At 38.6% G+C, this 144179-nt stretch overlaps 6 protein-coding genes across 27 annotated transcripts in view; 4 read left to right on the top strand and 2 right to left on the bottom strand.

Moving 5' to 3' along the window:
• Nucleotides 1-546: 546 nt before the first annotated feature.
• wt1a (WT1 transcription factor a) lies at nucleotides 547-27659 on the bottom strand. Of its 2 annotated transcripts, none has more exons than XM_077567468.1 (8): nucleotides 27158-27659; nucleotides 24036-24158; nucleotides 21859-21961; nucleotides 10298-10397; nucleotides 5493-5637; nucleotides 4321-4410; nucleotides 2293-2376; nucleotides 547-2113 (listed from the first exon to the last, which is right to left on the bottom strand). In XM_077567468.1, the coding sequence occupies exons 1-8, from the start codon at nucleotides 27630-27632 to the stop codon at nucleotides 1992-1994; spliced, it is 1242 nt and encodes a 413-aa protein (XP_077423594.1). In that variant the 5' UTR covers nucleotides 27633-27659; the 3' UTR covers nucleotides 547-1991. The 2 variants fall into 2 exon arrangements, with proteins under 2 accessions (XP_077423594.1, XP_077423593.1); XM_077567467.1 differs by having other exon boundaries at nucleotides 2284-2376.
• A 252-nt stretch (nucleotides 27660-27911) lies between these two features.
• Nucleotides 27912-64741, bottom strand: ccdc73 (coiled-coil domain containing 73). Of its 9 annotated transcripts, none has more exons than XM_077567455.1 (22): nucleotides 62870-63102; nucleotides 62575-62653; nucleotides 58872-59012; nucleotides 57179-57250; nucleotides 57012-57083; nucleotides 56359-56394; nucleotides 56122-56196; nucleotides 55208-55246; nucleotides 54337-54472; nucleotides 54099-54178; nucleotides 53804-53926; nucleotides 53620-53679; nucleotides 53329-53433; nucleotides 52727-52798; nucleotides 52453-52566; nucleotides 51305-51476; nucleotides 49587-51070; nucleotides 47404-47500; nucleotides 47175-47311; nucleotides 45033-45103; nucleotides 43095-43270; nucleotides 27912-28024 (listed from the first exon to the last, which is right to left on the bottom strand). In XM_077567455.1, the coding sequence occupies exons 2-21, from the start codon at nucleotides 62617-62619 to the stop codon at nucleotides 43108-43110; spliced, it is 3294 nt and encodes a 1097-aa protein (XP_077423581.1). In that variant the 5' UTR covers nucleotides 62620-62653; nucleotides 62870-63102; the 3' UTR covers nucleotides 27912-28024; nucleotides 43095-43107. The 9 variants fall into 9 exon arrangements, 8 of the variants coding, with proteins under 8 accessions (XP_077423581.1, XP_077423580.1, XP_077423585.1 ...); XM_077567454.1 differs by lacking the exon at nucleotides 27912-28024 and adding an exon at nucleotides 64679-64741 and having other exon boundaries at nucleotides 42715-43270; nucleotides 62870-62927; XM_077567459.1 differs by lacking the exons at nucleotides 27912-28024; nucleotides 62575-62653 and adding an exon at nucleotides 64679-64741 and having other exon boundaries at nucleotides 42715-43270; nucleotides 58872-59008; nucleotides 62870-62927.
• Nucleotides 64742-65232: 491 nt separating this feature from the next.
• Nucleotides 65233-72288, top strand: LOC144053234 (DEP domain-containing protein 7-like). 5 transcript variants are annotated; one of them, XR_013294363.1, is made up of 12 exons: nucleotides 65233-65350; nucleotides 65544-65729; nucleotides 66200-66341; nucleotides 66429-66524; nucleotides 66622-66824; nucleotides 68065-68257; nucleotides 68337-68464; nucleotides 68584-68730; nucleotides 68811-68953; nucleotides 70394-70481; nucleotides 71556-71631; nucleotides 71914-71984. XR_013294363.1 is itself a non-coding variant. In XM_077567462.1 (12 exons), exons 1-12 carry the CDS (start codon nucleotides 65284-65286, stop codon nucleotides 72111-72113), a joined length of 1707 nt encoding a protein of 568 aa, XP_077423588.1. In that variant the 5' UTR covers nucleotides 65233-65283; the 3' UTR covers nucleotides 72114-72288. The 5 variants fall into 5 exon arrangements, 4 of the variants coding, with proteins under 4 accessions (XP_077423588.1, XP_077423589.1, XP_077423590.1 ...); XM_077567462.1 differs by having other exon boundaries at nucleotides 70356-70481; nucleotides 71914-72288; XM_077567463.1 differs by lacking the exon at nucleotides 68584-68730 and having other exon boundaries at nucleotides 70356-70481; nucleotides 71914-72288.
• A 451-nt stretch (nucleotides 72289-72739) lies between these two features.
• Nucleotides 72740-84773, top strand: tcp11l1 (t-complex 11, testis-specific-like 1). Its single transcript, XM_077567466.1, has 10 exons — nucleotides 72740-73171; nucleotides 73452-73595; nucleotides 73821-73953; nucleotides 74025-74145; nucleotides 74821-75041; nucleotides 76597-76733; nucleotides 78117-78289; nucleotides 78402-78583; nucleotides 81142-81314; nucleotides 81406-84773. Exons 2-10 carry the CDS (start codon nucleotides 73460-73462, stop codon nucleotides 81630-81632), a joined length of 1503 nt encoding a protein of 500 aa, XP_077423592.1. The 5' UTR covers nucleotides 72740-73171; nucleotides 73452-73459; the 3' UTR covers nucleotides 81633-84773.
• A 4289-nt stretch (nucleotides 84774-89062) lies between these two features.
• Nucleotides 89063-119168, top strand: hipk3a (homeodomain interacting protein kinase 3a). 3 transcript variants are annotated; one of them, XM_077567747.1, is made up of 18 exons: nucleotides 89063-89417; nucleotides 94404-95329; nucleotides 95441-95632; nucleotides 95710-95891; nucleotides 102997-103120; nucleotides 104430-104549; nucleotides 105911-105997; nucleotides 106158-106342; nucleotides 107106-107271; nucleotides 107369-107489; nucleotides 107939-108030; nucleotides 108213-108367; nucleotides 108468-108617; nucleotides 108959-109303; nucleotides 109507-109668; nucleotides 109798-110072; nucleotides 111980-112131; nucleotides 113528-119168. In XM_077567747.1, the coding sequence occupies exons 2-18, from the start codon at nucleotides 94406-94408 to the stop codon at nucleotides 114053-114055; spliced, it is 3960 nt and encodes a 1319-aa protein (XP_077423873.1). In that variant the 5' UTR covers nucleotides 89063-89417; nucleotides 94404-94405; the 3' UTR covers nucleotides 114056-119168. The 3 variants fall into 3 exon arrangements, with proteins under 3 accessions (XP_077423873.1, XP_077423875.1, XP_077423872.1); XM_077567749.1 differs by lacking the exon at nucleotides 89063-89417 and adding an exon at nucleotides 90003-90067; XM_077567746.1 differs by lacking the exon at nucleotides 89063-89417 and adding an exon at nucleotides 92481-92574.
• Nucleotides 119169-125108: 5940 nt separating this feature from the next.
• kiaa1549la (KIAA1549-like a) overlaps nucleotides 125109-144179 on the top strand; it is an 88663-nt gene continuing 69592 nt past the window's right edge. For all 7 annotated transcript variants that reach the window (XM_077568286.1, XM_077568288.1, XM_077568287.1 and 4 more), the window contains exon 1: nucleotides 125109-125551. In XM_077568286.1, the coding sequence (XP_077424412.1) occupies nucleotides 125344-125551 (208 nt within the window). In that variant the 5' untranslated portion in view covers nucleotides 125109-125343. The remainder of the gene's footprint in view (nucleotides 125552-144179) is intronic.

Raw genomic sequence — 144179 nt, forward strand, 5'->3', positions numbered from 1 at the left:
GACACCAGAGACAATCTGCCATGGTGTATACAAGACAATATAAAACATTTACACAGAAAGCTCATCCTTTGAGTATAATATTTCACTGCCATTTACTTTTTACAGCTTAATTGTTATTACATGTCAAGGAAGAAACAAAAATAGTTCCAGGATACATTCAAAGACAGCCCCCCCCCCCCCACCACCAAAAAAAAGTCACGCTTTCTCCCCCATGGAAAGCTCAGTTCCCATGACGAAGCAGAATTATTTACATCTTCACTATGTCCTGGTCACAGAGCCAGTGTGACCCAACAGACATTTGAGAACATGCAGTGTGTAAAACAAAGGCCAAGTCCATTAATATTTACACCCCGACACACAAGACAAGGCAATGCGATCTCGCCCCAAGAATTCAGTAAAAAAAAAAAAAAGAGAGAAAAGTTTACATCACAAACATGACAATGTTTACATTGTGTGACCCAGACAAAACATTAAAATACTGCCTCAATTACATTTCAGCTGTTATTCTTTCATAAACATGATTTTTGATGACTTTTTTTTTTAAAAAATTATAATTATTTTACAGCATTGAAAAAGGTAAGAGCATATCTCTCCCTTAAACTCGTTCCAGTGAATCCATCCATGAAATAAAAATAAATAAGTAGTTTAAATGGAGATTTACAACAGCGCTGATCACGCTAAACTGAAGGGCATATAATTATTTATCGTATCTGATCGAGAGAGATCTGATCTTGACCTTTGACGTCTCTTGTGAAGAGGATCGAATAACGATGTTGTGACAGAATACTTTGGGGAGATGTAAACAAAAAACAGGGAGAGATAGTTAATCACTACTTCTATTTCTACCACAAATAAATTGATCTGTTAATTAATAAATGTAGTTGGCCCCGCTTGAATCAATTGCAAACCCGCCACCGCCCAAAAAAAAAAAAAAAAAGGATGACAAACTGTAATATGGCAGATGAGTTATTTTGGTCACTATTGACTTAGATTAGATGATGGAAATCTGCTTGCTCAGTCTTAAATTATTTCTGTAAGGTGCAACTTTTTCCACAGTCATTAAATCACATTTAATGCTTTTGGGGAATATTTATGTGAAAAGTGCGCTTTTTTTTCGGCTCACAAGGTTTTTCGGTGAAATCTGATGAATTGCTCAGAGTGAGTCATGGTCAGGATCGGGCTGAAGTGAATCATTTCAACCTTCACTATAGAGTTTAGGCTTACAGACGCTCCCCCTACTTACGAACATTCGAGTTACGAACAACGGTACATACGAACATGTCTGCGCGTACAGTATGTCGAAAAATGTTCGGTAAATTCGATTTTGTATGCGCGCCTTTTTCCGAGTAGTGCTTCCTTCCGCCGCTAATGCCGACGCTTGGCGCTGTGAGAGCTCATTGGAGGCTGAGCAACGTGGCGAGGAGGAGGAGGAAGAAAACGCCGGTCCCCATGAAGCAGGAAATAACTTTTGAAGCCGATTCCAGTGACGACGAAGAATCTCTCATGATATAAAATCCTCCTCCTCCTCCATCATCTCCTTAAGCATCGAGTACATCTTCCAAAAGTAAGTTAAACTTCATTTTATTTATCTTATTACGTACATGTACATACTGTGTGTGTCTCTCGCTCTCTCTCTCTAACATACGTACAGCACTGTACGTATTCTCTCCATTTTATTAAATGTTTTTTTCAGTACAAACCAATACAGGTTACTTATACAAGCCTTAAACATACTTATATAAACCTTCAATATACTTATATAGGCTTTAAACATAAATTATAATACAAAATATAGCGCTGAAGCAACTTACGAACAAATTCACCTTACGAACGATCGCTCGGAACGTAACTCGTTCGTAAGTAGGGGAGCGTCTGTACTTGAACCCCCCCTAAAAGAACGAGCACATGAATTTCATGACGTGTTTGTGAAAGGGAAAGAATGAAATTCGCTATCTGCTTCAAACGCTTTGCAACAGTGAGTGAACACAGACTCAGATGGCCAGTTGGAGCTTGGTGAGGTTCCTCTGGTGCATGTTGTGGTGCCGCACCAACTCATCACTGCGGGCGAACTTCTTCTGACAGTTCGGCCAACGGCAGTTGAACGGCTTCTCGCCTGAAGGGTGAGTGGGAGATGGAAAACAAAGGGAGGGTTAGGAAATACTAGAATGATGAATCATGTTTTAAGCATGCACTATGTGTCTGTTATGTTCAAATAATATCTTATGACATACTGTCAACATGAACATGATTGAGGTATAAAAGAAAAAAGAAAAGTTTACGCACTTGTTTTACCTGTATGAGTCCGGGTGTGTGTCTTAAGGTGGTCAGACCGAGAGAACTTTCTCTGACACGTCTCGCATTGGAAGGGTTTAACACCTAAACACGTGTACAATTTGCATGCACACGGATGGGAGGTTGATACGCACGACAGAAGTATTCATCACACACACGCACAGAGAGGGAGACAGAAACATAAAAGTAGAGCAGAGACTTGCAGGAAAGCCAATCCAAAGATTTGCCCGATTTGTGCAACTTCATCCAAGATCGGGGCTGTCCCAAACTTTTGACGCCAAGAGTCGCAAATATGTGGATGTCTCGCCTTAACTCATTCACTGCCATTGACGACTATAGATGTCAAAAATTCATGTCAACTATTTCTATTAGTTTAACTTTTTTTCCCCCATTTCATTTCATTTTTTTTTATGAAAACCTAGAAAAACAATTATTGTAAATTTATAACAGATATAAAATTTGTGATTAATCGTGAGTCAACTATAGAAGTCATGCGATTAATTACGGTTAAAAATTTTAATCATCTGACGGCCCTTTTTTTATTTTTATTTGGGGCGTCAGGTGATTCAATTTTTTAATTGTAACCAATCACATGACTTAACTAGTTAACTAACAATTAATCACAAATTTTATATCTGTTCTAAATGTACAATAAAAAAAAGTTTTCATACTCTTGTTAGCAAAAGTGAAACAAATGTTAAACTAATAGAAATAGTTCAAATAAATTTTTGACGTCTATAGCCGTCAATGGCAGTGAATGAGTTAAAGGGGAAGTCAAGCTTAAAAATTTCTTGACAACAATATGTAATATGTGACCTCACTAGTCTAAACAAGACATTCTGATTAATATTACATTAATGGAATATGAGTTATGAGGCATAATCCATCTCAGGCGGCGGCCATTTTACCACTTGCTGTCAACTGAAGATGACATCACAGGGCTCATGCAATGACCTATCATAGCTCACCTGTTTTCTGAAGATGAGCTGTGATTGGTTGTTCCCTGAGACCTGAGCAACTGTGATGTCATTTTCACTCGACAGCGAGTACAAAAATGGCCGCCTTCTGATATTGATAACAACTGTTGGATTTTTGCGGCTTAACTCATATTCCACTAATACAATATTAACTAATTCACTGCCATTGACGGTTATAGACGTCAAAAAATCATTTTAACTATTTCTATTAGTTTAACATTTTTTTTTCTACTTTTGTTAAGAAGAGTATGAAAACCAAGATTTTTTAATTGTACATTTAGAACAGATATACAATTTGTGATTAACCGTGAGTTAACTATTGAAGTTATTGGATTAATTACAAGTACAAATTTTAATCGCCTGACGCCCCTAATTTTTAATAATCATCTCGTCAGGCGATTACATTTTTTTTTTCTTCTCAGGAGAGCTCAGTATTGTTCATTCGATTTGACATCATCATTGCTCTCCTTTTTTTAAAAAACAAATAAATTTAAAAAAAAATTAATAAAAATGTTTTTTTTCTTTCTTTTTTTTTCTCAGGAGAGCTCAGTATTGTTCATTCGATTTGACATCATCATTGCTCTCCTTTTTTTAAAAAACAAATAAATTAAAAAAAATAATAATAAAAATGTTTTGTTTTTTTACAAAAAATCAGGCGATTACATTTTTTTTAATTGTAATTAATTGCATGACTTCACTAGTTTACTCACGATTAATCACACATTTTGTTCTGAATGTACATTTTCATACTCTTGTTAACAAAAGTGGGGAAAAAAATGTTAAACTAACAGAGATAGTTAAGTCTGGGAGAAGCACTACATGTACATGTCATTGCTAAAAAAAATAAAATAAAAAAAAAAAATACGATTTTTGTTAACTTTCTTTTATATGGTATATCTCCGGGTGCTATTCAAAGATCCATCTGCCACCTGATCTTACACAAAACAATTTGCACATCATGGCAATCATGCAAAAAGAGCAGGTTGGGACAGATGGAGAGAGAGGAAAGAGAGGAGCAAGTGAACTATTAAAAGTCAGCCAATAATCAAACCTGTGTGCCTCCTCTGGTGTCTTTTGAGCTGGTCAGAGCGAGAGAAGCCCCGCCCACATTCGGCAACGTCACAGTGGTAAGGTTTCTCCCCTGGACACACACAAAGAGAGGGTATTGATAGAAAACACTTTTCCTGTGGTTGTAACCTGAAGCCTAGTTGATTTGTATAATAGTGTACATTTAAAGAGACAAAAAAGCATTTGAGTGAAGGGCGGGGTGGGGGAAGGGGCGGGGGAAACGATACTTGCGTATAAGGCGCACTGTACATTTGTTTGTGTCATTTTTTCATGCATTCATGTCCATTGACGTTAATGGTAAGTACACAACTGATTGTTTTTAAGATTTACATGCAAGTTAGTTATTAAAAATGTATGATAGTTAAAAACTGTTATCTGAAACATCGCATTGAAGTTAAACTTTATTATGTCAATTTAAAAAAATAATATTTTGATCGTTTTTAAATGGACTGTTTTACTTGTTTTTTCTTTTAGCATAATATATATATATATATATAAAAAAAAATATATATATATATATATATTAACAAATCAGAAGTTGGAACATATTGTGCTCAACCTTCGACTGTAAGTCAGAAAGTAGAAGAAACAGTGTAATGGATTACATAAGTAATAGGGGTGTTAAAAAAAAATCGATTCGGCAATATATTGCGATATTACGGCGCACAATTCTCGTATCGATTCAATATGCGGTCGAATCGATTTTTAAAGCTCAATTTTTGCTGGAAATATTCAACAAAATGTCTTAATTAGAATTAGGGTTCGCATTTTAAGCATGGAAGAATGTTATATTAATGGAACATTAAAAGCCTTAAAATTTGATTTCAATGCTGTTCAAACATGAAACAGATTGCAACCACAATACAGTGGACCAGAAGATATAAGTCTGAAGTAGATTTTCATACAAATCTTACAGTGTACATGTACAAGTTTACTGATTAGTATTTTCTAAGTTTGAAAAAAAATCGCAATAATTGACTTAAAGATCGGTATCGGGATTAATCGGTATCAAATCGAATCGTGACCTATGAATCGTGATACAAATCGAATCGCAAGCTACTAGGCAATTCACAGGGACGTCTGATAAAAGTGAGTGAAAAAGGCCCAAAGAAGTAGTTGCTGTGACAACTGTCAAAGCACTGTCAGTATATTCACCTGTGTGTTTGCGACCGTGCATTTGCAGATGAGACAGCTTAAAATAGCGCTTGTTGCATCCTGGGTGCGGACACATGAACGGACGCTTCTCGCTGCTCTCTGATCGAACGATTGCTGGAGCAATGCTGGGCACCCGCCTCACATCCTGCACACAAACATAAACACATGAAGTATTTCATGCCTGTGTGATTTATATGATTGAATTCATTCCGTTTATAAGACTAATCATGTAATTTAATCAGCCTTGCTCTCTTGGGATCATTAACATAAAATGGTCATATTCTTTCTTTATTTCCATTCGATAATAATTAGCTGTAAGGTGACCCCGATTTGACTGCAGCCCATCGGGAGCTGTTAGTCACGCCTCTTAGACAGAAGCCTCTCCCAGGGTGCCCCATTAGAACCCTGCAGCTCACCGCAAATGCCCTGTGGAGGTCAAACACAGGAAATACGCCTGAGCACAATAACAGTCGAACAAAAACTGGAATTTCTTTCTTTATGCTTTTTGTTTTTTTTTGCCTTCGAATGTTAGGATGAAACATATCATTCCTTATTTTTTCTTCCTCTAAAATGCTTTCCCCCTTTGAAATCTTCACAGCTGCATCCGGCCTTCAAGAGTACACATTGATACAGTTGACTTTGATTCACTTGCCCTCCCTTAAATCCTAAAAGCAACATGATTCACTCGATCATGAGAAAGTAAGTTAATGTTGCAAAACTATTTTTTAATAATTATGAGTGGGCACAAAACACTCTTTTTTTTCCTTCATCAACGAGCCACTGTAGGAACAAAGACAGCATTATGTAGCGTAAAAGTCCACTTTATAAGTGAACTTTATTGTATTTTATTTTCAAAAGCGTTGCACAAAAGCATATGGAAAAAAAGGCAGACAGTTCAACTCAGTCCCAAATTGTGGGAGGCCTTCCCAGTTTCTAATTCTAAACCATGCAGTGGTAATTTCATCTACTGAATTTGATGAGGGCTGACAACCAATCATCACACAACTTGACCCGATCCAGGAAGCGTAGCATATGAAACAAACCAAAGCGTGAGAGAGAATAAGACGACTGAGTTGGACAACAGCAGCCAACCCGGTAGAATCCTCGAGCCACTTTTCAACTTGACCCGAACAATATCAATTTGGTACTTGCTCCACGATGATTTGCTCGAGAAAGGCGGGACATTCTGCACAATACTTCGAGCTGATTGGACGAAGCGGCATAGTGCACGTTTGTTTTGACCATCTTTAGCAGTTAATGCACGAAGCGCCTCTCGCTGTTCAACATTCAACAAGGAAACGGTGAGTAATCCTGCAAGAACAGAATTAATTGCAGCGTCCATTCGTCCATGTTAGGTTTGTTTGTTTGTTTGTTGGCCCCGGAGTCGGCACTGGCTTCCTGGTTTTGTCACAGATGCATATCACACCCCAAACACAATATCGCTCTGTGATTGGTCTGAACCAGTAGTTCGGATTGGTGGAAATCAACGGGCTCGGTACAAAATGTATTCTCGGGAGTTTGTGGACTTTGTTCAAAATTGCAGAGCAAGGTTAGGAGCCATGACCGTGGGCCGGGGGATCACACGACCCAGCGAACGCTGCGTGCGCTTGTGTGCGCTTGTGTGTGTGTGTGTTTTTTTTTTTACCACAAACTATAGTTACTCATTACTTGCTCAAAAAAAGTACCTGGGTTAGTAATTGAATTACTTCATAATAAAAGTAACTTGTTACCAGGCAAAGTAACTACTTAAAAAAAGTTTTACATCAAAGAATATGGATTATTTACTTATATTATTATTATTATTATTAGGGATGGGTGAGTACTGAAACCAGGTATCGGGCCGATACCAGACATATTTCATGGTATCTGTAGTCGCGATGGATATCGATACGGGTATCGATCCCGCTCTTGTGGCCGTTTTTTGGTTAGGAACTAACAGCTTAAATGGTTATTTTGCATTTATTGACCGCCTCGAGTACGAAAAATCAAAGGTGTTTTTCCTGCCTAGAGTACTTGTTTATTTAAGGCTTTAGCATAGCGGACACACGGGCTACTTTTAATTTAGCCACTTACATCACCAATTTGATTCAAGCAGCGGGAACGAAGGAATTAAAAACAAATCAAAGGGGCGCACGGAAGGTTTCCGTAGGTGAACCCGCGGAAGGATCATTTACTCATTCACTGCCATTTACGGCTATAGACGTCAAAAATTCATTTGAACTATTTCTATTAGATTAAAATGTTAAAAAACCTAGAAAAAAAATATTGTACACTTAGAACAGATATCAAATTTGTGATTAATCGTGAGTTAACTAGTGAAGTCATGCGATTGATTACGATTAAAAATTTTAATCGCCTGACGCTCCTAATTTTTAATTTTCTTTAAAAAAAAAAAATTGCGTCAGGCAATTAAAATTTGTAATTGTAATTAATCGACTTCAATAGTTAACTCACGATTAATCACAAATATATAATAATAATATAATATAATACTGTATGTTGTAATATCTGTTCTAAATGTACAATAAAATGAGGACATAACAAAAATTAACATGAAACGAGTTGTTTCCCTCAAATAAACTCATTGAGTGAAGTTCTGTCAGTGTGCGGGGGATTCTTTTTTCTGGTTGTCATGTGCTCCCGATTTAAGATGTGGCCTGTCGGGCAGTACTCCAGTAGCTAATGTGTTTCGTGTCTGCAGATTCATCACAAGCTTCTTCTTCATTTTTTTTTAACCTGTAACGCTCTTGCCTCGCTTACGTAAAACCAGGAAATGGGCTTGTGTCATGGAGTTGCTCGCTGTAACGCTGTCGGCCAATCACATGACCGTGACGACACGGCCCCCGCTTGGTCCCAGATGACTGTGGTTCTCAAAGGCGGTTCCATTGTAACCGATCGGCCCCGAAAAAGTCGCATGGCAACGCAAACAACCGGGGCCAAACAAGGCCGATTCGGTCTAGTGGAAAAGCAGCATTAAACTTCCATTTTCACAGGCTCTCATCCCATGAAATTCTAGATTTTGTAGTCAATCCAAACAAAAAAAAGGCCTGCTCAGTTTCCTTCAACCAGTTTGACTGCCAAAAGTAAACTATTTGTTAAAAATACAAATAAAATAAATGAAATGTTCCTTGTCTGATCATGTGACAAGGAAAACCATTTACCTTAGCAGGATTTGTATTTTTTTTACTTTTTTTATTGTTGTGGTCACCAAACAAAAACAGACCTAACCTTTGTGGTATGATATTGTAGGTAATTCAGAAACAAAATCTACCATCAATCAAGATCTTGGTGTGATTGGTGGAGGTATTACGGTAAAACTGGTCTGTCTTACCACACACAACACTTTTATCTGCTGAGGACTGTTCTGTTTTAACACACAAGCCAAACTCCCCGTGTGCGCCGCAGTCAAAACAACACTCTTCTTTCACTCAACATTTTCAGTCCTTGGGTGACGGGTGAGCGCAGCCCACCTGCATGGATTCTTTAGAATCTTGGTGTAAGGGAAATGTGGTGCAAGTTGGAGCAATTCCGTTGAATTGTGTCCTTGGTTTGGATGACGCTCTTCAAATTGAGAAAAGATTGCTAATGGCATGCCCGCTGATGTTTATTTATTTATTTATTTTTTAAAGTGCAATGACCTGCCAAAGGGCCCAGGAGAGCTATCTGTACAGTCTGTATCAGAGGAGGAAAAAAAGACCAGATACAGTAGTAGCCTAGTAAGTTATGCATTCTTGTCATTCCCGCAATGCTTCTTTGTCTGTGGTGTGCAAACTGTAAATTGCTTGATAGAGGCCGTGTTAAGTGGCTTCTGTGACTTTCACCAAGTCCAGGGAGTAATTCACCTGGTTTAGGTCAAGTAGCACAAAACAGAATCAGGAATGACCGGGTTGGAATGTAGCGGAGTCCCATGCTAATTTTTGCTAGTGATTTCAAAAGATTAAGAAACCATCTGGTCGGTGCTGGATTTCACTTTCCTTTTGTTTCTTTGATCCTTCCTCGGGTCTCCTGACAACCTCACGACTCGAGCTGGATTCTGAAGTGTTCGGTTTAGGTGAACGGTATGGGATTTTTAATAGGTTTTTAGGTGAACTAATGAGTACACACTCACACACACACCCACATACAAAATGAAAAAAAAAATGAAAAAATGAAAAAAAAGAGAGCAATGATGATGACATGTCAAATCGGTAAAATTATAGAATGAACAATACTGAGCTCTCTCTCTCTCAAAAAAAAAAGATTAAGAAACCAAATAGCAACTTATGGTTAATGCCACTTCTAGAGTGACAGAGTAGCAGTGAGCGATTCAGATGACCATTCGTAGACTTTACATTCATATTTACCTTGATTGAGGAAAGAAATTTCCCTTGATCCTCAAACTCAACACAGAGACGACAAACTGAATCCAACGTTGTTAAAAGTGCAATCGTCGTGCACTTAGCACAACACAGAGCTGACCTAAATCAGACGGATCACTCATATTTCGACGGCACAGAACCAGTTTCGATAAAGCGTTAGTCTCTCAACATTCTGAATAGTTTAATACAGTCCACTACTCCACAGCATAAAGGCAGAGATAGCAGTTATAGTCTAAACTGTTTGGAATTACTGAGAGGGAAAAGGACTGCAACAATCTCGAGATGAGAAAATGTCCCAAAGCATAATTTATGGCTCATTACAGAGAAAAAAAATTAATAAAAACATCATAAAGCATATTTAAGCACAAAGTTCATCTCAAGGATCACAACAGTCAAGTTACATGAAGTGACGTTGCAATGCCGAGTCCGCAGACAGACATACTGTACCTGTATTCCCCTGAAGACACCATGTGTGTGTATGCGGTACTGTGTGCTGCAGCTGTACACCATGGGTGCGCTGGGGTCACTGTCGTAGCCCGTCGCATGACTGACAACACACAAAGAGAAGAGACAAGACTTGAGTTGGGACAAATCACTGTTTGGAGAAAATGGACTGGACCAAATAGCAAGAAAATAAAGTAGACACACAGTACAGACGCTCCCCTACTTACGAACATTCGAGTTGCGAACAACGGTACATACGAACATTTCTGCGCGTACAGTATGTCGAAAAATGTTTGGAAAGAAATGCTGTAAGTTAGATTTTGTATTGCGCGTAGTGCTTCTTTCCGCCGCTAATACCGACGATTGGCGCTGTGAGAGCTCATTGGAGGCTGAGCAACGTGGCGAGGAGGAAGAAAACGCCGGTCCCCATGAAGCAGGAAATAACTTTTGAAGCCGATTCCAGCGACGATGAAGAATCTCTCATGATATAAAATCCTCCTCTTCCTCCTCCTCCATCATCTCCTTAAGCATCGAGTACATCTTCCAAAAGTAAGTTAAACTTAATTTTATTTATCTTATTACGTACATGTACATACTGTGTGTGTGTGTGTGTCTCGCTCTCTCTCTCTCTAACATACGTAGTACAGTACAGTACTGTACGTATTCTCTCCATTTTATTATTTTTTTTTCAGTACAAACCAATCCAGGTTACTTGTACAAGCCTTAAACATACTTATATAAACCTTCAATATACTTATATAGGCTTTAAACATAAATTATAATACAAAATATAGCACTGAAGCAACTTACGAACAAATTCACCTTACGAACGATCGCTCGGAACGTAACTCGTTCGTAAGTTGGGGAGCGTCTGTACACAATTTGAGTGCACAACAATAATGTTTGTAGTGTCTGCCCTCTATGGACAAAGACCCCCAAAAAAAAAGTTGGAAAAGACAACACAAAACATTTGCAATGTCTCACAATTCTTTGATTCGTTTAAATACAACTTCCATATCCAACCATTTGCAAGGGTACAATAACAGAATGAAGCATACAGTAGAGAGAGAAACAACAATCCCCGCTCATTTTCACAATCTGCAGTGAATCTAATCTTTGTACAGTGGGAGGAAGACTGAGGTATGTGAAGAGACCCACACGAGCACAAGGATAACGTAAATTCCACACAGAAAAACCTCACTATACAGATACCATATGTCAAATCATTAACAAAAACCCATCCTCCTTGAGCCGTTATCTTACTAATATGGTTTGTGTGTCTCAAGGAGTCTCTCTAAAGTCACTCAGGGAAAGCAAGTCGCAGATAAGGGACCAGACATGAATGAAATGATCAGAACGTTGTTTTCACTGACGTGGACGTGGACCTCATCGGAAGCCAGGCCGAGAGGAGGAACGACCCGGGGGCATGCTGGGGAGAATATGGGCTCTATTTTCATAGACAGTGCACATGCGCTCGGGCATTAAAACGATCTTCATTTTCGTGCCCATTTCACACAACCACCAAAAACACACACATTGCAATGCCAAGTAACTACCTCCCTCACAGTGTCAATCTAAACTGTTGAATTTGGGGTCCAATTACTTGCACTTAAAACATTGTGTTTGCAAAAATCAATGACAATTCTTTAATTTGCTACGGCAGGTTTCACGCGCTCACAAAATCACACGCAGCTTGTGCGTGTGACCTAAACTAAAACCGTGCTCAACTCCCCAATGCTTCCTCTTCCTCCTTAGCTCCAGTTTCTCTTTATCTCATTCTCTTCCATCCACTCCCACCTCTTCCTCCCTCTCATCTCTTCCTCTTCAACCTCACTCCCTCATGCCTCTCCATGTCCACTATTGATAGAGCAGTGCAAATGGAAAGCCTGATATAAAACATATTTTCATAAAATTTTCATCAGCAACCGTATATCACACATATACAACAATACAATGCAATACCGGAAAATAACTATTACTTCATATTATTATCATGCACCTACACACCAAACCACCCACGTACACTCTAAGACATTTGCCGGTCATGATGACATTCCAGTAGTACAGTGTGGGTGGACCTTTTGAACTGTATTTTGTTATACTTTTTACACATTTTGTTTCCACTTGCATATTTGGGCTTCAATTTGGCCATGATAAGCGATGCAGCAGCTTTTCAAAAACAGGACATCATTCTGATCTAGTAAGTTCATGTTTTCGTTTTTGTCTTTTTAAAGACACGGCAAACCGGATTGCAAAACTGGAGGCAGAACTCGAAAATAAAACAAATGGGCAAAGTCACCGCCTGTTCACAGTGAAGAAAGGAAGTGGACAGCTGTAAGCTGCGGACCAATTTGCATTGATATTAGTTGTATTTGAATAATTTTTTTTTTTTTATTAATAATTAATTAATAATAATAACAACTAGAAAAATTCCGGGGAAATTTTGAATGGGACTGCTGACTCTTGTAAATGAGCTGAACAGTTTAAAATTCAAACGACTGGAATCGCTCAAGAAATGTGGAAGTTAACCATAATCAAGATCAACTAAAAGTATTTCACTGTCCCTGAAAATGTATTTAAAAAAATGTAAATGAGCTGAACAGTTTAAAATTCAAACAACAAAAATCGGTCAAGAAATGTGGAAGTTAACCATAATCAACAGAAACTAAAAATATCTCACTGTCGCTTTAAGAACGCACACCCATTTTTGACTTGGAGCCATCACGCGCCCCATATTCCATTGAGATTGTATGAGAGACGCACCCCTTGAACAAAAGCCTCTCACGACTTAACGGTTCAAGATGCAGATTCAAGAAATGGCTCGTTAGAATGGCAAGGGTTTGGGGAACACGAGCATGTTCTCATTTTTTTAATCGGATGAAAAATGACCAAATGAGAGCAGGTTGAAAACTTATGATTTATCAGAAATGAAGAGCGAAAGGCGCCTGAATTTAACATGGAAGAGATAGGCGAGTTCGTCCGACTTGTCCTCCCTTAAAGTGAAAATAAAGGTACTAAATGACACCTTAGCCAAATAAAAGTTAGTTTGTCTGAAAGAAGACACTCGTGACTACAAAATGTGAGAATTTGATGTCTAGTGAGCAAAGATTGTGGCCATGGTGACGAGTTGAAGTGAAACTTTTGCAAATAGAAGTAGACTTTTCTTTTTTCCCGCCACTCTAAAGTTAATTGGTCAACAGAGTGCGGTAGAAGCCTAATTCACTCACTGTCTTTGAACCCGCACAGGGGGGAGAGCTTTCATTCCTTTAAAAAGATTTCGACACTGAGCTAAAGATGGGAAAAATTCCTACAAAATGAGCTAAAATTCGTATCGGTCGGATAACGTATGCGTGCGCAGCGTGTCTTGGAAAAAGGTGCTTGATCTGTAATTTGTTCCCCCTTTCTCCATTCATTTCCTATGGGAGTTTTTTGGGAGTTTTTGGGGAATTGCGTCACCATGGTAACTCGGAATTCCTAGAAAAGTAATGCCGCACCGAGTCAGATCGAGCCGCATCGTTTGATACCTCATTTGTCCCGGTGCGATCTACGGTACGGGCCGCATTTTTGCGGAAAAATCTCGGGATTTTCTAGGGTGGAGAGTAATATGTGCTGCTTTCAGCAGTCCCATAATAAAAAGCAGAACAGCAGTGTAAATTGTGACAAATTCAGATGGCAAAACAACTTACTTGCTTGCATGACCTCAACTATCTTTTCCATCATGTGTGATATACAGTAAATGGACTCTGATCAAAATACAGTGGAACCTCCAAGGTCAAATGCTCCTGAAATTTAGAGTGCGTGACTATGGTTCAGTGAGTGAAATATTTGTCTTGACTACTTACATGGTGCAAAGTGGCTACAGTGACAATCAATTGACAATAACACCAAAATAATAAGAGTAAAATGTTACTAACAAATCAGCTATATTTAGTGTTAAAGTGAAGAGACTCACATCTAGGTTCACTCAGTAATATTGTAAAAAGTAAAGCTTGTGACACTGTAATGGTGATAGAAAAGACGCTATGTTAACAGTTAGCTTATCTAGATTGCGGTCACAAACTCTACAAATTAGTTTCCTGTTTCACCCGTTGAATCGTTGAAACTGACCAACAAGGTTGGGAAACCCACCCAGAAAGTAAAAACCCTGAAACAGTTTGCTCCATTCGAGGAAAGGGGGGGGGGGGGGGGGGGGGAGTGTACGGGAACGCCTCTTGAACTCGCAAATTCCACTTGCAAAGTCACCGACTTCACCGACAATGTGACGTCACTCTACAATGGCGATCCCTTCGGAAACACAGACCGTGAATGGTATAACACAATTTACTTGAGTATAAAGCTAGATAAATTTCTTCATTCATTAATATTTGACATGACTTCTTGTAACACAACATACGGTATGTGACAGTATGCTGCTATCGCCTTGCATGAAATCATACGCCAAACTACTGAACTGTATGGAATGCTTATGAAATCAGATAAAAACAATCAATTGAAGCAAAATCGCAAGAAAGCAAGTTTGCTGGAGGTCAAAATGAGCTTTGAGGACCAACATTTAAAAAACAAGTGATCATTTTGGTTGTCTACTTTCGCCCGAAACGCTTTCAGGTCGGAACTGGGAAAAGCCAACTGGAATAAATTTGGCTTCCGACCTTCCTCGAATGCAGCATTAGTCACAAGTGCTTCCACTCAACAGGTGAAAACGAGCTTGTTTACCTGCCAGTTGAGTAGAAGCACGTGTGGCTAAAGGCAGGCATTTTACTTTCTGGACCTGGATTCCCTAACCCTGCTGACCAAACCTTGACAAGTGCAGATTGGTCCCAACACATGACACGATCCAAAAATGAGGTCAACAGACACTGGTGTCCAAATTAGGATAAAGATCATTGTGTTTCCCAGAGGATGATTCACAATTGTTTTAAAGAGCTCCAAGATGAAAGTCTTTTGCTTCTGGCATGTCATCATGAAACAACATGATGTAATGGTCATCAAGTAACTCAACACTCGTAGTGAGAATTATCTTACTTAAAGACATAATAATAAACTCAATTTGCAGATTCCCTTAGATGGTGACCATGCTTATTATAGATTTTGTTCGGGATGTTACAATTAAATGGCTAGCAAAAGTGGAATCTGGACAAGATGCTGCATGGAACCTGGATTGAATTTGACCAAGTGTAGTGTTTTAGTCTGATATTAACACCACTGAGCAGACCAGACTCGCATCGCGCTGATTGCCGCCTTTTTATTTCTTCTTCTTCCTGGGTACACAAATTCACGTTCAATTACATCATCACGTAATAGACGTACATTCAGGAATGCCATACGCTACACCAAGTAACTACAACATATTTCTATAAAACCTGGATATGATAGCTGACCTTTGTGTCCCATAAATGTCATTTTAAAGAGGTTCTATTTACTAATCTAATCTACATAAATATTGTAGTTACTAATCTAGTTACTATAGTTACTTATCTTCATCAAGCTACTCAAAAATGAAGGTGATGGCTGAAACTACAAAACTTAGGAATGAACAAGCATCAAGAAAGAAATGTTGTTAGAATTTGTAAGCAAAGACTTGCAGATTACTTAAACATGGTTAAATGTGTTTTCATTGGATGCAAACGATATCTGCAAGTTGCACACGCTGCTTTCTTTGCTTAATAAAACATCTTTTATTACATCTTTTATCTTCTATCTTTTATTGTCCGCAACATGATCAAGTGTATTGTTATCATTTCCGATATGATTTTTTTGGGGGTGTAATTTTCATCATATCCTGTGTGTAGTTGGCTCTTGTCAATCTTAAAATGTCCAATCTATCAGTGAAAATCCTTTGAACTTTTTAGAAATCTGAACGTCAAAAAGCACAAAGTCATGTTAACGTTGCGAAGTGAAGGTCCACCATGTGGTCATAAAATGCTAATATTAGCCAAAAATGTCCACCCTGTCATCAAATTAACATAATGCTTATAGCCTACCTTGTCTGCATGTAGTTAATTGAGAAAACAAAGTGTGGGAACCAATATGAATTTCTAACACCACAACATCTACTTACAATTCATTTGAAAATCAATGAGAAAATCCCCAATTTTTCAGCACTGAAAGGGATTAAAAGCACCTTATGGCTGATTTAGTGTCTACTGTTCATGGCTGGCGTCGTAATGATCTGAATGCATCAGTCATTTTTTTTATCAACATTAAACAAGAAATTGGCCAACAGATGATATGAATATGGTGAGTTTTCCATTGCATGACTCCCCCCCCCCTTTTTTTTCTTGACATGAACATATTCTAAAATACACATTTCATCATAAGTACAATATATATACAGGTATGTGTATATATATATTATTTATTTATTTATGATATTAGGTCATGAATATCCATCCATTTTCTACACAGCTTACAAGATAGACAAATACCCATTCACACTCAGATTGACACCTACGGACCATTTCGAGTCTTCATTGAACCTAAAATGAGTGTTATGGAGTACCTGGAGAAAACTCATGCAAGCACAGGGAATGCATGCGAACTCCACATAAGAGAGGAGCCCAGTTTCAAACTCCTAACCTCAGAACTGTGAGGCAGATGTGCTAACCACTCAACCACCGTGTCACGTTGTGAATACAGACGCTCCCCTACTTACGAACATTCGAGTTACAAACAACGGTACATACGAACATGTCTGAGCGCATGCGCGCATGTCAAAAAATGTTCGGAAAGAGATGCTGTAAGTTAGATTTTGTATTGCGCACCTTTTTCCGAGTACTGTAGTGCTTCTTTCCGCCGCTAATACCGACGCTTGGCGCTGTGAGAGCTCACCCAGCATTGGAGGCTCAGCAACGTGTCGAGGAGGAGAAAGAAGAAGAAACGCCTGTCGCTCATAGATAAAGCCATCGCACTCTTCGAGCAGCAAGACCCAAATATTGAACGTTGCACAAAGGTTGCAAATCAATTGAATGATGCCATACAGTGCTACCGCATCATTTATGATGAAAAAAGAAGAAAACTGTGCAATTGTAGTTAGATCGCTTCTTTCGGCCAGTTTCTAGTAAATCCTCCAAGGAAGATACTCATCAACCCTCATCTTCTTCTCCGCGACCCTCAACTTCTTCCTTCATTGAAGTTACGGAGGAGGAAGTAACTTTTGAAGCCCATTCCAGCGACGACGAAGAACCTCTCATGATATAAAATCCTCTTCTTCCTCCTCCATCAAATCCTTAAGCATCGAGTACATCTTCCAAAAGTAAGTTAAACTTCATTTTATTTATCTTATTACGTACATGTACATACTGTGTGTGTCTCTCGCTCTCTCTCTCTAACATACGTAGTACAGTACTGTACGTATTCTCTTTAAACATAAATTATAATACAAAATATAGCACTGAAGCAACTTACGAACAAATTCACCTTACGAACGATCGCTCGGAACGTAACTAGTTCGTAAGTTGGGGAGCGTCTGTATGCAAAAACATTACCATGTGACTACACTAAAAAAAGCATATGAAAATATCCTCTGTCATTCCGCGCTGTTTTCTACTTTCAAGAAGTTCACCCAACTGGCTGTTTCTTCATAAATAGAGCCATGGATGAGTTCCCACCTCTTCACGCTGTATGCCAGTGTATTGACAGGGTTCCAAGCCACACACTCCAACTGAGAGGTCACTTGATATAAATATTAACCACTGTGGAGGACAGACAAGATGTAGAAGGAAAAAAAAAAACCTCATGAGCTGCGCAAAGGACGGTCTATTGCCAGGAAAGGAGGAGGGTGAGTGTCCTGCTGTGATGTTATGTAGCGTCATGTTGTCTCAAAAGGCAAACTGGTGACAAATGACAACACACACAGCACGCAGTCACAATTTGAGTTTAAAGAAGACAAGAACACACTCCTCAAGACAGCTGAACTCACCAGCAACATGAATGGAACAAAGCCAAAAGGCACTACTGAGAACTTCCATGCGAACATTTATGTACACACGCTCTTGCTGGATTTACAGCCTCCCATCTACAGTACACCACCTGCAGCCTGCAAACAATCTGGATGGACGAGTAGAAGTCGAAGCGATACCAGCTACCATTTAGTGGCCCCCATAAACACAAATAGGTGACAATGACACAAGATTCAACAGCCTTTCTAGCCTTAGACCTATGATTTCTTGTTTCCTGCTATTAAATGGTAGAACGATTCTACGAGAACGCAAAAGCAAGCGGATATTGCTCAAACAAGTATCTCAACCTTCACTGAAATCTCACAGCACATGGTCACCAAACCAAATTGTTACAAAAAGGACAAACAAGGACGATCTTTTCTCGATTACCTCACAAATCTGGACTACTAAATGTAGGCTTTTAAACAACATCTATTGAGCGGCAATATGTGGATATACAGCTGAATTGCGCCTTCTGCCATCTAGTGGAAAAGCATTTCCTTGTTCTTCCTGACATTATACGTCACTGGCATAGATGGATGATGATTTTTTTTTCTCTCCCTGAGCTAAAGGGGGGCTTGACCAATACATAAGCAAGGCTGAGGAAAAAAACATCTATTTTCCGAAGCGCTTATCCTCACAAGGGTCGCGGGCGTGCTGGAGCCTAACCCAGCTGTCTTATTTTAGAAATATCACATCAAATGCTGGAGGCCCTGAACTGGGGTTAGACAGATTTCTGTCGGGGGCTACAGCCCCTCTGCCCCCCCGGTGCAGCGCCATCCCTGGAATAAATGCTATAAACAACACACGGTATTTACAACGTGGCTTGAGCGGGCCAAGTTGACAACATGCTGACTAAAGACAGTCCAACTAGTACCAGGCCGTGAGATTAGACAACCACGTCAACTCATATGTGTGTGTGTGTGTTTTTGTGAAAGAGAAACGGGGGTGAACATGAACTTGGAGGTCTGCTGGTTGTCTTTGTCATAAACATAGGCCATATCTTCTCTGCAAATACACACATACATACATTCTCTCTCTCGTGCTCTCTCTATCACATACACACACCCCACTGTGGCATTCACAGAAACTCCACTGCTGCCAGATTGAAGTAAAAACACTGTCATGGTGTGTGAAGGATGTTTCGTTAGGAAACATAATGTACAAAAGCAGAATGAAGTGGTGGTAAACCCTATCGCTTCTGCTATAAAGTAAGAAAGGGTTAACCTACCATTGTTAGGTAACACGTGCGTGTCTCTTCTGTTCAATTTCACGCAATTTCAATTTCAGGGTCATGTTGTGTAATTTCGACTATAATTGGTTGCTAAGTGCAATCATTTGTGAAAGGATGTTAGAGGCGAGGAGCTTTCGGGCTATTTTGATGCAGGTTTCCCGGGATGTGATATTTACAAACACGCACTAGCTAATGATGCACATTGTCTACTAATCACTTATTGTCATACACTGACTATAATTTTAACCTTTTGGCTGCTGAGAAAGTAAAATAAAGAGCATTTGTGGACGAATCTCCATATCAACATATTTGGCCTCCCGATCTATTCTTGCCAATAACTCGTCAGAAATATCTGCAACATACAGACAAACTCTTTTGGAAATGCATTTTTGATCCTCTAGTGTGTCTTTTCAAAAGATTATTTTGTTTAGATTGGCTTCAAAACACATTGTTGCTGTCCTGTGAAAAACACTTATGTCCTTTTTTTTTTTAACTCTTTGACTGCCAGACGTTTTCAGAAACGGGATGTCGCCAGTGCCAGCCGATTTAAGCATTTTGACTGATCTTTCAAGGTCCACAGAAAATGTTGTGTTTGGACTATGGAAACACACATACTACCAAATGAAAGATTGGACTTTGTTTCTACCTTATTCCGTTCTTCAGTAATCAACAATAGAAAATGGTTACTTTCCCCGAAATTCTCTGTTTTGAAACAAAAAGCGGAGAAAAAGAGCTTTTTGTGAAACGATGTTATTTCATGCACTCTAGTGAATTGTACACTTCTTTTTGTCCATGAATGATGCCACAAACACCTAAATAGTGCTTTACTTCTGTAAAACGCTTTCACCAACAATGAAAAAGTATTTTTAGTTTGCAAAATACGTTTATTTCCATTCAACAGTGTAACAATTTGACAAAACAATTTCGCAAACTATTTACAAATGTATGCAACTGTGGTACTACTTACAATTATGTGGATGTTTCAAATACAGTTTTTCTTTTTGTAACGCTCTCCTGCGTGCAAGGAGAGGGAGCAGGATTCGCACAACAGATTACTTTCACTTTCATTGTCCGTTTCGCGTGCAGACATTACACTTTCTTGACGGCCTTTTTTTCCGGGGAATAAATAGCAAGTAGCAGACTGTACCCACTACTCCGATGAATATGCATTGGACTCGGGGCACTCTTCGTCGTCCGATTGAACGTCCGCCTGAGCGTGCTCGCTTGTGCTCCGCGTTTTCCGGTGTCAGCATCGCTAGCCCATGAACCTTTATGATGTCGTCATACCCGCCGCGTCAACGCTTCCAACTTCGCCGTCAACATCGGAGTCACCATCATCATCATCGATGATGATCATTGTCGTCATCAATGTGCTCTTTAGCGTTGAAAATTCCCAACTGTGAGCTGCTTGCAACATTGTCCGCTTCCTCCTCCATCTAGCTCCGCCTAACGTATTCTACTGCCGCGTCAATGCTTCCAACCACGGAGTCACCATCATCGTCATCATCGATGATGATCTCGTCGTCATCAATGTGCTCTTTATCGTTGGTCGATGCTTTTCGTCTTTGAAAAAAACGGCTCTAGCGTGAGCTGCTTGCAACCGCCATTATGGCTTCTTCAGCCATTGCCCCCACAACACTCTAGCCCTGTCTCACGTCTTCTGCTGACGCCCACCCGATCTTGTCAAAAGAGAGTCATCGCTGCCCTCTAGGGGCCAAAAATAGTCATTAAGCTCACTAGACCTGCTTGAAACTTTCAGGACAGCTCTGCAAGCCTTCCCTGCACCAGTTTCAAAAAAAAAAAAAGAAAAAGGTGGACGTCTTTTAACGTCTTTGGCGCTCCTCCGTAGGTTTTTGCAGAATGTCATTTAACGTCTTTGGCAGTAAAAGAGTTAAACGTAAAAATTACAAAAATGACAAAAATGTATTTGGTTTTCACAGGATAGCAACAATAATTATGTTTCATAATATGACAAATACAAATCCAATGTTCAGTCCCTCTTATATGAATTTTTTTTTTTACAGCATTTCAGAAAGTATGGCATGCGCCTGATTTTGCAAAAACACATTACATAAAAAAAAGGGGGAAAAATGGAACTCCAGGTTTCTGAACTTCTTTAAGAGTGACTTTTCAAACTCATCCATCATAAAGGGAAATTGAACAACACCGAGAGGAAAGCTGCAAAGGCACCGAGACCTGTCCTGAAGGTGAACATCCTGCTCAAACTGCATCCTGCCACCCGTTCCCTGAATTACAACCTCCTTGTGTGAAACAATAGCTGCAAAACATTCCCACCTTTAATTACTGCTGTCTCATAGAAATAGATTTTGCCTGTCAGGTCGGCCTTGGTGACAATAAAAGTGTACACATAAGTGTGTGTAGGAGTGCGATACCTGTTGTAAGGGTTCCTCAGGAGCAGAGCCTGACTGCCTGTACAGCTGTCGGAAGGGGTGTGGCATCCATACATAGAAGGGGGCATAGGGTACTGCTGCTCTGCTACACATGTACGCAGACATAAAGGGACACACACAGAAATATGTGTACAGTTATATGCTGTCTATATTTGTATGCATTTGTTTCTTTCATCATAAATTGGTTTTCTGAAGCGTAATTAATATATGTTGAGTCAAGTTGAGTCACAACAACGGCTGTGAGTTTTGGCTAAGTGGATCTCCTCTCCTGCGAGTGTTTACATTTTGTATTTGTGTGTTTGACTATTTGTACTTTTCAGTAAACGACACTGTACATTAGAAATGCTTTCACTCCTTTTTTAAAAAAACATATTTGAAGCTTTTACCTAAGATTTTGATTCACAACCAGTGATGACAGTAATTTGTATTTTCCAGTAATGGCTAACGTCTTACTTTTCCCAGCCAAGTAATCAGACTAAAGTTACACATCAAACACACGTAACATTACTATGTCATATTCATTGACTTTTTAAAAGAAGGTGATGCCACAATTTCACCTGGGAAATACCTTTCACCATCAACGTTATCATTTATCGCCTCAGTGAGTAAAACTTGTCAATACTTAATAAACAGCACATACTAAGTTTTCTACCAAGGTGGTAACTCTGATGTGTGTTGTGCATGCAACAAAACTAAATAACTAGATAATGATTAATAATAAAAAATGAATACATAAAAAAATACCAAAGGACACTTTATTCCTAACACACAAAGAAAATTAAATCTAGAAAATACTTGTTATTATTTTTATTTAAAAAAATTATGTCAAGCTTTTAATAGAAAAGAAAATCTCTTTAAATGTCACAGTTAAAAATGCATCTTTTATTAAGTTGCAAAACCACGTGTGATTTTTATGTTAAGCAAGCTTGCCAGTCAGTGTCTGCTGAAGTAAGGTAACTTCTAATCTAACTTAGTTACTTTTGAAATCAAGTAATCGGTAAAGTACCTAAGTCACTTTTAAAAGCATTAATGTAACTAAGTTACTTTTTCAAGTTAATGGTGGCAACACTGTTTACAACATAAAGTAAACAATCACCAAGAGATGGCTCATGAATCGAAAAACTTTTAAGTTGAGGCACTCGTAAATCAAGGCACCACCTGTCTTGGATCAAACCACATTAAAACACGCAGGAAAAAAAAACCCTGTATGGGCATCTGTTTTTGCTTATTTCTTTGTTAGTTTTTTGTACCTTTTGTGCAAATTAATCAAAAATTTGAATTAGCCTCAATAAAGGTGTAGAGACATTAAGAACATGAGATGACAATAAAAAAAAAAAAGCAATAGCAAAAACAGCAAAAAGTATGTGAAGTAAGCGCATATCACATACATGTCACCACTTGTCATTTTTAATTTACAGGTACAATTTGCATGGAAGTCTTGATTACAGTTTACTGAAGTTGCATCAAGTATTCTTGATTGTGAAAAAAAACAACAATTAAATAAAGGTTTCATGATCGCAATAGTTTGACCTAGGATTGGATTATTGTTATTTACGTTGGAGAATTTGATTCAAAATCCTGACAAATGGTAAATTGAACATTTGCATTCAACCACGGAGGTCCCAGGGTCAACGGAAAGCAATGTTGGGTTTCAAATTTCCTTATTTTAGTCCTCTTTAAGGCCTTTCCTATTCACCCCCTTTTTCAATTATGATCCCCAAATCTTTTTTTTTCTTCCTGTGTCTGCTACCCATCCAGACTGAACTGCTCCCTTGACACTTCCCCGCATTCCAATTGCTCCCGCAGCTCCAAAAGTGCTGCTTATTTCTGCTGCAGAGATGGCCCAAAATTTATTAAAACAGTCACACTACGCACTATTTTCACTTCTCACCAATAACATACGCCGGGTAATTTTAATGAGATGGGTGGGCGGATGAAAGAGTTGACGAGAGGAGAAGCCGAGGGAGTTTGTGAGTCAGGATGTGGCTGATTTATTCTTCCGACAGGCCAGGTCATCGCGGAGACGTCACAAGACGTCCCCGCGGTGAGGTCACATTGGGCTCACTAGACGAAAATACATATTCAGCTAAATTAGTTTTACTCTCCTGAGGGTGCGACGCATTGATTTCTGTGTGATGTTACATCATGTCAAAACATACCAATGGCATTCTGGTGACTTAGAGTGTCTTCATGTTTGAAGGAGTGGTTGGAGAACTGCGAGCTGGGGTGAGTTGGAGTGTGACCGTAATTGCTGGCGCCATCGAACGAGACAGCGCCGTAACCTGTAACATACAAACACAAAATTCAAGTTGAATGGATACCGTGATGATAAGTCCATCTGAGTTCCATGGACGATACATCTACACATTAATGTATCTGTGTCATGTTTTGGTTTTGATTACATTAGTTGCCATCTTTCTTTGTGTCCACCTGTGCTCCCTCAGCCAGTCCAGGTGTGTCTTGTTTTCTTGCCACTGTGTTCGTATTTAGTTCCCTGCTTTTTTTCCCCCCCTTCCTTGTCGGTTCATTGTCCTTGTTTCTCTTTGTTTTTAAATTGTTTTAGGGCTCTTTTTATTTTGGACTTTTGTTTATTCTATAATTTTGATTCCCGGTACCTTGTTTGTTTGGGTTCTTTTAGAAAATTACGAAATTTTGTTTTAGAACATGTCCACCTCCATACCAAATGTAACAATATGTAATATTTCTTATTCTAAACACAATATGAAATTAGCATAGAGTTTCCTAGCAAGTTAAACCCTGTTTTTAACTCATTCACTGCCATTGACGACTATAGACGTCAAAAATTCATGTGAACTATTTCTATTAGTTGAAAAAAAAATCATTTAATTTTTTATGAAAACTTAGAATTTTTTGTATTGTACATTTATAACAGATAAGAAATTATCATGCGATTAATTACGATTAAATGCCCCTTATTTTTAATTAGTTTTTTTAAATTAGGCCCGTCAAGCGATTACATTTTTTTAAATTATAATTATCAGATGACTTCACTAATTAACTAAGGATTAATCACAAATTTGATATCTGTTCTAAATTTAAAATATTTTTTTCTAGGTTTTCATACTCTTGTTAGCAAAAATGGGAAAAAAAAATAAACTAATAGAAATATTTTAAATATTTTTTTTTATGTCTATAGCTGTCAATGGCAGTGAATGAGTTAAACAGCAATTAGTAACACATCCATCTTATTTGTATTATCACAATTATTTAGTTTTCAGATCTGTAATAAAATAAACACACACAGTGAATCAGTGTCTGACACTCAGAAGTGATTCATGACATGACTGAATAAATGGCAGAACTCGTTCCCATAAATCACACTTGACGCACACACTCAGTTAGTTACGTTTAAATGCAACATGTTGCAGAGTAATGTAGTCATATGTCCCCGCATATTTTATTTATTTATAATTTTTTTATAATGAGGAATTAAATTATTTTTTTAATTTGAAAATCCTCTCACATGCTTATTACTCTCAAAATGTGTAGCCCAAAACCTTGAATGGCACACATATAGAGCAGACAAAGCTCGGCTCACCCATGGGCACTGGGCGCTTTTTGCGAGGATGGTCCCCGAGTGACCCTGCGCCGCTATCAGTTGTAGTGCGTGACCTGAGTCCTGCTGTTAGTTTGTTTGCGTGTGCTCATCCAGCCACAGCAGGGACCAGATAAAACAGGTTAGAGGTCAGCTCAGTGCTTTCATTATAATGTTTTTCCTAAATTATCTGCTTGATAAGCATGTTATTGCTAATTAATCTACTGGGCACGGATAAACAAATCTATTATAACTGCATGAACGCAACAGAATGTGATCCTCGTTGTTGAACATTTAATCATTTAGTGTCTTGCGGCACAATATTGAGATCTAAAAATCATAGTTTGGTTGCTAAATAAAATCCAGTTGTGTACAATAAGGAAAATAATTCGAAACAATTAATAAATTAAGATATTCATCATAAATACCTAAAACAATCATCTTTTTGGGTTAAATTTAGTCCTTTCTTTCAAATAAACTTTCTGTGCAAGAAACAGATTGGGAAAACACGTTCACAATTTTTATTAGGATATTTAAATTGCTTGAAATTGAACCACGATAATATATTTTAACGGTACTGTTAGAAATGCAGTAAATTGTAAAAATCTCAAGTTTTTTATAACTGCATTTTATTTCATATTCAAGACTATATCTGACGGGATCACTCATGGGTCTGATTTTGGGGTTTCTTTGAGTCTTAGAATTTGAATCAATGTCAGTGTGCAAGGCATTTACAGTTAATACTAAATGGAAAGATTGACTCACAAGCCACATTATTTTTAGTGCCTAATACAGTGTATGACAAAATGAGGTTGCATTTTTAATAATAAAATATAGGAAATCTAGATAAGAAAAATTTGTAGCAAACATGCAAAGCCGTTTAGGGTTCAATTGAAGTCAAAAACATCTTTCGATACAGTTGTTAAATTAATTTGAAAAAAATAAATACATTTTTTTGGGTGTAATCTTCAATAACTCGTCAATATTAATAAGAGCATCTCATCAGACACATTTGCACAATCTCATAAAATCCAATAAAAATCGTATTCGGCTTTTACAAAAGTAATAACGCTCAATGTTTACTCACATACATACAGACATACTAATTTAACAAAATAGTTTTATTGCGATTGCAATTTCCATGAAATTGTATAATGTAACTTAATAACGTAACAAATAAAATTCAGCATGAAGCAGTGCAGTTCTCCAACAACACAAGTATGTTATTCAATTAATTTCTCTCTGACAAATAAATGAAAATTAAGAATTGCTTTTTGACTCCACTTTTATTGTGCAGTTACAATGTAAATATAAACAGAACCGAAGAAAAATAAACAGAAGCATTTGGCTTCAATTCTGTCATGTCAATTGTGGTGCTAAATGATGTAAACAAATCCAAATAATGGTCTTGTACTGTAAATGTTCATTTGGAATAAAACATGGCTTATACATGCATGACCTGCACAAAGCAACTATCAAATGTTAAATGTAGAGATGTACTTTAAAAATATGTTTTTTTTTTTCTTCGGAATCTTGTTCATCACACCGTCAATAAAGTCAGTGACACATTGGGAGATTGAAGTGAACAAGGGATTGCAGGCCCTGAAGGCAACATCAAGAAAGAGGTCGTAGGTCACGCAGATGTGATGTTAAGAGAATGAGCTACATGTGTTGACAATGGATAGGGGAACACACACGTGCGCACACACACACACTTTACAATACCTGTCTGGTTGCGGGCAGCAGGCTGTGTGTCCATGCAGTTGGTCAGGTATGGCGGGTTGCTAAACATCCTGCTGGGAGGTTGGTGATGATGCGGAGCACCCACTGAAGGTGGCTGGCCGGACGGGGCCGGCACGGGAGGGGGCGCCCCGAAGGCGGTTCCGTACCGACAGGCCCCCGTGCCCGTGAACTGCCCCGAGAAGTGGACGGTGAAGGCGCTGAGGCCGCAGTGAGGATCCGAGTCCAGGTGGTGGGGGTCCCCCGCGCTGCCCCAGCTGGGCTCCTGCTTGATGAAAGAGTGCGGCCCCAGGGACGTGTGAGGGGCTCCCAGAGACGAGTAAGGGGAGGTGGCGGTGTGGAAGTCCAGAACTGGAGCCCACTGAGGGGCCGTGCTGACTGGGAGGGCCGGGCAGCTTGGACTGGGCCCGGCTGGGACTGGAGGTAGGAGGGAGTTCAGGTCACGAACATCTGAACCCATCGTGGTCCAGGACCAGAAGCAAAAAAAGAAAATGGAAGTGACCTCTAAATGTTCTCAAGCTGCTTATCGATTAAACCGCCTCACTGCCCTCTTGAAGAAGAAGAAGAAGTCTTTCCAAAGTCTGGCTCAGTTGATGGCCATCAGATTTGGGAAAATACCAAACACTCTGCAGAAACTCTTCAAGATCATAGTGAATTAGAGGCCAACTTAACTACATTGAGAAGAAAAACGGAAGAGGACAAGCAGCTGTGGTCTTCGCGTTGGCGTGGAGGAGTGTTTGGTCCATTCAAGGAGTACAGCGGTTGTCTTCGGTAAAAGTCTTCTCTGTGAATGGAGGGAGAAGAGTGGACCAGTGAGGAGGAGTAGCCCTCTTTACCCTCCATGCTCTCCATCTGGGTAGATGTGTAGGCGGAGTCAGGAGGTGACACTATATTTATACACTCATGTATTTTCATTTAGAGTCATTTATTTTTTACATACAATCATGAGAAAATGCTTTCATAGTCAGTATTATTTATTTTGAAAAAATAACCGCATGCTTTAAGCCAGATGAGAAAAAAAAAAATCTGCCTTCCAAAAATATTTGATTAGTTTTACAATACAATTTATAGTCTATACACTTATATTGTGTTAAATTAAAATATGCTGCATCACATTAAATTACATTACTTGTGTATTCGCAAATTTCTGCATTGTCAGACTCAGATTGCCTTATCTTGTTTTTTTATATTTTGTTAACGTATTTATGTTAAAAAAATAATAATAATTCTAATGTGCCCGAGTGTAATATTTTGTTGAGGAATATGCATCTTGAAGATGGACTTGGTTTGACTATTATTTGGCTCGTGTTAATTAAGAAAGATGGTGCCACTCCAAAATGAATGTCACTAGATAAAGTCATAAAATGAAAGTAAATAGAAAAATACACATTTTATTGTACATGATAAAAAAATATTGTGGGTCATATTTCCATGGTTTTGACTATCAACACATTTGTTGGCACAATTATTTAGCAAAACATTCCACACACATACTAAATTTAGAAATGTATACCTGCCAGAAAAAAAAAAGGAAAAAAAAGAAATGTATACCTGCCATTATTTTGCCCATAATTATACACTTTTCACCCCCATGTGATACATTAAAACATGGTTGGAATTTTGAAACACCAGCTTTCAGTCAAACTCTCTATTGTTCACAGAAAGAGAATCCAGCTAATATCTTTTAAACCAGCCAAATCAGTGTAAAACTGCTCTTGAAAATATATATAAATGCATACATTAAATTCAGGAAAAAAAGTATGCTATTGTCATTATTATATAATATATATACAATTGCAGATGATCTCTCTGCTTGCTTCAGTGGGCCTTATCGGAAAGGAAAAATATATCAAGTTTACTGTGACGCGTGCATGTGTTGAAGCGTATAAACTCTAATTTGCTGGAACAAAACAGACCAGATGATGTGAATGGCTGAGGCATATGTGCAACCGAGCACATCTGCAAAATTAAACGCAAGAAATTAAAAACAATTAACACCGGAAGTGCCTTATATGGATAGCGGACCCTGGACAATGATTTGAAAATCAGCCATGCTTGTTTATTTTGTGCATGATGTCAGAGTGGAGAACCGCTGTTCCCAAACTGTTTAAGGCGTCTTTTCTTGCTTGTTGTACCGTGGCCAGTCAAATAAATAAATAAAGTGAGCATAACACTGGTGAAATCTCATCTGAGGATAATATGTTGTTTGGAGCAGAGGAATGCGTTCCACTGTCGGCAGTATAGCCATCAATCTTCAGCAATATTGGTTGATCAGTCAGATGCATGAGTGCTCTTTTGGGATGGGCAGCTAAGTTCACATTGAGAATGGAAAGGAAATAGACATCAGGAGAAAAGTGTGTGAGTGTGCGCTTAGCGCTGCTGGTTTATTTCTTCGTTTGAAACCTATCACAGATCACAAGGCTTATCATGATGGATCAGTGGATCGTTTATCAGCAAAACACAGAGCAAAAAGACACAAACTTGTCTATGTGTCCAATTGTCACTTCAGTTGAAAACAAATGATGTGTTCAACTATGAACTATTGACAGATATTCAACATAGCACGGTGTGTGGGAAACTTTTTACAGTGTCATAATTGATTTTTGAATATGTATAGGTAACATGGCTTAGTTTTGTTTGACACTTTCAAAGTAGTATTATTTAAGCAATATGAGTATTGTTGTTGTAGTTTACTACTGCAGTGCATCATATTGAGAGTTGTGTCTAATACTTTGTTACTAAATTAGCGATATATCTCGTCAGATATATCTGAGTTGTTTTTTCCTAGTTCCGACCTGAAAGCGTTCTAATCCAACAAGTAAACAACCAAAATGGCAGATAGTGATACATTTTATTTTGGTCCTCAAAAGTCGTTTTGACCTCCAGCAAACTTGCCTTCTCACATTTTTGCTTCATTTAATGTTTTTTATCTTATTTCATAAACATTCCATACAGTTCAGTAGTTCACTGTATAATTTCATGCAGGGAGATAGCGGCATATTGTCACATACGTTGTGTTACGTCGATGATGTTATGTTGAATATTTATGAATGGAGAAAGCTATCTGACTAAGTTCAATGGGGCGTTCCCGTACACACTTCCTGGTTTGAAGTCGGAAAAGTCCGACCATCCTCAAGTGCAGAATAAAGTGGGGCTTGACCAACATGTGATTGTTCGTTACCTGAGCAACTGTGATGTTATTTTCAGTTAATAGCTTATAGCAAAATGGCTGCCTCTTGAGATGGACAAAAATGGGTGGATTTTTTTACTTATATTCCACAAGCACAATATTAATCAGAATGTCACGTTTAGACTAATGGGGACACATACAGTAGCTAAATATTATTGTAAACAATTTTTTGGAGTTATCCCCTTTAAATACTTAAAGTGATAATTGACTCATTTTGCCATTTTCAGTAGTAAAAAGTTAATATTTTGTCTATCATGAATTTGATAACATCATTATGTTTCATGTACAATTGACACCTTTAATAACGCATTTTGCTACTTGCTGTCGACTGAAAATGACATCGCGTGTTGAGGCCTATTGCTGCATTCGAGGAAGGTGGGAAGTCAGACATATCCCACTTGGAATCCCCCAGTTTTGACCTCAAAGTGAATGTGAACAACAAAGATGGCTGATTCCGATAAATTGTTTGTTGTTCGAGTTAAAACAGTCAGTCGAAACAACATTTGGGTTAGTCAGTTACAATTAACAATGCCGCTTACTCACTGTAGCGAGAAGTGAAGCCACCGGCGGCCATCTTACATTGCCAGTCACTAAGCTTGCCCAACTTGAATACATTGGTTTATCCGCTACATTTTCACATTATTTACTGTCGCTACGGCGACAATGCCACAGTGTGTGGCGTACGGTTTCAATAAGTTTAGGATAACATTAAGTGCTACATGCATATTTCATCAGTAAGAATGTATTAATACATTTTCTCGTTTCGATATATCTCTGCGAGCTTCTCAGAATTTGACTGCATCATGTTGTCTTAAACAATAAAATACAAGTGAAGCTCATCAGTAAAAAAAATAAAAATGCTGTGAAGTATAAACCTAACCTCTGTAAATCGTGATTCACAATACTGAGATAATATGCACTGGATGGTCGATGCAAACAGTGAAGTTTGTTCTTTGACAGGCTTTCATTACTCCATACTGGGATCCTAGCGCAAAACATGCACTGATTTTCAGCACACACAAAAAAGTTGTTATTAACTGGGATAGAATCAAGTTCACCTATGACCCTAATGATGGTAAGCAGCATAGAAAATAGATGGATAGTTATTTGAGTACACAGTCAAGTGGTCAAAATGTCATCCTAAACTGACCTCTTTGCCTCAACGTACTTTAATATTACATTTAATCAGATTTACTGTCTGGTCAGTCATTCACCTTACGTCATTACATCATCCAGGCTCTACTTACATATGCTCGTACCTACTGTATATGCATTATTTGGAGCACTTTAATTGACAGTTAAACAATGCCATTTAACACACAGATTTTCTTCCTCATGACAAGCACTTTTAGTACCATGTGCCTCTCTCTCTGTTCCTTCTCGAGTTGAATCATGGGTCAGTAGTTCTTTGCAAAGAGAGAGAGAGAGAGCAAGACTGGATTTCCAGATGGTGAAGTCATCATTTATCTCTGCTCATCTATGTAACAAAGTACTTATGTGCACTCACACACTATTGGGATTACTTTCAACCAATGAAACATAGACCCACAGTCTACATCAACTCATCATCGCCACAATCGGCTCCCTCTCCTACCAGAAATGTTTCTTTAGAAAAATTTAAAGCAAATTGAGACATGACAATGCTTTAATCAGTTCCAGAGGAAGGAAAGGGATGCCGAGTGGACATTTCTATTAAAATAAACCACACATTCAATGGGACACTTAAATGTTGCTTTACACATGCACTTTTATAACCACTTTGTTTTTCCTTTATATACATGTTCAAAATAAAATTGGGGGAAAAAATGTGATTGTTAATTGTATAGATTGCTTCGCAATGATAATAAATGTGCATGATTGGCACTGGGTTGTCAAGAGCCAGAGAGAGAGAGAGAGAGAGAGAGAGAGAGAGAGAGAGAGATGAAATAAGTTTGTTGCTTTTAATTAAACATTTATATCCATTGAAGGGAGACAGACTCCCTGCAAACAGGTGCTTAACTGGAACACACACTGAAGCACGGGATATCTTTGAAGCCGTTTTGAGTAAACACATGCCACCTTAAACATAATATAAACGGGAACATTTGATTGCTTTGAATAAGCAGATGTTGGATTCAAACTAACAGAAATTGTGAGGGATACTTGCGGCCTTGTGCAGAAACTCACAAGGTGTTGTCACTTGCACGGTGAGAGTGTGTGTCTTAATTTAAAAGCAATAGCCTCGAGAAAATGTGTGAACAGTAAAAACAACAATGAGCAGTGTTTGTGTATAACTATTTTTCACTCGTTGCAGTGTGCAAGCCAACATCAGGAGTAAATATAATGTTTTAAACAAGACAAACAGTTCGGGATTTTTAAAGATTTTGGGGTGGCCCACACCCCTTTATCCCACTAGAATAAATCCGCCCCAGTCCTGAGCCAATCTCCACATTCAAGGAAGACAAATTGGTAATAAAATATATTTAAAGCAGTTTTTACTTGAGGATTTTAGTTAATCATTAATGTGATTTTATTTTATTTTTTAAATAGTTTCTTTACATATCTAGAAAAGCAGGCTGTGTTTTTGTATATGCTGGGGGCCGCTAGAAAATGGAAGGCTGGCCGCAAATAGCCCCCAGGGCCGTAGTTTGGACACCACTGGACTAAACCAAGGTGTTATATTGTTAAGAGTGAGTAAAAACACATCTACAACTGTAATATACCAACAGCTCACCGCAAACTCAACAGTTCAAGTAAGAAAGTGAAGCATTTTACAAGAGAATTAAACCAGAAAAGTGGAGCGAGAAATGCAGAGATAAGTTGGCTTGCTATCAGCCCTGTGTGCACTGAGTTATGTTCTGGCTGTTAAACAGAATTCTTCAGAGATAGTATCTGTGACTGTTAGTGGACATCTGAAGGCAGAGCATTCAACTGAGTGTTCAGTACACAAAAGTACATTTTCAGATAGACCCCTGAGCAACAAATCACAACTCTTTCCTCAATATGGTGCCAAATCTTCCTGTTCAGACAATGTAAAGCCCTAGACAGGATTTGAACATCCTAAATCTCTACAAATTCAAACCTATGACCCGCTTGAGATGCCTGTGATTCAAGTGCCTGATGTTAAATCCATCACATCAAGTCAGAGCAAAATATATGTATTAAACACGACATGTCCTTGTAGCAAGAGTTGATGTTAAAGATTGTATGGATGGAAAAATTGACGTCAAAACCAAAATCAATATGTCCGATAAGGACATTCTATACGGCAAATTGTATAAACAGGCCGACATCAACATGCCTTCATTCCCGGGTGGAGGTTCGTCAGGTGTTACAGACACACAATGATAGATTTACTGTATACATGTTAAAACCCTTAGCGACTCTTGTAAACGGCAGCAGGCTCAATTTTTGTAGACAGCGCTTGCGGAAATGCTGGTGCATTCAGATTTTTTGCATTCTGCACTTGAGCTGTCTGCGCCAAGTTGAGTGTCGGCCTACTGTCGAAACAAGAGTGTCTTTTGACAATTTGGTGGCAGAAAGTCATCTAAGTCGTCTACATTGTGTATGAAATGTGCTACACAAATAAATTAAACTTGCCTAAACTATATGTCTGCTTTGACAAAAAAGTTGGTGCAGTAGGTAGACCACTGGTTGCAACATGATTTTGGTGAATGTGATCCAGTCACAGGCAGATAGAACACCCGGTCTAACACGCCTCTGCGCAGAATGACGCAGTTGTCACAAAAATAGAGCCCAAAGACTGACACTGAACAGTAACACAGTCAAAGCCATGGCACACACAAACACCCAGATATACGCTAATCACACTTTACTCTTGTCAGAAATAATAACTGTTTGACATTTGTGGATGGAAGAAAACAAAAAAACTCATCTATGAAAATATAAACCGCCTTACAGATAATATCCAGAAACCACTCTCACTGTAAATCATAATGGTAATCATGATGAAACCACACTAAATTAAACAATCTTAGATGAAGGGTCTTTTAGGCCTCAGTGATCTAACACTGACTCCAGTCTTCATCTCGTCCTTGTCACTGACACATAATGAGCGAGTCAGTCATCCAAAATAACTAACAGTGAGTATGATGACCGCGCTGGCAAGAAAACTGAGAAAGGATATCAGACAGAGGAAGGACAGCGTGTGCAAGTGTGGAGTTCAACAGCTCCTCAATTGAAAGTGTGCCACAAAAAAAAAGGAACATTCTTCACTTCTCCGCACATAAAGAAAAAGATGCGAAAGTGACAGATGCAACAAGCTCGAAGGATTTTCAGACAACATAACATTCCTTTACACTTCAACATTCCCACGAAACTTGATGATTTCGCCTCCCACAACCAACAAAAAAAAAAAGTCCCCTGTTACTGCAGAGGTAGCTCCCTACTTTTTTTACAATTAAAATGGAATATTAACAAGTGAGTTTCCACCCAATGATTTATTGACCAACAAGGCCTCTATGCCCAACATTTGCATCCCAAAAGAATGATGCCATTTCTGGTGGTGGGGCGTGCCTCCAACTTGGAGCATAAATAAATGGGTTATCCGCACCAACTCAGGCTGGTCTGTTCTAATCAAGTCTGTCCTGATTAGAGGTAAAACGTCTTCTAAGACAAACAGAACAATCCATTTGCGATCGAATCAATGGCTTGGATGAACGAGAATATCCACAACCATAATGAAGGAGTTTTACAGGGTCAAAGATTTCCATCACATCAACATTTGGCTTTGAAAAATGCCCATTTTTTTTTCAATCTAGATGAGGTTTTCTTACCGCTAATTTATTTTAATGCGCTTACTTGGAAAGCCTGGTGGAATTCCAGTCGCAACGCAGCAGACACGCTCACATCAAAAATTTGCAGTAATAAATTTAATAATAATGCATATATTTGTGGAAAGTGGGGTCAAGTCGTATTTTCCAATTTTATAAATGTGCAGAATTTCACAAGATACTTATTACAATGTTAATGATTAGATAGCTCTTAATTTGAAAAGAAAAAATAGCGCTGAGCCGTCACCAACATCTTACAAATGCAATTATGCCATCTGGTGGCAGAAAAATGACATAAACAGAAATCAATATCAAACTCGTTTTTTACAGTAAAGTACATCTTTATAATTTTAACTCAATTTTATGAAATTAAATTGCTGTATCAATGGCTAAAAGATGCAGCCATATTTCTATTAGTTTTTTTCTTTTGATGACTTTTTTTTTACTTTTATGTTAACAAGAGTAAATGAAAACTTAAAAAATAAAATAAATATAAATAATAAATAAATAGAAAAAATATATGTTATTATACATTTTATTGTTCATTTAGAAAATCGGGAGTTAACTATTGAAGTCTTGCGATTAAATACAATTGAAGATTTTAATAGCCTGACACCCCTAAAATAAATAAAGACCTCACAGCAGTTGCAGTTTGGGCCTTAATTAAAGCCTTGAGGATGTGCAGCCACCTAGAAACACTCCACAGTTAGGGCATGTGTGACTTTATTGCTCAGCCATCATCACAACAATGTGTGTTTTCTTACAGTATGTGCGCGTGTGTATGTATGTGTTGAGGAGGGTGAAAATGAGTGTCCTGCTGCCGGCTGAGCGTTCTCCATGATCAAGTACTAGACACATTCCAGCGCTCTAATAACAAATGGGCTGACAGGGAATTATAATGGGAAGGTGCGGGTTCAGTCGTCAAAGGCTGATTGTTTGGATGATGTCCTGCATGGTTCAAAAAAGTATCTTGTATCTAGACAGCTAATATACCCAGACAAAATTAGCCTGAACAGCAAAGCAGGAGATTTTCTTCACGTTTGTATGTTCTGTTTTCTTTGAATCAAAACTCCCTTGCTAGTCTAAATCATCTATTTTCAAGGTCCACTTGTTGCTTTTGTAAGGCGGCCTCATTCACTTCCGACATGAAAAAGCACACGAAAAAACAAACATATTGTAAGACAGAGATTTAGAGGGATGACCACAGTGGCAGTGGGCAGCGGTGGGGTAAGACCTCTGCTGGTCAGAATCAGATGGCCTGTGACCTCATTTTTCCTGCCGTCTGACAGGTCATTAAAAGCTGGACTGAACACCATCAATCAGCAGCTAACAGATTACCATCAACTCACTTTATTGCCTCTCTCCAAATAGTTATTTGAAAGTAAAAACACTTTATCCATCATGTTATTATTATTACAATTTAAATAAAGGTCTGATGATGAATCACATGAATTAAACAAATCATCACACATTAAAGATTGTTAATGCATAGTACAGCAATGAGACTTATTTCCCTTCATTATCCGAACTGTTTATCTTTAAACAAAAAATAACAGCTAAAACAAACAACAGCACAGAAACCACTGCAAGGGTATTGCTCGGCATCAAGCACCACCTGGGGCACAAACTTCCAATGTCGTACAGAACCCATCAATGATCTTTGAGCAGGAGAGGCGATGGTTATATCTGTCGTGAGCAGGTCGCAAATAATTATAATTATTATTATTATTATATTATATAATAATTAATTATTGGCAAACAATGCGAATGGATGCAACACGTTAACAACATGGAAATGATTTTCTATTTTTCACTCCTCCCTGACCGGCCCACAGGTAAAATGGCTGGCAAATCCCGATGGCCTGCTAGCAACTTATATATAGCTCATTAATAGCGGGGCCCCAGTAAAGGGGGTCTGGCAGGATCTCAGTGCCGATATCTGTGTATAAGTACACTAAGCATATTTTTTAAATAAATATAATTTATGGTAATGTAATCAAAACATGTTTAGCATTTCAATTTTGGGTTCACCTTTAAAGATAGTATTTTGTTTTCAAATGTGATGCTTGTGACTGGTAGTCAGTCTTCAAAGTTGGACTCCAAGTTCAACACATTATGATGATTCATAATTTATATTTATTTTTCAATACAATAAATGTGTATGAAGACAATGGCTAAACCTTGTGCAAAGACAGAATGATTAAGTGCTGAACTCCTGTGAGAGAATTAAATGTTTTTTCACCATCTCAGTTTTCCTGATTTTTTTTTTTTTTGGGGGCACTTGGTGAATTTGTTATTCATTCAAATTTGGCAAGCTTGTTAACAATATGTTCTGTGGTCTGCCAAATTTACACAACATTTAATTTTTACTTTACGGGGACTTTAAAAAGAAAGAAACATTGATGCAACCTGTGTGTAGATATTAGTGTGGGCCTGTGTAGAACCCCCAAAGCAAAAAATGCAATCCTGTGTTGGGTGATATGCAACCATAACAACTCACAGTATGAGTCTCGAAGCAAATAAGAGAAGAGATTAAATAATGAAAAATGACTTTAAGGCACATTATTGAGGTCAACCTAACTTTTTCACTCGAGTCAAGCTTGGAATGAAAAACTTTGATCAACCAATGGTTAACAATTCCAAGAATAAGTAGTGTATTGGTTGGTACAGTACTACAGTATGCTGTAAATGAGCACATTTCCCAATACGAAAAACAAGATCACTGCTCACCTAATAATCAAATGAATGCAGATGCAGTAGATGGATTTTTACAATATGTATGTAATAAATAGTAATAATTGTCTGTATACTGTATTTCCTCCAATAATGGCCACTCATTGTTGCCGTGCCTCCCTCAATTAGAAAGACCCTGTAGAAACTTTAAATGGGCCTGTTCCCTCCGATGTAAATCTATAATATGGCTGCCCTACAAAACAATTTTTAAATTCTTACTAACAAGCATGGTAACATGTAGCATGCTAACAAACATTATTTTTTAGCTTGCGCGCGAGTGTGTTATCGTGAAGCACTATGTTTAGCTTTTTCCAAGTATTAAAAGTGCTATATAAACAAACGCAGTATGGATTCATCGATAGAAGTATTTCAATGAGAAAACCTTCCTCAAACATTTGCTTATATGTTAAGTGTAAATTTAGCCCATATGTTGCATTTTTTTGTCAATCAAACAAAATGAAGTACGGTGTTCAAAACAAGAAGGACCTCATTGGGCACAGCGTGGCCGATCTCAAGCTGCAAATTGAATAACAATAGAAATAGACATTTAACAGTGTTGTGACTAATTCTCTATGAAAACAACCAAAGCTGAGATGTATTTTGAGTTTTTAATGGACCAGCTATTGGGATTCCTGCAGCATTACCAAAATGGCGTGTGTAATCTCGCTTCATAATTGTCGAGTCATAGATAACGTAGTTGAGCATGCCGAGACTTTTCAGCAATTAAAAAATAAGTCTTATAATGCACATGAGCCATGAATGATTAAGTATTTAAATAAATAAAAAAAAAACACTGTTAGTTATTAGGGAAGTCACAAAAACAGCAATTTCGTGATATCGCGATATTAAAATTGCCACAATATCGTCGTCGTCATGCTACGATATTTAAAGCACCGCATCTCCATCAAAAAACGTTACTTTTCACCTGCTTCAGCCAAGCACACCATTATGAACTACATAGATTATGATAGTTTACGCTGCTAAGCCAATAGTAACATCGCTGTGCATTGTTTACAAAATAATTCAAGATGGCGGAGACAATACTGGCATAGCAGAAAACTAAGAGGTTGATATCTAAAGGTCCTCTATAGAGTATTATGAGCTTTTTTTTTTAGATTGCCAACACTACCACAATATTGTGATAATTATTGTATCATGAGGTTCATATCGTGACATTTGGATATCGTTACATCCCTATTAGTTATTCTGTGCAATATTGTTTTCATTCACCCGACGACTCTACTCTTGTTTTTTTTGTTTCCAGGCTCATTATTCATTGAAAGCAGTAAACAATATATAAGTAAACTAGTAACCCCAACCTGACCTGAAGTCTGTGTTTGTTATCTACAATTTCAACCACACGGGTTGCTCCCATTTGAAACAAAATGTAAAAAAGTAAGACCAAACACTGCAGCCGTTATCTGTGAGTTCAAAGCCGTGATTCAACTTTAGAAACGGATCATAAATGTGTTGCTACAGAGTAAAAGGTCTCAAGTCTTTGACATTTCAAAGGCAATAACTAATTACGTTTTATAGCAGAAATAGAGCTTGACGTTTTGTTTTGGGTCAGTGATTAAGAGGGCAGTGAACATGTGTATGCGTGAGGTCCTGATCTCAGTAAATTTGAAGAGACTTGAACATTTAGGAATACATGCAGCTAACTAACTACTACACCAGGAGAAATAGTGAGCAATGATCAACAGGTTAATAAGATAGGTCTCAACTGGATGAACATTCTTTATATTGACTATAAGTAACAGGGCAGACTTGTGGATTGACCGTGTGTATGCATGCATGTTTAGGTGCCAAAGAGTTTAGGCCTCGCCGCCATGAATAACCAAGCGGTGTCATTCTCAGGAGCAACCACACAAGCATGCTGCAGTGCACACACACACACACACACATTCCTGTAGATATATAGGTATCAGTGTCTATCTGTGGGAGGACCGTGTACCCATAAGAAGTAAAAGCCTTCCCAGGAAATCAGAAACGTATGTTTGCCATCATGGTGGTCCTCCTGGGAGGATAAATTAACTGACTGGTACTATTTTTTTTTTCTCCAACGGAGTAACTATGTAATTGTAATCAACACATATTTGAAAATCAATTACAATTACAATACAAAGCATGCATACAATATGTTCATAAAATGTATTCGAACAAGGAGCTATAGGTCCTTAGCTGGCTCATATATTCTACTTTTGCTACTGTGGTACACAACATTTATTTATGCTATATCGTACGTACGTACATAAAATCTCATGAAAATTTTAGTGTGCAGTGTTCTAAGTAAATAATTGCTTTTTGTGATACACTTGTTGTTGTTCTACAGTCACTTGGCTCTTTCTGGTTTATACCTAAGGCATCACAGGAACATGGGAGTGATTGAAATCAACTACCAGTCTAATTCCTGGATCAGACTACAAGATTCAGGCTCAATTTACTAATTGAGTTTGATATTCATCCAGTATTGAGTAAAGACGAGTTTATTTTTTAATTGTATTTTTTATTTTTTAAATGAGAAGCATTTTCCTTTAGAAGACAGTGTATAATGGTTATAGAAGTGAATGTTTTGCATAAAAAAGGTGTTAATAGTATCTGCCTTGTGAGCTACAGTTTTTCAACTGCTAATACAGAGGTTCTCTCACATCTTTATTGAGCAAAGGAACAAATTACTTAAAATATTTGATTAACTAACAGTGTCAGATGGCTATTAAGAAATTAGATGGGACAAAAGATATAACAACATTCAACACACCGTCAACTATAATCTTCTAATTCAAATATTTTACAAGGCCAAAGGAGCAGCTGCACTTCTTCAATTTAAGACTCTTGAGTACACTCGGAGTGCCAGGATTGCACTCCGTCTACTGCGCCGTTTAATACGACTTCCCCATTTGATTTACAATGATGTATTTTGCGGCAAGAGGTATAATATGACAAAACACGGCCCTATAACCCCAGGATATTGAACCATGTTTAGTGCTGGGACCCATTTAACTGGAGGACTGACAAATATACTGCTTCACTCCCTTCTTATGTACAGAATTTCAATAAAATGGACCAGTAAATCAGAACTGAAGTTTAACAGCTCTATTTCTGTACAGGCATCTGTATGAAACGGGTACGTCGGTGTCTGGCATGATTTCAGTGTATATTTCTGACTATGACTTAGACGAGACTTGTGAGGAGAACCAGTGACTATGAAGTTGGATTTAAGGGATGGTTAGGGAGTTAGGAATGACATGCTTTTGCAACGCCAACTCAAAGAAATATGTTACCATTGATCCATTGAGCGTATGATACTTACCAGCCACAACAATGTGACCCAATATAATATCAAACGCAAGAGCTGTATCAAATAATCTGCCTTTTAAAAGATGATTAAGGTTATTAGTTGACACTCATAAAAAGAAAAATAAATAAAATCTCACTGACAATGTCAATAAGGACATTCTCTGTAAATGTAACACTTTTTAATATAACACAGGACATTCCACATGCTATGTCTTACTGTGTGTATTTTCCCATTGTGCGCCTCTGAAGTATTGCAACACATTATGACCATGCACAGCCACTTATACACACAAAACCAAGTGTGTGCTTGGGGACACATTGATGGAATGTGAATGTCAGTGGTCTCCTTATTTACTCTTCATATAAAATACTGAGCAGTAATTAACTGCAGGTATCCTCCCCTGCTCGAGGGTAATTGACTGTTTCAAAACCCCACGACTTCATAATCCACAGTGTGTGTGTGTGTGTGTGTGTGCACGCGGAAGCGCACATGTGTCTGTGTGTGTGTGACAAAGGAATATAAAGAAATAAGATGTGAGAGCAAACTGTATGTGAAAATATTAACTCCTTAACATTCCACACCTCCCCCGCCATACACCCACCCGCCCCCATTGCACCCAATAAGGATAAGGGTCAGCAGTGGTGGACAAAGCCACTCAAATGCACCAGATGTCTTTATGAGAGCATTAACATTCAGATGTATTCATTAGCAGTAAGTGCAGAGACGTTGTGCTAACCATCAAAATATGCACCATTAATTTTAATGAGTGAGCAGAATGAGTCTTGCATCGTCGGGAGCAACTTTGGATCTGGTAGCTGATACACTGGCAGCCAGAAAGTTCCCAAAATATAGTTATGCAAGTCTGCAACTAATTTACTGTATAGACGCAGGATAACTATAACCTTATCTGGTGACATAAGTAACACGCCAATCTCAATTGTCGGCCAATGAGTGGACTTTATTTTGCTAAAATGACTAATAAATGCCGAATGAAAACTTTGTAATAAATCACAGTGCTTGGTGGAATGCCAAGATTCTTTTTTTGTGAGTAATTTATATTTTATCACTGATCATCTAACTAGACCCCTAAATATCCTCCTTCATGATTACTATATTTGAATATTTGTTACTCACTTAATCTCAATCTTAGATACGCGGGCATGATCAGTTCCTCATTGTCTTTAGAGAGCAATTAATCTGCAATTAGTGGCCAACTATCTGTGGTGAGATTGCTCATGCAAACATGGGGCCAAATGTTACTCTTTGACTGGGAACATAAAGCTAACAAGAGGCTAATTAAAACGTTTTAATTTGACTTAATGTGTGTTAATTGGTTGAACTAATTGGTACCTCTAAATTTATGTTAATAGGTGATTTTTTTTTTCTCCTGACCAGCCATGTCCTAAATTGTAATTGCAGCAACAGAAACAGTAAGGCGTTGACCAAAGGTGCGACTGGTTAGAGAGCCTCTTAGACCAGCAACCCCCATTTGCCATTAAAGACTGAACAGCTAATTAGCTATTAACACTGTTACAACAGACAACAAAGGTTGGCCTTTGCTGTTTATTCATCTGAGCAATTTGTGTAAAACTAATGGCAAGCTTCAAATGAAAGAAATCCGCTGGATGCTAACAGAACACACATAATAAAAAAAAAACACACACAACAGTTGTCCCTAAAATGTGTGAATTTCATTCACTATAAAACACTGAACATTCCTACAACGCTGGATGTAATATTCTTATACTTGCCTTGTCAGCTATGAATCAACAATAAATGTGGAGCAGGCAAACTACTTGAAATGTAACATAAAAAAATGTTCGAAAGCATTGAACTTTAAAATACGATCACAAGGAACACAATTGACTTAACATCAATCTATAATTAAGTGCAAACGACATTCAAAGTATTGAAACATGCACTACCAACATGTTATGTTGTTTTAGTTGTCTGTGCGTCGTCGCTTGGACAGGTGGAGCCTTTCTGATTTTAAGAACTGTTCAATTTTCGATATCTGGGCTCTCATTGACGACTGTTGATCTTTTTGAGAGCACAGAGCTTCCAACTCAGCATCGGATCTTGAAGCTACAGCAGGCATAGAAGTTCTAATTTACATGAAAAGAGAAAACAAAACAAAGAAGCCATGAAAACAGAGACTTTCAAGCCATATTGTTATTGAGAGCAATTTCAGTCAGATTACAATTGACAAGAGCAGTAATTCTTGCCCCTTTTAAATCCTTATTACTCAAAGTGAAACCAAGTTGCCACGGCTACCATTCATCTTTGTTGTTTTTCTTCTTCTTCATTTTAAAACGACGACGAAGAAGAAAAAACACCAATGGTAGCCATGGCAACTGGAGGGCCGCAGTCCTGCATGTTTTAGAGGTTTCCCCCCTCAAACACACCTGATTTATATAATCATGATCGTTATCAGTTTTTTTGCAGTTTGCTGATGAATCAGGTGTGTTTGAGGAGCGAAACCTCTGAAACATGCAGGATTGCGGCCCTCCAGTTGCAGAGTTTCACACCTTTGACTTTGAGTAACTTCATTTTAAAGCGACAAAGAAGAAGAAGAAAACATCGACGCGGAAGGGTAGTCATGGGAACTTGGTTTCACTTTGAGTCACAAGGATTTAAAAGTGGCAGTACGTAATCTAACCGCCGTCATTTGCCATGAAAACATGTTGATTTGGAAACTGACTTTTTGTCATAAATTTCTTGCCCAAGACACAAAAAAAACAAAAGACTTTTGCTAGATCATGGGTGTATTTCACAAAGCAGGTTTAGTGAGAACCCTGGGTCAAGAAACCCTGAAATGTGGGAAACTGTGTCTTCCATTTCAGAAAGGCAGGTAACTGAAACCAGAGAAAAAGAGGTAACTAGCCGGTTTCATAAAAAGAGGTCATTTAAGCTCTTGGTCAGTTACCGTAGTAACACAGTCTATAAACCCAACCTGGTTGGTAGCACGTTTTTCACAATGAACCTCGAGTTTTTTTTCTGTCCCCGCCTCCTTTTAGCCACACACGACATCTCATTTCCTCATTCATAAAGTCCGCTGCGGCGAGTTTTTGCATAAATACGCCTATAGTCCATAGCGTAAAGTCAATGACCCTATTGGAGATTGTTATCAGACCTCGCATAGATATGCTGGCATTTCCGGACAGTTATCTTTTTGAACTGTACCGTTTCACATCATCTACATACATAACTTAATCCGTCCTTACTTTTGCAACTTTACCGGCGCCGTAGTCATGCGCTCACATCACAGCATATATTTACTGTGTGTTGCGCTCCGCTTTTTCCTTATTACCATTTTTATATTTCATCTTAAGTGAAGTGCGCTTCTCCCTCGCAGGATTGCACCTAAATAAAAGGAATTAATGAGCTAACATTCAACAGTTTCCCCTGTAATACTATTGCGATGTCAAAGGACTACATTTAAATTTACGCATTGACCCGACACCCAAGCAGCAACGTTCTCCCACGCTGCCTTCCTCTATGGGCAGCCGCTGCAGTGTTGCACTTTCTTTCTAAAGACATTTTGGAATTAGCCATATGATCGCATTTAGATGTCGGGTAAAAAACACGGAGTGCGGGGCGCCGCGTTCTGCTTCCCCGTTGCCATGGTGACTCAACCAATCGGGCCTCCATTCATGTGGTCTTTTTAATGTAGCAGTAACTCCAGGTGAAAAACAACCTCAAATTAGCTGTCCTGAAACCGAAAACCGAGAGTTTCCTCTCTCAGTGTATGGCAACTCGCTGTTCAGGGTTAGTCTCTGTGTTTGATGAACATGCTTTGTGAAATAGACCCAAGACGTCAATTTGCTTATCGGGTCAAGGTACTGTAGCCTATATGAATAAACATACCCAGGAGTCGGCCATGTGCTCGAAGATTTAGAAACTGGACAAGAAGGGGCAGACAATGAGACTCGGCTATCCTACACATGCACACACACAAAAGAAAATAGTCATGAATTCCCATGTGGTATAAAACAGTAGTCCCTGAAAAAAAGACAACCCATTCAGGACTCTTGAGGAACTCTAACTGATGGACAAATACTGGCCAGACAATAACCAGTCTAACATTATCTAGCTCGAAGAGACAATCCAGGCCCGGACTGAGCTCATGTGAAGTTCCCACTATTCCGAGTAGACACCGAATGAAGAAGCTAGCCAGCTACATTTTTTTTTTAACATTACTAGACCATTTTGTTCCTCACACTTCAGTGTTTTGCACTCTATCTCCCTCAACAGCCTGCACCTGGATCTTATAAACCACAGTGATGGGTTGCAGTGATGGGTTAAAAAAAGAGAGATAAAAAAGGAGTAACTGTGAGTGTGAAACGGTGAAAAACAGAAAAAAGAAAATACAGACAGAGAACAGAAGGAAGAAAATTGATGACTGATGGACAAATGATGAAGCAAGAGTGGAAGAAAAGCAAGAAAGGAGAGATTCGTGCACAATTGCAAACTTTTCTTGGAGTAGCAGCTGGCCATTATTTCTATTGTCATGACCAAGAAAGATGATAATTTTCTATAGTTTTCATTGCACATCTTCATGTAGTCGGAGATTTGGCACTGGTTTCTGTCTGGCAATTGTATGTATAGCCTTTAATGGTCAAGTGCTTTCATGTACTTTATCTGTTAGCGTGATGGGCCCAATCGGTATTAAAAAGTGTACTGTAATTTTGGTACTTTCTTCTTTCCTCACTTTTTGTTGATCAATATCATGAAACCGCAGCATGTTTCAAATATACAACGGATCAGTATCCTGGAAAAGAAAGGTAATACAAAAAAAAGGTAAGTGATAGGTAGGCGCTTGTCATCTTATAACAGGGATGTGATTTGACCAAAGTGAAATTATCTGAAAATTTAGCCGGGGGTCTGGGGGCCGCTGGCACGTTGGGCAGTGCCCTGGTGGGGGGACACGGGGGCCCGGAGCTCATGGGTTTTCCGTGTTTTTAAGTACTTTCAATGCACTCACATGACAAAGAAATAGACAAAACAACAGCATAAATTTTCAATGTATATTGAACTATCCCATATAAAATGGCAGTTTTAGTCAACTCAAAATCAGTCACATTCAAAAACATTGGACTGTCTTTGCTTTTAAAAACTATCACTGAGAATATCATCATATCTAACTAATGTGATTACTAAGTTAACACATAAATAATGTTGAAGAGTTCAAATTTCATGAACAAATAATTGTATCATGACCAAATGAAAAGTAACTCATATTAGAGCATACCACAAATGTCTTTGTTATAGCAGAAGATGTTATCTGTCGGAGTCATGTGCATACACAATGAACTACTAAAAAAAAAAAAAAAAAAAAATCAAATTTTTTTTTTTTGGGGGGGGGGGGGGAGATAAAAAAAGCGGAATTCCGCGAATTAGCGGAAAAATCACATCCCTGTTATAACTATAGCCTTCCAGACTGGACAAACAGGCGGGCCAGCTCTGTGGTCGGCATGAAGCTGGACTCTCTGGTGACGGTGGCAGAAATGAGGACTCTGGACAAATTGCTGGTTATTATGGACAATGCCAGCCACCCTCTGCCCACTGTCATCAGCATCCAGAGGAGCCTGTTCAGTGAAATTGTCGAACCAACAGACTCAAGTACTCTTTTGTCCACCCTGCCATCGTACTCTGCAACTCCTTACTTGGGGGGAGGAGGGCGTAGAGTACATTACACTACACAGAAAGTGACACTTTATTCAATGTGCAATAACCTACTCCCTGGTGCAATAACCTTATTTATTTATTTATTTTCTTTTGTTTGTAATTTTTCAAATGTTTTATTTATTTATTTTTTCTTCATCTGTGTAATGCTCTACCTGTCTGCATGCCTGTTTGCTCTTATTGCTGGTGGAAATGTAAATTTCCACCAGCACCAGAGGGAGTCATCCCAAAGAGATCAATAAAGTCAAGTCTAAGTCCTATTTAAACAACCGATTCAATAGCCGCTGGAGAACCATATGCAAATGTTCAGCTTCTGTAACTGACATCAGTTGTTACTGTTTCTCTGAAGCGATCTCCAAAAACGTTCCACTCTCCCAGCGTATGTTTCCTCCCAAATCCTGCAGATGCAGAGACGCTGGATGCCTTCGGTAGGTCGGACGCTCTGACAATCACCAATGGTTCTAACAGGAATGAAGTGAGATGCATCAAGATCATAACAAAAGTGAAACATCTCTTTATCACACTGCAGCATAATTCTTTTCACAGTCGCTACCTTTAGTGTGCTGGCTTTTCAGAAACGTTGTGCAGGGAGATTGTGTGGGGGGCAGCCCGTGTGAAGCTCTTGCATATTGCTCAGGGATGGGGGAGTTCTGAAATCACAAAAAAGTTCAATGTTTAATTAGACCAAAATCAAACCTGTATCTTACCTACAAATACTGTATACATTTAATGTTATATTATATTATATTATATATATAAATATATAATATTATAAACCTTCAATATATATATATATATATATATATATATATATATATATATATATATATATATATATTGACTCCTTGTAATTTGTATAGTGTCCCAACTTCCAAATTATGAATAAAAACCGAATGCAATTATGTGGAAGCGACAAATTTCAATATTTTGTTCAGAATAGAACATAGATGACAGGTCAAATGTTTAAACTGAGAACATTTACCAAATTAAAAAAATATGTTGATTGTAAATTTCATGGTGCCAACAAATCTCAAAAAAAGTTGGGACAGGTAGCAATAAAAGGCTGGAAAAGTCAATTGCACTTTTTTTAAAAAACAGCTGGAAGACCAGTTACCACTAATGAGGTCCATTGGCAACTTGATTGGAGTATAAAAAGAGCTTCTCGGAGTGGCATTGTCTCTCAGAAGAAAAGATGGGTAGAGAATCACTAATTCCTTAGATGAAGATAGTTGAGAAATATATCAGAAAGGTGTTTACCAGTGAAAAATTGCAAAAAGATTAAAGTAATCATTATCCACAGTGCATAACATCATCCAAAGATTCAGAGAATCTGGAACAATCTTTGTGTGTAAGGGTCAAGGGTGAAAAATCATACTGGATGCCCATGATCTTCGGGCCCTTCAACGGCACTGCACCGCAAACAGGAATGCTTACTGTAAGGGAAATCACAGAAAGGGCTCAGCAATACTTCCAGAAAACATTGTGGGTGAACACAATCCACCGTGCCAGCCGCCGTTGCCAGATGAAACTCGACAGTACAAAGAAGAAGCCATTTCTAAAGCAGACCAAGAAGCGCAGGCGTTTCTCTGGGCCAGGGGTTATTTAAAATGTGTGGCAAAGTGGAAACCTGTTTTGTGGTCAGACGAATCACGATTCAAAGTTTTTTGTGGAAAACTGGGGCGCTATATCATACTGACTAGAGAGGACAAGGATAACCCAAGTTGTTATCAGCACTCAGTTTATAAGCCTTCATCTGTGATGGTATAGGGTTGCATGAGTGCGTGTGGCATGGGCAGCTTCCACATCTGGAAAGACATCGTCAATGCAGAAAGGTATATTCAGATTGGAGAACAACATATGCTCCCATCCAGGCATCATCACTTTCAGAGAAGATCTTGCATTTCTCAACACGATAATGCCAGACCTGCTGCGTAGGAAAAGGATGCGGGTATTGAAATGGCCAACCTGCAGTCCACTTCTTTCACTTCTAGAGCACATTTGGAGCATCATAAAGGGGGTGCAAAAGAAAGCCCAAGACAGTTGAACAGTTCGAGAGACGCGTGTTAGAGAAGAATGGGACAGCATTCCTATTTCTAAACTGGAGAAATTTGTCTCCTTGATCCCCAGACGTTTGCAGACTGTTGTAAGAAGAAGAGGGGATGCCTCACAGTGGTGAAAACTTTTTTATTTTTTAGATTTGTTGACACCATGAAATTTAAAAACAACATAGTTTCCCCATAAAATGATATATTTTCTCAGTTTAAACCTTTGACCTGTTCTCTATGTTCTATTCTGAATAAAATATAAAAAATTGGCACTTCCACATAATTGCATTCAGTTTTTATTCACAATTTTTATAGTGTCCCAACTTTTTGGGAGTTGGGACACTTTACAAATTACAAGGAGTCCGGTCTGTTTTTTTAGGTTAACAAGCTTCGACTAGATAAAAGTCAGACTCACCTCCCTACAGCCTATTTTGGCCCCTGGGACCCTGGAGGCAGCTTTTATTATTAAGGGTTGTATGTAATTTTGATATAAAAAAAATTGGGACCATGTTCTATGGTAATTTTGCACTATAAATAAGCTGACTACTGATTGATTGATTGACCAAGCAAAACACAAGTTTGGTGGTGACTGCAGCAAAAACTCAGACTTAAGACTTTTTTGTCCTTTTTTTTTTTTTTTAGCTATTAAGTATGACAAATGTATATTTTATAGATAGTCAAGGAAGAGTACCTGAACATTTGGCTGCAGGTTAGAGTCAGAGGTAGTTTTGGCTAGAACGGCTTGTTTCATTGCACCACCCCAGTCAAATGATGGCCTGTAAGTCTTTGAAATGGGTAAAGACAATTCCTTCACATCTCCAAGGGTTTCTTTTAAAACATTTAGGCATTTAGGTGTGCTAAACTCAGGTGAATCAACACTACCACTTTTTGGTTGAACGGAGACTGACAATAGACTTTCAAAGTCTTTTGAATCCTCTGCAACGTCTTGGTTGTAAATGGAAATATTTAAATCCCCATCATAAATGGCAGGTTCTGCCTGAGAGGTCGTCCCACCGGCCTCACTTTCAAAATCCTCCATTAGCCGATTTGCAGGCTCAGATGTACACAGATGATCAACTTTGGCATCAACAATGGTTTTCTTGACCTTCTCATTTGTATCAGCACCACTCATTTCATTTGTGGGAGTCACATTGCTTGTTATATTAATAGGTTCTGTCATTGTCAGATTTTTCACCGAGTCAGTTGGCTGACTCAGAAAGTCAGAAAAGTTGGTTTGAACATTCGTTTCTGTTTCGTCCAATCTCCTCACTTCTGTGGTTTTCCCAACCACTGGATAAACTGCACTTGGCGATGACTTGAGCGTCTCTGCATTGGTTTGGACCTGAACTTGACATGAGTCTTGAGCCTCTTGCACAATTAAAATAGCTCCATTATTGAGACTTTGTTCTGAAGGACTGCTGAGGTCGTGAAGTAGCTGCTCTTCCCTCATACTAACGGGACTGTGGTCTGGAACTTTCTCAGTGTCTTTTTGATAGCCGTCCGCCTCACAGACGGTGCCTGTTTTCTCACCGATGTCCACAAAGTCAGTGTCCGGTGGGGTGTTGCTTATTATATCACAAGTCGTCTGGGCCTCTAGCTTTGTTTCGGTTTTTCCTTCCTCCTTATCTCCATCCCTGAACTCAGCTGCTCTTTCTGTTTTAGACATGCGTGCACCCATTTCGCTGTATTCTTGAGTTTTTCCATTATCTGCTGTTTGGGGAAAAAATATCTCTTTCCGCTCCCCAGCAGATCTCTCTTCCAGGACATCTTCAGCGCAACTCAGCTGACTTTCATGTTTGGGACCTTCGTTACTATTGTTCATTGCCTCTTTCACATTGTCCATCCCACTACAGTCTGCTCCACTTGGGCTTGTGCTCCCACAATCACTATTTCTGTCTATGGTTAGTCGCGAATTTGATATGTTTATTTCATTCACTGAGCTTTCACTGATGGCCAACTCAATAGAAGAATGATGGGAAGTCAGATCTGACACTTCATTAGAGAGCGTTTCACTTGTTGTAGAGCTGCTTGAGTGTTTATTCAAAACGGTATAGTCACTGGCCATATTTTCCTCGAGTCCCAGGAGCCTTTTGGGTGACTGAATTGAAAAGGGCTCCTCACATTGAACTTGTAGCTGCGTTTCAGAATTTCCACAGCGCTTTGGTGTTTCTTGGCCTAGGAAAACACAGTCCGTAAGTACAAAAAAACAAGGTTTCAAGTTGTAGTGAAACTGCACTGAAAAATATGGCCCGTATGAAACAAAAAGACAAAATGTTTCTGTATTTTATCTGTTAATTTCTTGCATGTCCCAATCCTACCTAAACTGATATAGGCCGCCAGTACTAAATTCTTGAAAAAGAAGAAGTAATAAAGCATGCTCATCTCCTTGTTTATATTATGTTGGCTGACCTCCTATTTCACCATCCAGTTTAGTCTTAGCACTCGTATCTTCCAGACAGTCCAGGATTTTGCTCTGAGAAACGGCTGAGTTCTGAAGGCTGCCAAAGACAGGCAATGTGAAGCTGCATTTGGGTTCATCAAGAGGTCTCCCTCTGGTTCCCTCTGATAGACTGGGAAACATCTGAGTAGAAAGACAGACACACGTTTAAGTGCAATCTCTCGTGTGTAGAGGAAAATAAACATACACATCCTTAAAATCCGACAATGCGTCTTGATCAACGTTGTCAACAACAGATGTTGTGCACTTGGAGGCTGCTACTTATACTCAACAAAAATATAAACACAACACTTGTGTTTTTGCTCCAATTTTTTAATGAGACGAACTCAAAGATCTAAAACTTCTTCCACATACACAATATCACCATTTTCTCTCAAATATTGTCATGAACCAGTCTAAATGTGTGATGTTGAGCACCTTTCAGAGTGGCCTTTTATTGCGGGCAGTCTAAGGCACACCTGTGCACAAATCATGGTGTCTAAGGCTATGTTCACACTGGAGAGCGTGATGCTCAATTCGGATTTTTTGTTAAATCCAATCTTTTTATGTACTGTTCACATTACAAAAACAAAAGCAACATCTAAATTGAACGCAACGCGCACGTGATGCGACTTGCGTGCGCAAAGAGCACACGTCGAGTGACGTACATCCAAAACAACGTCACGACACGTTGTAGTGTTCACGGAATTAACCCGACTTGCAACATTATACCGCAAGCCAAGCCACCAAGGCAAGCGACCTTCATCAGTGCCATATGCAAATTTAGCTGTGCCAATGCGCACTACTGATTGGTGGGCTGGTGGACTCCTTTCGCGGACGTGTTAGGAGTTGGATCCATGTGTCTTGCCTGCATAAATTATGCAAATTAAGATGTGCGAACACCCGCTCCCGATTGGTGGACTGTTTTTACGCTTGCTCAGGTTTGGCTGCTGTCCACGGCTTGCTCGAGTGTCAGTGTTTACAATTAGAGCAGAAACGCAAGGGTTAGCTGCTTTTGATTCATGTTTTACTTACGTAACAAAAAACAAAACAAAAATATACAGGTCAGTCTCTGTTCGGTATAAATAACATTCAAGATACCACAAAATCACATACATACCTCCAATTCATGTATTTTCTGGGCCTGCACTTTGACCTGTTCAGACAATTCACTGTGTTTCTGTTGAAGGTCATAATGCACCTCTTTCAGTGATTGAAAATTTTGCTGCTCACGCTGCATGTGAAAGAGGAAGATTTAATTTTTATACCAAACTACTATCACCAATATGTTTTCCATTTAAACTACATAATTACGGTGAATTGAACTCTTGACTTTCTCTAAAAATAAAATGATTTCTTCCCTCATTGTACAAAAATGGTTTGCTGCAGCTCACCATGAATTGAGCAACTTTTTCTTCCATTGCCTTGCTTTTCTCTTGCATCTTTTCATGTTCCTCCTTCAGGGCCTGTAGGGAAATTACTCACTCAAAGCATGTTTAATACAAGACAAAATATTTATGAGTTTTATAACAGGAACAGAGGGCCTGAACCTGTAGAAGTGTAAAAGTGAATGGACATCTTTCTAATACAAATTAATTTGTGCCATTTTAATGATTATTTTAATAAATTCATTCATTAGTAAATGTGCAAAAACCATACAAGGAAAAAGAGAAAATACAAGGTAGAGGGTGACTATTGATTATTAAGAACAGATTTTGTTCTGATGGTCATGCCTGTGTAATTTCAATATGTATTACATATGGTATATTCATAAGATAATCCACATGAGGAAATCATATTATTATGAACCATTAATTAAAATAAATGTCAGATTTTCATCTCAATGGTAAATTAATTTCTTATTTTCATCTCAATTCATAACTGATAAAAACACTCAACTCGCAATGTAGAAGTAAATAAAGTAATGTAAGCAATGTAAAAGTAACATAGGGAACAGAAGGTCATATACTGTGAATAGTACAACACAAGTTCTGACCTTGTACTGCTCCTCTTGTGTCTGCAGCTGCAACTCTAGTCTGTTCACAGCTTGTGTCTGGTTCAAAAAGAGCTGCTGAGTGTGCTGCAGGGACATAATCACCTCCTTGACAGTCAAACATACAAAATGATCACACTATGAAAGCATTGCGGCAGATGTATACCAGAAGAACATGTTTTGCTCACCAAAATTGTGTTTAAAATAAATAAATAAATAAGGTATGTTAATGAAAAATAAGAAAGTTTGGTACAAATTCTATACTGTGGTTTCATAATAAGTCGAATAACTCACTTGTTTCTCAGAACGCACAGCATCATATTCTTCCTGTAGTCTTCTGTTCATTTTAGTTTCCTGAACATATGAACATTGTTAATTAACAGTTGACCGCCTTGCCTCTTTACATTTACTTTGTTGAATGATAAACGTGTGCGTATGAAACTCCAATTGAATTAGCATATTAAGAGATGTTAGTTACCATGTTGAGCTTGCAACTCAGCTGGTTTAGATGCTGCTCTTTGTGTGTCATTATGCCATAGTTGTCATGTCGGACTGATGAGAACTTCGTTTTGATCAGTTTGGTGTTGACCTCCTCCAACTCCTGAAAAACATGTTTGGTTCACATAAACTGCCCCCCAAATTAAGAAGCTGATGGTTGTGCAATAGCTCAGATGTCACTTTCAGTATTTAGTACCAAATACAAAAATCGTTAATGCGCATTGTTCAATTTTTACCTCATAAAATCAAACAAACAAACTTTAATTCTCCAATACCTTCCTTAGTGTCTGAATGGTTGCTTCATGTTTTTCATTTGTAGCTGTCAGTTTCTTATTTCTTTTCATTGCTTCATCAACTGTCAGGAAAAAAATACAAACACACTTGGTGTGACCAAGATAACTTTGCCACGTACATTGTTTTGTACATCATGTTGTTGATGTAATTTCAATTTCAATTTCACTACAACATAAAATGCTAAAGGTGCATTTCCATTTAAAAATATCCTTCAGTTACCATTCTGCTCCAGTCGCTCATGGGCCTTCTTGAGTGTGGCACACTGCCTAGATAGAGTGCCAAACCGTTTCTCAACCTCTCCCATTTGGATCAGGTGACTGTCTTTTGACCGAATCTGCAGAGCTTGCTTCTGCTCCTGTCAAAGAATTACAGCGGACAAATTAATGTCCATGTAAAACAACTATGACACATCCCTACGAAAGCAGTGAAAATGCTAACAAATACAGCCAGGGTCCTTATAGGTCAATACCATAACGTGAAAATTGAATTATTATTTTTTTTAGTAACTGCCGTCATGGGCCCTTATAATCCTTATCACCATTCCTTTGAAATCAAGCTGCCAGAAAAGTGTTAGAAGCTTACTCATCACACTGTTGGCAACAAGAAATAAAACAAAAAGTGGAAAGTGCAAATCAACTCTGAGACACAATACTTCCATCAAAACAGTTTTAGGCTCATGGTTTACTGCATGCAGTGTTGCTGTTGTGGAATGAAGGCATCAGCAAAGTCTATGCCTCACAGAGCTTTAGTGCTCTGCAAACTGCCATTACACTTTGATTGTCTGTATCGTTCGCTCTTCAATAATTCACTCCCTTCGGTCTCATTTCACTCCCTTCTATCCTTATACACCGCCCTTCCTTTAACTCCCTGGCCGTGCCACTGGCATAGAAAGAGGGTTCAACCAAGCGAGGTCCGGTTATAAAATATTTTAATATTGTCATGGCAGTTCAAGTGTCACACTCTCCCTATCCGTTAGTGGTGATGAGCTCCTCCATCTAAAAGCTGGTCCTCCTATTCCCCCAGTCATTAAATTTTTCTCACTCCCACCTATCTTTTGTCAACGATTGGAACAAGTTAAAAACCACCTTACCAACTCATTGGATTTCTTTTCAAAGTTGTACTTCAGCAGCTGTAAGACAAGAACAAACTTAGACCAAAATCAACAAGATAGGTCTAAATCATAATGATTATTACATTTTAAAAAATTACAATAAATTGCATTTGCCCCAGAAATTAAATGCAAAGCTGCCAATTTGTGTACAGGGAAGTGAGGGTGGGTATTCAAATGGATAAGGAGGAAAAAATGCAATTCATTTTTTCCAGGATAAATAACAATAACAAGGGATCTTGTAATATCATGAATAATCAAAAGACCCATTCATTGTGCGTGTGGGATTTTTTTTTTAAACTTTTTTTTTCTTCATTTATTAGATCTTGTTAAAACAACTTTATATTGAACGCATTTATTGGAATTACAGTAACTTCAAATATAAAACCCTACAATTTTAATTTGGATTAAGTACACACGACTGTTCCAGTTAAGTAACCTTGTAATTTAACATATTGTCAACATGCTAGTGATTAAGTTCTTTAATCACAACAGTGTATGTGAAAATGAAAAAAGGGAATCACTAGACCATGTCACAAGAATTAAGACAGCTGGGCCTCAACTTAGCCAAACACAGCAGTTAATGTCTCCTGGATAGAATATCAAAAAAAAAAAAACTCAATTGTCTCCACACAAAACGGCTGGTCATTAAAGTGCAGCGGTCCGTGGGGATGGCTGTTTGTCACCTCTATGGTGTCAAGCCCGAGGACAAACACTTTGGAAGCCAAATTGGCTCGGACCTTCTGCCCTTGACTGAGCAGAAGACTTCTGTTTTATAACAGCTCTCCGGTAAAAAAATAAAAAATAAAATTCCCCTTAAGTATGAATGAGAAAATGTAAGTAAGAAATGTGATGGTGAAAATAGGATAAGTGGACAGAGTGCACAAGTTCAGTACCTGGAGTGACTTCAGCTCTTCTTTCAAGTTGCTAATCTCCTTCTCTTTTAACTCAGAAATGACCTGGTATTTCCCCTGCAATGTTACATTATTCGTCTGAGTGTCAAAAAAGTAATAAAAGCCCAAGCTCAGTGCAAAAGAATGCATTACAATCGCCAAGAGGCTGCAAGTGAGATGAGAAAATTTACTGCTAAAACAGTAATTGAAGGGAATTCACTGGGACTGGGATGGTCATACCTTCTCCTCCTCTGTCTTTCTTATTTTGTCCTGTAACTTAAGAAAAATATCAAGATGTAAGATGTCTGGTGTGGTCATAGATCAAATCAGTATGATTTTATTTCTGTTTTGTGGGCGGCCTTAGCTCATTGCTTTGGGACAGGTAGAAACATGGCAAATTTGAGAACTGCTGTCAGTAAACATAGGCACATTTGGACGACGTGTGCATCGTGTTAAAGCACAAAACATAGGTGTAAATTGAATTTCCCCTAAAGGAGACGATTAAAGGTTCTTAAGAGGTGAAGCGATTCAATGTACCATGAAGGAGAAGAGAAGCAGCTTTACTACATATTATATTGGCTGTCTAACATTCTCACAAGCTATAGCGGCGCTGTAGCCAGTTGAACTGCAAATCAATGTGCAGATATTCGTTTATCCCAGACCTTGGAAGATGAAAAAGTCTACTTGGTAATTCAGGGACAAGCTGAATTCAATTATACTGTAACTTGAATTATTGCCAACATGTTATGGAGACCAAACAAGATGTGCTCTTCCTGCTTAAGATCTTGTTGTCAAACTTTTCTGCACATTAACCTAATAAATCACTTCCTCACCAACAACATCTTGTTACCAAACATAAAAGTAGCACATTTTAAACTGATAAGGAGATGTACCTGCTTTTTAACATTGATGAGAGACTCTGTATGCTGTTTTGCAGCTGTTTCTATTTGGTGTTGTAATGAGTCCTGTCACGATCGGGGGAAATATGTCATTAAATGATGAAAAACGTCATTTGTAATGAACCCTAAATATTGACAGATCCTGTGTCATCCAACCATACCTTCGCCCACTCCATCTCCTGTTTCTCCAGCACCGCTTTACCGATCTGATTCTCAAATCGAGTTTCTGCCTCCTGAACCATGGAGAGATTTATGAAAAGAAGCAGAAACTCATCAAATTAAAAAAAATGCATACAATGAAATAATGATTTAATTTGTCCAAAATGGAATTTACAAAACATACTGATGATGTAGTTATACCCAAAAGATAAAGAATATCATGAACATACTGGAAGTACATTAAATAAAATAAAGACATAATATAAATACATAATATACAGGTAAAGATATTCTAGAAATAAGCAAAAGTTTCACTTATTCATTCTTCCATTTCATTATAAGCACCCCATTGAGAGAGATTAGCATTATAGGGGAGGTGATATTTGTTGTACGCTGTCCTTATCCTCCTTCTAAGCCCCCAGAAAGCAGGTAAAAGTCAATTTCTCTCGATGGCCATGAGACTCTATTTATGTGCACGTGGGAGCATCTTGACTCTGTAAGTTTATTTTATAAGCTCCCATTAAACTATAGTACCAGCTCAGTGCTGCAAAAGAGATAAAGCTATTTTATTTCCCTTTGAGAAAATCCTTATGCGTTGAGTGTATTAAGTGTTATGAAAAGCTTCACTGAACGTGTTCTTCCATCCTAATTCAAACAGAACAGACAACAGATTTATTAAAAGGCTGATTAGAAAACAATGATGATAATAATAATGTCCATATTCCATCCATTTTGTGTATTTAAAAAAATATGTCAATCTCTTATCTCATTTACTTTATTTTATGTAGTTTTCAATTAAAAAAACAAACAAACTTTGAGCTACCGTCCCTCTCAATTTGGAGATATAGTTCTTTGTTGGTGATGAACTGAGACTTATTTTCTTCTCAACAGCAAATTGTTTTTTTTTGTTTTTTAGATCAAATTCAAATGAATCCATATTAGACACAAGCATTCATGCTGTATGTTCTTTCATGTAAAGCTTTAATTTACAAGGAAACCTAAAATCGCTGTCACTGTCTTGTCAAATCCATTGGCAATTGAGTACCAACACCATGATGATGGTTACTCCTTAACCTCTGCCGTGAGAATAGCAGCCTGAGGAGGATGAGACGGATTTTTCCAGTTAACATGACAATAACAATAAAACTGAAATTGCAAAAAAAAAACTGTCAACTAACCTTTACGCACACAACAATGTTCTTTCAGGTTGATTGTGTTTGCTTGAGGGTGGGATGATGTTTGTCCCTGCTCCCATTGTTATTTAGAAACAAATGAACTTTTTACTTATTGGTCAAGGGCCAAATAGCATGTCTGACCCCTAGTCTGATGTAAAGTAATGTAATGACCAATCACGGCTCAACTGTTCTCTGAGTTCAGTCATGTGATGTTCACAAGCTGAGCTATGATTGGTCGTTACCTGTGCCCTGAGCAACTGTGATGTGAAAATGCCCGCCCCCTTAGATGGATAAGATTATATGAAGCATAATTACAAATTTTGAAAAAAAATGTTTTGATTAAGGTCAAAATATAAATATAGGCCAATCTTCTATTTTGGGTTCATATTTTTATATCCGACTCTGGAGGAGTCATTACATCACTGGTCATGAACCTCACGGCACGTCATTGGTTCTAATTCTTGTTTCCATGAGAAAAATAAACTGAACATGGACAGAAATGTGTGATCTTAAACTGTACCCTTCGGATATGCAGCTCCTCCACAGCCTCAAGCAGATGTGTTTTAAATTCCAGCAACTGCAGTAAAATGGTTCCCCCACTTTCTGATTGGCAGGGGGTGGTCATCAGAAGCCTCTGTTGTGGTGTCACTGCTACTCCTGCCTAATTGATCATAATTAATTATCAAGCAATAAGATTGATACACGGCGTGTCAGATTAGCACTTTTCAGTACACTGTAGGGGATGGATGTTAAAGAAATGCAGGCAGCAACACTCAGGACTTGATTTACTAAGTGATTTAGAAATCGGGTGCACCCAGGATTGTGTCCATTATTTTGTACATTCTGGGAGGATAACATACAAATTGATTAATTTACAGTGGCTTGCACAATGTGATGTATTAAGCCTGAGACAAGTTGTGGTGTGGTTTTTTTCACACTGTTCCAATTTATTATGCAAATGCTGTTTTTATCAGATTTTTAGTCTAAGCAAAGGACACTCAGCATAGTTTTGAAGTCATCAACTGTGAGAGAATAATTTGAATGTTTTCAAACAAACCTCCCATTTTCTTCAAAAATAAAGACATATTTTTTTTGTTAAAATGCACTGTTCCAAATTATTATGCATGGATGTGTTTAAAAACATTTTATAGTTTGTAAAGAACTGAAAAAAGTAATTTGCTGAATTTGCAGCATTCTAATGTTGTATTTGCTGGAATCAAAAGCTATTTCAGTCAAAACCATGCTAACGGATGAAATTACATTTTAACAAAGGTTCTCTTATTTGATAGCAGCTTCACAATTTTTGCATCCCGAAGCTTCCCCTATCTTTTATTCCCATCACTTCAAACTTCATTTTATTCTTGTGGCACTCTCCCAAATTTTCCATGGTGAAAACAATCAGAGCTACCTACTGTAAATCAAAAAATAATCTTTTAACATGTCTGTCTCCACCAATTAACACCTGTTGCCAAGAGGACTCCCAATTTGTTAAGAATGAGTGTACATGCATTTTAGCACCTGCTATTTCAGATCTTAGTAAAAGACCGCAGTCATCACATGCAACATGCCCACCAAGCACATGTGATCTGTTTGAGTGGACAAGAAATTTAACACTGATTGTTTGAGATCAGGCCCATAGTGTATATAAAATTCAATAAATTGCTCCATGGAAACATGGCATTGTACTGTAGTGCATTGAGATGGGTGTGTTTCCATTGTATAACAGCTCTCACTATCAAATATTTTTTTTAGTAATCTAGCAATTGCACAATTAATGAATCAAATAATCCGATACCAATTATTTTACATTAAAATTAATTGCAATTTTTTTTTCCCGATAACTGTTTATTTTAGAATATTGTTATTTATTTGTTATTGTTTAATGCTTAAACCAAACCAAACCAAACAACAATTAACACATGAGAGGATTTGATGTTGTACTCGCCAACATTTTTGAAACTGAATGCAACTTCTTGGGTACTGATTAATGCAAGGGGCTAGTCTTCTGGGCTCCAGGTTCACTACATATCATACATCCATTTTATGAACCGCTTATTCCTCACAAGGGTGGCGGCATGTGCTGGAACCTATATCCCAGCTGTCTTCGGGGAGTAGGTGGGGTACACCCAAATGGTTGCCAGCCAATCGCAGGGCACACACAGAATTTAGGGAGAATTTAGACTCTTATGTACCATGCATGTTTTTCGGAAAGTGGAACACCCGGAGAAAACCCACTCATGCAAAAATGCTTGGCCGAAAACCGAAACGCCCAAAAAAATTTTGCGGTATGCCAATTTTTTTTACTATCATTGCATTTATTATAATTAATTACAATTATAATATTATTCTAAAATATTTTATTTAGCACTGGCATTTCAACCAAGCACAATATAAATTGAAATGTGCCCACACCGCAGACATGTTTGCTAATGGTACATTAAACACCAAACGAGGGTCGAGCATTTTCTGGCGGTGTGATTGCACCTTATAGTCAATGTAGTTCGCACAGGTGGGGGGACGGATGCGTGCGGACAAGGTGCATCGCACTTAAAATCCGCACATTCACATTTTCACCAACGTTTGAAAATAAATAAATACAGTACATTTCTTCGCACCAGCCAATCGACTTCGGGAACGGACTGCAAAGTCACACACAGCGTCCTGTAAAGGTCTGCCGCCACCTAGAGATTGCGGTAAGTGTTTCCGTGTTTAAAACTGTTGATAGCAATAGTGCTAGCATTAGCTAAAGTAGTTAGCATGTCCAACGGGATGCCGGTGAAAAAGTGGAAGCGTTCGAGGGGCTCTTAAAAAAAGAAAGGGAAGGAGCTGCGGGAGAAAGAGTGGCTCACCTGTACTGCAGTACACGGCAGTTCTGTCTTTTTTTGACGCATTAAAATGTTGTACACTAAGCGACGCCCCTCTCCTCCGGTGTGCGCAAAACTCAGTGAAAAGCCAGCGAGAGAAAAAGGCGGACACTCACCCCCGCGTTCGCTGTTTAATTCAAACAGACGCTTGCTTGCAGCGTTTTCTTTTTTTGCTTGCGTCACCACAACCTACTTTGGCCATATTCTTTCGGCTTTAATTTTATTTCAGCCGAATGCCGAAAATTGCAAAAATAGCTATTTTTGTCTGAAATTTTTGGGTGGCAGAATATTCGGTGCATCACTAATTATGACTCAACATGTCAGAAAATAGGAAAAATATTGATCATTGTTCTCCAAACAAAAATCAAATGCAAACGCAAAGATAATAAGTCTGCTTTCTTGAAGGACTACCGAAATCAGAGGATATTGACTTTTGAGACGCTAGGGTTAGGATAATTTTAGGATAAAGAACGGCGTTAAATGATTCAGCCATTATCTAAATAGTTGTCAATATTGTTGATTGATTAATTATCGACTATTCATTTTAGCACCGCAAACAATGTATTTACGTCTTCATCTTTGAAGAACCATAGAAGCACCATTAAATAATTGAACCCATGATCAACATGACATGCCAATATGGATATGATATAATTACTTCTATGACTAGTTAGACCCAGTTCGGCTTCATTATTGTACAAACAGGGCAAAACTGCTGTATTCAATTGTACAGGTGTAGCCTATGAAATGGCCAAATATTGAGTGACGAATAGGGAGTATGTTTCTGGTTTCATTGAATAGTCCCAGAGTGTAGTTGATTTATTTCAAAACTCATTTTAACATACATTAATTTGAATCATACTGGATATACTGTAGCATAACATGTGTGAATGAGTGAATGAAAAGAGTGGAAGGCAACTTGGTCAGTGTTACGCTTTAAAAGGGCTTCATCAACCTGGTGCCTATGGACCTGTTTAGCGCACCAGTAATGGGACATTGTGATTTCCTAGGAATGTTGTCAAACTGATCATTTTGAAATGTAAACTATTGCAGAGATTTATAGATTTAAAGTGATGGATATTGTTTCCTACCTTGTTACATTATTGTTATGTTGATAATTATTGTGAGAAATAATTAACATCATGGTCAAATAGCTGAATATTGTTGTTCAGTTGTTCAAAATAACATGCCAACAATTTAAGGTTAAAGGTTATTTGAGAATATGTGTTCATTTAGAAGTCAAACTGGTAGTCCTTCGCATTAATCATTACTCAAGAAGTAGCTCTAAAGTTTCATGCTTGGTGACCCCTGCACTACAATATAGATTTGGCTCGGTGATTCTAAGAAGTGACAACTTACAAATGTGCTCGGTGAGAGAACTCCAGAAGACATACTGTGGTCCATTATGTTGCTTTAACATGGGCCAGCGTTTCACAACCTGAGCCAAGGAAAAACATTTTCATTATAAAATCTCACAGCACACAACCAAACAAAAATGTTATAAAAAGGGGATTCACAAGTCAACTCTTGACATCTAATGAAGATAATTCAATTTTTATACCTCATGTTAAATATTACAAACACAGATACATTATTTGCAAAGAAATATTATAGTAATTATCCTACCAATTAAGATAAATTTATTTTGACATACCTGATGATCTACCAAGGAAATGTTAGTTCCGGTTCAAGTCAATGTCCCTCTGGGTTGCCTGTTTACAAAAAAAAAAAAAAAAAAGTTTGTTAAAAAGATTAACAGACTTCTATGACGGTGGCAATAGTTCATGAGTTGACTTCCATGAAGGCAGCCTTGGTTCAGTTCCCGTTTAGGGGTAGTGAATGTGAAACTGAATGATTATCTGTCTAAAGAGGTGTCCAAGCTCTGTCCTCGAGGGCCAGAGTCCTGCAGGTTTTGGATGTTTCCCTGTTCCAACACACCTGTTCCAATGAACAAGATCGTTATCAGGCTTATGCAAAGCTTGCTGATGAGCTTTAGGTGTGTTGGAGGAGAGAAACATCCAAAACATGCAGGACTCCAGCCATCGAGGACCGTGCTTGGACAGGACTGGTCTACAGTATGTGCCCTGTGATTGACAATTCAGCTGGGACAGGATCCAGCTCCGTGTAACCCTGAACAAGGTGGAGAAAATGGATGGATGAACAGACAGGTGTTTAATTAAACATCAAGAGACTATATATATATATATATATATATATATATATATATATATATTTTTTTTTTTTTAGCTAATATACTTATTTACAGTACCCATCTAGAATCATTATTGTCAAATTCTCTAAATTACATTGACTAGGTCTGAATATTAAGGTCTCATACTGTTTGCCAATTATTATAATCTAACCTGATGGCTATGAAATTATCATTAATATTTTTCTTTCTTTGTTTTATACTTCTCCCTTTCTTTTATAACCAATCTAGATTAAAATGAACCAGCCCATTGACAATAATAGGGGTCAAAGCAATAACACCGACTAGACAAATTTTCTGTCAATGGTTTTTAAATTATCTAAGTTGTTTAATTTGCACTGCCGATGATCCTGTACAACCATAAACTCACACACACACACACACACACACACACACACGCACACACACACATAGTGTAATAAAATAACACTTTGACCCCCACGATGAGCAAGTGGAGGTGGAAGTGTGCTGGTGTATCAAAGTGTTGTGTATGTGTGTGTTATTTATACAGCATCGTCGTACGTGCAACTTAGTGTGTATATGTGTGAGAGTCACTATGAGTGTGACGGAGGGGGTAAACCTCAGTGTCTTTACACTTGTTTATTGTACAGTTGAGTAAGTATTAATCATCACCTCTAGGCCATAGGAAGACAGTCTATTATAAAATAAGTCATAAAATTTAACATTTCTATCAAGTAATAATTATTTAGTGTGTAAATCACAATTCCTGAAATTTACAAGCAAATAATCCCACTTTAGCCATAGACAATGCATGACAAATGTTGCCTTTTTCTGTATTCTTTAAATCCTCTGTCTCTACCAACATTCTAAAATATGAGAAAATTATTCAACAAGGATTAAGTGGAAATATACTTCTATAAGAAACCAAATTTATAATACAATCGTTTTGTGATACAGTATTCATAGCTTTTACCAGCAAAAATCATATAATGTTCAAAAATTAACCAAAAGATGACTAACATACAGTGCTTGATTGATGGAAGTAATGCGTTAAATGTATTAGTTTCAGTACAAGAACGTTGAATTTAATGAATTTGGTTAATTTAAAGAACAATTAGCCAAACTTAAACTTTGCTAGCCCATAAGCTTTAGTGCTTTCTCGCATGATTGCTTCTAGTCTTAAATTTAATTTATTTAGTACTTTGTCCAGTTTACCCAACGATTTAAGTCATGAGGATGCATCTTTTTACTAATTTCATAATTTTAATAAATAAACTGACGTACGTTACCTACCTAGAAAAATGAAATGAAGTTCATAGGTTTTTTTTTGCGGGCGGTCCCAGCAGTCACCCACCCATAACAAGCTTGACATACGGGCATTTAAACGTCTTAAATTTATTACGTCACTTGTTCGATCTAGAAAATTGACAGTGGTAATAATAATAATAATAATAATAATAATAAAAGTAATAATAATAATAATAATAAAAGTAATAATAATAATAATAATAATAATAGCCGCATCATTATGGACATTTGCTAGGGGCCTAAACTGTAGCATTGGCTGAAATAGCAACAATCTCGCAAACATTATGCTTTTAAGCATAGCGCTTTGATTTGTAAACACCATGTTGCCCTTTGGACACGACGGTGCAACAGTCAGTGTGGCAGACACGTACTTTTTTTGGCATAAGCGTGTAAATAGCATGTGTAGGCCCATTGAAAGTTTTTGAAGCGAGACTGTGGTGAGTTTATTAGTCTTGGCCTTTAGCGGCATCTAGCGGTCGCATTCAATAATTCAAAAGGGTTTATTTGGACGCTTGACCGGCGTTGATTGCTTCTTTTAGCCACCTGTTGTCATTTAGCTGAGTTGCCCCGACAAGTTTGGAAGCAGAACCATGGCGTCAATTAAAGAAAGAGCTGCGGCGTTGAATCTTGCTGAGAAACTACGTAATCGTCCTCAAGGTATGTTTTATTAAACCATATGGTGGCATGAAAACGTCTCGTGAGTCGTTTATTTTTAATTTTGTTCTTTAATAGTTATTAATTAACCTGTGGCGTGCCTTAACACGCAAACACTGTTGTTGTTTTTGTTTTAATTGAGTGAAAGATAGTGATCGACAGGTATAATGTCATGGATGTCTTGTTGTTTTCCTAGTTCGAGGGTTGGTCGTGAATGTACCCCAGTGTCCTTCGTTAGGAAGCAACCTCATCTCCCACCTCAGGTCTTCTTTGAAAACAAGGCGGCGTCGAGTTTACCTTGTGTCCCACAATGATTGCTTCCTGGGCGCTGAGGCTGTGGATGCTGTGGCAGAGTACATTGGCAGTGATAAGACCTTTGAGGGTGAGGATGCTGACCAGTGGGATAGTGGAGCTATCCTGACTTGATCACATACTTACTAGTACTAGTGCTTTATCCACTTAAGACAATTCTAGCACTGTTCTGCTAATGACGTCTCCCCGCCCCCATTACTTATCATGACTACATTGGAAAAACTGAGCTGCAGTTAACATGTGTGTGACTAGTAGTGAAGCTGTGGATCATAACAAGTAGATTTTTACACCCCCACCTGTAGTAATAATAGCACAGTTGTCAACTACAGTTTTGCCTCACTCGTAATACGCTAATCGTTCTACTCATGCACTAGATGGTCTTACTACTGAGGACAAAGCACATACTAGTAAGTGTACATGGAGAAGCGTCTAGTACAGTATGCCCAAATGGCTTTCAGTAATTGTATAAGCATTCCGTACAATGCATGCCATATTAACCAACCACCAACAACACTCTACACTTTTTCTTAAAAATCCAAGGTGTCACAGCATGTCGGGACAAAGTGGTGAATGTGTGCCAAGCACTTTTGGATTGCAATGTGTTTGAGACAGTAGGAACTAAAGTGTTTGGTAAAGACAAGAAGCAGGCTGAGTTTCACGACAGCAAGAGTGCTCTTTACAGGTTAGTCTGATTAGTAGCAAATACAATCAGTTCACCAGAAATGTGTTTTTCAACTGTATGTAGACGTCAAATAATTATATCTCCCAGGTTTGTTAATCAACATGCTCCATTAGAGGAAGACTTGGAAAAGGGGGTGCTTGTCAACAGTATCCAGAAACTCTTCTCTTGTTCTATCTCAGACAGGTAGGTCAACCTAACCCACCCACCTGAGCTCATTTCATGTTGTGTGGACGCCTGAATCATAACCTAATGTGTGCAAGTATGGTTTTTACTTTTGCAGGGAGAATGAACAGATGCATCCCTCTGGGCCAAAATGTCTAATACCTACGCCTGTCAAATTATCTCAGACATCCTCGAAAGTTCCCCAGTTAGGCAGTCCTGTAGACAATGATGTCAGTGCCAGTTTGCCAGTGGAGACCAGAGTGGAAAATTTGAGTCCGAGTCACAACAGAATGCAGACACATTCTTTTTTACCACAGTCAGGTACAGTAAGAAGTTTTTTTTAATTTTTTATCTTTCAATGTATATTCATTTTAAGAACACCGTTTCAATAATATGCAAAAAAAAAAAAAGTTCTATCTTTGTAGGTCTAGTAATCGTTCATTATATCACACTGGTCCAGCCTCACTTTACAGAAGGCTGCTATGTTTCGCTACCATCTTTATGCTACGATTACCCAAATGAGACAAACTAGGAGAATGTAGTAATTGATGGTAGTCTTGCTAAGTGTATGTGGCCTCTGAGGTGCTGTAATGCTTGTGATTCCAAATAGACGCGCTTCGAACTTAGTTTACCACTAGATGGCAAAAACTTCACCACACTGTCTCTTTTAATTTATTTGTGGGTGGTTGTGATTCTGATCATCAATTATTGTCTAGAAATCTGTCTCGGCAAGAAGTTATTTCTGACACAACATTGAAAGGTAGCTAAAGCGTATTACACACATACAAAATTTCAGCATTTTGATCCCTTTCTGATCTAAGTCATAAAAAAAAAAAAAAAAAGACTGCACGTCCATATAACCACAATCAGAAAGCACCTGTAGTCTTCCATTATTTTGGGTGATGTAGTACTTATACATACAGTATGTAACAGTCCAGAGGTGGGCGGCTTGCGTCAGATGACTTGGCCTCGAATTGCAGATTTTATGCCAAGAACCTATGGAAGACTCAACTTGACCTGGGCTATGTCCACATTACAGGCCAATTCAGATTTTTGAATTTGGCCTCTGTCAAGCATTTGTTTTATTTTCCCATGCAATGTAACCAGTACAAATCTTTTTTTTTAATATTTTTTATTTTTTTATTACCTCTCGAAAATGTGACCCAGGCCTCTTTCGTGTGTGGGTATGTAACCACCAATGTGTCTGCAGTATGGACGCTCAGGTCTCATTCATCCCACCTTTACATCATAAAAATGTTCGCTTAGGCCGGGGAGAGTTCTTGGAGACTACTCACAACCTCGCAGCTGCACAGTTGTGAGGACTAACGATGTGCATTTTGTATTTTACTTTAATTTGACCTCACTTGAAATAAAGCATAGAGTGGACATGTGTGGTGATTCAGCCACACTGTTCAGGCTCCCCAAAAAAGTTTTAATGGTGCCATTAGTTACTTTGCTTTTCAGTTTATTTAAGTGTTAAATTCCCCCCAAGTACTGGTAATGCTGAGAGGAAGAGTGGAATACATATTTATGCTATGTATTAATTGTGCTCACCCCACAGTGGTAGATGGGGTCTGGCAGGAGCAAACCCTCTTGAGGCTATTACACCTTGTGGATCTCCCCATATTGGAGGGGGTGCTTCAGATCAGCCAGACCTCTTCCCGCTCTGCTCCAGCACACCCCATGTCTCATGGTAAACCTGACCTGACCAACCACCTTGACAGACAGATCCTGAAGGCCTTCAGGGACTCTCGGTATGTTTTGTCTTTCTCAAATGCTGGAAGTACTAATGACAGTAGTTCAAATTTTTCACTTTACCACTTCTTCACACAGGGACGATGAGTGGCTTCGTGCAGCCCTGGACTGCCTGGACTTCCTCCCTGACCAAGCAGTAGTGAAGCTGAGCCGAGAGCTGCCACTCTTGTTCCCTCAAGATCAGCAGAGCTCTGAACAAGCTGATGGTAACGCACCGGGGAAGTTCTCGCACAAGCAACAACTGACAGCAGGGTGTTTGCAGTTGATTCTTCCATGTATTGTTTCTGCCATTATGTACAGTAATGATTTCACTGTCTGGCTCCAGGAAAAAACTGCCTCTCTGAAAGTGGCACAGCTCAGTGTAAAATGCTGATGTATGGTATACTGGTGAGACACTACAGCAACACCGATAGACCTTCACTGCTTCCTGAGCAAATGACTGATGTATATTCAGCAATCACTGATCTGCTTGGTACAGACTTTGGTATGATTGTCAGTCAATCCCCTTCCAGCATGGCTTCATCTTTCTGTTACGCTTTTATCCATTTCCAGAGAATGCAAAATTGGCCACAGCGCTTGAAGCTCTCCAATTGTGCTTGAAGCTGCTGACGCCAAGATGCAGAGAGGAGCTATGTCATATCCTGACATTCATGACGGTGGCTGCTGATGCAAAAGAAATAAAACTGGACAAGGAGGTAACCCCTAGCTAATCATTATTTGCTATTTGAGAAATTATCTGCATTTTTTTTTACCTATCCTCATCTATAGTAAGTGCTGGGGAAAAAAAGTCACATCCATGTTGTTTGTGCTCTTTCTAAAAGACCTCAAAATTTAAAATTGTAAACAGTTTCAATTATGTTGAAGTGGGCAAAGATGCCAAGTTGTCCCTATTTTGTTATGGGTAGTTGCCGTATGTTCCGCTGTTATGCATGAGTCAAATGTTTTGGATGAGCGAGTAGGTATTGCAGGCCAGGCATGCAAGTATTGTGATTGGATGACAAGATTTTGAGTCTACGTCTTGTCAACATATTTTCAAGTGTCTGATTGTGTGGGCAGCTCCGTAGCTGTGTCTGGCTACTCGATCTTTGCCCCAACAGTGAATAAGAGAGCGTTCTGACAGGAATCATTGTCGAGAGGAGGACTAGTAGTAATTAACAGGACAGCTAAACCATGCTTGAAACCTTAGACAAGTGTTCTCAAATGGTGGTTTGTGTAAAAATAATGTTAAAATAATTATTAAATCATGTAAATATTTCAGTTAATCATAAGTTCATAAAAATATTTTTTTATTCAGTTGGCTATTCAATTTCATTGTCCTAAAAACACAGTCTCCCCATACCAGAATGATTAGACCCAATCTGTCATATCGACGACACCTTAAAATAATCGCCCAAGTCATTTTTTTTCAGATTTTTCAGGAAACTCAAAAAAAAAAACGATTTGCATAATGAGATGATTTGGAGGAAAATAAATGACATGGGCAATTATTTTGAGAGGGTGACTATATGCCACCTAGAAGCACCTGTAAATTATTTCAAAACTTTATTTAAAATTAAGTTTTTGTTTTGTTTTTGTTTTTTTAGAACTGATCTTTACTATATGTCATATGGAGGACACTTAATGGTGGTCAGAATTTTTATGTGCACAAATCTTTATTTATAATCGGTTATTTGTTTTTATTTCCAAATAGTTCGAGAGACTACGATGCAAATGAAATTCCAAAGTTTAATAAATCAGACAATGATGGCACAGCACTCTGTAAGTTTCCAAAAACCCACAATACTTTTGTGCTGGTTAAGGGTACTTGGCTGGAGAAAATATATATATATATATATATATATATATATATATATATATATATATATATATATATATATATATATATATATATATATATATCTCACAGGGGGTACATCATTGAAAAAAAGGTTGAGAACAAAGTCTTGCTGTGTCATTCACTGGATTTTCCTGATAGATTGTGGATGTCCACTGGCAAAGAAATCAAATCTTGAGATTTTATTCTGTCAACTCAGTTTCAAGCAAGATGCCTGATATGTCCCCCTTAATATGAATGATGTGTTATACATGTACATGTAGATGGAGAACAGACTTACAGTGAAGAGGTCATTTTCCAGGGCCATCCTGAACAGCAAGGCTCTGTCAAAAGAGAGGGAGGATCTGATGGTAGTCTTCATGCTAAGCAATCTAAAGGAAATCTTTAAGGTATGAAAGACTGACAGTACTTTGTATGCATTGTCAAAATTTTCAATGTGGACACAAATTAATATTATGCTATGGTTCAAGTTTCAGTCAAACATTTAGAATATTTTATAAAATCATGCAAACGTTCACATGACAAATCTTGAAGATGAGTTTTGGTCAACAGATATTAACAATCAATACCAAGTTCCTGAAGTAGTTTTAGTTTGTCAGTCTAAACCCATTAATTTGTGAAATTGGGAGGATGTTGTGTGATTTGGGGTGGGTGTTTGAGGCTGCGTTCAGACTGCAGGCGAATCGGATTCCTCCTCAACTACGATTTTTAGGGCTGACTGTCCAGCCTGTTTTTAGCAAGTGTCCAAATCCGATCTGGCCCTGTTCAGACTGAGCCACATTATTGACCCATCTGACAGGTTTCTGTGGCAACGGAGGCGGCGCCCAGCGTGTGTAGTGTTTGACGTCATGTGACGCTGTTTACCACTCCGTACTTCCAGTTACTTGCAAGTGCATTAAGCTGTTTTCTTTTATTTTTCTTTATTTATTTATTTTTTTTAACAACCATATATCAATGGCTATATGACCGGGCACTATTTAGCTATTTCCGGTTGCGCATGTGAAGATCTGATGGGGTAGCGAGACCGGCTTTAGCGCAAGTAACGTAAACTGTCACTGTATTTCCGGTTGAACATGACAGGAGCCGACGGGGCAGTCAAGGCGATTGACTGCCGAGCATGCGAAGAAGCAGCTGGGCAGCGAACCGATTGGATATTGACAATGTTATAGAAAGGCTATCTATGAATTCGATGCAACTTTGTCATCTCAGTAGTGCATAAGTCAGAAGATGGTACGAGGAAAAAAAGACATGCGCACTGATCCTGGCAATTTACAAAATAAAGTCAAGTTATGAATTAGTTTACATTGAGCATGTCACTGGAAAGATTAAATGGAATGTATAGGAATATTTCGTATGTATGAAAGCAATTTAAATTGTATTGAAAGGCCTGTTAAATTTTTGTCAAAAAGCTATTATCTGGTGGAAACAAATCGTCTATCCATAGACTTTTCTTTTTGCCCCAGACACCAGGAGCCCTGCACAAAGGAGTGAGCGACAAGCTGGCTGACCTTGTTCAGGCGAAACAGCCCGATGTCACTGGTGAATGACTGTTTTGAATGGGGAACACTTTGCTAACAAAACACTTTGACAATAGCATTGTCCAAGAATACATAGGGATAGAAAAATGGGATCGGTACGGTAACTTTAATCTGATTTAATTTTACCATGACCATAGCAGTTTTTGCTTGGTAAAGAACCATGCAAATGTAGGCTGATTTCAGTGTCATATTTATTAAATATGTATGCTCAGAAACCATGAAAATATCATTTATCACAGTACAAAATATATATATTATTCATATATGACATTGTGTTTTGTAGGCTGTCAGTTTTCCAACAGGACTTCCATCAGTACTAGAATGACCACCACTGATCAGGAACTCTGGTCTTTGCTTCACTCCATTCAACTGGACACCAAGATATCGGCCAAGGACAGAAAGCGTCGACTTGGACAATTTTGCCAAGCGCATCCTCAGTTATTTAACAAGTACTTTGGTGAATCTGCTGTTAATGTGCTATAGGTTTGTATATTAGCCGTTTACATCTTAATGGTGAAAAGTTAAAGATGAGCCATCAGCTTTAAGACACCATTGTGAAAGTCATACATGTATGCATGAAATGTAGGAGAATGTTTAAACTTGTCAGTGGTGGATAACGTTTTGGTTGAAATGGATTTAAATAAACGGTTAGTCCTTGTTATGGGTTTATTCTGGTTTGTTTTGGAGAGGTTGAAAAATACTGTGATTATCCTAGTCCCTAATTTGTGAGTGAAACAATTGTTGTGACCGTAAAGTCTGGGTACATGGTCAAAACGCACACACTAAAAACAATTTCATTCAATTTTAATGTTGATAAATATTTTCAACATTTCTGTCATTGTCAATGTATAAATCGATGTGCTTAGTTGGCAAAAGAGTAAATCTAAAATGGGAACAAATACGATTGCTTAACGCATTGTTCATGTAGCGTATTTTAACTTACAATGTCATGTGGTTAAATGAGTATAACATTTAATCGGCTGTTGAATAAAGAAACTGGTAAACAGACGAGTGACAAGGGGCTCGAGCAAGGCGTCATGTTGGCCCAACCCAAACCCGGAAGTGAGAGTCGTCAAGGGATGCCCACGGAAGCCTTGAAGCGTTCCGACTACATATCTATCTATCCAGACAATCGCCAACACTTGAAATTTATGTGTATTATGTGCACTCTATGCACATAAATCGCTCGAACCGCTTCCTGCACCCGTGGGGTTTCACACGTCCTCAGTGACGTCACTGGTCTGTAACGAATCACGCCTCGATACGCGCCTCACTTCCTGGATTTCTCGACACAGCACACGCCCCGAATCCTCGGCACAGTACGTCCCATCCCTCGTAAAAATCAGTTTTTCTAGATGAAATGAAGAGTCTCCCTTGTCAAAATACGTCGTATGGTCGCTGAGAGTGTAAATAATTCACACCAGCAGACTTGAGGGAGCAGCTGCATCTACGCTCTTATTGATGCGAAATTGAAGGGTCGGAGAAACGTCAGATAATTTTGAAGCAGCTCATATAATTCCAAAAGCTCATCTGACAACAAGGTTAGTGACGTTGCAATCAATACGAATGTCAAATGCAAAGGATTTGTCGTTTGCGTCTCCCACCTTAGTGTTAATGACGCTATCGCTGATCTTTAGGTTGACAACAGCCTACATTTTATTTTATTTCTGTTTTGTAACTATTTATAAACAAAACATCATAATATACTGTTGCTGTTTATCGATCAAGCAACAAAAGTAATGTGCTTGTGATGACCGTGTACTCGTCATTTTTAGAAGACATTTCAAGTCGTCGCTGCATTTGTTATTTGATATTCTGCAGACCTGAGCATGCCAAATGAGGCTGACCACAACGAGGGTGGGGGAGACAAGAAGTCTGAGGAGAGTGCACAGGATACTTCTGAGCTGTCAGTGAGGAAGCGAACAAATACACCAAGTCCACACAGAGGAACAAGCGCTCCACAAGGTAAAAAATAGTTCAATTTACAGGGGAGCACTAACCATTGACAGCCCTGATTAAATCACTGCCCTGAAATATACCCGGACGCTCCAATGTTTATTAGTTTAGTATTTTGGGAATCCCTTCAACCTATATGACTGTAACAGTTACAGTGCTTAGTTTTAGGAGAACAGCACATTGGGATGCAATTTGAAATGAAATATTGAATAAATTGTTATTCTTACCTCATAGCCAGCCCACCCAGGTTTGTGTCTATGGAGGAGTTAATGGAGACAGCAAAAGGAGTCACCAACATGACTTTGGCCCATGAAATAATGGTTAACCAGTCTTTTCAAGTTAAACCATCTGAGCTTCCTGAAGGAAGGTGAGGTTTGCATGCTGAAAATATGGTTTGCAATCATTTCTTATAACAACCCCTTCACTTCCCCTGTACAGTTTGGAGCGCCGAGTAAAAGATATAGTGCACCAAGCATTTTGGGATTATCTGGAAGCTCAATTAAAGGAGGATCCACCACAGTACAGCCATGTCATCCAACAGCTGTCTGAAATTAAAAAGGTAATGTCAAGGAGACCACAAACCCATTATCACCTGGCAAATAAATGTGTGACTGTGAACCGCTGCAATCTAGGCTCATAATCGCCCAAAGGATGTTCAAGTCTTTATCCAGTTAAACAATTCTTGTCGATCTAAGTAGACAATGTAATAAAGTAAGAGTATTAGATTAGGAAGGAACGCAAGCAAAACAATGTAGGGGAGAACGGCGTGCATCAGTGCTCAATATGATATCATTTAGTACTTTAATCAGAGCTGTTTCTGTACTGAGTTGGGTCAGATGCAGGCCAAATTTAATGTACATGTGTACATGACAAAAAAATATATTAATCTTAATGTACTATAAACAAATAGTAACACTAGATTTTATGTTATTAAAAGTTATACATTAGATAAACTGAAAATGTCAGCCTGCAGAAATAACAGGGAATACAGACTTTAGGCATTTTATCATTAATGTGTGCTTAGTCATCAAGATTTAAAGCAACAATGCATGCTGATATATCAAAAAACATAGCCAAGAAGTTCCACACAAGCAATGAATTGGAGAAATCAAAGCCATTGAAAACTGTTTATGTTAGGTTGGTGTCTTAAGATGTCATCATTGAGATCAATTTTGTAAATGTTGAGATGTTTATTATATTAGCCATAGTTAATCAATCATTATTTTATCTGCAGACCTTGCTATCTTTCTTGCTGCCAAACCATAGTCACTTGCGGGCCCAAATTGAGGAGGTTCTTGACCTGACTCTAATCCAGCAGCAGGCGGAGAAAGGAGCACTGGACGTTGGTGCTCTATCCAATTTTATTATTCAGATGATGGGATCGCTTTGTGCTCCCTGCAGAGATGAGGACGTCAGTAAACTAAAGGAGATCACCGAGTTTGTCCCTTTGCTCAAGTAAGCCATAGAAAAGTATACTATATAACTAGCTCTTTATCTAATGTGTCGTTCACTTACTTAATGAAGCCTCGTTTTATGAAGTTCGGGTCAGCCTAATGATTACAAGAGGAACACAAGTAAAAAAAAATAAAATAAAAATTACAACAATATATTCTATGTGCCCCCACTAGTTAAAACACGGCATTCTGATTAATTTTGTGCCTCATGACTGACATTGATGTCAAAGTGCCCTCGGGCTCACATTGTCATTGTGAATGTCATGTGACCAAACCAAGAAAACAGGTGACCTGTGGTGTTCACAATGTGAGCCCATGGGAACTTTGATGGCATCATTTTCAGTGATTCGACTAGTGATAGATATTGTAACATTTTTAATACTTCATTTCATATATTAACCATTGTTACACATTATTAACATTTTAATTCTTTATATTAACCTCGTCGAAATGTTTTGTGTCCTGTGCAGAGCAAGTGGTGTTGATTTCGGTATAATCTGACCTTAAACTGGGACATACTATTTAGTCTAAAAAAGTTCCTTCTCAGCGTTTTGTGCGAAAACACATTTGGTCCTTGAGAACAGAATCTGTTTTGAACACCCACACCTGACTCTGTTTTCGCCATCGCTCACGGAAAAGTACCAGAGAGTATGTTTTGTCTACAAATGAAAGAGAGGAGGTCTTTTAACTATAAGAAACCATTGTACATGCGGAAGAACTACATTTGACGCTCTGAATCCCACCTGTTTAAGTGATGAATTAGAGGCTGTTATCTGTCCAGAGATCTCTGACTGATTAAAAATCACTTTTGCAAAGGTGTATTTTTCTTACATTAAATCTATCTTCATTTTTGGAACACGCAAAGAGGACAAAATAATTTTATTCCTCTTTCACTAGTAGGGCACATAAAACGTATTATGGCAAAGAAAATACAATATTTGACTTGAGGCGCAATTGGAAGTATACTCTGAAGTCCGTGCACTACACTAAGAGTTCCTACGTTCAGAGAGGCAAATTTCCAAACACACCAATGTGTTGTGTTTAGCAAGACTACTACTTGTGTTTTGTTTACAACTCGGCGTAGTAGTAATCAACTCGCGAGCCCACACCAGTCCGTCCCGTCAATGACAATGTCCACTTTTCGGCCGCAAGCCCAATGGCGCGAAGCCTTGAAAAAAATACACAGACTGAGCACCGACTGAAGCGGGTTTACATTCGTCGATCGAGGTGAGCACAGACGGTCGGTCCTTCTCGTTCCCTGGATTTTTGCAAGGCTTCGCATCATTAATTATGAAAATGCGGAAGCGCTCAAGCGTCATTGACCGGAATAGACGATTGACGGAAGTACCCACCTCTGGTCCACACAGCTAGCTAACGTCAACGTTAGCCAGCCTGACAACCACCACTTTAAGAAAAGCCCTGGACCTAGCGCCACTAAACCGCAAACTTCCGGGAAAAAAAGTTAATAATTTACCAATTTGAGAATAATCCACGGTATTTAATATGCAATATTTACAGAGGTTTAACAAGATTTTTTTCTGTCATTCTTCTCTTAGGGCTATATTCTCACTATTGGACCTGATGAAGTTGGACATGGCTAACTTTGCTGTAAGCAGCATCAGACCTCATCTAATGCAGCAGTCAGTTGAGTATGAGAGGAACAAGTTCCAGGAGTTTTTGGACAGACAGCCTAGTAAGAGCATTATATGATTCATTTAACATTGATAGTCATTAGTCATTGTATTCAAATCTAAAGAAATGAATCATTTGTTATTCACACTGACCAAGTATACTATTCATTGTTTGGGCCACTGCACACTGAACGATTCGTCAGAACGCCAATCCAACACTTGCGCAGTAGTGTGCGGGGGGGTTCTGCCAGAAGATTTCAGCAGTGACCGAGTTTTGGCTACTGGATTTGTGTCGATTCAAACTTTGAGTCACGGTTACATGATGTGGCAACATTACAAATTAGATCCAATCAATATGCACGTAAGATTTTACACAGGTGAAAAATCAATTTCTTGGTTTTAAGCGACACACAGGTGCATATCTTGTACAATAATACTTAATGTACCTGTGGATGAAATAGCAGCGAGCGGCATATGTACCAAGCCGGATACATTACAATGAATGGCGGGAAGCTCCGCCTTTTAATATACAGACGCTCCCCACCTTACGAACGAGTTACGTTCCGGACGATCGTTCGTAAGGTGAATTTGTTCGTAAGTTGCTTCAGTGCTATATTTTGTATTATAATTTATGTTTAAAGCCTATATAAGTATATTGAAGGTTTATATAAGTATGTTTAAGGCTTGTACAAGTAACCTGCATTGGTTTGTACTGAAAAAAACTTTTAATAAAATGGAGAGAATACGTACAGTACTGTACTGTACTACGTATGTTAGAGAGAGAGAGCGAAAGACACACACAGTATGTACATGTACGTAATAAGATAAATAAATTGAAGTTTAACTTACTTTTGGAAGATGTACTCGATGCTTAAGGAGATGATGGAGGAGGATTTTATATCATGAGAGATTCTTCGTCGTCGCTGGAATCGGCTTCAAAAGTTATTTCCTCCTTCATGGGGACCGGCGTTTCTTCCTCCTCCTCCTCGCCACGTTGCTCAGCCTCCAATGAGCTCTCACAGCGCCAATCGTCGGTATTAGTAGCGGAAAGAAGCACTACGCGCAATACAAAATCTAATTTACAGCATTTCTTTCCGAACATTTTTCGACATACTGTACGCGCAGAAATGTTCGTATGTACCGTTCTTCGTAACTCGAATGTTCGTAAGTAGGGGAGCGTCTGTACCCATTTTTTGTCTTTATTCTTGCCCACATCGTTTTTCAATTGTAAATTGTGTCTTCCTTTTTTTTATGAGTGAAAGCTTTTTTAGGGATTAATAGTGATACACTACAATATATTGTATGGCAAACCTCAGAAAACGATACAGGCTTGAGTTTTCTATGGATACTTTTTCTAGGTACATTAAAGTGCAACTTTTGTTCTTTAACAGTGAGGTTGTGTACAGTTATGTTGCAGTTGGAAAACACATTACTCTCTTGTTCAGATGCTTTAGACTACACTGAGAAGTGGCTCAATGACACATTGAAGAACGTAAAAAGAGAGGCTTCCTCCACTGCTGCTTCACCTGATCCTCCTGCTCTCCAACCTGCTAATGTCCATAATCAAGCATATTTGCGACTACTAAAGTGGGAACACCTCTCGGAGCCCTTCCCTGAGGTAAATTCTTTGATAACTTCATTCAGTCTTTGACTCTTTTGAAAAAACGGATTACTATACTGCAGTTGGATTTTCTGTCAGATGTTGTTGTTGTCTTTTTTTTGCTACCTAGACAATGTTGATGGATCAGACTCGGTTCCAGGAAATGCAGCAGAAGACTGAACAATTAGTTTTGCTTTCGACGATATTACTCATTGTTTACACCACCACGGGGGAAGCCATCTCGGGCCTTCCAGGGCTCATGGAGACGCTTAAAAACACAGTTCAAGTCATGCTTGCAGACATGCACATACAGTAAGTGCAAACACATCAAACAGTTGTTATTGGTGGTTCACATTGTACTTACTTTGTATGATGCAGTAACAGTGTGGTGCGACACCTGCTTAAAGCATTTGTTAGATAAACCTTTATACTTAGTGATGTTATAGGCTTGCATTAGGAATTAAGGGATGTATTAATTTAATAACAATACATTTATTTAACTTGTAATTTTTAGTGTTGCCATGTAATGCAAACTAGAGCCACAGTTAAACTAGGGGTGTCAAAATTAGTATGTTAATTTTGTGTTAATATAAAGTTATTTGGTTTAAAATAAATCATCTTGTCATCTAATCTATGCAGTCTTTATTTTTCTTTTTAAAGACAATTTTGTTTACCTTGACTAGTTTTGGCGTCGACTGCCGCCTTCTTCAGAAGCTGTCGGCTTTTTTGTCTTTAAAAAGAAAAACAAAGACTTTAAAGTTCCTTTAACGCCACTTTTTTTTATGTGCTGTTAATGACCGCCCCTTACTTGGAAAGCCTGTACTGGGGGAATTTTAATTGCAACGCAGCAGACACGTCCGTGTCAAAATTTGGCAGTCATAAATTTAATAATAATGCATATATTTGTGGAGACAAGTTGTACTTTACAGTTTAAAATATGTGCATAATTTTACATGTTACTTCATGTTAAAGATTAGATAGCTCTTAATATGAAAAGAAAAATGCACTGAGCTGTCACCATCTTGCAAATGCAATTATGCCATCTAGTGACAGAAAAATGACCTCAACAAAAATCAATATCACACTCGTTTTTTTTACAGTACCGTACGCTTTTAATTTTAACTGAATTTTATGAATTATTATGAAATTATTGTATCAATGACTCAAAGATGCAGCCATATTTCTATTTGTTTCACTTTTTTTCCCCACTTTAATGTTAACAAGAGTATGAAAACTTTATTGTGTATATATAATTGTTTATTTTATTGTACATTTAGAGCAGATGTAAAATTTAGTTAACTATTGAAGTCATGCGATTAATTACGATTAAAATGTAATCGCCTGACACCCCTAGAGTAATTATATTGTGTGTCAAGCCTGCCAATCAAAATTGAGTATTGAGCTGTGACGATATGCGATGCATCACAATGTGCATGTATATCTATATTGTTGGGACAGTCACTATATCTTCCATACAGTTTCAGCAAAAAAAAATAATACAAATTTTGCTGCATTAACTCTTTGACTGCCATGGACGTTAAAAGACGTCAAGTAAAAACCTACGGAGGGCCGCCAATGACGTTAAAAGACGTCATCCAATTTTTTTATTTATTATTTTTTAAACGGGTGGAGGGAAGCCTTGGGCAGCTGTGGTGAAAGTTTCAAGCAGATCTAGTTAGCCTAATGACTATTTTTGGCCCCTAGATGGCAGCAATGACTCTCTTTTGACAAGATTGGGTAGGCGTCAGTAGAAGACGTGAGGCAGAGCTAGAGGGGACAATGGCTGGGGAAGGGAAGAGAACATGGCGACCGGTTGCAAGCGGCTCACGCTCGAGCAGTTTTTTTCAAAGACGAAAAGCATCGACCAACGCTAAAGAGCACATTGATGACGACGATGATCATCATCGATGATGATGATGGTGACTCAGAGGTTGACGCCGAAGTTGCAAGCGTTGACGCGGCGGCTATGACGACGTCATAAAGGTTCACCGGCTAGCGATGCTAACACCGGGAAAACGCGGAGCACAACCGAGCACTTCTGCACAGGCGGACGTTCAATCGGACGACGAAGAGTACCCCGAGTCCAATGCATATTCATCGGAGGAGTGGGTACAGTCTGCTACTTGCTATTCCCCGGAAAAAAAGGCCGCCAAGAAAGTGTAACATCTGCACGCGAAAGGAGCAATCGCAAGTGAAACTAATCTGTTGTGCAAATCCTGCTGCGTCTCCTTGCACGCAGGAGAGCGTTACAAAAAGAAAAACTGTATTTGAAACATCCACATAATTGTAAGTAGTACCACAGTTGTACACATTTGTAAATAGTTTGCGAAATTGTTTTGTCAAATTGTTACACTGTTGAATGGAAATAAACGTATTTTGCAACCAAAAAACACTTTTTCATTGTTGGTGATAGTGTTTTACAGAAGTAAAGCACTATTTAGGTGTTTGTGGCATCATTCATGGACAAAAAGAAGTGTAGAATTCACTAGAGTGCATGAAATAACATCATTTCATAAAAAGCTCTTTTTCTCCGTTTTTTGTTTCAAAGCAGAGCATTTCGGTCAAACTAACCATTTTCTATTGTTGATTACTGAAGAACGGAATAAGGTAGAAACAAACTTTTTTTTCTGATGTAAGATGAGAGTTCAATCTTTCATTTGGTAGTATGTGTGTTTCCATAGTCCAAACACAACATTTTCTGTGGACCTTGAAAGATCAGTTAAAATGCTTAAATCGGCTGGCACTGGTGACAACCCGTTTCTGAAAACATCTGGCAGTCAAAGAGTTAATAAGATTGAAATTTGTTCTTGAGGTTCAAGCAATATCCGTGTTGAGTTGTTTCATGAAAATATCATATTGCCTTTTCAAAGGTCTTTCAGTTTGCAAGAGACACTAGTGACCACTGGGGAGAAACTGTGCATGGAGCTCAGTCAATGTTTAAGCCAACATGGCTATCCTACGTTAACAACAGACCAAAAAAACACTCTGATGGGGCAAATCTCAGCCACAATTCAGCCGGACAACACAGTCCGACAGTTGATGGGTAAGTGATTTGCACTACAGTTTTGTCAATTGTCCGGAGGGGGAGATTTGATTGACCCTCCTCGTTTGTCTTCTCTTGCCATCTCTTTCAGACTCACGTGTTCAGCACTACCTGCTGGCCACTCTGGAGTCCAGTCAACACAAGACCCCTCCTCCTATGCCTGGAGGTCTTGCACCCATCGGCAAGGAGCTTAAAGAACTCGCTGTTCGTTTCAGTTGCCTTGTCAACTTCAATAAGCTGGTCTTCTCCCCGTTCTACCAAAAGATTCTCCACAAGTGCTTCGCATCGGAAGTTTGTGCTAGCACAACAGAGACGTAAGCACTATTGACAGTGGTGTTAAGTAGATTTTCAAGCTAATGCTTAAGTTCTTCAAAAAAACTGAGGATAATTGTAAGCATTTGTGGTTGGTAGCATTCTCTTTATTGCAGAAGAAAATAACACATTTACAGTAAAACACACTAATAGCTCTACTTGAAGATGTAAAAATAAATATTACACTATCTTTATCCTCTACCCTGCTTATAGATCAACTCTATTAGTCCAATGTGTTTTCCTTTTACCATGACTGACCCGGTGTATAATGCTTTGGACCATTTCTTGGGAGGTATAAGGAACAAATGTTGGTCACAAATGAATAACTGGAGCCACGGTGGTTTTGCAAATTTATATAAAAATGTAAAATCGAAATGGTACAAATTTGGTCCACCAGCAGAGAATTAACGTACTGTATAAGTTCAGATGAAAAGTTTGACTCATGGGTCTTCCTATAGCGCTTGTGGCTTAGTTCAGTCCTAAAAAGTAGTCAAGGTGCTTTTAATCGGGGGCTAAGTCAAAAGAAAATAACTAATCAACTGCGCGAGTTGTTCCTCCTACCACCTTGTGGTATAGACAATCAGGAAAGAAGAGTTTTAGTCTCGAAAATTAGCTTTAGAAACACAAAAACTACAGTGGGTGCCGATACAGGCTGAATATTACAGCCTGATGAAATCCATTAGCTTGTTTGTCCAGGCAAGTCACATTTACTTTGACAAAAATGAACCCAAACAAACCAATTTGGAATTATACTTTTTTTTTTTTTTTTTTCATACAAGTATCAAATTAATTTAAATATAAACGAATACATTGGCCTGGCTGATCGGCATTGTGTTGGCCATTGCCTGAGAGTGTAAAAGTTACACAATATTAATAACAATAGTAAGGCACTGTTATATTTTGTAACAGTATTATCGTATCAATGGCTTAAAACAATTCTGGTTCCGAACAATTCTCGATTCCTATTCTTTTAGGGGGCAGGGTGAAATGAGTTTGCATGGTTTAAATTGAGGGTGTCCAAACTACATCCCATAAATAGACTTAAGATAAACAAGTGATATGCACAGACCGTGTCGTTTGTCTGCACGGGGTCGCAACACTCATGGATTATTTTAGTGGTGTTAAGCAAGAAAACCTTTGGACACCTATAGTGTAAATGAAATGCTTACCAGCTATGTTTGGATGAAATTGGCTGAACTTTTCTACAAATTTTAATTTAAAAAAACATTTTAGTTTTTATGAATGTTGTTATGAATTTCTCACAGTGTTATTTTTAACCAATATTTATATCAAACATATGATCTTGAATTTATGTTATTAATTTTATTACACTGGAGAGCTTTATTATTGAAAACCTAATTACAGGGATGTGATTTTTCCGCTAATTCGCGGAATTCCGCTTTTTTTATCTCCCCCCCCCCCCCCCAAAAAAAAAATTCAGATTTTTTTTTTTTAGTAGTTCATTGTGTATACACATGACTCCGACAGATAACATCTTCTGCTATAACAAAGACATTTGTGGTATGCTCTAATATGAGTTACTTTTCATTTGGTCATGATACAATTATTTGTTCATGAAATTTGAACTCTTCAACATTATTTATGTGTTAACTTAGTAATCACATTAGTTAGATATGATGACATTCTCAGTGATAGTTTTTAAAAGCAAAGGCAGTCCAATGTTTTTGAATGTGACTGATTTTGAGTTGACTAAAACTGCCATTTTATATGGGATAGTTCAATATACATTGAAAATTTATGCTGTTGTTTTGTCTATTTCTTTGTCATGTGAGTGCATCGAAAGTACTTAAAGACACGGAAAACCCAGACCCCCGGCTAAATTTTCAGATAATTTCACTTTGGTCAAATCACATCCCTGTAATTACATTTGCTCCTACTGATGGGCTAACCTAATCTGGTGTAGGCTATAGATAAACACAACAGTTTGCTAACTAAGTAGTAGATTAATAGTAGGTAAAGTAACCGCTCATGTTGAGGAAAATGATCATATATGCTGATTCAAGCAATGTGCCAGCTGCGTTGTGGACACCATTCATCCATCTATTATTTACTGCTAAGCCCAGACTTCCCCCAACCCAACCACTTCGTCTGGCTCCTCCGGGGTGATCCTAAGGCGTTCCCAGGCTAGCCGAGAGACATAGGGCCCCATTTTTGGAGACTGGCGCACGTGCGCTCAGTGTAAAAATAGGCACATCTCAATTTCCGTGGCGGCGCAACAGAATTCGCTGTTAGGGGAAGGGTTGCGCTTTTCCGGGCGTTCTGGCGAACACAGCCGCGGCACCTCCAGTATATTTGGTAACAGAAAGTACTCTGCCTTAAGACGGATGCATCACTATTGTCGTGCCGGGTCAAGTGTTAGTGTAGCATGTTTGTGAATCTTGTTGACACGCTGCGCCTTTAGGGGCTAATAGAAAAGTGACATTAGTGGAGCCCAGAGTTCAAAGTGAACATGGTGAAGCAGCATTTAGCTGTTATGCTACACTCAAATGGAGTAAGCTGCCAACAGAAGCGAAGTCAGCCCCAAGTGTAAATGCTTTTAAATCCAGGTTAAACACTGTGCTTTTCCCCCATACCTATGATTAAGCATTTAAAAAAAAAAGTCAAAATCATCATCTTTTACTATATGGCACTTAGTAATTTTAGTAAGCTACTTTTATTTCATTAGTTGTTTTTAAATATCTTTAACTCTTATGTTAGTAATTGCTTTACAATTTTGTTCTTTCAATTACATGAAGCAGGTTGAGTTATACCTTCTAATGTGCTATATAAATAAAGCTACCTTGCCTTGCCAAATGGATGCTAGGAAACTTGGACTTTAGGCAAAAAGACTGCATCATGCTTGTGTGTTTGTGCGTGCGTCCAAAAACATTGATGACAAATAAATGCAATTATTTTATCTCAGTCCATTAGGCAGCAGAAAAATACACTGAATTTGTGTGGTGGACCAACTTGAACCATGGACTGGTACTTAAAATGTGCTTTAACTTTCTTTGAATTGTTTCAAAATGTTTAAATTATTTGCTAATTTGACTTCTCATGAACACTGTATTTGATGCATTTACACTGACTGGTATGCATTGTGCATGTTCAGTAGTCATAAATAAAGCATTGTGTGTCCCTCACAAATGGTTACTGTCATCATTCTACTACCCTAATCAAAGAAGTCCATGAAACCAAGTTGCATTATTTGATCACACTAGGGCTGCACAATATTGGAAAAACAAATGTGGGTTTTGAATATTGTGATATTTATTGAATGTGTACCGAAATACTCCCTCTCCATAGACCATAATTAAATGTGGAGTTGACCAACATTTTATTTAGGGAACATTTACAAGGGAAAAGTTGTCACCGTATGTTTTTTTTTTTTTTTTAGCTCAGTTTGGGAGTTGCTTAAGTGCCCCTTAACAGAATATTAATACATCTAAAAAAAAATTGAAAATTTTAGCGGTCTTCCTTTCAAACAAGGTAGAAAACCCACTACCGCAGTACTGGGTTGAAATTAATATTTTAACAACAAAAATACAGCACCCACCTTGCAAAAAAAAAGAAAAAAAGTAGTAGTTCCAAGCAATCTCTCCCACCTTGCCACGGCTGGGTTCTGAACATGCTAGCTGCACAGAGCAGTACACTGCCTTCCAGGGATACACAGTACCCGGTTTAAACCAGGATATGTGAAGCATTTTTAGCAGAAAATCAGTCAGTAGCCTACTGACTTAACTGGTGAGAGCTTTAGCCACCTAATAGGGTAGATCTTCTCTCTCTTTACCACACAGTTGGCCCTCATAAGTTGTGGAAGCAGGGCAGCTCAGGTGAGATGGTAGCATTTGTCAAAATTTTTAGACCTGAATAATTCACAATGCTGGTATTGCTGTTATTAGAGATGAGGAGTACACTTGGCAAAAAAACATGACTCCAGGGCTTTCACTTGAGGTTTCAGATCTTTATTATTCTGTTGTTGCCACGTTTGATAATGCCAAGGTCCTGGAAGCTTTTGATGGCTGGATCCTCATTGGGCATCTTTGTGAAGGCGTCCACTTATCTTTTCTTGGTTATCCCTACAAATGTGCATACCCAGTCAGCTCCAGAGCAATGATGGAGGCCGAATGAGGCCCTTGCACTTATGACTTGCAACACGTGAGTTCCCTGTATTTGGCACCTGTAGCTAATACAGACACATTGGCGTTGCTTATAAAAGCCACTGCCAGCTCGAAAGCATTCACTCACTCAAGTACACATGTACTCCTAAGATGTTCTTACCCTTACTAATTATATTCTTGGCGCTATCAAAAAGGGGAAATCATATCCATCCATCAGATGCTATTATAATATAGAACATGAGCATTATTATTAAAATTGATGAAAGAACTAAATGAAAAAAAATTCCATTGAGCAGCTGAATCTACCAGTTGTAGTCGTAACGTGCAATCTGGGGGAAGGAGGGAACAAACACTCAAATCACATTTAAAACAGATAACATGAAGGAATTTCTGAAGAGTTGTATACAAGGTAATGTTAAATGTTGTATACATTAATTGTATGCACATTGTATCAAGAAATTACTTTCAGCCATGTGAAATTTATATAACATTGTGCTTGTGGAACATGAATTAAACAGAAAAATCCACCTGTTTTTTTAGCCAACTCGAGGCGACCATTTTACCACTTGCTGTCGACTGAAAATGACATCACGGTGCATAAGTGCTCAGGTAACAACCGTCAAGGCTCACCTGTTTTCTGTGTTCGACCAATGTGATCTTCGCAAGCTGAGCCCTTAGGCTGAATACATGTAAAAGGATTTTCAAAACCCTTAAAGATTTGTTTTTAATCTTTGGCAGACCCCACACATAAAGATAAAAAGAAAATCTGGCATTTACAGTAACCGTTTTGGTAATAGTATGTGAAAGGTGCCCCCGATAATATCAACACAGCTCCCCACACACCTAAAGACAATCTTCCAACACTGGTCAAGAATCCAGTCCTTTGAGAGCTCTTGCATGATGAAGGTATTAGTTGATCACTATATTAAGTGTAATCTTTGCGTGTTCAAAATAATTGGATAAGAGATCTGATGAAGAAGCCTTCTTTGCAAAGAGTTTATTTTAGAAGCTTCTAAAAGACACAAGATTTAATGCTTACATTCAAATGTGATGTTAAGCCTCGAGTGTGTCAATATGAAAACACGCAGTCGTTTTATAGATGAAAAAAGCATACTCCTCCTCTGAGGCTGGACAAAGGGTTAGTAATTATAATAGACAGACAAGTGATTTACTGACATGTTTACTCCAGTTCCCCGTCCAAGCCGGAAATATATGATTAGACAGGTGATGCCATTAGACCTAGACTCCCTCAGCCCAACAGTGTTATCTACATGAGAACTTGAGAATTTTACTCCCATCACATTCCTATCTCACCAGCTGGCAGGGAGTGAAAAAGTTCCAATATACAACATCATCACAGTTATATTCATTACAATACACAGTTATATTCCAATATATGTTTATAAGTAAATTCATAAACAGTAAAAATATAAATTGAAAATGTTAAATGTCTTCAATGATCACACATGATCTCAAACCGAGTGTTTCAGAAGAGGATGGAGACCGAAGTGTTGTAAGGTGGCGACAAGGGTGTCGGCACGGAAATGCTTGCTTTCAAAAATACCTTTTGCCATCTGGGGAATCCACATTTCCACAATACAAAAAAAACAACAACATTGGGTAGGCCGCCTACCGTTCAAAGACGGCGGGGACAGCCTCCAGCACACCAATGACCCGAGTAAGGGAGAACAAGCGGTTGATGAATAGGATGGATGAACATTGGTTAGGACATTATTTTGTCTTATTTACCGTTTCTTCTTTGTTCATCAGAGAGCTTCATTGTTAGCTACATTCTGTTACGTCACAGTCTGTGAAGTAAATTTGCTCAGGAGATATCGCCCCCCCCCCCCCCCCCACACATAAAGATTTTTGGTTGTAAATACACATTATTTAAAGGTACATTGTGTATCATTTAGTTTAATCTTTGCAAGCCTACTACCAATAATTATTTGGCGAGCGAGCAGCCCAGCTAGTAGCCCGGCGAGCGTTTAGAGACGGCGAGAGTACGTGTGAGCGGGCAGAAGTTAACTCCGGTTAGCTAGCAAGAGAAGGTAGTAAAAGCTAGCAAAGCAGAGGGAGACAAGCGGCGAATTATGGGACTAAGCGACGACCACCTGCATGCCCCAGCTGTGGAAGGTAGACGGCGGTCGACCCTTTGGGTCTGTCACTTGCTGCAATTACCACCAGGGCAAACTGCGGTCTCAAAGTTCTCTTTCCTGTCTGTAGCAGAAAGATGGCAGTGAAACATGTCCTGTTAGGCGCAGCGTGACCTATGTAATAGACAATTAGCGATTACTAGACCTATGATTAGATATACAAAAAAAAAATCTACATTGATGTGATATAACTTTTTTTTTTTTGCATATTGTTGAAATTAATAGCGTTTTTATTTATTTATCAATGAATTATTAGTTCACCACTAGATGGCACTACATTTTACACACTGTCGCTTTAAGATGGTGCCGCCTGACTTGTTTTGGACCCTTATCAGGACAAATGCACTTTTAAAAACACTTCAGACATAAGAAAAAAACATTATAAGACATAAGACCATCGGGGGTTTGATGTTGGGAAGAGACAACGTCAGGACAAAAACTGTTATTTTTATGTTTGTACTTATAGGCATTGTAATGTCATTTTCAACAGCCTGCATGCATTACAAGGCAAAATGGGTGCCCCCAGAGATTGAGATGAAAACAGGTGGATTTTTTGGGGCCTAATTCATGAACCATAAATGCAATATTATTAACATGTTTAGACTAGGGGGATGGGTGGGGGGTGCATACAGCATATAATTCTAAATAACTTATTTTTTTTTTAAACCTGATTTCCCTTTTAATATACATAATAAAATAATAACAAAACAAACATTGAAAATTATGGAAAATCGGCTATTTTCTGGTGGCCATTTGATTTTCAACATGCATTGATATTATACTTGTGATTAAATAATAGGCTTGCTTTATACACCAAGTTTATGATTGTAGACAGTATAACTTCGTAGGGCACATTATAGTATGTGACATAAACCTGGAGGAGATCATTTGGAAAATGGTGCCAGAAAACAAGGTTGAGGTGCAAGAAAAATGGAATGAAACCCTGATGTGTCAGGATTATTTGACTTCCGAAACAAGCCACACACAGGAGACAACAACAAAATAATAACAACAACAATTTGGGCAATAACTTTTAATTTCAGGCATAGTTCTGACATACCGCACCAGACTATAATGTTTAGTTAATTCCTCAGTTGTCACTGGCTGACATTTCGACACCTTCTCTCCTCCCCCTAACCCTACCCAACATTCCACACATGCGAGGAAGCAACAGCTAGCAGCAGCCCCTACGTCTGTCAGCCACAAGGCGTATTACCATGCAGAAGTTTAGAAACGCTGATTTTTCGCCCTGAGCAGACTCAAAAGCAACGTTTGACGAAACGTGGGACGTATCGGGAAACCTCGGGTCATGGCTGGCCTTGGTAACTGCTAGTTATTTGTTGTTATTTGGAGCTTTCAAATGTGCAAAAAGTCAGTGAGCTGTACTCGACGTCGAACAAGATGGCAGCAATAGCAGTAGCAGCAACACCGATGGAGGGTTTGACGGTGGCGTGGCTTTTCGCTGCTAGCCTCTTTGACGCGATGACTCATTTGGTTTACGGGTCTTACTGAAGGTAAGTCATCTTAAAAAATAAAACTGTAGTGTGCTCATGATTTTAGTGGTTAGAGTTGACTGCTGCACCGAAATGATTTAGCCCATTGCCGACTGCCTGGCTTGTTTGCTAACAAATAAGCTAGCCAACTTCGTCGTGTTTGCGTTAGCAGGTTAGCTTTGACGCGAACCGCTTGCCGACATTTAAGTACACTTAATGATAAACGCTTTGACAGTTATTTATTTGGAGTAGTCTGGCTGAGCTGACAAACTCGACGGTGATGTGAAATTGATCGCTAACTAACTTATGACCTGTTATGAAGTGGTCCGTATTATGCAACCCGAGCTGCTAACGTAACACTTATGTACGGTGCATATACAGTACATCGTAATTCGTTCAATAAAGTCATGAACTTTTCAAGTAACACTAGTACTCGAGCTGTCTGTCACTTAAATATAACACGGGTTTCAACAGGTGTCCAGACTGTTGCTGCCCTTCCCCCAAACACACAAACACCACCCACCCCTCCCTCCCTCCCATATGGTTACTGTGTCCTAGATTGATCACTAACAAACTGCGTGTCCAGCTGGTGTTCTTTGCGTGTCCATATCCACAAGCATCCACCGTGATACGTGGCTCTCCATTTCAGGCATGGATCTGGTCACCAAGCGGTAGGGTATCAGGCTACTGCTGTAGCAAACACTGGATATACACGTGTGTGTGTGCGGGGGGGGGGGGGGGGGGGGGTAATTTAGTGTTCTGCAAAGTTCTGATGGACATGGTCGGGTGGCCGCATGACAAGGACACACAAGGTGAAATAGTTGGTCCTCAGAAGCTACATGGTGGAGAGCCTTTTTTGCATTACTGGTTGCTTAGTCTGTTGCATCAGGTCACTATTTATACTTTTGCAGACCTGCAGCTGTGGGTGTTGAATGTGTATGTGCTTAAAAATAAGTCGTTACCATCATCGAAGCACTGTATTTTATTTTTAATTTGTGTTAACTTCCTGCGTACACATTTATATGTAAAATGAAACCTTCAAAGTTGAGTGATCCTTTCCGTGAAGCTGGTCAACTGATTAGTTCAGATTTCAGAGAAAATTTAACATTGATATTAGAGACGTTTATAATGACCTCAAGTTCAAACTGGAGGCATCATAAACATTTAATATTTGGGCAATATTAGAATTTGTTTTATGATTTTGCGTTGCAGGCCAAAATTTGAGATGGGCCGCCACTAGCCGCTTTGTGTAAATATCAACTTGCAGGTAAAAAACAGATTGGAAAAATAGTTGAAAAAAACACCCCTACTGGTTAGTCGTCTTTGTTTATCACATTCTTCTCCAAACACTTTTTCAATAATCCAAGGGAAGAGTAAATGCTAGCTAATTTGAAGTCTAATGTCAAAGTCATTATGTCAAACCAAGGTTAATTAATTTGTGATCCTGTGCTGATATAATTTCTTTGCTCCGAGTCAGTTTTGCATTTTCAGTAATAGTTTAAAGAGGTTTCAGTGGCTGAAGTCTGCACACGCCTGTTCAAATGTCAGGTTTTTGTGATGTGGGAAAAAAATGAGCCAACGATAAATTATTTCAAAACTTTTTCTACTCTTAATATGACCTCTGACCTGTCCAACTCAATTGGAGGGGAAAGGAAATCTTCTAGAATTGGAAGTGAAAAGAATCAACTGACATAATGTGGTTGCATAAGTGTGCACACCCTCTGATAAATGGTGATCTGTCTGTTTTCAGAATTAACACATCACATTCAAACTCGTGTTAAGGAAGCACACAACTACCACCATTTAATGTGTCTTTGAATAACTCCAAATAAAGTTCAGATATTTAAGAATGTGTTTTACTGACATTTTTGTAATGGTAAATGGACTGGTTTTTATATAGCGCTTTACAAAACCTCACATTAATACACCAGTGGTCAACTTCTGCCATGCAGGGCGCTGCCAGGATCACTGGGAGGAAATTGGGGTTCAGTGTCTTGCTCAAGGACACTTTGACATGGTCACAAGAGCTGAGGATCGATGACCACTCTACCACTGAGCCATGCCGTCTCATAGTAGTTGCAGTCGCATCATAAGTGCATGCTCGGGCTTAGGATCAGGCAAAGAATGTCACACCACAGCATCACGGGTATCTCATTGTGATCAGTCAGAAGAAGTATAGATAAGAATTTCGATACATTAACTAGACAATGGAGCACAGTGAAGACAAGTCATCATCCGGTTGAGAAAATGTCACAGCATTACCAAGAACTGGATGTCCCTTTAAAATTAAAACGAGGATCAAAATTGTCAGAGAGGCTGACAAATTTCAAATGAAAATATCAAATATCAAGAATCTGTGATCTGAAAAAGGCGGTGCACAGAATATATGCCCTTGCAGTTTGTCAGCTTTAGAGCTGTTTTTGAAAGAAATTTAAAAAAGGGGCAAATATTGCCACCAAAAGATGAGCCACGCTGTTAGACTAAAAAGACTAGAGTTTGTTTTTCCAAATGAAATGTAATGTACATACAGGACAGGTTATATGTCACAAAAGTGGAAAATGTTTTCTTTGACATCTTGCTCCCTTTTGTTCCATCACAAAATCTTTTTGTACAGGGGTGATTGACTTTATATCCACCACTATGGCTACCACAAATAGTTCCTATGGGAGAAATCATCAATTCGAAACAGTATTCAAAAAGTCAATGTCTTTTGTTTGGTCAGATGTTTTTTGATTGAAGCACACCCAATTTATGTGACACAGGTCTAGTAGTTGCGAAAAGCCACTGGTTCCACGGAGGCAATTTCTTTTCAAACAAAACAGTGCCTTCATTTTACTTCATCAGGTGTCCGAATGTTGAACTCCAAAAACAGTCTTCAGTCCCTTTTTGTTTGTTGTTATTCACAGCAGGACTTTTCTGTTATTACACTTTGCCATTCTGAATAAATTGTGATTGAGCCAAGACCACAATGTTCACAGTCTAAAGGAACACATTAAAATGCAGGCACAGCTTTGACATGCCAGAATGAATTCAAAGCCAGGTGTGATGTTACCACAATCTTTGTCTTTGTAAATCAGTAAAATTGTGTCCAGTTACCACATGAAAGGCTGTACTCGTCACTTTTTACTAAAGCATTCATGGCTTGAATTGTTGCCTTACATTTCAGTTCCAGGTTTGTGTAAGTAACGCAATCTTAGACCCATGTCTTGATATGGCATTTGTGCTTTAAAATGTTCCTGCTGCTGTGTTTGGTTGTCATTTTAATTTTAGCACTGCATAGTTGATACAAGACTAATGTAGAGCAAATTTTCAACTCTATATTTGTAGTATGAAGAGCCTAGTGAAATGTGTAGGCTGAATGTTTTTTATATATTAAATGGGTCAGCCTTATGGTGTACCGTGTTCTTGTATGCTGCTTGCTTTTGTGGTTTTACTCGGTGAGAAACTGACCCGCTACATTACAACAGGCTTCTCTCATCTCCTATTACAGTATACTAGTTCCCCTTTTCTGTAAGAGTGCTATATTGGCTCAACCTTTCAGACAGGGTGTGTGTAACTACAACAACTTTGTTAAAACCTGTAATACTTTTGTTGTTTTTGAATAGTGTATAGATGACGGATGTCAAAAAAAAATGCTGAAAATGCTGTAATTAAGGTTTAAACCAGCGGTACCCAACCTTTACATTGTTTTGAAATTGCTAGTTTTAAAGCACCTTTACTGAAAAATTAGGAGACTAGAGTATTTCAACATCAGGAGTTGAAGATGATGAACTGAGAAAATGACTCAACAGCACAACATGTTGAGCAATAAAGAAAATAGTAAACTACTACAAAAATACCCCTCTGGAATAATGGTATTAAAATGTAAATATATATATTTTTTATTTACGGTCCTACATGCAGTGTTAACATCATAGCTACTTGCACATGTGCATGAACAAAAGATGACATAATTATTGATTGATGCTTTATTTGGGCTGGTGGCCAACACAGGCACCAATCTGGTTTAATGGAAGGATCGGATTTCCAAATCGGGATTTGAATCTTCAAGATTTGATGTGGTTTGAAATACTCAATTTGGATCAAAACTAATTCTGGTGGATTATGTTTGTGGAAGTAGTAGTGATGGGTGATATGGCCTAGAAAGTATATCACGATATTTCAAAGAAATTTGCGGTGATTATATTTTTGACAATATTGGTAATCATTTCTGAACAATTGATTTGTAATTGGTGCTTCGGAATAATAGCACTTTTACTGCAGTACAATATTAAGCCACAGTTTTTTCACAATTGAAATGTAAACAAAGTGCAAATATAGCAACCGCAATGGAATGAAATGGAAATAAAAACAGGCCAGATAGTGTTTACCCTGCGAGGTCTAATTGTAACATACCTGCTTAAAGCACATTTACTTGGCAAATACAAAGAAAACGCAAACCTTCAGAAGTCAGTGGCAAATTGCATGAGTCAAGAAATTCCATTATGTTCTCATGTGTGGTTGATCCTCGCGTTGTAGAGGCAAAAATATATATATACGCTAGCAGCCAGTCTGTGGCGTCATGCTCTGTACATTTCAGGCAAGTATATTGTTGAAAAATGTTTCCCCCTGAGATTGTTTATGCAGTGGTTATTTTGCCGTAACCGGCAACCCTGCTGCAAGCGTTATTTTGCTGTGAATGTCTCTGATTGGTTAATGATCAGAGGAGCGAGAAAATTTTGTGATTGCTTTTGGACATTACTAGCTGGTATGAATAACACAAATGTGCATGTTTACGCCGTTTCGTCGAGAGCACATTAGCTTAGCGGCCGGTTAGCATCACAAACTCACGTCAACGAGATGGCAAGTTACCTCTGATTTACAGGTGATCAGTCCTCGGTGTACCCTGCCTCGGACTCTAACTCAGATTTTTTTGGGTCAAATGTTTTCTTTGTATTCTTTTACAGGAGAAGTGTCAAAAAATGATTGATTGACTTAATGAGACTGGTTTTACTTTTTTCTTTTCAGGTATGGCCTCACAAGTCTTGATTCAGCCATCACACCTGCACTCAGCTCAAACAAGTGCCTTAGGAACCAACAGCAAACACAAAGGGGAAGCCCACCGCAGTAATAACACCACCAGAGCCTTTCCCATACCACCCCCACCTAAAACCTATGTGATTGGAGTCAACTACGGAATTGCCTACCCCAACAACGTATTCCCATCAACAGTTGATGACTTTGAAAGATTGCACTGGACAACAGCAATCGGCGAAAGTGACGAAAGTAGTCCTCGTCCAGTGGGATTGCGCACTCTGGAGAGGAGAGAAAAAGACCTAGCTGGGATTGAAGATCAGGGGTCGTATTGTCAGAACAAAGGACTACACGAAAAGAGACTATTTGAAGAGAAGGAAAGGGGCACAAATGAAGCAGCTGGGGGACATGTAAACCTAAACTCAGGTGTAACCCAGAGATGCAAACAGAAGAGAGGTGAAGTTGTAGAACTAAAGCAGGATAGTAACTGTGTTGGAGCCATGCAGATAGTGGAGGAGGTATCTGATCTACCTTCACTGCCTGCTTCGTCTACAATGTTGCAGACCACTACAGGGAATCATGATGTTGCTAAACTAGGGTGTAAGGGGGCACTGCCTGCTCAAGACAAAGTTGGGAAATCGGCTGGTATTGGGAATGAATCGAATGGGACAAACATCAGGTCCAACATCACAACTGAGGCAATGGCTACCACGAACAGATCAGGAACAGGAGATGGCGACTACAAGTTAGTTCAGCACGAGGTTCTCTGCTCATTGAAACACAGCTATGAGGTGTTGGAGTTCCTTGGCCGTGGCACCTTTGGTCAGGTGGTGAAGTGCTGGAAAAGGGGAACGAATGAAGTAGTGGCTGTCAAAATACTGAAGAACCACCCATCATATGCACGTCAGGGACAAATTGAGGTGAGAATACACCGTTTGCTTATATGTTGACTAATACTTTAGGAGACATGCATGTTAAAATGTAGGTTTTTAATTTCTTCATGTGAAGTTAACATGCCTTTTTGTTTACAGGTGGACATACTTGCCCGGTTGAGCAGTGAGAATGCAGATGAACATAACGTGGTGCGCGCTCTAGAGTGCTTTCAGCACCGCAGTCACACCTGTCTGGTGTTTGAGATGCTGGAGCAAAACCTCTATGACTTCCTCAAGCAGAACAAGTTCAGCCCACTGCCACTCAAAATCATCAGGCCCATTTTGCTGCAGGTAATGATTAATAAAGAATCCTCAATGGTAGTTGCAACCTGTAATCCGAAATGAAAGTTGGTGCATTGTTTTTGTAGGTAGCAACAGCATTAAAGAAACTGAAATCCCTCGGTTTGATTCATGCTGACCTGAAGCCGGAGAACATCATGCTGATAGACCCGTCCAGACAGCCCTACAGAGTTAAGGTTATTGACTTTGGATCCGCCAGTCATGTCTCAAAGGCTGTCTGTTCCACTTACCTGCAGTCCAGATACTACAGGTGAGACAATGGCACTTTTAGTCAAAGGTAAACATTTAACATCAGGTACAATAAAAACCTGTATTTGGTTAATATGGGTCATAGTACAAAATGGAGGCACATTGCACATAGTATTATGAAAGGTATGACTGAACCTGCATGCATTGCACATATGTGACCGAATACTTTGCCGTTTCACTTAGTCACGCTGTCCTATATTGAGCTGGTCCAATTCCCATTTTCTGTCTTGTCTGTTTGCATTGCTAAATGCATGCCTGAATTCATATGTGCCTCTTCCACATTCAACAAGTGAAGTCACACCTTTTATTTGCTCTTGCATAACGGAGGGAACTAAAATGACAGTGAGGAACAAAAAAATGAATCACTTATTTTCTCAGTATGATCACCACACATTTAAAAGAAAATTTGTTTAAAATATACTATCGCTACAAAGTATAAAAGAACAACATGGGTAACTAGTTCTATATTTAGTGCTAGTTGTTGATGGCTCATTTTTATTCCTTTGCAAAGTTAGTTGCCATGCCAAGAAGTATTTCTGCAGGCAACCCATTCACTTATGCTTTCTCTAACAAGTCTTAGCAAGTACCTTGATTTGGAGCAGGTTATTCCTTCCACTTGTGCAACATTCTGTTACAGTGTTTGTGCAAGGAGCACAACTTACAATTTTACTTTGTTCAGAACAGAATTGCTTGGTGACATTTTAGCACAGTCTGTTGATCTGAAGCAACCTGTTCATCTAGAAATGTAAAGTAGAAAGTGTGCTGTAAGTATCAGTAAAAGCTAGATTCTCACGTCTCCACCTCGAGACAGGGGTGAGCATGGGGCTGAAAGCTATTGCATAACATACAGCTTTATGTGGCTCTTGTGCTTGTTGTGTGTGTTGTCTGGCTCTGTGTTTGTTTGCATTTTGATGTTGAGCAATGGCAGCAATGCCAATACCGTTGCTGAGAGAAAAGGGGACAATTTTGGGCGGTTGGCGATGGGGGAAGTCACTTCACGTGCAGTCTGCTGAATAGTGTGGTATGTGAAAACCCATATTTGGATCCAAGAAAAACATTTCAACATTCCTGTGTGTGCCTGGGTGTGCTCATGTAAGTGCCACTGGGTACCAGCTCCAAAGGCTGGATACTTCACGCAGGTTACACAATGAATGAACTAAACAAAAAGTCAACAGCGCATGTGTGAAATTACGTCTTTTGAACTTTATGGGGGACTAGGTTGACTGCTTAACCTGCTTAAACCACAAATCTGTATCAATCTAGGTACATCTGGGTGATATGGCAAAAAAAAATTGATTCATGATTCTAGTAGTTTCTTTTCCTCACTCTCTTCCAGAAATCGCTACGGTAGTTACTTAAAAACAACATCAAGAGATGTTAGAGGTAAAAGAGAAAAAGATACTAGCCTGGCATAATGTTTTTTTTTTTAAAACAAGCTCCGTCTGTAACATGAAATGTCACAGGAATTAACACATAACCGGTGCGCGTCAAATTTGGCCGGAAAAATGTTTAGATTGAAACAGCCTTTTTATTTAAGTGATTAATCGTGATTATTCAAAATTTTAAGATGTGATTAATCTGATTAAAAAATGTAATCGTTTGACAGCTCTAGTTTCCATCCACCCATTTTTATTAGAATTTTCAAGAAATGCGAAACTGAATGGAAACGCTAGAAATTCGAAAAAGGGCCCAAGATTTGCACAAAAGATTTTACGCTTAGAGAGGGTGGATTTTGAAGCGTATCGAAAAAAGGGAAACGCGATCTTTGACTATTAAAACAGGTTTTGTGAATAACCGCTGACAAGACCGGATACTCGTCTCACGTTGTGACCGGACATTACGTCACACGTACTTTTTTTAGTCCCAAAGCAATGTCAGACGATAAAGTAAGGTATGTTCTGGGGGATGACGAAACATAAATTTTTAGTGAATTATTTTAGATGGAAAACAGCAAAGAAACGCTATGTTTTATCAATAATTACAAAAGCAAACTCGTACGACGTCATCGCACGGCACAGTCGCTTCCTGGTCTTCTTCTTCTTTTAAATTATTGGTGGATCCCATCTTTATGGTGTACACCGCCACCTACAGGGTCGGAGTCCCCTCTCAATATTCGCAAAAGAAGAACAGATGGAAACAGGCATAAGTTGCATGTCCGTTTTGCGCATTTTCAGTAAATTTGCTTAAAAAATTTGAAACAATTGGATAGAAACCTGACTTTTGACTCTCACAAACTCACACTCACCACTGACGAGACACTGTTAGGCTCCATTCAGCAAGTCTGAACATGAGCATAGGTTACGAGCACCTCCTCCTTGTGTCTTGTTTCCTCTTCCCTGGTGCTGACGCTACAAGTGGTTTGCATACATTTGAAACGTAGAGTCTAGCATTGGCGACACATCTTACTACCATTTACAAATGTTTAGGACTGTTTTGTAAACGCATAACATGTCACTGTTGGCTAAACAATGGATTCAAGAACATTTTTAACATGTTGAAAATGTCCTTAAAACATTGAATATATTTGCAACCTTTTACGAGCCCTAACAAAACCCCAAATGCAAGCATTCGCCGCTCAGTGAGATACGGGCTTTACAAAAGCTAATCTTTTTTTAATGGAACGAATTCAAAATAAATGATAATGATCGGTCAATTATCTAGAAGACCAACTGAAAAACCTGGGCAGTATAATGTGCTAAATGTCTTACCGGTAATTTCTTAATATTAATGGCTTCATCGTATCTGTTTGATCTGTTCCCCCCCTTAATCTGTTCAGAAACTATTCTCAGATCATGCTCTGCTTACTGTGACTCAAGCCTAAGAGTAAAACCAGCTCACACGATGTAAATGGAGAACTGGGCTATTTAAATAATTCAGCTAAGCAGATCAGGTGGGGGGGAAAGACTGTTCAGGATGCTTACAGAGCTTCTCTGTGATAAAAAGAGGTGTTGTTTTAGACTATATCGTCTCTTGAGTTATTTGATTCACACTGTTAGGCCTTAGTCCACTGTTTCAGAATACAAGTAGAGTTTGATTTTTACGTCAAGTAAGAAGCCACGTGTGTGTTTGTTTCCCCTCAAAGCCATAGACTGCTTACAAAAGGATGTGTGGATGAAAGCTGCTGTTCCTTCTATTATATAGCTCATAATTCAAAATATTTGCAACCATCTCATCAATTCACACACCACTCAAATCCATAACAGTGGGGACTGTACAGTCCCGCTCATTCATGTGTATACCAGTATTCATGTTGTTAGACAGTTAAGCGCTTGCTCTGAGATGGGATGTTAACTGACGTATGAGGTGATTCCCTTTCCCACAGCCACAGTTGCAGACAGCATCAAAATGAAGATGAATAAAATTTTCAAACTCTTTTGGGTATTGCATTACATGATGTGGTTAACAGACTCATATGTTTCTTTTGTTAGCAGTCTGCACTTGTGGCAGAGTTTTAATTCGGCTAATTTGGAATGCCCCATGTTAGCTTAGTTGTTTGTTGTAGTGAAAGACAATGACACACATAGACAGTAAATGTCATCTTTTATCTTCACATTGCAGCGGTGTTCATGTTGTCCCAACAGTTGCTCTCTGGTGTGACCAGTTAGTTCTGGAGCCAGGTTTGCATGTTTTCATGCTGTTACAGTATTTTTGTGTTTTGTGATGAGCTGTTATGGCAGGGGAACACGGAGGCCTTTGCTTTTTACGACACTTGGATAACCTGGGGACAATGTACATACAGGCACCTCCCTTGTTTATGTTTGCTTATTTCTTCGTTCTCTCTCACTCTCTCTGGCTCTGTCTCTCTCTTTCGTTTGGTTTTGTTTGAATTTCTGAAATGGCCAGGTACACACTTTGTGGTTCTGGAGATGGAGAGGTTTGATTTTTTTGGTGAAAACTGATCTAAAATCATTTTTGGACGGTTCATGCTCATCAGAGCTTTCAAATGCCCAGCCATTGCCGTGTTAATAGCAAGTAACATGTTGTGGCTGGAGACAGTGGGGATAAGGCTTGAGCCAGTGTTTCTCAACCCTGGTCCATGGGGCCCACTATCCGGCCTGTTTTCCATGTCTCCCGATTCCAACGCAGGTGAGGATTATCTGGCTTCTCTAGAGCTTGCTGATGAGCTGTCATTGGAATCAGCTGCGTGCCAAATAGGGAGACATGGATAACAGGCTGGATAGTGGGATAGTTACACTGTCTTCCACTTCAGCAGCCTCACATGAACTCAACTCATTAACTCCTCCACCATCTATGTATAATAAGCATATTTATTTTGTTTTTATTGCATTGTACTGTGTAAAAGTTTAATGTACTGTGAGGAAAAGTGGTTCAGATGATGGATGGATGGATGATGTAATTTCATTTATGTACTGTATAGAAAGTATATATAAGGTATATAGTTAAATTTATTTTATTCTTTTTTTTACAATTTTTATTTTATTTAAAAAAAATTATCAAATTTAATTTGGAAACAAAATTTAATGTGATTCAATTTACAAACAACCTCTCTGAACCCTTTGTGTTCGTAAATTGAGGAATACCCTTTATTTGGTTATCATTCAAGCAAGGTATTGAATGAATCCGGTCCTGCTCTACGACGAGCTATAACGATAAACAATTTTGTTTGAGAAATTTTCATTGAGGTTCTTCCTTTGTTGATCCTAAAACTCAGTGATGTATTTTGCACTTTGTTCTGTTCTGTATTGAATGAACAAAAACATTGCGTCATTGTTTCATTGCGTAATCTAGCGTCTTCTTGTTATGGAATTGATAGGAAATTGCGGTTATTGACTGTTCCAGGACAAATAGTCCAGAAAAAAAGAAGAAGATTGTGCTATAAAAGCTGTACTGCAACATTTGTATATGTACGTGCGGAGACACATAGACACCCACTTTTTGACACACACATACACGATGGCAAGCAGTGCCCCCATTTATGACCATACTAGACTATTATTATAGTCTTTGGTCCAGTTGTTGCTTGGTAACTGTCATTTCCCCCTGTGGTCGTCACAGCAGTGGCTGCTATTTGTAGCACTATTACTCAGAGACTGTGCCCAGGCATAACAAACAATTGTTTTCGTACAGCTGCCTCTTACTACTATTGCGGGTTTACTAGTTGTTTGAATTGCGCAATTAACCCACGCTGTAATGTCCACTTGTACACACATGCTTTGTCTTCTGCGCAGCCTGACGAATTTATCAGACATAGTATTTGAAAGCACAACTGCTATTGTAATCTTACAATGTTACGATTTTTTTTTTTTTAAAGCATACAACATATGGTCTTCTTTACTAGCACTCTGCATCACTTAACAGAAATATTTTTGGGCAAATTAATATAAAGAAAGTAAGCACTTAGCTGGCTGCGGTTACTGTAATATTTACTCATAACATGGCTACTATTGGTAAAAAAAACTAACAAAAAACTTTGCATTTTTCGCTCCACTGTGCGCAAAAGTTTTGATGCTTTATGTACACAAGAGTTTGAGACAATGTGTTTGCTGCTGCTGTGCTCGGCTGACTAAAGAGCACTGAACACCCCTTCTGTCCTTAGCTGCTTGGCTCCAATATGTCCTCCATTACAGTCCAAGCTACAATCAGCTGGCCATCTTTTGCTGTGCAATTGTTTCTTCAACCTTTGTACTCATTTAAACATGTAAGGACAAAGTAGGCTCAAACAGGGTCTCTTGTGGCTACTTTGAAAAAGAGAGAAGGGTCAGTGTCAACCACTACATTGACTTACTCTAAATGTTAATACTGTTTATGGGTGAATTTTAAAATCTTGAGAACTGCAAATCACTTAATATTGTCTAAAGTCACTAGCCGATTGCCCATATTTGAAACACGGAAATTACCAGGGCTGGGAATCTCACAATTATTTCCCCAATATAATGTTCTGACTTCCATTAGCTTTTATTAAAACAAAACATAAATGTGATGATGATTTTCAAAGCCTTAGGCAACAGTGGCGTTTCAATTGTAAATATTAAAAATTTAGGCTAAACCACATCTTAAAATAATATTGCCGCTAGGAGTGTAACGAAAACTGATTCGAAACGGTAAATCGTTTGTCGAATCATGTCACACTTCATGTGTCGAGAATGGAGATACTGTACAAATTGAATCGTCGTTTGTGAGAAATCTAGTTCAAACCCCTTCAGCCTCATTCTTGCCTTGCACTGCTTTTAAATTGTGCTAAATAAACAAAACAAACTAAATAGTTTTGATGTTGCTAATTATTTGTTGTTTCGTGGAATTTAATTAACTTAAATAATTTGGACTTTAGAAAGTGTTATGGAAATTAATTATTTTTTATTAACATAGCATGTTTATACTTTGTGTACACCTGCATTTTTAACAATGGGCCTTCCACTTCTTGTATATGAAGCAAGAACGGAGTGACCTTGACAGATAAGCCTGCTCAACACAGAAAACACAGTTACTTTTGTTTTAAGACTGCTTGTCTTCCTGTCTAACTCACCCTCCTCAATCCTTAAACCGGCTACATACATTTTTTCCATGATAATTTACTGCGCACTCATACACACTATCTTGAAGAGACTTCTCTGTAAGACTTGTGTATATTAGAAGCTTAAAAAAATAAAGAAACCCAAAAGACAATGACTAGTTTATTGATCTCGCGTACCTACTGAAAATTCCACAACAAAAGCTTTTCATGTTGCAGGTTAATAGAGATGATGGTTTCAGTCGTATCATATCGAATCAAATTGTAATCCCACTGAATGGAATCATCAATTTTGGTTTTGTGTGATTGTAGACTATATATGGCAAAGCGCTGTCCCATCACGTGCGTCTTGTAGACTCCCTGGCAGGCGCTGCTCCTCATCATGCGTTTGCACGTTTTCTACGTTCACAAGCATTACGTTGTTGTTGTTATTCTATAATGAAAATAATCACTATTCATTTATAAGAATCTATTTTTCACTCCCTGAGCAGTTTCTTTTGATCGTTGCCAAGCAAACATCCTTGAAAAGTCCTGAAAGATGATGTCTTGTAGGTCCCGCTACTTGATCTGTTGCTAGCAGCTCTGACCAAGAGGTAACCTGTTAATGACCTCAGTTTCTTTTTCTTTTTCTTTTCAGAGCTCCAGAGATTATTTTGGGCCTGCCATTTTGTGAAGCTATTGATATGTGGTCATTGGGATGCGTTATAGCAGAGCTCTTCCTGGGCTGGCCCCTCTACCCCGGTGCTTTGGAATACGATCAGGTAATACTCTTCATATTTACCAAACTTAACAATATTGCTCCGTTTCCTCAGTAATACCTCAAAATGGGGCACCGAAGGTACACTTTAACTCATTCACTCCCATTGACGACTATAGATGTCAAAATTCATTTTAACTATTTCTATTAGTTTTTGTTAACAAGAGCATGAAAACCTAGATTTTTTTTATTGTACATTTAGAACAGATATAAAATTTGTGATTAATTGTGAGTTAACTATTGAAGTCATGCAATTGTTTACAATTTAAAAAAATGAATCGCCGGACACCGCTCATTTTTTAATAATCTTTTCTTTTTTTAACTCATTCACTGCCATTGACGGCTATAGATGTCAAAAATCTATTTTAACTGGGCTAGCAATGAATGAGTTAATAGTTTACACTAAAGTAAAGTTTTTCCCAGGAGATTGCGTCCAAGTACTAAGTATACTGTATCTTTATTGTCAACTTCTGTACATGTAGTATGTAGTCATTATAATTATTATTTATTATTTTTAAGTCATACTTTTTTGTGACCGCTTTATCTCTCACTGTATGATGGAAGTCAGATCAAGCAATGAAAATCCACTTAAATCTTAAGTGAATCAGGAAATTGTTCTTGGCAATGTACAACAGTGTTGTGTGGTCTTAACTCCACAACTGGGACGCCAACTTCATTTCCACCCCCAAGGGGAATGTAGGAGCCTGGGAAAGGTCTACAACATGCTCACAGTGACATTGTATTCCTGTATTTTTTTAATATTGACGCAACTCTCGGTAGCAATCAGAATCAGTTATCATTTTCTCAGCATGCTAATCCTTGATAGATACACTTGAGCTGTCTCCATATGAAATGTTTGCACAGTAGTTGTTCTAGTGTGCATGTCACTCAGTACTCGCTTACACTTGCACTTTGAGCCCCTCAAAGTATGCTGCCCAATGCCACAGCTCATTGCTTATCACACGACACAGCAAAATGTATTTATAACCACAAGCTTGATCATGGAGTTTGCAGACACAGTTATGATTATTTTGCGCGTGTTCAGAGGGTCTTGAGTCCAATGCTGTCTGAAATATTGTGTTTATGTGACGAAAACAAACAAATTAATCATTCAAACTTTATGGCCAGAATGGATCGATGAAATTAAATCAGTGTTTGTACCCAGTGAGATTATCTTTCAGTCTTGCAATGTGTTTCTCTGTCAAACATTGGCTACTTTTAGTCATTTTTTTATAACATCCCACCAAAGTTGAATTCAGTTGTTATGTTTCATAATAAACATTGACTTTTTTTTTCTGTCTTGACTCGCTCAGATCCGCTACATCTCTCAGACCCAAGGCCTACCTGCAGAGCACTTGCTCAACAAGGGCACCAAGACCTCCCGTTTCTTCTGTAAAGAATCAGAATCTGCGTACCCCTCCTGGAGACTAAAAGTACATGCACACAGATGAAAATATACACTATTTACCTTGTATCAGGTTCTCTTTTAGTGTTCTTATATAGTCGATTTTAATCAAACTGAACACTGTGCTTTCAAATGCCCCCTTTCCATTGTACTGGTTCTAAACCAAAACAGCCTGGTTCCGCCCATGTGGTGTGATTTTTATTTTTTGGCCATTACACTTTTTTAAGGCCATACAGTGATAATGGAACAGTTTCTCAGAACCTCTTCCAACTTTCTGTGCATTTGATATGGGCTATAATAGTGACATTACAACTGTTCTTAATGTTTTTGGGTTAGTGGCTGAGATACATGAAATATCATGTCAGAATCCCACACATTGAAAGCTGTGGAGGCTCATGCAGTTAATACATTTAAATGATTGGTACCTTTTGTGTTAGAGAAGCAACAAAGGCCAGGCCAGGACAAGCAAGGCCTGTAATGGAAAAGTGCCTCAAAATTGAAGATGCAACACAATTATTTTGTTTTCAAATTGTGAATACATTTGGTAGAGAACTTCTCTTTCTGATGCACCTCGGGTCTTAGTGGACCTGTGGTGATTCGTGTTCACAATACACAGACATCTTTGTTTTTGTCATTCCGTAACATATTTTCACACGTTTGGGAGAGGACATGCGCCTGAACTTTTTTTGCCATAATTCCGAAAGGTATTTGGTCCAAACACAGCAAAGCTCATCACCGAAAGCACACCATTCCCACAGTGAAAAATTGTGGCAGCAGCAACATGCTTTCTAAGTAGCTATATATTTACAAATTAGAAGTCAATAGAATCAGCTGTACGTCATCTCGACAAGCCAGCAACTCGAACATCGGAACTTTATTTTGAATAATCAGAGGCACTTTAGATGGCGGTAAATTTGTGATAACTTCCATTTAACTTGAGTTTCAATACTGATTGGTTACTTCTGAACATAGCCATATGCCAAGTCATAAGGGTGTGCACTCATGTGACCACATTGTTTCATTTTTTTATCTCCCTTAAAAATTTTTTCGAGTGAATTGTACAAAACCAGTCATATTAATAGTGGAAAATGTTTTGAAATTATTTCTCTTGGTCACACATTCTCTTAGCCCACATGAGTATGTAGACAATAGCCGCTGAATATAGACGCTTTACGAAATCCTAAGCCGTTTTGTCTTTTATACAATTCTTTATTATTTAAAAATGTTGGTACTTTTTTTTTTCTTTTTGACTTTTATTTTGTGTCTTTTGTATTTGATTGTTTTATTTTGTTTTTATTGTGATCAATTTAATCTGTGACTTTGTGACCTTTTTGTCTGTGGAAGGTGCTATATAAATAAAATGTACTTACTTACTTGCTTTTCCCCCAGACAACAGAAGAGCATGAGAAAGAGACAAGACTTAAATCCAAAGAAGCCAGAAAATACATCTTTAGCTGTCTGGACGACATTGCACACGTAAGTCTAAACAGACATATGGTAGGGATCAAGTAAGGTTCTAGCCGAACACTGATTAATTGTTCCTCACTCAAATAGCCATCAGATTTTTAAGTAAATGTGGTTCCAGGCATTCTCATACATATTTTTCTTTGATCGTTTCCCTGTACCCTCCTTTCAGGTGAACTTTGTGTTGAGTCCTGACAACAGTGACATACAGGCAGAGAAAACAGACAGAAGGGAGTTTGTCGCTCTACTGAAGAGCATGCTGCTGATAGATGCAGAGGACAGAACTGTTCCCTCCAATGTCCTCAGTCACCCTTTCCTCACCATGACTCATCTGTTGGACCACCCACATAGCAACCAGTAAGCCTTTGATGAATGACTCTGACACCGTGTCACACATTACAAATTTGCATATTGCCCTCTTCCGCATATATGTAAAAAGGGATTGCTCAAATGTAAGTTTACACAATGTCAGGTCAAACTAACCGGTCATTTATGCGATACTGTTTTTAAGCCTGGAAAAAAAGGTGTCTTGGTCTTTATTGTGAAAGTTTTTGGAAACAACACTACTATTGTTTCTGTCGAAAGCCAGAAGCATTTTGTGTCACAATTTAAAGAAAAATACAAACTAATTGGGAGATCCTTCAACATACAGCAAGATAATGACTCAAATCAATAAGCAATTTCATCAGGGTGAAGAAAAAAAAGTAGAACATTTAATACTGTCCAGGCACTTCTCATGATAAACATTACAGAGCATGCATTCGACCTGCTACCAGAGAATAAAGAGAGGATTATCACTAAACAAGAATGCAAAATCATAATATCAATAAGCCAGACAAGCTTGGAGTTATTGCAAGCAAAGGATTTAAATAAACGGAATATCATTCACTCTATTTTAGGTCTATCTGTTCCAATACTTTAACTCACCTAAAATGGTAGTATTCAGTTACAAATAATGCCATCTTAATTGTTTATTGAATGTACACTTTTATCCCTCGTTTATTGTTCACCTTTTGATGTGAAACCCAAATGAGCAAAATGTAAACTAATTAGTTTCATTGTTGCAGTACTTTTGGAGGGTAGTGTAGATCACACACTTTCTCTGCTCTCTTCTCATCAGTGTGCAGTCATCTTTTCGCATTATGGACGTGTGCCATGGCCGCCCCAGCAATACAGTATTTGATGCGTTGAACCAGAATACCGTTCATTTCTCCAGACCGCCTGTTGGTCCCACTACTTCCTCAGGCCTCCCTCTGGGCTACAACAACATCCCAGTCCACACTCAGGTGAAGTTTTGCAATGTGTCTATTGTGTGTGGTTATCACCACCAAAATAAACGCCAACACCAGTTTACTGTATTTTCTTTCACTGTTTCCAATGCAGCCTATTGCTCAATCAGCTCCTTCAGTGTTGCATCCTGGGATTGCTCTAACGGCAAGGAATGGTCAGTTTGGGTGCAGTGACTCCTTCCCATCCATTCTTCTTTGTCCACCCAACATTCAAGGTATATAGATCATAAATGCTAAAAGATGTATCGCTAAAAGAAGAAGTATCCGGAGACAACAAAGCATTGCAACATGTTTTATTTTGAATACCAAAAGTATAAAAGCCCAGTAAAAATTCCAAGCGTATCAATATCTGTCCCAACAAACTATGTGGCCTCATTCTCTTCTCTGCTCCAAAAACGTGAACGGGACAAATTTGCTGTACACTGTTCGGACTAGCTAGTGATGCAATTAAAGCAGTACAAATAAGTGGAGCAAAACTGATGTTTGTTTGATAAGTTAGGATGACAGTATCTGGATAACCAAACAGACTACAACACACCAAGTACGAGAGTTATCTTGAAAAGTATGACTTGAGGACAGCAGATCTAGACTAGCAGATCATTTGGAAATACAGTACAAATGTAAATTATTGGTCTTGAATTTATTTTTGTTGGTTCTTTTAAAGGTAACCTTAACCAATCGGTCAGCTACCCAGTTCCAATGGTACCTCAAGCTCCTCTCCAGGCCCTCCAAGTGAGGCCTAGTGTAATAACACAGGTAAGACATGAACTAGACAGTTACATCTCCCCCAACATATACATTCATACTTACTAACAGTGTGTTTTTTTGTTTTTATGAATTTCTTGCTCCAACACAAAGCATCTCTGTGGTTGCTATATTAAAAATCCTCAATAAGATGTCTAATATGATAATTGGGAATTTCTGTCCTGTCTTTACAGCCAGCTTGGTCAAATCGGGGTCAGCAGCTCCTGGTACAAGCACCTTGGCCACAGATGACCGCAGTCGGTGTGCCCTCGACTCACCCTGTCCCACCACCCACGTCTTCCCTAATCAATGACAACACAGTCTGCGCATCAAGAATCAGAGAGTGGGGGTTAGTCACAAGTGTCAAATTTGCATTCGATAGACCCAGCAGTACAGCACTAAAGTGTTTTGCTTTTTCTCCTCGGTTACTCTATTTTTGACTAACACAGGAAAGTACGTTATAGTACCTTAATGCAGCAGCCGCTCCTGACCAATCATGTGCCAGCTGTCTCTGCACATCAGCCTCTCAACGTTGGCATAGCGCATGTCGTGTGGCCCCAGTCAGCTAATAAAAGAAACAGGCAACAACATCATAACAGGTGAGTGTTTATTAGTCCTGTATAGAGCATATAATATTAGAGGGTCGAGCGTTTTTTGAAAACCGTTAAAACCGATCGGTTTAATATTTTTGATTCAGTCCGTCTGCATTCCGTTTAATGATAATATAATAATAATAATAATATTATTATTATTAAACATAATAGATTTTTCTAAAATTACATACAACTGAACCGAAAACCGAACCGTGGATTTTGTGAACCGTTCCACTCCTAATATATTGAATGGTATAACATTATCGACATATGCTATTAGACATTGCTGCTCCTATGTAGCTTCATTCGAACCTAACTTAACTATGTATTCCCTCTTGTTTTAAAAGGAACCTGTCCCACCCAATTAACATCCACACATCTCACTATCGATCCCCCAAAATGGCAAATGTTGTTGGTCAGGCTGCGTCGGGAATCAGCAAATCTCAGAGGGCGGTACCTCAGGTGGAAACACAGCAGCACACACATCAACATTCGGAGGAGGAGGACGATGATTCACAAGAGGGGGTGGGCTGCCTCAAAGAGGATGTACCAAACGAAGAGCTGCAGCGAGATGTCGCGCTTCTCATGGGTGACACACCGAGTCCGACGCACAGTGTGGTCAGCATCCATAGTGAACCTACAGATAGTGAAGAGGTAGAGGAAGACAAGCCACAGTTGTGCTGTCTAAGAGGGTGAGTATCTTTGTTGTAATGGTGAAAAAAAAAAAAACTATTCCAGGAAAAGGCAATATGGAGAACATTTTAGCATTGATTATAAGCTAAAAGGCAGTTATGTAATTAACCTTTTTCATAATTCTAAGCCTTGACCTGTAAATGTTGCAAACAGACTAGATTTGTGCCCTCAAAAAAGATAACCTATTTTGTTCTCAATGTAGGCGTAAAGAACAGTGTGTATGTGAGGTATGCAGAAACTCCAGTGTGACGATGGAAAGAGTGTGTTCGCTGAGCAGTCCTGACAGCAGCCTCAGCACCAGTTCATTTGCATCCAACTCTCTGCACTCCAGCCCATCTGCGTCACCCTGCAAAAGACCCAACAGGTTTTTGGGTTTTTTTTGGTTTCCATTTGTGGGTGTTTGTTGTCCAAATAATTTTAAGTGTTAAGTTTCCACAAGAGTAAAAATACACACATTTTGACTGTACCAACCAAGTTGTTCTTCTGTGTACAGTATGTCTGAAGATGATGGTCATGAGAGTGGCTGTGAAACTGTAGAGGGCTCCCCTACATCCAACACTTCGACGTCCCCCCATGGAAACAGTCCGTATTGTTTCCTTGACAATAGCAACCACAACAGCCGCCCAACTTTGGCTGCTGTGGTAGCACCATTGCCTTCCCCTGCAGTGCAGAGTCGGAGGCCTCGAGATGTCAGGACAATGGTGGTTCCACCAATGAGAGTCCAAAACAACAACACTCAAGGAACACAGGAGCGTTTCCAGAGATCAGGTTAGCATTGACACTTTCAGTGCTGAAATGAAGTCATAAAAACAAGAAACGACTATCCGGCTACTTTTTAATTTCATTGAGTTCTTCACATGTTTCTAAAAAGAATTTTGGAATGCCAATCTGAATTCACCTTTTTAGACCAATTCTAGGCAGTAAGTTAGTATGGCCCACTGGCCACATCCGGCCCACCAACAGTTGCTGATCGGCCCTCACCGTGACATAGAAATTAAAGTAAAACGTAACAAATGTGGTGCTTTTATGTGCACACGTGGACACTCAATATTTAGCTATTTTTCCCGACACTTCCCCCAAACATGTAATATAAATGAGCACAGTGGTCCTAACGTTACCAACATTCTTATGCATGTTGGAAGGAAGAGTTTTTTTTCATGCAAATTTGCCACTGTACCATGTCGGAATTGTTAGTTTTTTCTTGGAAATGTGTGATTTTTTTCTCTCTCGCAAATTTGCCACCTTATAATGCCGCAAGTTTTTTCTCTCGTAAATTTGTAAATTCTTTCTCAGAATATTATCATGGCCCTCATGATAAAAAAAAATATTTAGACGTGGCCTTAATATGCCGTCGTACATAATTAATAGTCAAATGAGGCAAATGACTGCAGTAGCCGAGTTCTGACTGCTGTGATTTTAGACAGCAGTCTGTTATCATTACAATCCACCAAATCATAACTGTTTGATACCTTGTTCTTTTTACATATGCACTAAATGGCAATCTTTGTGCCAGTCATGAGCTCTGACCCTCCAGGTCTGATTCCTGCAGCAGTGCAAAATGTCATTTGAATGTCTGCCACTTAGGTGTTTTGGGTGTCTACTCTGCAGGCCAGATGGAACCAGTAGGGGCTTACCGCCCTCTAGTGGATCATAGAGGTCTCAACAGGTGATCACTGTAAACCAGCAGACGTAATCTCACTTATCTTTCGATGCATCCAAACTAGTAAAATTTGATGTTTCTGACAACTGGTGACTTTCCCTCCATCAGAGTAGATTTCAAATGTATTTATTTCCTACATAGCATACTTCTTTCAAATGTTGTCATATTTTAATTCAAGGTTCTTTACTATAAATCTGTAATAGTACAGTACTTAAATTGTAATGGTTTTGATTAATTGAATTTACTCTTCTCGGAGGGAAAGCTGGATGCATTTTTCACCCCCTAATAAACAAGTCTAGCCTTTGTGTTTAGGTTCATGATATATAGTAAAGATTGTCTAAAGCCACCGTTGTGTAATTGGTTCACAATTTGCTTGTTTTTGAAGAGAATGTTTTTGTTGGAGCCTAGCCCCCATATAGTGGCACCTTAGCTCCCAGGATGATGCATGGATAGGTAAATGGGTAGATACTTTTATTATCCTGCAGGAAAATCAGTCAGCTCAGTTCCACTGATTCAGCATTATAGACAGAAGAAGGTGTATGTAGTTTAAAATATAGGAAATAAGATACATTAACAGTATACAATATGATGTATTTTCTCACCCACGACAAAAAAAGGCTGCTGTACTATAAACAAAGCAAATGCATTTTTAAGTGCCCCAAAGTCACATCTGCCTAATGAATTCATTTACTGTATTGTACATGGAAATGAATGTCCAGCTTTGTACAATTTGCATTGCAGTCTTCATGCATTCAAATCTGTAATGCTTTTACAGTAGAAGATCTTCGGACAAAATTTGTCATGTTACAGCTTTATAAAAGTCTAAAGGGGATCGTGTCCTCCAAATATAAAGTACTGCATTACTTTGCATGCTTGTTTGACATTTTTCTCAATTTTTATTTTCCCCTGTCTGTAGCCTTGGTCATGCGGACTAAATCAGCAGTTCTCCTTGCAGTGTAAAGAATATTTAGACCTTTGTACAGCGACTTAACTGACAAAATTATTTTCTATCAAGTCTTAGAGTCATGGTCCCGATCCAAAGGGCGCTGCAACATTACAGGACAACAGAGCACTGCCTCCTCCATCCCCCTCCTCCAATCCACACCCCTTATGTCGTGGCAACAAAAACTCCAGCAGCAGCACCAGCACCCATTGAGCCTTGGACAGGTCTTGTTGCCTTCTTTATATTTGCTATTTAAGTGGTACAAATGACAGTGAACCTGCGTTCGTCACAAGGAATACTTTCCAGACCCAGCCATGATTAGGTGAAAAAGCTCCATATAGAGACCGTCCCAGATTCAACTACCTGTGGTTGTTAGTACAACCACCAACATAGCAAGTTCCAAAAACTGTGCAAGACATTATAAAATGCTACGATTGTTTAGAAAATCAAACAAATATGTATTTAAAAATTTAAATAAACTTCTCCGTGTAAATAAAGCCACTGTAACAAATCACTCCCACCTACTTCCGGTGTCTTACGCACATAATTTTTTTCTCCATCAGAGCCCGCAGGAATAAGGTGGATTGAAACATGAGTATTCTTTAGTGCTTTTTCTCCACTCTTGTTGTGAAGTAATTGGAGGATTTTCGTTGTCAAGCAGCTCGCCAAAACACAAGCAATGTTTGCTTCAAGCTGTTCGTCACTACCAGTTGAGGTTTACTGTAAAATTGACACATAAAGCAAAAGACGATCAAACATAGTACCTGTATATTTAATGACCAAAATGTTCAACCAAACCATAATAATATAAGTCTTCTAACATAACGCCATAGACGGGTTCATGGAAATTAGCATGGATGTTAACTATGGATCTTTAAACAACCGCTGCATCACATTTTCAACTCCTCAACTTTTTTGTCGAGCACATTCAAAACAACAGCAGCAGAAATAAAGAGCTGGAAGGCAAAACATGACAACAAAAGAGAATTCAACATAAAAACACAAGAAAATACTGAATCCAACTATACAGTACAAAATTTCTCACATTTCTTACACATCTACATTCAGTAGAGCGCAATGCTGTTGAGAATTGTGCTTAGTATTGTGCTAGATGGTACGCAACTCTAAATTTGATTTGTTTGTATACTGGAAAAACTCATAAAAAAGCGAACTCATTGAGCTATTTTCAGCAGTAAGAATTTATTACTTTTTCCAGAATGAATTTGATAATGTCAAACACAATTAATACCTTTAAAAAAAAATAATAATAATAATTCCACTTGCTGTTAACTGAAGATCACCTGTGCTGAGGTAACGACCAATCATGTCCCACCTGTTTTCTGGTCAGCAAGCTGAGCCATGATTGGTTGTTACCTACTTTGTCAACACAGGTGATGTAATCTCTAGTCGACAGCAAGTGGAAAACTTGTTTTTAAAGGTATTAATTGTACATGAAAATTAATGAAGTCATCAAATTCATTCTGGCCAAAATATTCACTTTCTACTACACTTCTAAGTATCCCTTTTAAAGTTTATTCTTAAAATGTTTTCTTTAGTTTAGCAATATTGATTTGATGTTTTCAGACAATATAATGTTTTTTTTTTTTTGTCCTGCTTTAGGTGCAGCCATTTGTTTCAAACCACAACATCAAAGAGTGGAACGGCAACTATGGGCCACTGCGACCTCACGCCTTTATTCCCCCTACTGTCCACACACACAACTTCCCCCACCTGGCGCACAGCAGCCCCAAGCACAAGTTAGGTGCCCCGCCCCCACACACCCTCTTATCTTACCCTCCCAGGGGACCCCTTACCACAGCCCCTCACCCTATGTTGACCTCTCATCACCCTCCTCTACTTCAGCACAGCTACAGCCTCTCCCACGCCCAAGGGGGCGCTATAGTCCACCAGGTGACCATGGGCCTCGGCAGCCATTCTCAGCAAGCTGGCTATCACAGGCTCCTCCCCTCACCAACAGTCCACCCTCATCAACAGCCTGGCTACGCCCACCACCCCCACCAGTTCAAGCCGGCCTTCCCCCCGCCAATGCCCCCTCCTCACCCATACATGGCCTCGCCAGCCGCCTACACGGGCTTCCCTCTGAGTCCCACCAAACTCGGCCACCATCCTCAGTTCTCTTATATTTGAGGGGCAGAGTGGGCCCGCAGCAGCAGCACCACCAATGGGTCTCGCCGTGGGTCACGAAGGCCAACAGCAAACACAGTCGGGCTGCGACATGGGCAAGTAGCGCTTGCAGCAGAGCACAAAACAAACATTTGTGATCATGAGAGGAAAACGTATAAAAACGTATAATGTTCAGTTGTTGTTGAAGGACAGTTAAATTCACCGCGTCTCTAATCTGATTATTAGTAGGTTGGCGATTGTGTTAAATTGTTGACGCCACTTCAGTTCGGAAAGACTTTCTATAAAATCGTACCTGCCAGCGGATGAATAATGTAAAGCTTTACTGAGAGAGCATGAGACGCGACACTGGCGCAATTTCAGGCTGTGTCCTTCGCACATAACTTATCAAGTTTTCTTTAGGAATCTGTCCCGCATCTGGCTATCTTTCATTTCATTTGTGTTGCCTTGTAGCATGTGCGTACCACTCAGATCTGTTAAAAGCCATGCTTGGATTGAAGGTTCTCTTTGTTTGTTGCTGCCGCCATCTGCCAGTGCCTTAACAGCAGAGCCCAAGATGTCACTTCAGGAGTTTATATATATATATATATATAGTGTATATAAGTGTATTGTTTATTCAAATAGGCTGGCAGCACTTAGCCTTCAGACTCTGAATATGATGGGCGTTTTGGATAAATAGGAGGATTCTTTATTATGTTTAAATATTGTTTAACTTAGTTTGCTTGCTAACTCAGAGTATGGTTTTACTTAAGCTACAGGCTGCACATTTAGGGCTTTGACTGAATGATTATTATTATTTTTTTGTATGTGTGAAAAGAGTGATTTGATATTTTGATAATCAATATCTACTCACTATAGTACTTAATTCATAACAGTATTGTCACTGTTTACTGTAACTGCAATACAATCTAGATAGCCTCTGGGTTGCTGTGTTTTGTTGTTCCTTTTAGTTTGATTTGCAGTTTTAACATATTTGTTGGGGGGGAGTGGCATAGATCTTGACAATAAGTTTTCAATGTTCACAGCGTTTGAAATAATCTAGTAATTTACAGTATCCTCGTTGAGCTGTTTTGTGTTCAAGGTATATTAGTCATTGTTTTAACGTCCAACCTGTTTCTAGGTTGAGCCTGTCAGTTTTGTTACATTCCTTCAGGGTGGGTTATGCATAGCCTTGCTATTCTTTTTATGTGTTCAATTTTTGCGTGGAGTAGTGCTCAGTTGGTCTTTTATGGCAATCAGCACCAAAGACATTGTGGTTCAATCGTTTTTCTGAGGCACACGTTGATGTTATTCATTCTTTCACCTCCAGCAAACTGTTGCCGTTTGAAATAAATATTGTCAGAGATCTATTTTACAAATGAGGTTGAGGTTTTATTTTTCTGAGCTATATTTGGCAAATTGTATTTGGAATGTATAGATATTACGCTGCTATGTACTGATTATCTGCCACTTTGTAGCTGTGAATTTAGAGGATGAATCTCATTTAAGCCTGCAATTCTGTCTATATTGTAGTTCTGGTGACTAGAAGTGGATTTTACTTTGATTATAGAGTATAAATGCTATCCTACATGCTAGTGCCTCTGTATATCTGCTATAATGTTTTGAAGTGATTTGTAAACTGCTGTAATGGAAGTTGAGCATTTTTTTTTTTTTTTTTGGGTTTGGTTTTGCGTGTGCGCGCTTGCGCGTATTTGCGTGTGCCTTTTAGCATCAGTATTTCATCTTGAAATGTAGGCTGATATTAACTCTTAGATTGTGTAACCAGTGTGGTGTTGACTTCTTTTTGTTGTAGTTTGTATTGTGACATGCCTTTTTCCATATCGGGCTGTATTTTCGACTCTTTGTACTGTACAACTAGTGCCTTTTTCCAAACTGGCTGACGGGGGATGTCTCATTGATATCATACTCATTGCAAATGTGTGTACTAGATCCTTCTTAGAGGATAGATCCCTAACTTGGACATCACCAACAGTTTGAAAAAACAATGTGTTTTACACAGTATCCTAAGAAAGTATAAGTCAGGGAATGTTTATTGCGCTCACCAAGAACACCGTACAGTACTCAAAAATGTAGGACCTGAATTTAGATAAATGCAAAGCTTTACCTTCACACCTGAATGTATTTGTGGAAATTCTGTTGGATTATAAGATACCTGATCAGTGTGTTTCTCTCAGTGTGTGATCAGAGCATAGGTGATTCTTGTATGCAGCTTTTACCATAGGCATGTTTTGTCAGGAGTTCTTCCAAAAGGCTTTATCCACCAATCAACGTTCAAGTTGCCCTCATCTATTTATTGTAATGGTTTTGCTGTGTTGCCTATGTAATGTGTATTTTATGTATAATTTGCTACTGTGTTAACAATCCTAAAACAAATGAGTGGTTGCACAGTTCAAAGTGGTGTGCCTCTCAGGTTTGAATTTAGTGTGCGTATATTTTGTGCCGTTGTCATGGCACAGACATTTTCTCCATTCATATATATATATATATATATATATATATATATATATATATATATATATATATATATATATATATATATAAAAAGTAATTACACACATGGACGAAGTTGTTGGTACCCTGCTGTAAAGGGGGTGGGGGGTGACCAAGGTGGTTCCTCTAATTACAGAGATGTGATTTTTCCGCTAATTCGCGGAATTCCGCTTTTTTTTTTATCTCCCCCCAAAAAAAAAAATCCGTTTTTTTTTTTTTTTTTTTTTTTTGTAGTTCATTGTGTATGCACATGACTCCGACAGATAACATCTTCTGCTATAACAAAGACATTTGTGGTATGCTCTAATATGAGTTACTTTTCATTTGGTCATGATACAATTATTTGTTCATGAAATTTGAACTCTTCAACATTATTTATGTGTTAACTTAGTAATCACATTAGTTAGATATGATGATATTCTCAGTGATAGTTTTTAAAAGCAAAGACAGTCCAATGTTTTTTAATGTGACTGATTTTGAGTTGACTAAAACTGCCATTTTATATGGGATAGTTCAATATACATTGAAAATTTATGCTGTTGTTTTGTCTATTTCTTTGTCATGTGAGTGCATTGAAAGTACTTAAAAACACGGAAAACCCATGAGCTCCGGCTAAATTTTCAGATAATTTCACTTTGGTCAAATCACATCCCTGTAATTAGCATCAAAGGTGCTTTTATATTTGTAAGCAGTCATTCCTATTTAAAGGGTGACAAGTAGTCACCACGCTGTATAAGGCAAAACAGCGCATTGTTCCAGGAGATCAGAAAGAAAATTATAGACATGTCAAAGGTAAATGCAACAAAAGTCCATCTCCAAGCAGCTTGATGCAGTTGCACATACAGAAAATAATCATGGCAATGTAGCCAACCTCCTTTATGTGGCCTCATAACAGATGGATCATTTGAATGGTAACAAAGGATACCAGAATAACCGCCAAAGATTAAAGGTGAAGGTCAAGGTGGTACATCAGCGTCAGATCGCATCATCTATCGTTTGAGCCAAAGTGGATTTCATAGAAGATGACTGAGGAGGAAGTCACGGTTCAAAAATAAATAAGTTCCTATCTGTATGTTTACAAGCCACAAAGCTTCCGGGAGAATGTCTGTCATATGCAGACAAGACAGAAGTGGAACTTTTTCGCAAGTCACATCAGATGCAAAAATGAAGCATACCCAGAAAAGAACACTGGCCCTACTGTGAAACATGGATGGGGGGGGGGGGGCTCTGTTATGTTCTGCGGCTGCTTTGAACATTTATGGAAGCCTCTGGCAAAGGCATCCTTCAAACCTAGGACACTCAAGAGTGGGCCAAAAAAACACCACCTGAGAGGTGCGGAAGTCGAATTGGAAGTTGCAAAAATCGTTTGATTACAGCAAATAGTCTCAAAAATGTTGTGCAACAAAATAAGGGTGTTTATTTTTGTTAAAATTTTCAAATAATTCTATTGAACCATAATTTAAAAAATAATAATTAAAAAAAAGCAACGTCATTTTTATCGGTCAATTTTCACATTTAAAAAAAAAACAACAACTTACAATTGTTATAAAATAACAGATGTGTAGTAACAATTTTGTCCATGTGTGTATGTTCCTTTGCTGGCTCTTATTTGGTCTCTCAATTATATCTTATTGTTTCTGTCAGATGAGTACCATCACACAAAATGAAAATATGTACCACCCCGGTGATTTCCAATCGTCCCTTATCAATTTGGATTTAGCCTTGACTGTCCATGCAGTCACCAGAGGGTCAAAACAGTTCCCACAGGCAAATGGAGCCCAGCAGCCTTAAGTATCAATTAAACCAGAGGTGGGCAATCTCAGTCCTCGAGGGCCGGAGTCCTGCAGGTTTTAGAGGTTTCTCACTTCCAACACAAGCTGATTCCAATCAGCAGGATCGTTATCAGGCTTATGCAGAGCTTGCTGATGAGCTGATCATATATCAGCTGTGTTGAAGAAGGGCAACATGCAAAACCTGCAGGACTCCGGCCCTCGATGCCCACCTCTGAATTAAACGGATCAACTTTTCCTTCAAATTAGGGCAACTGTCTTAAATAATACATTTTTGTCCCGGATTGGTTTCCTTGTTTGTGCTGGCACTTGTATAAGTTACTAGTTCTAATTCAATATAGATGTTATGTGAAGATTTCTTTTGTTTGTTGATGTTGGGTACCGAGCTGCATAGATGTCCAGTTAAGTCCGCAGACTCATTTAAGTATAATTAGTACCACAAGTCTCTAATTATTTGGTTGATGTTATTGTATTTAGTCAGTTCTGTAGACACAGTTGGTAAGTTGAAACCATTACCGTTAAAACTGAGTACATTTTTGTGGTTTTATGATTTTGTGTTCTTAAATGCTACACTAGGTTGGTATGTAGCAACTGCACTGTGCAATATACAACATTATGAGGACTGGGGAAATTCTAATTGTTTGGCTGTCACCTGTGTCACGTGTGTGATTCTCCCCCCCCCCCCCTCTAGTTCTGAATTTTAGTGTGACCAGGCCTTATTATGTACTTAGTCACAAAAAGCGGGTTCCTTCTTGGTGACTTATTGGTGAGTGTCAAATTATGAATTGATGTCAAAAGTTCTCTTTGAAATAAAAAAAAAACATATCTTTTGCTTCAAATGCTCTTTGTGTGTTTTTTTTTTAAATTTAATATGTATATACTTAAATTGCAAAATTTTCTCTCTTTTTTTCAACAGATGCAAATACATTTCGGCAACAATTTTGTCTTTGCTCATCAAAGCACTGTCCCAGAAAGTCATCTCTTCCTCATCAGCTCACAGGGCAATATTTGCTCCCACTCAGGGATTCTCAATCCCGTCAAATTGAGCATCAATGTCCCATTTTTAGACTAGAAGAAACATTTGAGGTTCAGAAATGTAAACGGTTAAAGAAAGAAAAAAAAAAAAGACAAAGCCCAGAGCAGCAAACCTTGCAAATCCACTTCTAGTAAAATAAATAAATAGGCCTACCTGTAGATGTATCAAAATTAACATGTATAACAAGTTAAAATAGAAGAAACCGTGTTTATGAATGCAGTTTTCCCCCCCATCCATTTTAAACTTTTGTGTGAATTTGATTGGCTGGTGTGTCTGTTATTCACCCTGTCCACTGCAAGAGGTCACAATATTGAAACAACCAAAAAAAAATTACACAAACTTAAAAATTGTGTCATGTATATTTTAAATAATAAAATAATAATAGTTCTAAATTTATAAAGCAATGCATGCAACAATATTTCCCTTAAAAATCGACCTATCAAAGTTGCATCCTCAGTTTGTCAACTTTATTCACAGTCCTCACTAAATGACACAATAGCCCGGGTCAGCTGTCCCTGACGACCCCCTTTCCTCTTCCTGACTTTCTTTTAAGCAGCACTTCATTTTAATAAAGTGAAGTCATTGGGACATTTAGCAATTGAAAACAATTAAGTACTCGTAGCTACAGTGTACAATAGGTTTTAGTGGAGAAATGCATTCTATGGTTCGAAAAATGGATGGATAGATGCATGAATCATTAAACTTAATCATAAAATACAGACGAAGAACATAGCAGATGCTATAGCTAGACTATGAAAATAACCACTGTTGGAAGCCTTAACAGTGGAGACTGTTTAACACAGGGATGTGATTTTTCCGCTAATTCGCGGAATTCCGCTTTTTTTATCTCCCCCCCCAAAAAAAAAAATCCGTTTTTTTTTTTTTTTAGTATTTCATTGTGTATGCACATGACTCCGACAGATAACATCTTCTGCTATAACAAAGACATTTGTGGTATGCTCTAATATGAGTTACTTTTCATTTGGTCATGATACAATTATTTGTTCATGAAATTTGAACTCTTCAACATTATTTATGTGTTAACTTAGTAATCACATTAGTTAGATATGATGATATTCTCAGTGATAGTTTTTAAAAGCAAAGACAGTCCAATGTTTTTGAATGTGACTGATTTTGAGTTGACTAAAACTGCCATTTTATATGGGATAGTTCAATATACATTGAAAATTTATGCTGTTGTTTTGTCTATTTCTTTGTCATGTGAGTGCATTGAAAGTACTTAAAAACACGGAAAACCCATGAGCTCCGGGGGGCATCGCCCCCTTGTCCCCCCACCAGGGCACTGCCCTGGACCTAGCTGGGTGCCAGCGGCCCCCAGACCCCCGGCTAAATTTTCAGATAATTTCACTTTGGTCAAATCACATCCCTGTTAACAATAGTGTATGAAGACCACTAGTGGCTAGACATGACCATTGCTTTGAAGACTTGAAAGTGGAGTTTCTACATATGTATGGTCCAACAGCCACGTTTAAACCAAAGCTTGACAGTTGGCAGAAGGGATATTTGTTTTCTGCTCATGTCAAAACAAAAATCGTTTGTGACACCATTCCAGTCAAGGAGGAGAAAAATTTACAGTGTAGCTGCTGATGAGAGTCAGCACATCGGTCGCCGATTGAGGATGTGGAACAGCGGGGAAGATCATCAATGAAGGAGGGGAGAAGAACATAAGAGAAAAAAAGAAGGCAAGCAGATTATGGAGGAGAATCGAGATGTTGTACATGTTTGATTGTTTTTGTTTAAATTTTTTAATGAAATATATTCCAGTAGTTGTAAACAGTTATGAACAAATGAAGCTTCATGATGCACTTGTGGTATTTAAAAAAAAAAAAAAAATATATATATATATATATATATATATATATATATATTTTTTTTTACTCCCCTAGCTGTCAGTTTTGGTTTAAAGATGCAGGGGAAATTTGATGTTATTTCCATTGCACTAGCCTTTATCTTTAAACCAAGAGTATCATATATATATATAAATAAAATGCTTATTATTGCCAATCCAACATTATTGTAATATCCAATACATTACATCATCAAAGACAGCACGCTGTTTCCAAGATTTTAGATTGGTCAGCGATTTGTAAAAATAACATCCATACATGTGCACTGACCAATAGTAGGAGAGAGTGGCCTAAGTAGTGCCATTTTTTATTTTTTTTTTACTTCTTAAAATGTCTTTTACACAAGGGGATTACAGGAATGCTTTAGCTAAAATATGTTCATATAGTTTAGGATGTTGTGAATGCCTGGGAGCAATCAACTTTGGATCTTTAATAAAATGTTTGAGAAATATACCTTTTGAAAAAAGTGGTTTTGTGGCGCAACTTGCCCTCAGTGCGTGGTAAGTTGTGCCATTAGTCAGAATTCACTTGGGTAAATTGTGCCATTGATAACAATTAAAAAAAAAGATCATTTTTATCTAAAAAAATGATAATGCTATCTAAAAGGAAGACAAATTCAATACAAAACTTTGATTTGCAGGTTTCAGAGGCCTTCTTTTGATCTTTTGCTTTTCCTGTTCAGCCTTTTTATATTCTCTTTCTTTGTGAGCCTTCTCCATCTTCCTAGGAGTGTCAGTCACAATTTTTGTTTTGTCTTTTTTTTCTTCTTTTTTTTTTACAATTCTGTTCTTTGTTTCTGTGGATTTTGGCAAGGAAAAAAAATAACAACTTCTGAAGACACATAACCCAAGTGAGCAGAACAACCAGATTTGTACTTGTTGAGTGCTCGGGAGGGTGAGTTTGAGCTTCTTTTTTTCTTCCTCTTATCCCTTTATTATATTTTTGGGGCCATCCTGCAGATTTTGTATCTACTTTCCAACCAGACATATGGTCTTCCCCTCTTCCACTGTTCTTTCCAACTCCTCAAAAGGAGTTGGAACCCTGCCTGTCTGTCTTTTTTATATCTGGTGCCATGATGAATTTTGGTCAAAAATTAAGAATGGCACATACTTTTAGTGATCAAATGTAAGAATACGATTTACAACAACAATAAAATACAGTAAAGTAATATAGAATAAATAATCATAATTTAGAGGAAGTTGTGCCACTGGCACAATTTAACCCAGGTTCTTTGGCACAAATTACCCCAAGAACACCATTTTGGAAAAAAAAGCATTGCCCAGCTGTTTAGAGCCAGCGTCATGCTAACCATATAGACTCATGAAAACATGTGTAAACACAGCCATCAAAAAACCTTAATCATATTTTTTTTTTTGAACTTATATGTGCTTACCTCTCAAGCCATGTGTCTCCCTTTTTAACCGGATGAGCAAAATGGATGTCTCTTCAAAAATATGTGGTCACATGACCAACTCATTCTATGGTTTTCTAAATAACAGGGCCCTTGGCACAAATGACCCCACTCACCCCTATATGTGCTGTTGGTAAATGTTGGCTAGAGCAATACTTGGTTGTTTATGTCGCAAAAGGGCAACATTCAAGACTATTGACTGGGAGTGACAGTGCTGCAAGAATATCGTACAATATGGTCTGTAATAATTGGACCTCCTATGCAGCGTTTCATGTACTGTACCCCCATTAGGCTCCTTGCACACTATCTGACAATAAGAGTACCACTGCCACCTATTGTAGTGGCGGTGCAATTACACTTTATTCTAGTACGACCAACAACAACAAAAAAGTTCCTTTAATTCACACAACCCCTGCCCCACTCGCCCAGCTCAAACAATAGGTGAGAATGCGCGTGACTATCAATGACCTGAAATTAAAACAATGACCCCCAAATTATTATTTTTTTTAAAAAATATTGTATTTGGTGTTGCATCATGTGTACCCCCAATGTTAATCCTGCAGAACCTAAATAAAAAAGTAAATCAAGTGGATATTGTAAATAGAGCTTGAGAAGATGTCAAGACTTCCTGGGACACGGAGTGGCCATTTTTCACAGGTAAGCTACATTTCATTTTAAAATGTTTGTTTGTGTTGCCTTCATAATTTAGCAAAACCATAATGTTACAAAATGTTGTGTTTTTTTGGTGTTCCTATTTCATTGTCAGGGTCTACATCACGTTATTTAGAGTTACCCAAAAATAATTTCCTGCGTGTTCGTTTTTTTCAAAAAGGAGACGGAATAAAGACTCAAAACGGCGTTTAACATTTTGTATTGTGTCTTCCAAAGTTCAGCAACAAAACAATTCAGGACAATCCAAGACGGTCCTGGGCATGTCCTCTCTCACGAGAGAGTGCAAGCGTCTTTCTTCCGTTCTCGATGTCTTTTTACGCGGTCTGCTTGTGGGAGCCCGTCCATCTGGTCGTGATGAGAAGGTTAAGCTGACCGTTCAGAAGGTCCAGTAATGCCGGGGTGTTCTGCCATCGAGCCCACTGATTGGTGGAAATCTCCTTGCCTATTTTCCTGCCAAACAGAATTGCAGAAACAGCTCCCCTTGCCCTAAGTACATCTTATATAACTCTTTGACTGCCAAAAACGTTAAATAACGTTTAGTAAAATCCTATGGAGGAGTGCCAAAGACGCTAAAAGACGTTTTTTTTTAAAAACAGAGGTGAAACTAACCATTTTCTATTGTTGATTACTCAAAAATGGAATAAGGTAGAAACAAACTTTTTTTTTCTGATGAAAGATGACAGTCCAATCTTTCATTTGGTAGTATGTGTGTTTCCATAGTCCAAACACATAATTTTCTGTGGACCTTGAAAGATCAGTCAAAATGCTTAAAATCGGCTGGCACCCACGGCATCCCTTTTCTGAAAACGTCTGGCAGTCAATGGATGATATTTACTTCTGCGATAAACTGACCTCAATCAACGATACAATGACTACGTTTACATGCAGGCAATAACCCTTTTAAAACCCGAATAATGGCAATATTAGGGTTTTAAAAGGCCATGTAAACACGCGCAATAACCCGAATATGCTCTTATCGGGGTTTCCAAACGTCATGTATACGGGGATAACTCTGTCAACTTGCACATGTAAACGTGTTATTCTGATTGTTCCAGAAACCCGAATTCTGACCATAACCCGGGATATTCTCTGCATGTAAACGTAGTCAATGTTTTTGCAAGTGATTGATCATTAACCTCTTGGAGCTGAATTGCATATTACTCTTAAATGTAAGTAATATGCCGTATTTCCAACAACGGCAACCATTTCACAATCAGAAAAAAAAAAAGTCCAGACGCTCATAAACCGACTAACCCGGCAAGTTTTCGATGTCGCTCACTAAGCCACGCCCCTTAAAGGCAAACATGCAACGCTATAGTTTTTGTAATTGGTTTAGCCCAATGTATTACACCATAGCTTTTGTGTTTTTTGATTAGCTGTTGTGTTTATCTTTTTTTTTTTGTTTGCATTGTAAATAATCCTACGCCTACCCCTAATCTGTTACGTCATCCTCATTAGTCTTTGATGTTGTTGTAATAATGTTGATGTGTTGTTGCACATGCAGGTAGCCCCCCCACTAATTTATATTTTTTCTTAGCCAATTCTGAGCATTAGATATTTGGTGACTAGTTTGATAGTCTAAATTCCAGAGAGAAACTAAGTCTGTAGAGGTCTGTAGGTCTACTTCTTTATACCCAAGATGTTGAATCAGTAATTTCTTTGCTTTTGCCACTTATGATTATCTTTGACCACCTATAATGCTCAGCAGGCCTATGCGCATTTCCGTTTCCTAAGTAAGAGAGCAATTTTATTTTGAAGGCGCCATCAACTACTTCCGTTCACAAATCTGGAATTGACGCGTTGGCGAGCATCTTTGCGGTCACAGCAGGGATATCAGACTTCACACACACACAGACAGCGTGACGGGTGACGGAAGAAATAGATCAGTCTTTGTTTCCCGGTAGAGAGCCAAAGCCAGCTCCCGGCGGAGGGTCCATGGAGAGCGGAGCCCTGCTTGTGCGCACCCGGGGCAGCGTGATCGGATGCCGCCGTTAGCTGTTCTCCATCCAGCATTAATTGGTTGACCGATGGCTCCCAAACATGCGCTCTTTCCCAGCAGCGCTGGCCGCGGGGTCGGGCGAGAAAACAATCCAAAAAAGCAATTGTGGAACCAGGATGTTTGGACGCCGAGGCAGGAGAAGAAGACGCGGGCGCTGGGCGGGATGCTGGCCCGGTGCTTTGTGACCGTCAGTGCGGTCCTGATGCTGACGATCCAGTGCTCATTTGCTGCTGATGGTGAGACGCTGATGCTTCACGCTTCCATCGTTACACGTCCTTTATTTACGCCTTAATCATCACTAAGGCAGAAATAAATGTTGCTTTAGATGTGATTGTTGACATCTGCTGTCTCATGCGTCCTCTCAAATTAGTGAAGCTTTTATTTGAGGACGTAACTAGACGGTTATTGAGTGGGAGAGCTTGTTTTGGCTCTTAGATATAAGTATGGCTTTTAGAGACAAAATGTTGATGTGTTTGGAACAGTTAATCTTGCTGTACAGTGTATGCAGCTCTGGTAAAATTGAAGCCAAAAACACTAGATACATTTTGCTATTTGGACTTTTAAAATATATATATTTTTTCGTAACCCCTGGGCGTTATTTTATTTTGAAATGGCTTGGTCAGAACCATCAAAAAGCCCAAAAATGGTCAAATAACGCCCAGGGGTTTTGGTAATATTTATATTGTGGATTCGGGAGTTATGTTGTCAGCTTATAAAATGAAACTTATATTTTCAATAACAACATCAAAATGATAATTTTGCAATGTCATTTTTTTAAATACAGGTCATCTTATGTGTGCGTGGCTTATGTAAACAACCTCCACCCTGTCTGAGTTCTATTTAAAGCATGTGCGATTGAACATCACTTGTTCCAAGTGTCCCTAAACGCGCATTGGGGGCGCACAGTGGGCGCACAAGCAGCTACAACAATGACCACGCTTTTGCTCTGCAATTATTTATTTATAACATTTTTAATATTATTATTCATTCACAGAGCATCGGGCTAGAAGTTTTTCAACCTCTATCATTTCCATAGGGGACGTTTCATTGTCGACGCAGATCAATGATTTATGATTTCCCTGTCCTAGAGACATGCGAGAAGAAAAACGCACACACACGCACACACACACACGCACACACACACACACGCACGCGCGCACACACTCACACCAAAATAGCAGCAAGGCCCTTCACATCTGGTTTCAGCTCTTGCAGAGGACCATACGGTTTAATTATGCATGTATCAAATATTGAAGCCAGAAGTTTGTTATGACTTTTATTTACAAAATGTGTTCTCAGAATCCAGAAATGATTACACAGATTTGAAATGGTCAATAGAGAAGGAACTGCATAATACTTTTCCCAAAAATACCGCTTTTCATATCAAAGGTCCATTTCTGCCGGCCCTGTGTCACGTGCGGGTTGTGTTTGTTGGACCCCAAAAGAAAAGGGCAGACCCAGCCAGGGTAAGTCACTCAGTTTTAATAGAAGCAACAAAAAGCGCACAACACGTGGACAAGAATTTGCTGTAACAAAAGGCGACGATGACAAAAACACAAAAATGGTTAACATAAACGCTACTGGTCTAATTACTAGTGGTGTCCACAACACCAAAAGAGAATGCTAGGCCGGTTGCGGTATCAAAAACGTCAGGTACAGCAAGCAGCGTCGCGGAGCGATAACCAGACACTCCTTTCTATTGCTGCCAGGCTTTTATTTCAGCCTGATGACATGATGCAGCAGGTGTGTCGGCAGGATCCGCCCTCCAGCCGTTTCCCCAGCAACTGCAAGGGAGAAATCAGAAACGGGAAACGGCAGAGAGCCAAAACATAACGCCCTCTTGCTCGTGCGACAAATTCAGCCTTCGGAGGACAACCAGCCTTCTCAATTCGAACTGACAAGAACTGAACGAAAGAAGGGAACTAAATACAAATACTAACGAGATAACGAGAGACGCTTGGACATTTCTCAAGTGGCTGAGTGAGCTGATTGGATGACATGAGGGACAAGGATGACAATGATAAAACTTGACGAGACATTGACAAAAGAAAACATGACAACATCCGACTGAACCAAAAACGCGGACATTTGCATTTGTTAAAAGGCCAAGTGAGACACATCAACAAAATGAACATTGTTGGTAAGAAACAAACACAACAAAATTGCTTGCACACTTTTATAACGGATCCTGTTTTTATTGTGGAACTTGCTTTTCAGTTTAAGGTAATAATTGCTCAGCTGAAACTTGACCTCTGTCCTCTGACCTATTCTGTGATGATATCGGCTTTTAGGGATGGCAGAAATGGAACATTGAAACCATCAAATCAATTGAAACGATTGATTCACAAAAATAATCGATCTTTTGGAACGTTCGAAACATCTCCCCACAGCGACATCTGGTGGCCAAGTGTAAAATATTACAATCAAACAGTAGATCAGTGTGGCCAGCTCCCTCGTAAGGAAATGAATCATTGGCTGTCTGTCATCACCTAATTTACACAACTGGCAATCGGACTACAATTGTAATGGACGCCATAAGAGAGAGAAATAATCTCACCCCATTAAAATAAGTGTCAAAGTACAAATGATCTTTTTGTTGCTGTTACTTGGTTTGTTTTTAATTTTGCCTCTCAACATGACTTAAATGCTTTGATGAAACCCCCAAGTGCTATCACATTTAATCAAAAACTACATTTCAACAAGCTTTTTTTTTTTTTTGCGACAAGGTATCAAGTTTCGACAGAAAGTATTAAAGAGGAAAAAGAATGACCTGCAAAAACATGAATTGAACCTGGGTTACCTGGATAACAGACCTTTTTCTCAGCCAATTGTGCGGGTGCGTTACCCCTAAACCAACCATCATCAGGGCAATTTTACATATGAAGTATACTTAGGTTGGATTTATTTCAGATTTAAGATATAAAATAGTGCAACGGTCGGATTTTATTTCATTTTAGAAAAGGCGCTTGCTGAAACAATGTGACGTTTGGAGACGTAATGGAACGCAAAAAGGCAACTGTCATCCTGATTCAGACAGATATAGGAACGCGATTCGAATCACAAGTTCCGCTTACATTTGAGGAGCATAAAGAAAGAGGATCGTGTTATGAATAGATTCCTAAATGAATACAGAAAACTCAGAAGCTTGGCAATCATTTTGCAAAAAAAGCTACACTTGGCAAGCCATCCCAGTTAAATTTGAGAAAAACGCCCACTTGCTCTTAACATATTCACTTTTATATCCTACTGCTTGAAAGCAAGACGGTGTGGCTAAAGGTTTGACTTGATCACCTACATAACATTCAACATTTACAGGGTCTTGTTTGGAGGAAAATGGCTGCCTTCTGTTTGGGAAGGTATGGCTTTAAGTGTGTGAGCGTATTAGCGCATGCACGTTGTCTTTCATAGGTTTTCAGAGATCTCCGAGAACCGGCGATAGCTGAGATCTTTTGGTCCGAGTTACCATGGGAACAGATCTGCAGTCTGTAGTGGTCTCACTGCGTGTTTGCGTTTGTCAGTCAGCGGTTGTAATAACAAGAGTACATGAGTCTGGTTCTGGAACACACATTTGGACATCAAGCAACTCTGTTGGGTTTTAATCGAACCTCCAGCTGATAAACACCGATTTATGTACCCATTTTCAACTCACTTCACAATTGTGCATCTTATACTTTGTTCATGGGATTGTTTCCAAATCACCAGGAGCAGTAGCCAGAATGTTTGTTTTCTTTTCATATCCCTCAACAGTGTCGGCCTCAAATGGCAGCAAACGTTTGTAGCCTTTCTGCTTATATTGCCAGACGTTTTCAGAAAAGGGATGCCATGGGTGGCAGCCGATTTAAGCATTTTTGACTGATCTTTCGAGGTCCACAGAAAATTATGTGTTTGGACTATGGAAACACACATACTACCAAATGAAAGATTGGACTCTCATCTTTCATCAGAAAAAAAAGTTTGTTTCTACCTTATTCCGTTTTTCAGTAATCAACAATAGAAAATGGTTAGTTTCACCTCAGTTTTGAAAAAAAAACGTATTTTAACGTCTTTGGCACTCCTCCATAGGATTTTACTAAACGTTATTTAACGTTTTTGGCAGTCAAAGAGTTAATGATACTTAAAAACATGATTCATGGTGTGATTAATCAGCTTGCACGTTCTCATTAACGTTACGAGCACAAATCATTTTGATTGCAGTTCGCGTGATTCACTTTCATGGTGTCGTCTGCCCGTTTGTGACCAGAGAGAGATTTTACCTCATCAACGTTGTAAGCGCGTTGAATAATTTGTGAGGTCTGATGCAGCTCGCGTTGCTCCTATTGCATCTGAAGACGGACTGATTTGTTCAACTAAACAGAGAGAGGTTATGAACGGGTTTTTATTTGTTAGTCTTGTCTGCCTTTGATTGCGCGCAGTCAACTTGCTGACAGTTTCCTTGTGTGTGTGTGTGTGTGCTCGATTGAGAGGAACTTAAAGCCCGTGTCTGTGTGTCATCCTCCAGATGCTCACACAATTTTACTTAGATATCCATTTTGCATGAAAACATACATGTCAACCCTAATTTGGTCCCACCTGTATTACAAACCCATAAAATCCTTATTTTCCCATAAAAATCCTCATGTCAGTTTTATCAATACTAAAGCTGTTTCATGCAATAACATTAATCTTACCTTACTTTCTTTCTTATATGAAGACATTGACAGTATCTTGTTCCAAATGACATTTTATTGCACAAAGAAACAACAGATTTCTAAATATCACAGGGACGGTTGACTTTTTTGTTGCTTCACATTTCTCTCGTGCAACTTTGATTTCAAATGTTCTTTGACATCGTAAATGCCAGATGCCGCAACCTTAATGTCCCGTGAACAAAGCGAACATGATGCATACTCTTTTCCAAGTTTTGACGGACCAATTACCTTAAATAAATCCGTCCATTCCGGACGAAAACGTCCGGTGTATCTTGTTTTTTTTGGCCGGCCTGTCCCCCATTTTCTCAACCACTGCGAACGACTCGCAATTTTCGCGCTAACACAAATTTCTTAACTGCGCATGTCAGGAAACTGTTAGAAGTCTCGCGCGATAGACGAGATTTTGTGACCGGTTGTTGTTTAAATCGAGCTTATGCACACGTGTAGCACGTAGCCGACAGTAAATACTAAATAAATTTAAAAAGGGTAAGCAATATATACTAATATTATTATTTTCATGAAAACAGTTAAATCCGTATTCATTTCCAAATACGCCCGTATGCTTTTGCAACACTTAAAAATCCGTAAGAAATACGGACAAACCTTATGGGTTGACATGTATGATTATTTTGTTATTTTATGTACGGTAGCATAATCACCTAAAGATCTATAACTAGAAAAGTAAATTGCGAATGCTGCCAAATCAACCAGCTGCCATATTTTTCCAGTGTCGGTGGACTGTATGAAAGGGGTCAGGATTTCCAGCTTGAGAGGCAAAATGGTGACTGTGTGAAAGGGGATAGTGGAAAGCCGGGTGGGACTGTGTGCAAATTCAGCCGAGGGCTCAAAATGGCGACAAATGCAAACACCCCAACCTTAGTATATTAACAGATAGCATGTTAACATATCATGTTTGTTTTGGGTTGGGTCATGGGGTCATTATGTTATGATGTTGACGTTGTCAGATGCTTATGCAGTGATTATGTCCCATATAATGATAATGTGATCATGTGGTCAGTTGCTACGTGCCTATATGCGTCTCTCGTAGTTTGTCTAGCCACTCTTATTTTATCATATCGTTTTTTTTTTCCTGTTTTATAGAATTGTGTGTTGCCCTAGCGAGAATTACTGAATGGTTCTTTTGTCACAATGCGTGTTTGAAGTGTTTTCTTCAAGGTTTCTTGTCTGCGTTTGGGTCTTAATGCCACACTTGATGCGACATAATGCCTGGAGCCATCATTGACAAATGAAATAACCTTTTCACAATAAACATATAATAGAGTCATGTCATATAACAATATATACACACGTGAACAAAAGTTCATGAAAATCAAACATCACTTTGGAAATGTAGTTCAACAGAATTGTTTTTGAAAACAAAGTCATAAAACAATTACTGCAATCAAATAATGTTTGTAATTTTCACTGCGTCATGTTTGATTAAAGCAAAATATTAATTTATGGGTACCTTACCATCATTTTTGTCCATTTTTGAAAATAAAATTGTTGAATCAATATTTTAATGAAACTTTTATTTATTTATTTATGATTATTATTATTATTACGCAATTTAAAAAATATATACAACTCAAAGCAATATGTGTGTTTCTGTATGTGTTCATAACTGAATTGAAAATGCATCAACAGATGAACACATGAATAAATAAGCAGATTGGTGACCAACAATGACATAATAATGGAAGGTTGAAGGCAGTTCCCATGAACTGCACAATCGTTACTGACTCTTTACGGCACTTTCAGCAAGGACGTGACTCAGCTTCTTACTGGAACATACTTGGCAAACAACAGAACTGATTAATTACTTGCTGATAATTGGCAAAGTAAATAGTGGGCAATGGAGTGGATAATAACAATCATTATCACGATAAAAGCCCAATACTATATTTTCTTGTTCATTTAGGCATTCCATGACTTCCATGTCCAAGGCCACCGCCGTTCACGTGCTCCCAGAGAGGTCGCTGAAGCGCTGCATCGGCACCTCGCACATGCTCCCTGCATTACGGCAGCCGTTACTCATTCCACTTCTCTCCGTACGGCAGCTGCAGTTTGTTCAGATCTGTGCTGCCGTGATTATGCACCGCTGGGGTTCGTCATACTCTTCCTCAAACTGATGAGAGAGAGAGAGAGAGAGAGAGAGAAAAAAAAAAAGAAAGCCAGTCAATGTGGGCTGATTATATAAAAGTGCAACTTGAAAAAAATAATCTACAGAATATTGTAACCTCGAGCTATGAATAAATTACTACCTCCCTTGACAAGGACATGTTCTGCCAAATAGAAAGAGATTTGTTTTTACGTCAGAAATCAATCTCATTGTTTTGTCAGTTTTCCCAGAAAAGTGTGCAGTTAATGAAATATTTGGACTCTTGTTTATGCCTGCTGTTAAGCTAAAGTGACGAACGGCCAGCGCTGTTATTTTTTCCTCTGTTGCCAGGCAGAAAGAGGGAAGCAGCTTGAGGTTGTGCAAGGAGGCTGTGATGATGACACTCTCAGTATCCGTCGAGTTGTCTTTGTGTGGGCCGCACGGACCAAAAATATCTTTTTAGAGGCTGGATTTGAGCTGCAGGTGCAGGTTTAATGTCTGTGTCCAATTCTTGGCAAATACATTTCAACGGATGCACAGCTGATTTGTTTACATTTACGGAATATATGAAAACATCCACAAATAGTTGACAAAAAAGAATTGTGCCATAAGAACTCTAAAGTTGATATTCTGGGGTTATGTGTTTGTTAACAAAAAAAAGAAGAAAGAAAATCAAGTAAAGTAAAAGGTAATCGGATCAAACCAATTCCCCTCACTTGGAGATAAATGAGATCATGCAAGGCAGGGCTCATTTACAATCATACAGATTGGAGCTTTTTTAGATAAACTGATTTTGTGATCCTAATTAGCCGCACTTTGTTTTCCTTCTTATCTGCGGGGGCTGTTTTGAGGTTTCATGTTTCCTCATTAATGTGTTTGGGGAAGGTTAATTAGGATTCCTGCAGTCTCATGTGAGAAGCGCTGGGATGCACTCGCCTTGTTCAAAGACGTGCCCGTGCGTGCACGTGCACGCACTGTAGAGTCATTTTAGAGTCATGCAATGCATGCGTGTGGCGCGAGTCTGCGGGGAATTCGCAGCATGTCGGCCCACATGCAGAAGTGTGCAGGTGTTTAGCTGGATGATGGAAACATTGGATTATACATGCAGTATGCATGCAGGAAAGGTGTTTTGTTGTTATGTTTGTTATTACGACCTGCATCAGGTTATAGGACAGGGGTCAGCAACATTTGCTGTTGTTAGGCCAAATAAATAATAACAATTCTGTCTGGAGCTGCAAAACGTTTGAACATTGTGATGAACGAAACGGTGTTAGTCTAATGTACTGAGGGCCCAAGTGCTAATTAGAGCGGCACCATAACAACAAAATATGCAGCATCCAATACTTTGAGATTCATTTTTTCCCCCTAACTTTTGTCTTGCATTTTTGGATTTTTTTTTTTCATTTTTCATACATTTTTAGACCTTTCTGCCTTTTTGTCAAATTTCTGAAATTTTTGGGCAATTTTATGGACATATTATAGTAATTTTCAGCCTCTCTTCTTCCCTTTTTGGGGACATTTTGTGGCTATTTTTAGGCATTTTTTCCTGCCTTTTTTTGCTATCAATTTTCTAATTAAAATTTTTTGGCAATTTTGTGGACATTTTATGGCAATTTTCGGGATTTCTTATTTGTTTTTTGGACACTTTATAGTTACTTTTTGCAAGTTTTCTTTTCTGCCCTTAAAAACAAAAAACAATTTTTTTTTATGACTTTTGGGCAATTCCCAGGACACTTTACGGTAATTTTCTGCCTTTCGCCTTTTGTTTTGGGACATTCTATGGTTACTTTTTGAATGTTGTCTTTTCTGCCTTTTTATTTTTTTATATATTGAATTCCCTGACATATTTGGAAATTTCATGGACATTTTATTGTAATGCCAGGAGCGCACAAACTCTCTTGTCCCTTTAAAGCCGGGAGAGCGGATACGTCGTTTTGTTTTGTTTTGGCCAATTCTTGGTCTCTTAGCTGATGAAATGCATCCAAATATGCACAAGAGGGTGACGTGGGCCTCGTAGCGTTTCCTGGAATTTTATTCGAGCAATTAGGGGTGACGCAGATTCGCGGGAGATATGAAATAAATGACACGATTGACGACGTCGCGAGAGGACTTTGAATCAGTGTAACCAGTCGACAGTGGCATATTGTTAAGAAATATATTTGCAGACAATGAGGATGTTGAAAATGTCAACGGCTTTGTAACGGAATGGACGACGAATAGCCTAATTACCACTCAATTCTTCAACTGCGCTCCAATGTTGAAGGTAAATATATCCACAAATGCGTCATTTGTTTGATTTAAAAAAAATTAAGGTTTATAATAAACTTATGTTTGTGTAAACGCCACAGGTGTAAGCTCTGAAATGTTTTGGGAATTATGTTTCTATTTGCTTCAGGAGCTGAGAAAACTTCAGGTTTTGGGAGGTGACTCAAAAGTCACCCATAGGTTTTAGAGACATGCTTTGCCAGGCGCTTTAGGCCTTAATGGGCTCAAGCAACACTGAATAACTTTCAGTTTACGTTGATTATGGCGGAGCCTTATGGACAAAAGCGGTATTGTTATGTTTGAAGGAAGACCACATTTCCTATGAGGACAAGTGCATTGCGTCATTTTTTTTTTTTAGCTCACTCCAGCGAGTGAAATCCGGGCCAATGTTGATCATTGACTGTCCTTTCATCCACGTCTCTTTTGACGTATGCCATAAAGCAGTCGGCACATTTGTAGTTTTTTGTGCGGCAGTGTTCCTACCATCCTCTTCAAAGTTGCTTAGTGCCAGTAAAAATGATACAGATCCCCTCAGGCCATGGTAAAGGTACCATTCAACTAGTTTAAGGTTGATGTTTCATCAGAAGAGTTATGAAAATAAATCATTAAGGTTGAAAAGTTCCTTAGTGCTACTTCAATAATCACTTTTGAGACATTTACTTTTTTTTTTTAATTTTCCGTTTGAACTCTGACATTTTTTTAAAAATATTTAATTATTATTTTTTATCTAATCATTAATTCATTTAAATAATATTTTATCTACAAAAAAATACAAATAAATATGTAAAAAAAAAAAAAACTTTTTTTTTTTAGAGCTCTACAGGGGGCCACAGGAGAAGGACTAAAGAGCCATGTGTGGCTCCAGATCCGCAGGTTGCAGACCCCTATTATAGGAAGTGATTAATATCACTGATATAATGTAGGTAAAATGCACTCAAAATGGACAATAAAAGTTACAACGATACAAACGGAAAGCATGTCGGGGCAGAATATATCTGGAACTACTAAGTATGCATTTGGGGCAGCAGTTCTTGACTGGTGGCTTGCGAGTTTCCAAGTGAAGTTGCTTTTTTGACTTGAAAGATTTTTCAAGGTCAGAAAATCAAATTGGGCTCAGCAGATTGAAATCAATTTTCAAAGCAGATGGAGGACTAATTGGACAAATGTTTTAGGACAACATTACGATAAAACATTTAAAGAAGCTATTAGTAACTGTGACACGGACAGCAGACGAGGAGAGTACCCTCTGTGCCTTTTAATGACGCTGAGACTGCACCACAGCGGTGAAAGACATCTGCGCAATGCGATTGGATTTACCTCAAGCGGGTCACTTGCTTGGCAACTGCCACTAGATCATCCTCATCAGCATAATTCATCACTCACTTTTAATGATTAACTAACACGTTTTTTCTTTTCTTTTCATCATTCAAAGGTGCAGTTTTGCTTTTTTTATGTGATTACTCTCAGAAATGTTTTGTCCGGGAGGACTGAAACTCGTTCACCCTTTTCATCTCTGTGCGCCTTTCACCCTCGGCTGCTGTGAAAAGATATTTTGTTTGAAGTTTTCCTTCAAATGTATTTTTTAATGTTTCTTTGTTCCATTTATTCACGCTAAATTTTGTGACTAATAATGCTATCATGCACCAAAAATAGTTTTAAATTAAATGTTTTTCTTATTTTTCATTGGCACTAATGTTCTTAAGATGGATGAGCAGATGATTACATTTCGACAGCATCTAACGGCGCTTATGCGCAATTTAGATGGGAACGACTATTTTTGGACTCCATATGTAACTGCAGTAAATCCTCAGGTTTGAGGACATTTTGCAATATCCTTATTTATGACTATAAATAAACTAAACATGAAAGAGCTAATTGAGCATGCCGTTTGCGCTGCGTGACAACATATTTGAAATGTCAAATGTCGGGACCTTTGGCAAATGCAATCCTTCAGCAATATTTGCTGGATGTTGACGACTTGCTTTTTTTTCCCCACGGGAGGTTGCTTCGGCGTCCAAACACACCAACGATGGATGGGCATGGGGTATTTTATTCGACTGCGGCGTCCGAGCAAGTCGGAGAGGAGGGAGTGAAAGGGACGCGAGAGCCCAAAATGAAAATGGAATCAGTCTTGGCCTCTTTTGAGGGTGACTGGAGGAGAAAAGGATTTCGAGCTGCATGGCCCTCATCTCCTTCAGCTCGCCATGTTCTGTATTGCTGCAGCTGCTCACCACCTTCCAGAACACACTCACAGTCTGTGTGGCCTTGGAATCGCAGATGTGTGTGTGTTTGTGTACTGGATTTTTTTTTTTCTTTGCTTAAACATGCTAGTCGGTCCCTTTACGCATCAATTGCCGCGACTGCTGACAAGCACTCGGTGGGCCAGAGGCTCAACAGTGAGGAGGACGATGGTTGTATTTATTGACCTAAATTGATTTGCATATTTTTGGCTGTGGTTGTTTTGGCTTTTAGATGTGACTTTAGCCTCCCTCCCATAAAGTAGTAGTAGTAGTCATTTTATTGCTAATCAGGGCTAGCCATATGGCATACAGGGAAGATGCCCAGGGAGGCAGCAAACCGAACCAATCTGGCAGAGATTCTGTACGTGGTAGCCAGGGACGGTCAGGAGTCATGTCTGAATACAAAGTTGATGAGAATCTGTCTTTAGAATATCATTATTTTCACACAAACAACATGACTGAGCAATCGTTTTTTTATTATTATTATTTTTTATCAAACCATTCACAGTCATAGTTTCATGAAATAAAACGCACACATATCCAAAACCTTCCTCGAGGCGTTCAAAATACAACTAGCGTTTAGTATTGAGGAAGAATTAAGAGATTTCTGTGTCATTGTGCATTTCAGATATTATGTGAATGAATGGGCCATCAATCGCAATACGGTCGGCTCTGATAAGCTGCTAGCTGGCAAATGCAAATCAGCACATGAGATAGTCATTAGTCACTATAAGCAAAGCAATGGCAAATAATCGATTATCCAGTGAATTAAGATAAGCAAAAATGTTGCATTTTTACTTCGACTTCTGGATACGTGTGCATTTTATTTTATGAAACCCTGACTGTGAATAGTAGTAATAGTTTGTTTGTTTTGTTTCATTTTAGCCAATACTTAACCCCTCCCAATAAACTTTTTTTGTTTTGTTTTTTAAACTGCCATTATTGTCTTTCAACTTTGAGAAACACTGATTTCTTACATTGTTTTACAAAGCATTTAGAAATGCCCAATATAACGAACTTAAACATTTATATACAAAAATGAATCTGGTATTTTTTAGATGACATGTAGACAAAACATTTGGGATACAACCGGGACTGGTCATCAGCCCACTGCAGGGCACATATACTGTATAGAGAGCCAGGCAAGCATTTACACTCACAGTTTTGAGTTCTTAGTAAAACTCTGTCGAGGGGAACAATGTTCAGTCTTCCTTGAGGGTTCACGTCTGCAAGGTCAAACACGCCCACGTTGGAATCCTCATTCGAACTTATCGACTCAGAAAAGAAAACTTGCTGGAGTAAGAAGAACTTTTATAATGGCTCCTCGTAGAAACAATCTTCCAGGAAATATTTGATGTGTAAAAAAGGATAACATTAAGTGCTGTCTCAAATATTTATGAGACTTGTAACTTTCCGAATGGTAAATATGGTTTTAATTCTGTTATTGTTATTTTTCACAATAAGCCTGCCTCAAAATGTGACACGGCTTTAATTTATATTTTCAATATTGGTATTAAGCCTTATAAAATGGAATGCTTAAGCTATTTTCATTCAGTCTGCAGACTTGAATGAATTCATTCAATTCATGTTTAATAACAGCTCTTTTTGTACAATGCAGCAATAATCAATTTTACGGTTCATACGCCCAATACAGTTTTAAACAATAGAATACGCCTTATGTATTACATGCGATGTTTTATCGACCAGTTAATCCTTGCAACCGAGCTAAAATGCTTATGTGTAAATACAATTTGAAACAAAATGTATTCATGTGGTTCATTCACCAATATAAGGATACGTTTTTTTCAGAAAGCCACAAAATGTACAAACGTTTTTATTTATTTATTTGTGAACATGATGAACTGTGAAGAACAATTAATGAGACAAACAAAGCAGGCGCTAAAAATAGCCTATGCATCCAAATATATACGGTAGAAGCTCATTAAAGAACATGTGTTGTCATCAGTTAACAGCTGCTGCACTGCTGCGCCGTCTTTTATATTTTGTTGAATCTTACATTCATATGAACACAGCTATGTATATTTCAGATATGTTTGTTTTTGCGTGCGTGTGTTTGCCACATGGCCGTCCGTGTATAGAAGCCGCTCAATCTGAGTTTGACCTCATCCTTGGATTTTGGTCATCATCCTGCAAATTCAGTGCATGTAAGTAGCAGATAAGTCTAAGCGCCTTCCAAACTGGGGCAATATGGGTCATGAGAAACGCCCAGCCTGCAGATCAACACAATTATGAATAGATTATGCTGAAATGATTTCAAAATCATATCAAATCATTCCGTTGGTGGCAATTAAATCAATCAAATTCCACACCACTATTTATATTTCTTGTTCTGTCCCGTCTGCTCAACCAATGTTACATTGCTTTCATTGACGAAGGTCATCCTTCTGCTTGGGTCAGCCAAACTTGACCTCGCTGGATCTGACCTCTGTATACTGAGAATTGAAATAAATAAATAACCATGGGCGAATCTGGCGAGAACTAGAACTGTAACCTGAGAGTCAGAATTTGATTAGATTGTGATCTGTAGAGGGGGATTATAAAAATCTGGTTGGGCCAGATTGACTATGAAGTCTTTGGTGGTGATGTTGAGCTCTCCTGAGTAAAGCCGTCAAAATTAATCGATTCAAGTAATTGATGATCAAATTAATCAACAACTATTTTAATAATCGCGTCATCGTTTCGAGCCATTTTTTAAAAACCATCTCTAGGCAGGTGTTGCAAATTTGAAACTAATTGCTTATCCACATTGACTTTGAGGTGTCATTGATGGTTTATCCTAGGGAAACTGAAATAATTTCAAATCAGAAGCAGATTTGATCAAAAGTAATAATAGTAATAACTAGAAAAATTCCCGCGGAAATTTTGAATGGGACTGCTGACTCTTGTAAATGAGCTGAACAGTTTAAAATTTAAACCACTGGAATCACTCAAGAAATGTGGAAGTTAACCATAATCAACATCAACTAAAAGTATCTCACTGTCCCTGAAAATGTATTTAAAAAAATGTAAATGAGCTGAAGAGTTTAAAATTCAAACGACAAAAATCGGCCAAGAAATGTGGAAGTTAATCGTAATCAACAGAAACTAAAAATATCTCACTGTCACTTTAAGAGCGCACACACATTTTTGACTTGGAGCCGTCACGTGCCCCACATTCCATTGAGATTGTATGAGAGACGCACCCCTTGAACAAAAGCCTCTCACGACTTAACGGTTCGAGATACAGATTCAAGAAATGGCTCGTTAGAACGGCAAGGGTTTGGGGAACACGAGCATGTTCTCATTTTTTTAATCGGATGAAAAATGACCAAATGAGAGCAGGTTGAAAACTTAGGATTTATCAGAAATACAGGGGTAAAGGCGCCTGAATTTAACATGGAAGAGATAGGCGAGTTCGTCCGACTTGTCCGAGCTTAAAGTGAAAATAAAGGTACTAAATGACACCTTAGCCAAATAAAAGTTAGTTTGTCTGAAAGAAGACACTCGTGACTACAAAATATGAGAATTTGATGTCTAGTGAGCAAAGATTGTGGCCATGGTGACGAGTTGAAGTGAAACTTTTGGAAGTACATTTATTTGTTCCCGCCACTCTAAAGTTAATTGCTCCACTCTGGCACTTGCAATACACAACAATGGGAGAAGGCTATTTGTCTGCTGTTTGCTTACAGTCTTTGAACCCGCACAGAGGGGAGAGCTTACATTCCTTAAAAAAGATTTCGACACTGAGCTAAATATGGGAAAAATTCCTACAAAATGAGCTAAAATTCGTATCGGTCGGATAACGTATGCGTGCGCAGCGTGTCTTGGAAAAAGGTGCTTGATCTGTAATTTGTTCCCCCTTTCTCCATTCATTTCCTATGGGAGTTTTTTGGGAGTTTTTGGGGAATTGCGTCACCATGGTAACTCGGAATTCCTAGAAAAAGTAATGCCGCACCGAGTCAGATCGCCGCATCGTTTGATACCTCATTTGTCCCGGTGCGATCTACGGTACGGGCCGCATTTTTGCGGAAAAATCTCTGGATTTTCTAGGGTGGAGAGTAATATGTGCTGCTTTCAGCAGTCCCATAATAATCATAACCAGACTAGACGTCAGACATCAGACTAGATCAGTAGTGGGCAAACTCGGTCCTCGAGGGCCGGAGTCCTGCAGGTTTTGGATGTCTCCCTGCTCCAATGCAGCTGATTGCAATCAACAGGATCGTTAATCAGGCTCATGCAGAGCTTGCTGATCAGCTGATGGAGAAGGAAAACATCCAAAACCTGCGGGGCTCCGGCCGTCGAAGACCGAGTGTGCCCACCCCTGGACTGGACTGATTCAATCATTTTCCCTTTCATGCTGATAAACATGGACGATGCGGACTGTGCAAGACTGGCCAAACGCAAATGGCCTGCCTGAGATACAAAATTGTTTCTTGGATTACCACACGAAGAAGTGACATTCAGTCAATTAGGATTTGAGATGTCTGTGTAGCATTATTGGTATCACAGTTTGATGCAAGGGGATCAAAAGTTATTGTTATTATTGTAATTTTGTTCCTACGTTTGTAAGTTTTCAAATTTTTTACTCGACAAGTTGTTTTTGTTGTTATTCTGCCACTGTAAATCATTTGGTAACATTGTTTTGAAACCTGCTATGCAAATATAGTTAGTGTTCATACCATATTTAGTCTTCAGAGTTTTTACCACACTGGGCTAATGTTGTAAATCTGCAACATCCCAGAATGCGTTGTATGTGAAGGTTTCACCCCCCCAAAAATAAATCTGAATTGTATACTACTACCCCATATGATAATTTCCCCCAAATATCAGATTTTTCCTGTTACGAAAGTTTAATTTGAGCTTCATAGGGTTAATTTAAAATTGGCCAAATCCTCTGATTTCCTCATATTAACATTAATTGTTCACTGATTTATATAGTCCTTCATAAAAGAAGACTGATTATCTTCTGTGTTTAATCAAAATAAGACATTTGCAAACATCAGTTTTTTTGACTTTGGAAAACAATGACCGAACTGGTAACATAGTAAAACATCAATCCCCCCCACCCTTGACCCCAGCCCCACTATTTTCTAATCACTTACTGGTTAATAAACAGTATTCAGGGACAAAAACGCTTCTGTAATGCACTTCAATTAAAAATTCAAATGAATCCGATTAATCGATTCTAAAAATACTCGATAGTGGCAGCACTACTCCCGAGTGTGTGGCGCTGGTTACATAAGAGGTAGAAGCTCATCAGAGCAGTCTTCATTCTCTTTAGGAAAGTTTTCAGTCCTGCAGAGACCTGCTTTCGGTAAATCTTTCCATCTTCCTCTTCATTGCAAGGAGGCAGTGATCAGAGCCCGTCGCTATCAGATTAAAGCCTCAGTCGCAAAAGGAACGCCGCTGCCGGCTACCTGCTTCTAAAACCCGCTGGCACACCTGCTCGCATGAGTGCCGTGCCGCCAGCGGGGACACACTAAGGGCACAAAGCCACATCAAGAGCTCAAGACCAATCACGTTGCATGCGGCTCACTCATTGGATTATGTGGTGTCACATGACGCATCCTGCAGCAGTTTTGCCATCCCGAAATCAATTTCATTTAAAATCATGCGGATGTTTGAACAATTCCTTGTAATCATGCTCTCATGTCAGTCTGTGTGATTTTAAATGGAACACATTAAAAAAAAAAGCTGATGAGCAATGTGTTTATTTAGCAATGTTGGGACCAACCAGGGTGTGAAGTTTAACCCTAGAGATTTGTGATATCTCACACATAGTGATTTCAGACTTAATTTGAGCCTGAGGCATGCGCTGGGCTCGTTGTCAACCCAATAGATGCCAGTTCTAAAAGAGTGTGTGTTTTATACTTCCAATTTAATCTTTTAAGGCTTCATGATGAAACGCCTGCCATTGTCCCATTTTCCCCTACAAGGCCACTCCAACCGTTTGCAGTTTGTCAACTAGGAAAAAGGTTCCAGCACTACTGCGACCCTGACCGGGAGTAAAATCAAAGCAATACTTTTGATAAACACGGCACCATTTTGGTTGTTAACCTCAAAGTTAACTTTACAAACATTTCACTACCAGTAAGAGGCAGAGCAGACTGCACCATATGCTGGTCGCCGTCCAATCACAGGACGCTGTTGCCAAAATCAACGCATCCTCCGATTTTGAGATGAAAGTGAAAGACTGTTTTGTTACTTTGCAACTTTGATGTCAGGTAACAAGAAAACGGCATTCAAGTGACAGATCTGTGCTCCCAAAACAAGGTGCTACTTCAACTGTCACAGCGAGTGGCACTCCATTTCACCTTCACCACAGAAGAAAATGCAATCATATAAATCAAACAAACGGCATCTGTGTGATGCGCACTGCAAAGCAGAGCGCTCCTTAAGGCGCCGAGTCTTATTTTGGGGCAAGCAAATCATAGTTTTGCAATTCTGTTTGACATGTGCCGTTCCAGAATTAGCATTTTGTCCGAATTAGAATGCAGAGCTTCACTCAAAATCGGACATATTGGTGGGAAATATGATTTCATAGATGAGGAGCTCTTCATCCATCCATCCATAGCCTTGCAAGTAGGGATAGATTGATATGTTTTTTTTCAAGGCCGATACGGATGCCGATTATTAGTAGTCAAGGAGACCGATAACCAACATTTCAAGCCGATATTCGTTTTTAGTACAAACATACAAAGAATTGACAGCTTTGTTTAAATATTCTAACAAAAATTGCAGGGAGCTTCCAGAGTCATCAGCATGTGTTATGCTAAATTAAAAACTAAGTCAATTTCTACTGGAGATAAAGCTTTCCCAAATTTCAAAAATAATTTCTTAATAATTTTTTTTTTAATCTTATAAATGTATTTAATTTATTAGATAGAATTATAGATAGAATAATTTATCTTCTAAATTTAAATTAAATGAAAAAATATATATTTTTAATTTAAAAAAATAAAAAGCGTAGGGAGTTCCCGGTATCGGCATTATTTTCTTTTATAAAGTGGACATTTAAATAAATCAATAAATGAAAAGTGCCCTGTATCTCACTGAGCGACAAACGCATGCTAATTTTGGGTTTCGTCAGGGTACATACAAGGTTTCAAAATATCTTCGCAGACAGTCAAAATTGTCTGAATATGTTCAAAATGGTTTTGTGAAAAGTAAAAACTATCTGTGAACATTTTACAAATCCTGATGAAAACCCAAAATTTCGCTACATTCGCAAGCATTCACCGCTTAGTGAGATATCAGCTACATCGGCCTTCAGGTTAGTAAAAAGGCCGATATTTGTCAATATGTCAAATATCAGCGATGTCTATCCCTGCTTGCAAGCCACTTACTTGAAAGAAAGAAATTAGGTCTGGACAGGCTTCCACGGACCGCTGTTCGGCCCGCAACCAAATTTGCTGTGACGTATTCCTCATGAGTAACGTCACACTTTGGCGGCGGAAGTTTATCCATTAGTAAGAATGAGATTAAAGGCCATAATTCACCAACTACAGCAACTACAATAGGTCAAAATTTATAGGTAGCTTTTCCAATGTCACATCCGCTCTTCAATGAT

Source organism: Vanacampus margaritifer, chromosome 6, assembly GCF_051991255.1.
Source record: "Vanacampus margaritifer isolate UIUO_Vmar chromosome 6, RoL_Vmar_1.0, whole genome shotgun sequence".
Lineage (NCBI taxonomy): Eukaryota > Metazoa > Chordata > Actinopteri > Syngnathiformes > Syngnathidae > Vanacampus > Vanacampus margaritifer.

Bases quoted from the DNA above. Each gene is read 5' to 3' on its own strand.
- wt1a (XM_077567467.1), bottom strand. From the start codon at position 27,632: ATGGGTTCAGATGTTCGTGACCTGAACTCCCTCCTACCTCCAGTCCCA. The intron at 10,398-21,858 runs GTATCGCACTCC...GTGTGTTGTCAG, and splicing joins CTGAGGAACCCTTACAACAG to TCATGCGACGGGCTACGACA. The intron at 2,377-4,320 runs GTTTGATTATTG...ACACGTGTTTAG, and splicing joins ACACCAGAGGAGGCACACAG to GTGTTAAACCCTTCCAATGC.
- ccdc73 (XM_077567455.1), bottom strand. From the start codon at position 62,619: ATGGACCACAGTATGTCTTCTGGAGTTCTCTCACCGAGCACATTT. The intron at 47,312-47,403 runs GTAGCGACTGTG...CATTCCTGTTAG, and splicing joins GAAAAGCCAGCACACTAAAG to AACCATTGGTGATTGTCAGA. The intron at 45,104-47,174 runs GTCAGTTACAGA...GTGCATGTGTAG, and splicing joins GAGAAACAGTAACAACTGAT to GATAGCCGAGTCTCATTGTC.
- tcp11l1 (XM_077567466.1), top strand. From the start codon at position 73,460: ATGCCAAATGAGGCTGACCACAACGAGGGTGGGGGAGACAAGAAGTCT. The intron at 73,596-73,820 runs GTAAAAAATAGT...CTTACCTCATAG, and splicing joins AGGAACAAGCGCTCCACAAG to CCAGCCCACCCAGGTTTGTG. The intron at 76,734-78,116 runs GTAAGAGCATTA...TCTCTTGTTCAG, and splicing joins GTTTTTGGACAGACAGCCTA to ATGCTTTAGACTACACTGAG.
- LOC144053234 (XM_077567462.1), top strand. From the start codon at position 65,284: ATGGCGTCAATTAAAGAAAGAGCTGCGGCGTTGAATCTTGCTGAGAAA. The intron at 65,351-65,543 runs GTATGTTTTATT...TTGTTTTCCTAG, and splicing joins ACTACGTAATCGTCCTCAAG to TTCGAGGGTTGGTCGTGAAT. The intron at 65,730-66,199 runs GTGAGGATGCTG...TAAAAATCCAAG, and splicing joins CAGTGATAAGACCTTTGAGG to GTGTCACAGCATGTCGGGAC.
- hipk3a (XM_077567746.1), top strand. From the start codon at position 92,496: ATGAAAGGCTGTACTCGTCACTTTTTACTAAAGCATTCATGGCTTGAA. The intron at 103,121-104,429 runs GTAATACTCTTC...TGACTCGCTCAG, and splicing joins GTGCTTTGGAATACGATCAG to ATCCGCTACATCTCTCAGAC. The intron at 106,343-107,105 runs GTAAGCCTTTGA...TCTTCTCATCAG, and splicing joins GACCACCCACATAGCAACCA to TGTGCAGTCATCTTTTCGCA.